Genomic DNA, 121,896 nt, shown 5'->3' with positions numbered 1-121,896 from the left:
TCCAAAAATCAAATAAATAATCTTATTTAAATGGTTAAGAGCTAATGGAACATTGTCTGGGGATATAACAGCCATTTTGTTCCTTCTTTTCAGAGGATTACATATGAGACATTCTTTTCATACACTATGCATACATGCAGCAAACTATCAGCAAGTGTAATACATATGAATTTTCACAAATGTCAGCAAAATCCATGAAAACAAAAGTTTTTATGAGGCTAATGAAGAGCTAGGTACTGCCTCAAACAAATATAGTAAATAAAACAAAAATACAATTAGCAGAACAACAACCAAAGAATCAGCCTTTACTTTAAATTACACTTTTCATACCTAGTCCTGTCAGAAAGCTCTAAATAATGACATTACTGGTTTGGTTGTTAGATATTCCTCTATACTGATTATAATTGACTAGACTGATTATCTTTTTTTTGTCAAACATGTTTTAATCAATTTAATATCAAAACTAGGCTACTTACAGTGATTTCTGTGGCCTGATCCTGCTTACAGAAGTGTGGAACAGTTCTGTTTTGTCTGCGTATTCAAGCAACACATTCTTAAATGAATGATCTTGTTTGTTGTTGAAATAATAATACTATCTATTAAAACTACAAACAATACAGACATGAGCTGATTCTTGATTAGCAATGTGCAGTAAAAAGTAGGTATATATACGTAGTTTCAATTCAGAGAAAAATACTGTAGATTGTTAGATCTGTCACTTTTAAAATTCTTTTGATGCAACAGAGCAGCTTTGCAATAGCATGAAAAAAGGAAAGCAAACTGTATTTTTAATGTTTCTTAAATGAAAACTGGGTTTTTGGTATTTGCAAGCTATACCATGACTCAATAACAAATGGCTGAGGAGAAAACACCTTCAGTGGACACCTGCGGCTATCATTTTTCTCAAAAAGAAACTGGTTATGGCAACAGTATCACTTGTTTAGACACGTTGGAGTGAGTGCCACATACTAATAATTCAAATACAATATAATGTTATTTAATTCATCTGCACAGGGTTGTAGCATACAAAGTATAAGCAAAGTAATACAAAAGCTTTAATCATTTAAAAAATCATGTATTAATTTCGGTAATATGCCTTTTATTTACTCTGAAGGTGTTTTTGTAGACAAGCAGGACAGAGAGATCCCGCAAATGTTTCTGTGGTTCTGTCAGTGTTACTACTATATGTACCGGTAGAAATGCATCAATACAAGTCAAGGGCTGTTTTGGGATTTGTACTTACATAATATATATGTTCATTCTTACAAAAACCAGAATGTATGTGAAATGTACTGCACATTGAAGCCATTTTTTGCATGGGCATTACATTTTGCATATAAAGTTTACAGAAACACTATTAAATGAAGGACAATCTTTCTAGTAAAATATATTTTTCTTGGCAACATATACAAAATAGATATCAGTTTGAAATGTTTTTTTATACCTTTGTATTTCCAGACTATGCATCATTTTGAACTGCATGGGACAAAAAGACTTGGCAATTAAATATACAATGCAATATAATTCTCATAAAAACAACATAAATTATTATTTTTTGTTTTTCTGTAAAATGAATAAAACCAGTCTTTAATTCTCTGACATACTAATACTTCAGTTTCCATTTTTGGTACAGCTAATATCTAGGTTATTCTCTACATTGTACATGGCTGAGGTGCAAATACGTTTGGTTAATCCTCTAACTTTATAGAAGTGCAACCTTTTGGGGGGTTTGCAGCTTATCTTGAGCAGACTTGAAATGTGTGGCTAGCAAGACTAGCACCCAGAGGTTGTCTTACTACTGATACTGATACAAAGGGACCATGATGTTGCTGTATTCCTCTGCCACGGGGCCACTGTGGACAACAACAGTCTGTTTTGAAGTCAACACTTGAGGAGCAGATGATGAAATGATTGATGGAGTTGTGATAGTGGATGATGATACAGAAACACTGGGGCTTCCTTCAGTTACAACTGTAACCTCAGTCCCTCCTTCCTGGATCAGTGCATTTAAGCCTTCAAGATCAGAGCATGTTGTGATAAAGGTTGGGTTGCTACCAGAGTCCTGAGAGGTAACAGAGGCTGTCTGAATCAAAGCTTGGTGTAAAGAATCACTTGCCCCTGGAGTGATGTGTGTAAGCAGGACTGTTTGGTGACCCACCGAGTTCACTTCACTGCGGGGAGCCATATGCGACACAGGTGATATCATACTAACCTGCTGTACAATCTGTGTACCATTCACTTGTTTACTGTGGTCCTGGTTATCTGTGCTTAAGGAGTCTGTGCTATGCTGGTGTTCACTGGTAGTGGACTGTAGAAAAGTATTTTCATGACCTAGTTGATGGCCAACAATGATTTTGAGATGTCCATCACTGTAAGAAGAAACCTGGTTGGACTGGAGGGGAACCTGAAGTTGATTTAGATGAGAAGGAGAACTGGGCTGATCCCCATGATGTAGCTGGAGCTGCAGAACTGCTAGAGTATTGCTTGGTATTACCCGTAAATCCCGGTGCTGTTTCCTGTGACTTCTCAATGAATCTTCTCGGACAAATGATGCTTCACAAAGGTCACATTGAAAAGCTTTTGCTGCATCAAGTTTGGCTCGATAACGAGTACTGCCCTGCTTGGGGCAGTCTTCTGCTTTCCGACCTTTGCCTTGACTTCGAACTTTAACTTTATCCGAGTGAAACTTTTTCTTGTGCATAATAAGATTGCTACGTTGCTTTGTATCAAAATTGCATGAATCACATTTGAAAGGTCGGTCCTCTGAATGTATCCTCTCATGTACTTTCAGGGCCCCTTTGTTGGAACATGAGTAACTACATTTGGAACATTTAAATGGTTGTCCTTGTTGATGCTCTCTTGCATGCTGTCGGAGGGCAGTCTTATTTCCACACTGAAAGTCACAGTTGTTACACTTAAATGTGTCCTCTGAGCTGTGTTTCAGTTGTACGTGTGATTTCAAATTTCCTTTCATTGCACATCTATATTCACAGTATTCACATTTATAAGGCTTCTCCCCAGAGTGGATGCGAATGTGTCTTTTTAGATCAGAGTTAATTTTGAATTTTGCTTCACAAAGATGACACTGAAAAGGAGCATCTCCTATATGATAAAAACAAACATAATTAAAATCCCAATTTTATATTCTTGTTACCACACAAACAAGCCATACCTGACTGCACATATAAAACCATAGCTATTATGACAATTGCAATATATACTATTGTTTCCTTCCAGGATGAAAATTCTTTCTTATAAAAAAACCTTAAATGTTATATTTTTTTCTAGTTCTGCTTATAATTAAAGGCAGATCAAGTCTTCTCATATGCTTTAACACTTGTCTAATCTTAGAATGAGTCTACATTCAATAAGACTATCTTTACATTGTGAATACATGGCACCTGATAGATGTGTTTTAATTCTTTACAAAGTGCATACCAGGTCTATTAAATAACAAGACTGTGTTTCTATCTCTTAAACAAAGCAGTGAGAACCAATTCTGAGCACTTGCCATTCAGGTTTAAACCTGTCCAAACCCGCATGACAAGCGACAGCACTCTCTGCTGTTTAGTTGATGGTCAGTCACCGTTTCATGCAGTTGTGTTTCCCCTCATGCGCTGGAATCCTGCTAAGTTTAAAAGTGGATCAATGTGTCCATTTGAAATTTTTAGTAAAATCGAGCAAAACACCAACGTAATGTTTTCAAATGCTTACTGAGGCTTACTGGGAAGACTGCATGTCTCGTGCACTTGTGTGTTTTTCCTAAATTGAAATCGGTGTGTAAAAAGCCACCTTCTGAGTCAATGGATGCAGTAAAGAAGTAAAGAAGAAAACATTTGAGGTCTTGAAACAGCTGACAGAAACTGGTCTGCTCCACGCCTTCGACCAGTGGAAGCTAAGACTGCACTGGTGTGTAACTGCGAATGGGGACAAGCATTAGAATTGTTATATAGATAAAAGGGAGTTATTGCATCAGTCTCGTTATTTAATAGACAGACCTCGTATTTCAATTAATAATGTGCCAAAATAGGGCTAAAACAATAAATTATCACAAATGCTTTAGTTCCTAAGCAGGTTAAAAAGTCAAAAAACACAAACTTCCCATTAGCTGTTGCCATCTAGTGGATAACCACATAAATTTTTGCTTTTGATGGCAATAACTTTGGAAAATGGTGTTATAAATCGATGGTCTGTAGTTATGGCGTCATAAAAAGGTATAAAGCCACCGATGCTTTAAAAGAAAGATTTGTTGCAAGGTTAATACTTTGGTGACAATGAAAGTGATCATGATAATGACAAACAATGTGGATGTGGAATCTTTAGGCTCTGGGGCATTTCTTCATCATAATACATCACAACTGTCAGGCCAGCACTATATGGTCATTCTGCCGCCCACTGAGTGCACCAAGTACCAAATGTATTGTGTGAAACAAGCAGAAACAGCGCAAAGAAAACACATTATGTTTGCAGCACATGTGCTTCTAAGCTTACACTCTGCATGGTGCCATGGTACAAGTCATATTGCTGGTAAAAATAAAATGCCATATATGCTCATGTATAAGTCAGGTCTTGAAACAAAAATGAAAAAAATGATCATAAAATCAGACCCCGACTTATACGTCCATTCAAAAATGCGACACTTAAATTTTTTTTTTTACATCTTCTTGTCTCCTCCAGTCTTGCATCAGTTTCTCAGATGCATTGAATTTTGTAGCAACAGTGCAGTTACCAATTTCTTTCGCTGCTTCAATAACTTTTAATTTAAAACCAGCTTCATATTTTCTTCTGACTGAACACTCCATCGTAGATAAGGGATGCTCTTGCAATAAAGGTGTACGAGGGTGTGAGATACAAAAAAACACAAAACAGTGCAAACTTGCTTTGGAATGGTTTGCATATTGCCGTGTGATCACGTAGGCGAGAGAGAGAGAGAGACAGGTCAGGAGCACACACTGATACAGTGCATTGCCGCACCCATATAGAAAAAAGAAGCAGTGTGCTCCGTGGTTACTCTCTCAGGTAGGCTTTAGCATATCATAATCCCTTGAACTAACAACATTTTCCGCATTCAACTTATATGACCGAAATTATAAAATACCAGAAATTATACTGTAAAATCAAGTCCCGACTTATCCACGAGTATATATGGTAATTAACATTTTCTTTATAATTTGAATTGAATTTGTTTACATTTTCAGAGTTTTGACATAGTTACTGTTGATGTTAAAACCGTTGCATTTGAATAAATTTGTTTACATTTTTTACAAGTTTTGATTAAGTTCATTACTTATCATAAATGCATAGAGGAATAGAATGCAGTGTCCTGGTAATAAATAGTCCAGCAGTCAATGTTCTTAAGAATATTTCAGAAAAAGAAATGGAGTAGAGAGTAGAGATTAACAGAGTTGAAAGTTATTTTTCAAAAGCAAGCATGGAAAACTTGAACAGAATGCTTGAAATTAACAGTTGTGGTACTTCTTACAATAAAAACAGGACATTCATATGCATCATTTTGCTATCATTTGGTTTAAGGATTTTATTTTTGATCTACTGTTCCTAAATTGTAAATTTCCTCAATGAAAACAGCATAGCATGTTGACACCGAGAACATACTGTCAAAGTTGAACAGACAAAGCTGCAATGCAAAATGAAACTTAGTTAAAGCTGGATATTTAAACTATTAAAGAAAATACAGTTTTTCAGCATTTAATTATTTTAAGCACTTTACCAAGATTGCACATGTATGCCCATGCATTCAACGGCTCTTATCCAAACAAATTTCATTTCAAATTATACACTACTAAAATACAAAAAAATGATTTTACACATTAGTTCAAAAAATTGTTGTAGAACTCAATTAGTCATGGAGGCAACATTGGCTTACCAGTGTGAGAGCGCAGATGAACAGTTAGCTGGCTGGAGTTTCGACTTGCATAGGGGCATATCTGACACTTAAAAGGCCGCTCATCATAATGAATCCTAAGATGCTTTTTTAAGCTGCTACTGTCAGCCGCAGCATAATTGCAATATTTGCACTTGTGAGGCTTTTCTCCTGTGTGTGAGCGACTGTGCATTGTCAATTTATCCTTTCGGCTGAAACGTTTGCTGCATACATCACATACAAAGGGCTTCTCTCCTAGATAAATTTAGAAGAAAAAGATTAGACTTGTACATCATTTCAATTTTCAATGACAGCTGACATTTTTAAAACAAACAAAATTTAACTTTAACATAATGTAACAGAGACAAAATCAACATTGGTACTAATAAAAACAGTATTTTTTTTCAAATGGTATATTTTGTCATTCCTACGGATTCAAATTAGAATAGTTAATAGTACAATTCATTATCAAATAGCTATTCAGCAACACTAATTAAAAATTTAACCAGATCTTAAAATATAGTATACTATCTTATATCTACAAATTAAGTCTGCCCAAGACAACTCACTGGCATAACATCTCACTACTATAACTGTGGAAGAGAATCCACCAAACTAGCTTCTTTCTTCATGTCTAAAAAAAGTCCTAACCTATACACCAGTATTAGTTACACTTTATGACTTACTCAATTTATTTATATAATACTTCTTAAAACATACCACAAAGAATATAAAATCTCTCTTGGTGACCTTTGCCATCTCATAATCTCTAAGCTATCACTAAAAATTGAACATAAAAAGGCACTATGGAAAAGTGAAAAGGCAGGCTTTAAGGGATCTTGGATAACAGTTTCATATATGCTAAGCAAAGATGACAGGCAATTGCAGGAGTTGAAAATTAATAGGTTAGTTAATTAGTAGCATAGTTTTGAAGAAAAGACAGTACTATGACGAATGCTGCAAGTACAGTCAGCCTAGGGGTGAACTGTTCAATGAGATTGGTCTGTGCTAAAGTAGAAGAACCACTTTGAACATTAAAAGACTTAATAATAATTTACACTAAAACACCATTGAAAAGTGAAATACTCCTGCATCAGAGTAGGACATATTTAGTAACTAGGCTGACCCGCCTTTTAAGTTGACCACTTCTTAAGGCAATTCAATATGTAGATCAATTTGATATTTTATACAAACTCATTAATTTGGTTATATTACATTTGAGCGGTATTACTTTAATACTCGTAGTTTCTGTTATTTTTGTGATGAAATTTAAACTTTTTTTCTATATTAAGGTCGCCCTTTTGAACCCCCCTGATATTTACTACGCAGTGAGGCATTTGTACTCCATCAACATTAACTATTTCCAGAGACATAATTTTGTCTACTTTTCCAGTGCATCGCGCACAAAAGCAAGGGAACGATGGGAGCACCAGAACTCTGCTCACATCATGTCGCTTCGTACCGCAAGCTGCAAGTAGTAAGTCTGTGATAAGCGGAATACCGCTACGCTTTCCACTCACGGGACGGAAGGACAATCCCGACCGCTTTTATATAGTAAGAAAGAAGAAGAAGATTTCACACAGTCTGGAGTAGAAAATCATCTTTTACTTGAAAAAACGAAACTACAAATCCCATCGTGCATTGCAAAATGGACGGAGCGTGTGTGAAACCTGCGTAGCACTCACGGGACGGAAGGACAATCCCGACCGCTTTTATATAGAAGGATATTTTGTAGGTGACAAAAAGATGATGTGACTGCTACATAAATAAAATTCTGAAAAATCCAGGTGCCATGGAATATGCTTCTAAGGTTGCTGCCAGTTAAGAATGAAAACTAGAGAAAAGGAGTCAAACTTTGAGAGTTGAAATAGTAAAGGGCAAAAAAAAAAAAAACAGGGTGCAAATTCAAACTCAAGCATTAAGACTCTTAAAGAGTACAGATTCACTGTACTGAAAATAATATTTACTTTATTAAGATACTGCACACAACTTGTGCAGTCAGAATACCTAAAACCTAGGCAGGCATTGGGGACATGAGTAAGACAATTAAACAATTTTTCTTTGTGTAATGCTTTGATCATAGCCTTTTTATTTTGATTGTGGCACAACATGGTTACATTACAGCAGTGATATTTATATCTTTTCTTTTGCATAATATAAAAGGAATCTGATTTGTTAAAAGTAAGTAATAGCTACTATTTTATACCCCAAATTTTGTTTAAGGATGGACCTGGGATGGATTGGTAAATAAACAACTGACAAAGAGCTCAGCCAAAGCATGGAACACCAAGTTCTGGGTCATCATGGCTTAACTGGACAGCAATGATGATAATGGCAGTGTGGCTGAGTGTGTTAATTCTAGCCCTGCTATTACTTTGTAATGCCTATTCACTTACAGTCTCGCTTTAGTATCTTCACCTTCGTCTCAACTGCTTTGCAGCCACTTTAAAAATTTCAAACTGCCTTTGACTGCATTCAGCAGCCCCTCTCTGTTCTCTGTCTTAGCCTGCCTTTTCTTTGCATTCTGCAATTAAAAAGTAACAAAATACAATATTTAAGACTTTATCTCAATGATATAATCATTACACAGAACCAATGTAATTCTTGCACAAATATTTAATATTAGAGATTCTATCACAGCCCTATAAGCATTGTTATGTTTACTGAAAGAATAATATTAATCATTAACACAGGTTGATAGCAAAATATATTATAGAAAATATGCTTTTATGGAGAAAATCTCGAACCATTTAAATTTATCGACAACATTACTTACAAAATAGTGGAAAAATAGGAAGTTTACTTGCTTTAAGGATTGAACATATACATACACAGAAATAAGATTTTTGTTTAGGAATATATTTAATGTTTACCTCATTACTTTTGTGAAAGCTACACTGTAATAAATAGTGGCAAAATTTAAAATGATCTTATAAATTGCTTATTGGAGTAAAACATTTCATATAAATATAAACTAAACTGGTAAATAATAAATACTGCACTGTTAAAGTTTATTTATGATTTTTCATTAACACAAGTTTATGCTTAATTATACATAATATCAAAAGTCATGTACTTCTGTTGCACGTGACTGCCAAGGAACACCAATAAACAGACCACAAAAATAAATAGTGAGTTTCGTTTTGGAAAATAAATATTAAGGAGATAAATAAACATGTTAACCATATAGGCTACATAGTGGTCAAAGTGAAAATCACGTGTCAGTATAGTTGTAGCAGCAGTACAATATCGAGATTAGGCTGATGACAATATTGTCCAATTTCAGGATTGGATGGAGTTTTACAACTTTTGTATAATCTGAATGAAAAACCCATGATTGTAAATATGTTCAATGGCAATTGTCTGCGGTGGGCTGGCACCCTGCCCGGGGTTTGTTTCCTGCCTTGCGCCCTGTGTTAGCTGGGATTGGCTGCAGCAGACCCCCATGATCCTGTAGTTAGGATATAGCTGGTTGGATAATGGATGGATGGATGGATGCAAATTGTACAAGGACCAAAAAATATTTCCTTTATATTAGATGGTATAATAGCACTATCTCATCATAGCCATTTCTGAAAAAATACCATTCTCTACCAGACAGCAGTAGAATTTCACATGAACTATGTTATTTTTCATCACAAACTCCAATAAAAAATATTTTCGCCAGGCTGCCAAACAAAACAAAAGTTACAAGAATTAATAAAATATACATTTGGTTTAAATTGGTTACTCACAGAAGAAAGCTGAGAAAGAGACACAGGGAGACCCTCTTAATCCCTTTCAATCACCTTCAACCATATTCCCTAAGTCAGGTTAGGGAAAACTGATGAGTGGCACAGGGCTATATAGCTCACTAACATTAAACTTTCTAGTCTAAGTACCTAGTGGAGATCTGTAAAAGTATGGTTGTAATGGCTGACCAACCAGCCTGGAACGGCAGCTACTCCACCAAGACCAGTGGCCTGGCAAAATGAGGAACTGTTAGATAATAAGCAAACAATATATAAAATAGTGATGTTTATCTATATGAATAGTAAAAAAACAAACAACAGAACAATTTATAATCTCATTCCCCCCAAAACAACACATAACCCCAATTGTGAATGGTGCTACACAATAATTAAAACTGAATCAATAAACAAACCGCACAAACCCTCCCTTGTCCCTACACTGAACATGAAACAAGTATGACACACAGAAAACAAGAAACACACATAAATCCAAAAGATTAAACAGAGGATGAATAATGAATATGAACCATGTCTGGTTGGGAATTGTCCTACAGCAATTATAATATAAATGAAATTGATGGATTGCTCCTTTCCCAAATGACCAAAAACAGTCTCACTGTATTGTCCTTGGCGTATCAATATGATCTAGAATCCTGGGGTCTATATAGGGATGGTGAAATCATTAAATGTCCGGTGTTGAAAGCAGCAAACAGTGGAAAGGTACAAGATGATCCATTCTGGAGTTTTAGTTTTGACCTTTCCTTTTTGTGAAGTGTTGGTGTTGTAAACGACTCTCTATTTTTTCTTCTCTTTTGTCTTCTTATTTAAGTAGAAATAACCCAGATGAAATTGATGTAATGACAAGAAAAATACCACAAGGAGTCACGGTTCCACAGCATTATCCTTCCCCCCCTTGTTTCCAGGGGAAATATTTAAACAGACACAGAATATATATAAACGGGACAACGCAATAAACAATGCAACTCACTACAAAACACAGTTAAGACACACCCATCCTATGTGGCCTGAAGACCTGGGGCCTCATGTATAAACGGTGCGTACGCACAGAAATGTTGCGTAAGAACTTTTCCAGGTTCAAATCGCGATGTATAAAACCTACACTTGGCGTAAAGCCACGCACTTTTCCACGGTACCTCATGCCTTGTCGTACGCAAGTTCTCCGCTCAGTTTTGCAAACTGGCGGCACCCAGCGTCAAAGCAATGGTACTGTTCTTGTGTGATTACTCATTATTTTCATGACGCGGCTTTATAAATACACTGAAACTAACCGCATATTGTTTATTAGTGTAATGCATCTGATTGTAATTAACTCGTAACAATATAATGGTCCAGGGAACAGCCATAGTATTCCAAATACCATAACTGCTTTAGCGTTGTTACTCTCACTTCTCCTTCTTCTTCTTCTTCTTTCAGCTCCTCCCGTTAGGAGTTGCCACAGCGGATCATCTTTTTCCATATTACTCTCACTGCACGACTTGGAGTATTGATATCACTGTATCTGAGTGTGAATCACAGCAGCAGCTGATCGGAAAGAGAATTATCGGTATACAGTTTTAAGGACACGCTGTCTCAGCCACTGCAAAACGTTTTAAAGCCTTTTCTGTACAGACCTCGCGGTTCAGAAACAGTTTAATCCCAAGAACTTTAAATGCACTCAATCAATTGCTCCTTGTAGAACGGTTTGTACTTATAAGTACAATCACCTCACTGTAAACTTGCACTAGTTATAATATCTCACAACCTGGGCCACTTTATAAAGTGCGTATTTACATATGATGACGATATCATTTTTAAGGTGAAATGCAGCAAAATATGTTTGTTAAATTATACACATAAAACTTTAACTTCATTTAAATAATCTATATTCTTCACTGGGATTGTCGTGAAGGATAGAATAATTAAACATGTACTACGAAGATATTTCAATGTTCTTTAAACGTTTTGAAGAATCGGCGCTAAGCTTACAGATGGCTTAACGTCTATTACAGAGCTGATTGTATGGTGATCGGTTACTTGGGGAAAGAAAAGCAAGGACTCTTGGGGCACGCTAATATATATTGAATATAAAACAGAAAGAGAAAATAACAACACAGCTAAAAACGCAGCGACAAATTTCGACAAAAGATAAATGCTTGTCATGAGCACGAGGCTCATGAAACACATGTTTAATAATGTGCTTTATCTCCTATCATCATGAAAATGACATCACGTATACATCTCAGTATTTTAGTTATTCAGAGAGCTGTAATATCACGAATGTAATGGAGTCTGTGTCCAGTTGGAGGAAGAGAGCCAGTTTAAGAAGCAAGTAGTGATTGACACACATAGATCACATACGAGTAGAAGATCAAATACAAAACAAAGCATTTAACGTGCTACTTTAATTACGATGTGATTTGAGAAACTGGTTGATTAAACGATTTTAAGATGAAGTTTATAATGTTCTACTAAATGACAAAATAAACTACGTGATTAAAGTGGAAATGTCGAGATTGAAGTTGACATTTCGTGCATTTTCCCCACCGTTTGCCTTTTTTCTCTGTACCCTAATAAACTTTCATATGACACTCAGACAGTGGGCTTACAACTCTTCTTTTCACGGCAACTTTGATATGTGACTTCTTTTTTATTTCCGCACTGTGCGATTTTGTGAATGTGAGCTTTCAAGTTTCTCCAACACGCTATGTCACTCGATCAACTTCCTTTTGTTGATTATACCACGGTTTATTTGAACAAATAGTATGTTTTTCCTTTTCCTCCACTTGGTATTCGCTGAAATTCTTATATTTTCCCCGTGCTTTTCCCATTGTCTTTTCACAGAAGGCTGCGCTTAAGGGCGATTTATATTGATTTGCATATTCAAATAGGCGTAATTCTGGGAGGATTTGGGGCGTTACATAATGCGCGTGCACAAGCATTAGTTTTCACGCTGATCGGGATTTAAGTAACGGAAGAACGTGGAAGTTGGAGTACGCACAGATTCCTGCATCTGGATTTTTCTGTGCGTAAACACATTTCGGCTTTTGTGCTTACGCCATGTTATAGTGCGAGTTCTACGCACGGCGTTATACATGAGGCCCCTGGTGAACCAAGGTTTTGTTCTTTAACTATACTCACCCATTAATGGGCCCCCACACCCAGCAATCCTTGGAATTTTAAAAATGAAACTTACGCATTTTAAAATCTTTCTCTTATTTACTAAAGTATTAAGCTGAATCATTATTAAAAGCAATTAAGTAATAAGTAAACAAAATAAAATAAACTAGTTTAGTTCTTATCAAATCAGTCAATAGGAAAATATACTTCTAGTCCCACAACATACAAAGAATAAGTTAAATGTTTCTCTCTCATAGTACTTATCTCTGTAAAGAATGTCTTCTTTAATTATACAGTATCTTCCTCTTTAGTCACACAACAATTCCATACCAATGATGTATTCCTTTGTTGTTAATAAAACACTTCCACAATCCTGCGCTTTTCCTCACATCATTTTTTTCGATAGAAGTATATTTTTTACAACTTTTGTTTATGTTTAGCTGATTCAAATCATACCCTTTTCTGTTCTTTATCTTCTTAAGTAAAAGGGAAGTGGAGGGGGACATCTAGGGGGAGCACAGTTAGTATTTTTTTTTTTAAATTATTACTCATCCCGAGAGAATTCAAGTATATTACACAGAAGCACAAACAAGCATGAGCAGCAAACAAAGGACTCAGAAAGAAATGGAAAAGGAATAAGATAAGGCAGCAAGCTCTATCAAAGTCTAAACCAGCCTCAAGTTCACGGTAAGGCCTCCCAGAGACTGACCTGGAACAGATGTGCAAAGGTACAGACCTGCCAGGAATTGACGCTGCAGCATCAGCTCTACCCGAGAGTGTTAGTAGTGGGAGGGGAAACTGCAAGCAAGGAGGGCAAAGAGTATTTGTCGATTCCAGGATGACTGTTGGAACCGAGCATGGCAACTGTCAACTACAGCTAATACCCCCTGTGAGTATGCCGCACTCTTAATTCTGCCTACGGAGTGTGGAGAAGATCAAAACGCACTGTCCAAGCTGAAGGTAATGATTGCTGCACTCTGTGGGGATATAAATGATATAAAGAAGGACAATAGAATATAAAGAAAGAAATAAAGGGCATAAATGAGAAAAATGAGAAAGAGTTTCAGGATATAAAAGACCTGGAGATATGTTTAAGTAATAAGTTTATTACAAACTTTACAGAAATGTTACAAAAAATTGATGAAAAAATACAGGAAAATACAAGTAAGTTTGAGAGAAAAATTAACAGTACTTGCTGCTCAGCTTGAAGATGTTAAGCAAACATTTACGACTTTTATTGAAACAATCGAAAAATCAACTTCTGCCATGGATAAAAAAGCAACGGCTGACAAACTGGCTGCGCTGGAAGATAGATATAGAATAAACAAAATCAGAATTGAAGGTCTTCCTGAAAAATAGGAAAGTCCAAACCCAGTGAAATTCATAGCTGAACTGTTCTCTAAAATAACTGGAAAGGACTTTAAATTGGACATTGAGATCTCAACAGCCTACTGCATATGTGGATCAAATGCCTCCAAGCCAAAAAGCCTGATTGTTCATTTTGACAAACTATAGGCCAAAGAAAACTTGATGTCTCTTCTCAAATTGAAAGAGAAGATTATATTTGAAAATAACTATATTAGAATTTTTCCAGATTTCTCCCCTGAAACAGCTGCTAAACACACCACATTCTACAGCATTATACTGTACAGCGCCTACATAGAGCCGAAATCAGATACAGCTTTTTATACCCTGCCAAACTGAAAGTGGTTATTAAAAATCAGTTTTACATTTCAGCTATCCAGATGAAGCAGATAAAGAGCTAAGAAGAATGATCCTGACATTCTTTTGAAACATGATCATGAGTCACACCATGTTCTGGCAGGGCGAAGAAGATTCTATTTGAAGCTTGCAAACTGGACAATTTCTAATGCGGTGTTTACTGTAACCATAGATTATATTTTATTTCCTTTTTGCCCCCCCCCTTTTTAAGCTTCAATTATTATATTGATATCTTTTTCATAATTATATGTACATTTTGGCTACCACAGTGTAACCACCTATTTACAGGTTTTTTTTTATTATTTTGTGTCAGCTATTATATTGATATTTCTTCCATTACAAAGTCTCCAGCTATTGACCTTTTGTTAAACTTTAATTATTATATTGAAATTTCTTTGATCAATTATATGTACACTTTAGGTTCCACAAAGTAACCAGCTATTTAAAGCTTTTTTTTTGTAAACATCATACCCTTGGTTTATTATATTGGCAATGTTTAAGATCATATCCTAGGTTTATTGTATTTGGACTGTATCATCGCAAGATATCGGTTTTAACCTTTTCTACATTTCAGCTGGGGGGTTGATTTTATTCTGGACATGCTTTGTCTCTTGGCATGATAGAAGACTGGGACTTTGCGAAGTGTGGTTTGCAGAGGCAAAAATGAGGGGGATGGGGGGTAGAGAGCAATGCTATTCCTTATTTATCACTTCTATCCCAACAAATGTAAATGTCTACATAACAATAGGCTCCATAGCCATAACAACTGGCAATAATATGAAATCTGTGTCAAAGCTATCATATGTAAAATGTACTATGTTAACCTAAGACTACAAAATGTCAACAAAAGTTCAGTTCACTGTCTCTATGTCCAAATAGTGAATGTTGTGAGCTGGAATGTCAAGGAAAGAACTCTCCCACTTAACAAGTCTAAATGCCAAGACAGTATTTTTACAGGAGACTCACTTATAAAGTAAGGACCAAAGCAAAGAGAATGGACTGTCCAAATTTTTCACTCCAGCTATTCAAAGAAAACTAGGGGTATGAAAATCTTAATACACAGAATGATTCTTTTGAAGTGTCAGATGTAATATCAGATTCTGAAGGCCGATATGTCATGGTGACAGGCAATTTATCTAATACTAAAATGGTTTTGATTAATATCTATGCACCTGACATGGATGACAGTGATTTCTTTCAAAATGTATTTGCATCTATCCCTAATGTGAACACTTATAAAATTATAATGGCCGGAGACTTTGTGTTTTAAATCCAGACCTAAATAGATCCTCAGCTACAGTGGTGATAACATCTAATACTGAAAAGATAATCGCACCGTTTGCAACAGATCATAACTTATCAGACCAATTGAGTTTTTTTTAAATCCTAACCTAAGAGCACACTCCTTCTCACCCGTACATCATTGTTACTGCAGAATCAATTATTTCCTCATAGACAACAATTTTTGCCCACTATTAAATCTTGTAAGTACGACGCTATTGTTATCTCTGACCATGCCCCTCTGATCATGGAACTTACATTACTGCGTCCTACACATTCATCTCAAAGCTGGTGTCTTAAACCCTGTCATTAGCTGATAAGAACTGTAAAAAATACATATCCAAGCAAACTGATTACTATCATGAGAGAAATGCATCCTCAGAGGTCTTAACAGGTATATTCTGAGAAACTGAAGGCATTTTTAAGAGGACAGATTATTTCATATCTTTCTCACAAAAGTAAATTAGAAACTAAGAAGGTGTCTTAATCAGCAAAATTACCAGAGCAGATTTAGAAAACGCTAGGTCTCCAAATAAGGCACTTGATTAGAAGAATTTAAAATCTTAACTACTAAAGAAAGTCTGCAAGGCAATAACAGAAATCACCAACAGAGATAAAATTATTGACCATAAAAATATAACATACATATTTAGAGAGTACTATAAGTCCTTATATTCTGCTCAGTTTAAAGAAGATAAAACAGAATCTAATGAGTTTTTTTTATTTATTACAGATACCACTGCTACATAATCTTAGTGCTGTGAAACTGGATAAGTCATAATCTTAGTGCTGTGAAACTGGATAAGTGTTTTTCACTTCAAAGTGGGAAAGCAGAAGGCCCTGATGGCTACCCAGTGTAATTTTATAAACAATTTTCAAATAAGTTAGCTCCACTATTTTCAGCAATATTTAGCTAAAGACAACAAAATTCTACCTCAAACTCTTCATCAAGCATTATTTGCCTTCTTTCCTAAGAAAAATAAGGACTTACTACAATGTGCATCATACAGATCAATCTCACTTCTGAACAATGATGTTAAAATACTCACCAAAGTTCAAGCCACAAGTATTAAGAAAGTGCTTCCTTCTGTAATATCACAAGACCAAACCAGATTTATTACAGGCCGAAACTCTCTCAAACATATACAGTATTTAATGTCCGGGATAAAAAACACTTAAGACTTGTACATAGATAATGTTTTTGCATCCTACGAACAATTACACTTCAAATTAGTTATTCTACAACTTTCAAGTTAGAAACTTTGCTAAACAGAACCTTCCCGATTTTTCTCACCTCCCACCTACTTCTGTTCCAGAAGAAATATTGAACAGTCTTGAAGACTCATCAGATAGTATCTCTGCAATTTACAAAAACATTGTAAAGTCCCTTTCTTTCAGAGATCCTAGAGCACACTGGGTAAAGGGTCATAAGACTGGGTACAGTAAGCTGACCTAGGAAAAATTAGCAGTTTCTATAGGAAGGCATCTATTTGACACAGGAAAGATGACCTTTCCTTCTTTAGGGTCTATCTGACAAGTGAAAAAAATAAGAACAGATGGCTCATTAGCGTAATAAAATAAAATGCTTAAGTAAACAACATTATGTTTTTTTCTTTGTAAATAAGGGGAAGGGGGAGGAAAAAGAAATGATAAAAAGCCAATAGAAAAAATTTAACTTTGCTCTTCTGCCTTGCAATGTAGAATCCAGGTACTCATCTGTGACTGAAAAATCTAATTGTTTCAACTATTCCTGTCTTCCTCAGGATTTTCTTTCGCAGTGTGCAACAAATTAACAACATTTTGGACAAAAATCTTTGCATGTCTATCAGACAGCCTTGGTGTCACAATCACTCCTAACCTGTTAACAGCTGTATGCCAGACATGCTTAAAGATTAGAAAGGCAAACTGTAATTACCTAAACCTCACTACTAGCACATAGACATATCTTGTTTAACTGGAAGAATCCCAGCCCACCACTTTCGAGTCAGTGTTTAAATGAGGTACTGTACTACTTTGAAATTGGAAAAAAAATTCTCAAATTCTCACTAAGACAACATGTTCAAAAGTTTTTAAAATATTGCAAGATCTAATCAATAACATCTGAGAATAAACTTCCATTGTCATTGCTACTTTTAAAGATTAGCTTTGGTTGTTGACTCTCCTCTTTCGAGTGGGGATTGAATTTGTTAATTTTGACTTGAACGCATGGAATATCATCTGATTCTAATTAAAATCAATTAAAAAAGAGTAGATTTATTGGAAAAAAACTACTATATGCAACTAAACATTTATTTAAAACTCAAGCAACAGATAATTAAAGCTTTAAAATACACTTGTACTATTAATTACAGTTTAATTAGTAATTTCTAATAATTTTTGCATAAATTATTTTTAATTTCCTAAGCATTTTTCAGATAAACTTTATATAGCATTTCTTTTCAATTTTAAAATAAAAACTTTGGGGGAAAAAAAACAACTTTTTTTTTGTCTGTTGCGGTTTCACTCTTAACATAATAGGCAATTCAAACATATTACCAAATGCTTCACTATGACCTTCTGATTTGGTTTTATTTTTGAATAGATTATTAATTTTACTGAATCTGGGTATTGAGAATTATATTTTCTCTATAACTTGGACTGCAATAATATCTTAAATCTGACCCAAAGTACAAATAACTTCAAAATTGGTAGCTAGCAGACACAGTGGAATATCTATGTTGACAAAGAAACCAAGTATCTACAGAAACCCCATGCAGGTATGAAATAAAAGTGCAGGCGCTACAAAGACAGTGAGTAGGATTAATCTAAACTTGGGACTTTCAATTCATAAGACAGCAGTGCAGTGCAAAAGTTTGAAATGTAAAATAAACTGAATTAAAATAAAAATTCTGCATTAATCAAGTATCAACTAAGGATCCAATCATGTAGACAATCAGAAAGCATTTGATAAGGTGCAACATGAGAAGTAGGACATCAAATTAAAAGAATTGGGAATTGGAATTTGGGGATTTGTTTGTAGATGGATGCAAAATTGGCTCAGACACACAAAGTAGAGCAGGGGTTCTCAAACTCGGTCCTGCAGCCACAGGGGTCCCCCAGGACTGAGTTTGAGAACCCCTGAAGTAGAGGGTTATGGTGCAAGGAACCTTAACAGATTTGGCTGATGTCATTGCTAGGGCTGCTGTTATTTTACTACATATAAATGATTTTGATAGGAATATAAGTAACAAGTTGGTTATGTTTGAAAATGATACCAAGCTAGGTTGAATTTACAGATAATCTTGAATCCGTTGAATCATTATAGAGGGACTTGGACAAAATACAGGCTTAGACAGATTTGTGGCAGATGAAATTTAAAATAAGTAAATGTAAAGTATTACATGCAGGAAGTAAATTGTTAGGTTTGAATATAAAATGGGATGTCTGAAAATAGAAATGTTCACCTTATAAGAAGGATTTAGGAGTCAAGTCATAGTGGACACAATGTCATCTTCTGACAGACAGTGTTCAAAAGCCATTAAGAATGCCAAAAGAAAGTTAGGTTATATAACACAATGTTTAGTCCAAGTAGGTTATGTTGGAGTTTTATAATGCATGGGTGAGGCCTAATCTGGAGTACTGCATACAGTTTTGGTCTCCAGGCTACAAAAAAGAGAAGAGAAGAGTGACTAGGCTGATTCCATGGCTATAGGGAATGAATTATGAGGATAGATTAAAACAGCTGATCCTTTTCAGTTTAAGCAAAAGAAGAATAATAGGAGACATGATTGAAGCGTTTAAAATTATGAAAGGAATTGAGACTATTATTTTAAAATGAGTTCAACAAGAGCATGGGGACACAGTTGGAAACTTGTTAAGGTTTAATTTCGTACAAACATTAGGAAGTTTTTCTTTACACAGAGAACCATAGACACATGGAATAAGTTACCAAGTAGTGTGGTAGACAGTAGGACTTTAGACGATGCTATAAGATACTAGTCAGCACTGTCATACTCAAGTAAGTAACTTAAAAATCACTGTGAAATCGGCATTCATAAAATTCTTAACTCCTAGATACTACTCAAGATTCAAATACTGCCTAAAAGAAATAGAATGAACAATTTATATAAATTCTTGTGACTTTGTTTTTGAAAAGTAGAATGGCAATTCAAATGAATGGTCTACATAATTAACAGTGTTGATTGGTGAATTTTGCCAAAACGTTCTTCGCAGAGAATATGCTGTGTTTGATGGTGGCCCACCTCAACAAATATTTTCCTAAAAATTTCCCAGTGCAACTGGCTTAGGCAAAAAGTTTTTTTCCCGAGTACCTCATGATGCTCTGTGAGGCCAACATGACAACATGGAGCTGTAGTAGCCATGTGCAGAACTTTCATGCATGCCGACTGTAAGATTGTTGCCAATTTTGCCATCACTTACACAATGAAACAAAAACAAAATGCTGTTTTATCTACTAAGATGCACTGAAAAGGCCACCAAATACTGTGAACAGTGTGGGTCATTTAAACTTAAAAAGGTAAAAAATGTATCCTGAAGTTACAAAGGTTGATAAACACTGCTACATTCCATGTGTGTTTAAAAAAACGTGCTGTATTACCAGTTCTGCCAGGGATATACAACACTGTTCACTCTGCCCTAGCAACAAAGCACCACATGGCTAATTATGTATGCAAATTAGTCATGCGCTCAACAAGATCTTAAAACAAGACTTAAATGAATTCTGTGAAAGACTCCACAAATATAATTTATTAGGTTTAGATTCCAATCTCTGCATTTGAAAAGCAATGCAAAACTCACAAGTACCTAATTTATAAAGTTCAATCTGATTAGTTCAGTATAGAAATTACAGTAATACATATGGCTTCCCCTTAAAGAAAGAGAATATACACAGATATTGTAGAGTAACCTAAAAACACATGTAACTTTTTCATATTTGATCCCTTTTGGTCTGTTCATGCTGATAATTTCTGAAGATACAAAGCTGGCAGATTTGTTTTTATTGCATCAGCAAAACATATTCGTATTTCATTTATTCAGAAAAACACTACTCAGTTTCTGCCAAACGAAATACATTTTCCTAAAAACGCTGCTACTGATTTATAACAAACTCTAAAACTTCACCATACTTCTCTAAACTACCTACACGATATACACCCGTATCAACAACATGAGATCTTCAGGTTACAGTATCATAATATTATGTGTTTATATTAATAATTATATTATTCTAGGTAAATGCTCATTCAGCTTTAAGGCAACTCCTCTAGAACTTTCTTTTTCTGTCTTTTTAAAGAAGATTAATCTAGCTAGACTTTCAAATGCATGCTCAGTAGCTATATTTCCACTCCAGCTTTTAAGATGTCCTTCCTTCATTTACAATTTTAAACAATCACTCAAATTCACTGCTGCAATACTAATGCTGCCCTACTGTATACCAGTGCTTTATTTAAGCACTTAACCCAAAATTTAATGCTCTACCGTGTAGATTGACTATCTTAATCAATTGTACTTTACAGCTTAATTCTGAAATTGTGTTTGATTTGAAAAGCCCATTTTGATGGCGTCTGTTGTTATCATATATTCAAAATACTTCTCATCACCTAGCACTATTTGTCTGTACAAATAGTGTACATATTCATATTTCTTATTATATCACTGTTAGGATTTGCAGTTTTGATTATCATGAGTGGCGCAGTGGTACGCTTCCCGGGTCCACCCTGCGTGGAGTTTGAATGTTCTTCCCATGTCTGCGTGGGTTTCCTCCCACAGTCCAAAGACATGCAGGTTAGGTGGATTGGTGATTCTAAATTGGCCTTGGTGTGTGGGTGTGTTTGTGTGTGTCCTGCGGTGGGTTGGCACCCTGCCCAGAATTGGTTCCTGCCTTGTGCCCTGTGTTGGCTGGGATTGGCTCCAACAGACCCCCCCCGTGACCCTGTGTTCGGATTCAGCGGGTTGGAAAATGGATGGATGGATTATCATGAGTACTGACTAGTAATACAGTATATTTTCATAAATCTTTCTGGTAAGAATATTGTGGGATGATGCACATTTTGTAAGTTTAAAATGTCACAACAATAAATGCTATTTGTTCTAAACTGAAAATAAAAAGAAGTGATGGTGTTAACCTGTAATAGAAGCTAAAGGGGAATATTTAGTGTATGAGAAATGCTGATTTCAGATCAGCCATTCATCATTTTTCTGTTTGGAACTTAATTATTGTTGAAGAGAATTTTTAAATCTAAAATAGCAATTTTCATGTCCTAATTAATTTAGGGGTGCATCCTGGAAAATCATCACTTCTAATTTTTCATCAATATTTTTCTGCTACCCTCAACTATAATGTCTGCTCTAAGCGCAAAATTGCAAGCATGTCTCTGGACTGGGGTGTGGATGCACAAGTCAAAAACACACCAAAATCTTAACCTTCAGATTAAGTAAACCCATTTCAGGAAACGTTACCATTAAAAATGAAGTCTGAGGACATGTGGTTGAGTACAATGTGACAAAGAATGAAATATTACTAAAATACAAACCTGTGTGTGTCTTTAAATGTCTTTCCATATCCTTCTGTCCATAGTGAGTTTTAAAGGAACAACCTAAAAATAATTATATTAAAACCTTTAGAATAAAAAATATACTAGATTTCTTATAAAACATTTTATGTTAAATATAATCTCAAAGAATGAAACATTAATGGTATACATAAACATAATTACTAATGTCAACATAAGCATAAAAATGGTATTTTTATAGCTCAATATTGTATCTTATCTTTTAAACAAAAGAGAAAACAAGTGAAAATATATAAACAAAATGTGTAGTAACAGAAATCAATGTTAAGGCCTAACGTCAAAAAAACAAAAGACCAAGTAAGATCTGATTCCTCTTGTAATGTTCTTTCCATTTTAACAAAAAACAGAAATACTTAATACAGGAAACGTATGATTATTTAAATAGCAGACAACTATACCTGGTATTTATTAATAAAATTGTATGTTGCTTCTTCTATTATGTCTGTTCTATTATTAATTAACTACTTCAATGAAGTGAAAAAAATGGGTAAAAATCACTTCAAAAAACCTCAAGTTATTATGCCAGCACTGTACTCTATACATCCTAAAAAAACCTATAATACATTTTTGAGGTATTTGAAACCTTTAATCAATGAGCTTAAACCTACAGAAATAATTAAGATAGTCTCTTTTGGTGGTAACAAAGAGATGTGAACAAGGGAACTGTACAGAGAATTACAAAGGACAAAAGCAGTGATAAGCAATATCCATGGGACACTAAACACTACTGGCAATGGTATGATATGTCATGATAGTGAGGAGAAAGGGAACATTGAGGTTATTGGTAGATGCATGGGAGGCAGGCACTGTGGCATAGTGGTTAAGGATTTGGACTTCAAACCCAGCTTTAAATCTCACTAATGGTACTGTGTGGCTATCAGCACCTCACTTCACATGCATGTGGTCCAACTGGAAAAACAAAAAGAAAATGTAACGAACTGTATCTCGATTGTTGTAAGTTACCTGTTATAAAGGCGTCGGCTTAATAATAGCAGTAGGAGGGAACCACTACATGGGAGGAAAAAGGTGGCGACTGGGAGAAACACTGTGCTCTCTCCTTGACACCAAAGAAAAGGAAACTTAAAATTTAAGCATGTCATCTTCCCCCAACTTTTAGAGACTGTATTGCAGATGAGGTAAAGCTGGTGGATGCTATACTGGTCCAGAAAAGGATGTGTGGGTCTAACAGACAGCCAGAAGATTGTTTTGGAAGTTTACTGGAACAAAGATAGCAGCAGCTACTGCAGGGTGCATTATGATAATTTCCCTAACACAGTTACAGAGTCAATCTTGAACACAAGGGTAGAAGTGACCTGGGAATGGGATTAAAGCCATCTTGGGGCCAGAGGACATCCTATCCTATCCAAAGGACATCCTATGTCACCCAGATGAGACAAAACATGCCTATGCCAGAATGGGTACACTGGCATCCTGGTCGGGCTGGACCCAGGAATAATACCTGGTTGGGAGGCCAGCATAATAGAAGGACTAGGAAAGATGAACACTTGTGAATATCCTTTTCCCATATACACTGGGTTGCTGTGCCCTTGGATTAAAATTCCCACACGAATGCCCATAGGGCATGCTAGAACCTGTAGTCCCAAAATTCAGCCTTGTTGGGTCTAGTGTGGGCCACCAGGAGGAGTTGAGGGGATTAATAATCCCTACTTTACGGGACTTCTGAATAACTCAGAAATGTTTATGTCAGGTTATACCTTAGAACCGGAAGTACTTCCAGGTCCAAGATAAAAGTAACCACCATGCCACATTCAGGCAGTCAGATTCGGGTGGAAGTGGACTAAGATAGCCTGGGAGATAAGGAGGAGGAGAAAAGAAAGAAAGTGTGGAAAAGTTTTGGAAGCTTTTATAGAAGGTAGTATGAAAATAAACAGTCTTTATTAACTGGGACTTGTGTCTGTGTGGTTGTGCCTATAGTTTGGGGCTCTCTGGGGCTCCCTGGTGGTTCACAACATAAAGTTCTTAAAGGCGCTACCCCCTCCCAGCTTAGGGCAGGTTTAACACTAGAATTACCAAAGCCTATGAAAAAACACGTAGATACATCCCACCTTTTTAACAGTAGAATTACCAGAGCCTAAGAAAAAACTCGTAAATCTGTCCCACCTTAAATACGTTTGAACCTCTCTGTCAGTGTCTTTTGTCCTGTAAACGTCCCGATTAAGACAAGCAGCCTGCTATACTATCCCCCACCGTGGCAGAATGTTCACTAAGTTCTCCCAGCTAATGCCTTGTTTGATTATTTGGGAGTGAACTGTTGGAGTTTTAGAGTGGAAATAATAGATCGTTATTTGGAACACATGCATTTCATGTGTGTTCCGTTTCTACAGTAATCTGTGAAAACTCATTGTCAAAACAGAAACTTTTTCATATTTTAGTAATAAATGTTACAAAATGTGGGCATAAAATATAGAATGTGTGAAGCCTGAAGTCCAAAGATCAAATAAACACTTTCACAAAAGGTTGAAGGACGATACAACAGCTTCCGTGGCGTAGCGGTAAGATTTGCTGACTTGTAATCAAGGGATTTGCTGTTTTCAGGAGTGAGCTGCTCTTATTGTTAATATTATGCAGTACACATACATATTGTTTGCGTCTGTAACAGACCATGTACATCTATAGTACGGTACTTGTAAAAGTTACCTTTTTTTCACTTTAATTCTCTCACTCACGATCACGATACATACTACTGCCCTAGGGATCTGACACTGTTAGTTTTTATTTGAAACTGGGAATAACTGTAGATGTGAGTAGTGTTTTGAGGAAATGGAACTTGACATTCTCTAATCTGGAGGGAATGAATGAACAGTGTCAGATCGGGTGTGAATTTACGCTGGTGCTGTTACTTAGAGTCAGACCAGGAGAGGCGGGAGGTGTTACAGTGTGATCGTGATTGAGAGTATAAAACTGAAAAAAGCTAACTTTTACAAGTACCATCAATTTATACCCAATGTCCCATATATTTGTCTCTTTCTTTATTTTCTTTGTGCTGCATCGACATCATGCACCAGAAGGCGTAAGCTTATTCACTGCAGCAGGATTAACGCACATGTATTGTGCAAGGCATGCAAGAGGCCGCTGTGAAAATAAGAGTGTTCATGGCTCATATTGCAGAGGAACTTCGTCGTTGCATCTTACTAGAAAAGGAGATGGATAATGAAAAGGAGGATGCAACATTGACAAGCTTCTGTTCCAAGACAGCCGCATCCCCAGGAAAGAAAAGTGAGTCAGTGTCAAGTGCCCTTTCAATGTAATAAAAACCAAAGCATAGACAAAAGTGTGTGCACTGCAACAGGTACACACATCGTAAATGTAGGAAAGACGGTTCTTGCAGCACCCTCAGCACTGAATCAGCTGTAGAATACAATACAGGGAGGAGGCAGGCTTGTCTGACACTGACTGTGCCTTTGTCTGGATTGTATGACTCCTTTTCTACAATCTGACAGTAATTTTACAAACACGTATCCTTACATGTGATAGTTCTGTATTTAGAACTGTACTTATGTGGCATAATCTACTCTTGCATTTCGCTTTCAGAGTTGGTATGTCATTCGTTTTTTTTCTTGTATTCTGAGAGAGTCAAGACTGGGGGATTGACTAAAAATAGGGCCTGTTAAGGCATTCCTTGTGTGATTTTGACCTATACAAGAAAAAAATTGTCATTGTTAGTGTAATATTTCAAAAAGATTTTCCTATTTAGTATGGTCTTATACCCTTTTTTACCCCCCTTTCTTTGCTTTACTCTTTCTTTTTCGTACTTTCCTTCTATGGAAAAAAGCTATAAAAACATGTTTAATTTATAACTTTAAACAAGAAATTAAGTTTATTTGTTTTCTTTACAGACATTTTGACTTTGTTTTTTTTGCAAATGAAAGACCAGATGGATGTCTGGATTAAGAAGAAAACATATGTGTTATAAAACTTAAGTACAACCTTAAAAAAGAGCAATGTTTAAATCATAGAAATAGCATTAAAAATTCCATAACTTTTCTTTAAATTCATAACAAAGCAAACAAACTTCTACTACCTGGAAAGGAGCAGGCCATTTTCTTTGCTGTGACTGTGGGCCGAACCTTTTTCAAAGATGCTATCTGTGATTTAGTTTGAGCCTTCTTATTGTCATTGGGCATACATGGCTGGCATGTCTCTTCAAAACTAAATTCTGGACTGGTTTCTATAAAAAGAAAAATAGTATTATGTGAGAACACATAATGGTTTTTTAACAGTTTTACTGTAATTATTGAGTTTTACAAATGTTTAAACTGTATGATAAAACTGAAGTCAACTATACATATCACTTCAGTCTGCTGTGACTACCAGTTTTTGATTAACAAAGACAACAAGCAAGTTGACTTCCTCTAGGATGGCTATGAATTGCCAATATTTCATATTCTAATAATGACTTTATAGCTCATATGTCTAAGTACATCATGAAATTAACCCCCTGGATATGCATCCTCTAATACATAACACAAGCCAACCCGCGGCGTACCATACACCGCATAATCAGGCCGGTTTTTTAATGATTTTTAAGCACAGGGAGAAAACTAACATTTGAAAAATCAGTAATGTAATAAATCAGCAAGAAAAGTAACATTGTAACAATGCACGGAACGAACCAACACACAATCGTCTGTGACTGAAAACCTCCAACTCGTCACTTGAGTCGCTGTCGTCTTTGCACAGTCCAGATGCACCTGTGAGTCACGTAGACTTTCCGTGTTCCAGCAGGAGCTTATAAGTTATAAGAGGACGCATGTTTGTCGCTGATGCAAATTGCTGTATGTAGCGTTTTAAAACAGTTTGCTATGGTGCACGCGGTCGTGCGTCATAACCGAAAACTGGGTTTTTAAAGACTGCTTACTTCATTGTGTTTTAACCTCAGTTGTAAAGGATTGTTTTAAGGATCCCATGGGATACCCTCGCAAACCGTTTTAAACGCTGTATATGGCGATTCACCTCCGGTGTGGCTCCTTCCGGCGTGCGCCATAGGTGTCTTACTTGTCGTCAGCGGCTTAGTGAATCCACGCCCCTTCCGGCGTGCTTTCCATGGTTGTCTTGCCTTTCCATGGGTGTCTTGCCTTAGTGAATTATATATATAGATTGTAAGTGATAAGAGATGTTTTAGAATGGATAGTTTAAAAATGTTTAAATGTCATAACCACTAGAAAATCCAAATACAGAAATTATAAAATGGGAAGAGAATTTAAATCATTTCAGCTCTTCTTAACATGGAACTATGAATGTGTCATAAAAATAAATAAAAAGAATCCAACAGCAGTCATCCTTCAAGAAGAAAATTCCATTAATAGTATTCCCATCAACAAGAAAAAGAATACATCATAAATTCAAAGTGAAGGCTTCTGTTTAAATAGCCTGAGAGTCATTTTAGATAGATATATAGATAGATACTTTATTAATCCCAAGGGTATCCCAAGTAATACCAAGTCTATTTAAGTGTCTTTCGGCAAACTTCAGGAGGCTTTCCTGTGTTATCTGGCCACTCTGCTCTGAATTTCAGATTAGTGGCGTGTTGCAGTGGCGGTTGTCTTTCTGGAAATTTCTACCATCCCCATACTGGTTCTCTGAAGCTCAGTCAGAATGATGATTGGCTTCTTGATCACCTCTCTTAACAAGGCCATTCTCTACAGATTGCTCAGTTTAGTCAGGCAGTCAGCTCAGAAAGAGAATTGAATATTCCATATTTCTTCCATTTAAAAATTATGGTGGCCACTATGGTCTTGGGAACTTTCAATGCTGCAGAACTTTTTTTGAAGCCTTCTCCAAATCTATATCTAAACAAAATCCTATCTCTAAGCTCCATAAGCAATATGAAATTTCAGTTTTATATTTTTAATAAATTTGCAAAACGACTAAAATTTTGTTTCAAATATTTTATTCTGCTGTATTAAGTGTTATTAGATGAGGGAAAAGATGAAATTAAACAATTTTAGCACAGGCTACAACATAACAAAACGTGAAAAAGTTAATGAGTGTAAATAATTTCTGAGGGCACAGTACATACGTATCAACGGAGTGAAATGTCATAAGCTCCAAAACAAATGTAACTGTTTATCATCTGAATAAAGTCTGTATTGCTTTCTCTAAGTATTTTATTTATTAGTAGATTATGTAAATTATGTGTTAGAGAGGCAGTGAGCAAGTACGAGGAAGAAATGAGGAAGGAGTTTACATCTGATGGCCCTATCAGGATTATTACCATAGTAACCATAAGAGGAGGCTGACACCAAATGGCATGTCAATAGATAGTTTTAGTATCTCCCTATGCAAGACTAGCTTTGTAAAACTATATTATATGTTTATGATTCCCTCTCTCTCTTTTCTGTTGCAGATTCTGGAAGCGGAAGGAGCTGAAGCATGCGCAGAGCAGCAGCAAGTGGAAGCTTAAGAGTGGCATCTCACACACACATATAGCAATGAGGAGAAGTAACCAGCAGTGCAAACTTGAAGCCAACAGTTTCCGCCTAGTGATTTAGCTGAATGCAGAAAGCACTGAATCTACTGCAGAAATGGAATAAGATGAACTTGGCGATGAACATAAGTTGCATCTGTTCTCTGTCAGTTGAGGGTATGTTTATATGTTGGGTGTACTGCAGCATGTACAGTTCAGATTTTCCGGCCAACAATATAGACGACTTCAGCTGCCAAAGTGTTTAGTTAATTTAGAGTTGGTTGGGAAAATATGCAAATTAGAGGACCACATTAGGAACTTGACAGCAAGATCACCAATTCAGACTCAGAACAGATTCTCAGCACTCTGTAGCATGTCTGTGGATCCTGAAAACAATAGAGTGCTCCTAATGGGCGATTCTATAGTGTGCAATGTTAGAATTCTAAACTATATTAAACTAGCAGTTAATGTTAAATGCTTCCCAGGGTGGAAATTTCTGACATTGAGGCTCAATTGGATCTTCTCACCAATTATGAATTATTGTTGCATAACAGCACTAACAATTTTTATTTACAGCAATCTGAGGTATTAAAGGAGAACAACTATAAAACAAAGCAAAGAATTTAATTGTGTCTGGCCCGTTACCAAAATTATATAGAAGGCATGCAATTTATAGCAGTTTGCATTCCCTTCACTGCTGGCTATAAACCTGATGTGCAAATAAAAGCATAGCCTTTGTGAGCAATTAGGTTGATTTTTGACAAAGACCTGGATTTTTCAAGAGAGACAGTCTTCATCGTAACTGGATGGCTTCTTTTGTTTAATCCCAAAATATAGCTTTGACACACATATACTTAATAATTAATGACCCATATCAAATTTACTCTTTCACTCTAAAACTATCATAGTACAGAAATTGTACTAACACATGTTGTAAACTACACTCTGTAATTGTGTTGTTACACTTAAACACAGCTTTTGACATAGTTACACAGGCTGAAAAATGTCACTGGCCTTATAGGCAATGTCCTTACCTGGTTTAGTTATTATTTATCAAATAAATTCCAGTACGTACAGAAATGTGCTAACAGTTTTCCATCATTATACACAGACATTATACAGAGATATGGTGTCCCGCATGGCCCAGTACTGGGACCTTTACTATTTTCACTGAGATTTATCATTACAAATCATAATGTTAATTTTCACTCGTACAAAGATGACACCCGGTTATACCATTCTTTTAGACCAAATAATGTTTTTCCGATATTGTCTTTAATTAGATGTTTAAGTGGATTAAAGAAGAAGATGGATGAGAACTACTTGTCTTTAAACACTATTAAAACAGACTCATATCATCATGTTAATTATTGGAGGGAATGATGCTGATCGCAACAATATTTTGTCATTATTGGAAGGAATGATGCTGATCGCAACAATATTTTGTCATTATTTAACGTGGTGGGAATCGCCACTAGTTTTAATGAATCAGCCAGCAATGTCATTTAAAACACACATTACAAAGCTGTACAAAACATGTTTCTTCCAGCTTAATAATGTTGGTAAATTAAGACTTTTTATAAATATGTGGGACACTGAGAAATTAATTCATGCATTTATTTCTAGTAGGATTGACAAATGAAATGTGGTGTTCACTGGATGTACTACTTGCTATTTATATAACTATCAGTTAATTCAAAATGGTACTGCAAGAATTATTGCAAGAATATAGGCTCCCAGTTAAGTTAAGGGCAGATTTCAAAATTCTCCTTTTAACAAATAAAGCCATAAATGGCCAAGGTCCAGCTTACTTATCTAAACTTAATCATTACTTACAAACCAGAGCGCACTTTAAGATCTCAAGATGCTGGGCTGCTAATTATTCAAAAAATTAACAAAATAATAGTGGGGGTTGAGCTTTTAATTACAGGACCCCAAAGCTGTGGAATAGACAGGACTGGTGTAAGAGGTGCCACTTCAATCTCAGCACTTAAATCCCATCTGAAGACTCACTACTTCAGTTTAGCATATCCAGACTACAGCTGATGATTAACTGCGAATGTGGCATCTCTGTTGTCAGTCATCATTACTAAAACGTAAGTAATATGATACAGTGCATCCAGAAAGTATTCACAGCACATCACTTTTTCCACATTTTGTTATGTTACAGCCTTATTCCCAAATGGATTAAATTCATTTTTTTCCTCAGAATTCTACACACAAAACCCCTTAATGACAACATGGAAAAGTTTACTGAGAAATCACATTTACATAAGTATTCACAGCCTTTGCCATGAAGCTCAAAATTGTGCTCAGGTGCATCCTGTTTCCCCGGATCATCCTTGATATGTTTCTGCAGCTTAATTGGTGTCCACCTGTAGTAAATTCAGTTGATTGGACATGATTTGAAAAGGCACACACCTGTCTATATAAGGTCCCACAGTTGACAGTTCATGTCAGAGCACAAACCAAGCATGACGTCAAAGGAATTGTCTGTAGACCTCCGAGACAGGATTGTCTCGAGGCACAAATCTGGGGAAGGTTACAGAAACATTTCTGCTGCTTTGAAGGTCCCAATGAGCACAGTGGCCTCCATCATCCGTAAGTGGAAGAAGTTCTAAACCACCAGGACTATTCCTAGACCTGGCCGGTCATCTAAACTGAGCAATCAGGGGAGAAGGGCCTTAGTCAGGGAGGTGACCAAGAACCCGATGGTCACTCTGTCAGAGCTCCAGAGGTCCTCTGTGGAGAGAGGAGAACCTTCCAGAAGGACAACCATCTTGGCAGAAATCCACCAATCAGGCCTGTATGGTAGAGTAGCCAGACGGAAGCCACTCCTTAGTAAAAGGCACATGGCAGCCCACCTAGAGTTTGCCAAAAGGCACCTGAAGGACTCTCAGACCATGAGAAACAAAATGGTCTGGTCTGATGAGACAAAGATTGAACTTTTTGGTGTGAATGCCAGGTGTCACGTTTGAAGGAAACCAGGCACCGCTCATCCCTAGGCCAATACCATTCCTACAGTGAAGCATGGTGGTGGCAGCATCATGCTCTGCGGATGTTTTTCAGCGGCAGGAACTGGGGGACTAGTCAGGATAAAGGTAAAGATGACTGCAGCAATGTACAGAGACAACCTGGATGAAAACCTGCTCCAGCACGCTCTTGACCTCAGACTGGGGTGACGGTTCATCTTTCAGCAGGACAACGACCCTAAGCACACAGCCAAGATATCAAAGGAGTGGCTTCAGGACAACTCTGTGAATGTCCTTGAGTGGCCCAGCCAGAGCCCAGACTTAAATCCGATTGAACATCTCTGGAGAGATCTTAAAATGGCTGTGCACCAACGCTTCCCATCCAACCTGATGGAGCATGAGAGGTGCTGCAAAGAGGAATGGGTGAAACTGGCCAAGGATAGGTGTGCCAAGCTTGTGGCATCATATTCAAAAAGACTTGAGGCTGTAATTGCTGCCAAAGGTGCATCGACAAAGTATTGAGCAAAGGCTGTGAATACTTACTGTATGTACATGTGATTTCACGTTTTTTTTATTTTTAATACATTTGCAAAAACCTCAAGTAAACTTTTTTCACGTTGTCATTATGGGGTGTTGTGTGTAAAATTCGGAGGAAAAAAATGAATTTAATCCATTTTGGAATAAGGCTGTAACATAATAAAATGTGGAAAAACTGATGCGCTGTCAATACTTTACGGATACAGTGTATTTAGAAATACTCGCCTACTCTGTTTCTCTTCTTGGCACTCGGTGCCACTGCTCTACTGCCAAGCTGTCTGCCTGCCCATGGAAAAGTTATCTCTGATAAAGGAGCATTGGAATCATGATGTGGAAGGGTTCTTTCATCAGATTGTTCGCCCAGCACCGACTCAGCTATGGCATTGCCAGTAGGGTGGAGGCAGCTTCTTGGCCAGGGTGTCCTGGACTCTGAACAAATCTGAATCCTCATATGTGGTATAATCCATTCTTACATTTTGCTTTGTAGCTTGTACTCTTACTATTGTATTGTATACCTGAGGTGGCAGTGATAGATTTGCCATCTAGATCTGCAAAGAGGATGTGGTCTGTTTAGTATATTGTATTGACCCCATTTTTTACACTTATTGCATGTCCAAACTACCCGGGAGGGGTCTCTCTCTCTCTGAATTGCCTTTTCCAATGTTTCTTCCATTTTTTCCTAAAAGGTTTTCTTTTTTTTTTTGAGTTTTAGACGGTCTTCTTTGGGAGTCAAGTCTTTGGTGGTGGGGGGTTGTTGATGGTTGGTTGTCAAAAAACAGGGCCTACAGGAACAGGAAGCCTACACCTATTCAGTACTGACTAGAATCCTGTCAAGGATGTTCATGCCCTGTAACTATTGGGTTAGGTTCCAATCCATTTTGATCGAATGTAAAGCTGGATAAATAATGGATGCCTAACTGACTGTTCAACTTTTCACATTTGTGAGAAAACAATACAAAATAATGTGATTGCTATGTCACTGGTTATAAAACAGTATTCTCCAAATGACAATCAATTGCCAGCTGTATGTTAGAGGAAAAATAACAGTAATCATATTTGTTTACCTGCAATCGTCTGAACAACGCTGGGAGCTGGAGGAGTATCTGAAGGCATCTGACACTCATTCTGCTTATGAGCAACAAACAGATCAAAGTTATTATATGCTTGTTTACAGGCACCACAGATATGAATGTCTGGACCAGGTTCAATGTCAATGTGAGCTCCTCCAGAAACTGCAAGAAAGAGGATGACTGTTACTCAAAGAAAGCTTGCTAAGAGCAGCAAAAATAATTACTAAATAAAACAGCAATTGTATTATTGTAAATGCTCAGTTCTTAACTTATTTACAATTACATTTCAGTCCTCAATCATTCTCTGCGTAGGTACTGTATATACTAGACAGACAAATAGCTTCAGATAATTTATATTTTTACTTTATCATGGTGTTTTGCCCTCCTTGTATAAATCAATTAAATTCCTTCTTCACAACCAGGAATACTAAGAAACCTAAGTAATATCCTAAGTCACTTTAGTTTTTGAAGGGATGTCCTGCAGAATAAATTTGTTGTAACATCTCCTTGCAAATGATTTTCTCTTATATCTTTTTCCAACAAGATTTAAGATAAAAAGCATGCTTGCATGTAATAGATGCATGCAGTTACACATTTAGTTTGTTTCTGGGCAGTGATGGGCAACAACATATTCCAGAAGCTTTGGGTGCAAGGAATAACACAACCCTGGACACAAGATTACAGGGAGTGCAGAATTATTAGGCAAGTTGTATTTTTGAGGATTAATTTTAATATGGAACAAACACAGTGCTATCAGTCAATCCAAAATGTTAATAAACCTGAAACCTGAATGTTTCACAACGGAAATGTGAGTGTGAACATCATCAGGGGAATACATATGTACGCACAATTATTAGGCAACTATTAGTGTGCAGATTTATTATGCAACTAAAGGAAAAATGAACATTTTCCCATCTCACTTGTTTATTTTCATCTGTTATAGTGAGAATAATAAACAAACACCTCAAAATTTACAAATAAACATCTCTGACATTTCAAAAAAAATAAATCAATCAATCAATGACCAATATAGCCACCCTTCTTTCCAATAACAGTCATAATCCTTTCCATTCATGGAGTCTGTCAGTTTCTTGATCTGTTGACGATCAGCTTTTTGTGGAGCAGTGACTACAGCCTCCCAGACACTCTTCAGAGAGGTGTATTGTTTTTCTCCCCCGTAAATCTAGCATTTAAGAAGTGCCCACAAGTTCTCGATAGGGTTTAGGTCAGATGAGGAAGGGGGCCATGTCATTATTCCTTCATCTTTAAGGCCTTTACTGGCTGGCCACGCAGTGGAGAACTTCGATGCAAGTGATGGAGCATTGGCCTGCATAAAAATCATGGTCTTTTTCCTGTATCACTGTTTGAAGAAAGTGTCTTCGAAAAACTGGCAGTAGGTTTGGGAGTTGATTTTGAGTTCATCTTCAACGCAAAAAGGTCCAACTAGCTCATCTTTATAAATACCAGCTCATACCAGTACCCCACCTCCACGTTGGAGTGGAGCTCTGTGCCCATTACTGATCCACAGGTCCATCCATCTGGTCCATCAAGAGTCACTCTCATCTCATCGGTCCATAAAACCTTTGAAAAAATCTGTCTTCAGATATTTCTTGGCCCAGTTTTGACGTTTCAACTTATGTTTCTTGTTCAGTGGTGGTTGGGTTTCAGCCCTCCTTACCTTGGCCATGTCTTTGAGCACTGAACACCTTGTACTTCTGGGCACTCCAGGTAGGTTGCAGCTCTGGAATATGAAAGTACTGGAGGATAATGGGTTCCTGGTAGCTTCACGTTTGATTCTTCTCAAATCTTTGGCAGCTAATTTGCGTCTTTTGTTCTCAACACGTTTCTTGCGACCCTGTTGACTATTTGCAACAAAATGTTTGATGGTTCTGTGATCACACACCAATATCTTAGCAATTCCAAAAGTGTTGCATCCCTCTGAAAGACTTTTTACAATTTTTGACTTTTCAGAGTCAGTTAAATCTCTTTTTTGGCCCATTTTGCCCGAGGAAAACTAGCTGCCTAATAATTCTGCACACCTTGATATAGGGTGTTGATCTCCTTAGGCCACACCCTCCCTCATTACACAAATACACATCACTTGACGTGCTTAAATCCAATAAGCATTCAAGTTAATACAGCTTGGAGTTGGAATATATGCATTAAAAATGATGATATGGTCAAAATACTCACTTGCCTAATAATTGTGCACACAATGTAATCTCCAAAATTAATTTAATTGCACATTAATGTGCTAATCTTTTGGGTTGAGGGAAGTAAACCCAAACAAGTATAGGTAAAACACTACAAACTCTACAAAGACACAGCCAGGTACATAACTAAAACACATAACACTGGATCCTGTCAACCACTGTCACAAACATCTTAAAAAAAACAAAAATTATATTCTTGGCTTAAGTATTTACAAAATATATATTAGTTAATAGTCAAATCATCTTTTGCTGCCATAATATATTCTTTTGAATAGTTCTCTATAGACTTGGCACATTGGTTAGGGCCAGGGCTGTATTCATATTATCTTCCAATTTAACAAGCATTATTCTGCTGTTGCCGTGTTGAACACTACTGTATATATTAAATGTCAAGAGGAATTGGCACTGTTACAAATTTCTTTGAATTTTTCAAAACACACAATACGTCAACATTATGCTTCAACATTTGACAGTTTTTAAAAATGACACAGTACCCTATAAAACAGGAAAAAATGTAATGATGGGATGAAAACCCACCACTACAGTGGGATGCAAAAGTTTGGGCAACCTTGTTAATAGTCATTATTTTCCTGTATAAATCTTTGGTTGTTACGATAAAAAATGTCAGTTAAATATATCATATAGGAGACACACACAGTGATATTTGAGAAGTGAAATGAAGTTTATTGGATTTACAGAAAGTGTGTAATAATTGTTCAAACAAAATCAGGCAGGTGCATAAATTTGGGCACCACAAAAAAGAAATGAAATCAATATTTAGTAGATCCACCTTTTGCAGAAATTACAGCCTCTAAACGCTTCCTGTAGGTTCCAATGAGAGTCTGGATTGTGGTTGAAGGTATTTTGGACCATTCCTCTTTACAAAACATCTCTAGTTCATTCAGGTTTGATGGCTTCCGAGTATGGACAGCTCTCTTTAACTCACACCACAGATTTTCAATTATATTCAGGTCAGGGGACTGAGATGGCCATTCCAGAATGTTTTACTTGTTCCTCTGCATGAATGCCTTAATGGATTTTGAGCAGTGTTTCGGGTCGTTGTCTTGTTGAAAGATCCAGCCCCGGTGCAGCTTCAGCTTTGTCACTGATTCCTGGACATTGGTCTCCAGAATCTGCTGATACTGAGTGGAATCCATGTGTCCCTCAACTTTGACAAGATTCCCAGTCCCTGCACTGGCCACACAGCCCCACAGCATGATGGAACAACCACCATATTTTACTGTAGGTAGCAGGTGTTTTTCTCTGTGTTCTTTTTCCTCCATGCATAACGCCCCTTGTTATGCCCAAATAACTCAATTTTAGTTTCATCAGTCCACAGCACCTTATTCCAAAATGAAGCTGGCTTGTCCAAATGTGCTTGAGCATACCTCAAGCTGCTCTGTTTGTGCTGTGGGCGGAGAAAAGGCTTCCTCTGCATCATTCTCGCATACAGCATCTCCTTGTGTAAAGTGTGCCGAATGGTTGAACGATGCACAGTGACTCCATCTGCTGCAAGATGATGTTGTAGGTCTTTGGTGCTGGTCTGTGGGTTGACTCTGACTGTTCTCACCATTCTTCGCTTCTGTCTATCCAAAATCTTTCTTGGTCTGCCACTTCGAGCCTTAACTTGAACTGAGCCTGTGGTCTTCCATTTCCTCAATATGTCCCTAACTGTGGAAACAGACAGCTTAAATCTCTGGGACAGCTTTCTGTATCCTTCCCCTAAACCATGACGGTGAACAATCTTTGTCTTCAGGTCATTTGAGAGTTGTTTTGTGACCCCCATGTTGCTACTCTTCAGAGAAAATTAAAGGAGGAGGGAAACTTACAATTGACCCCCTTAAATACTCTTTCTCATTATAGGATTCACCTGTGTATGTAGGTCAGGGGTCACTGAGCTTACCAAGCCAATCTGAGTTCCAATAATTAGTTCTAAAAGTTTTGGAATCAATAAAATGACAACGGTGCCCAAATTTATGCACCTGCCTGATTTTGTTTGAACAATTATTGCACACTTTCTGTAAATCCAATAAACTTCATTTCACTTCTCAAATATCACTGTGTGTGTCTCCTATATGATATATTTAACTGACATTTTTTATCATAACAACCAACGATTTATACAGGAAAATAATGACTATTAACAAGGTTGCCCAAACTTTTGCATCCCACTGTATTTAAGTTTTTTTTTTTGCCATGTATTTATTTGCTAATTAAAAAAATACTGTTACACATCCAAGCTGGATGGGAGGAAATTTTATGTATATGTCAGAATTTAAGACCAAATAAATGCACGATTTTATGTTACCAAACAATTGCATAGAATATGTGATGTGCCTGCACCTTGCTATTAATGCACATGTTTTCAGTGGAACTTGATAAACACTATATTTCCCAAAAGTATCGGGATACCCACCTAAATCAATGAGTTTGGGTGTTCCAATCACTTCCGTGGCCACAGATGTATAAAATCAAGCACCTAGGCATGCAGACTGCTTCTACAAACATTTGTGAAAGAATGGGCCACTCTCAAGAGCTCAGTAAATTCAAACGTGGTCTCATGATAGGATGCCATCTGTGTAATAAGTCCATTCTTGAAATTTCCTTGCTACTAAATATTCCACAGTCACCTGTTAGTGGTATTATAACAAAGTGGAATCAATTGGGAACAAAAGCAACTCAGCCATGAAGTGGTAGGCCATGTAAAATTACAGAGCAGGGAGAGCACATCCTGAAGCGCACAGTATCCAGAAGTCACCAGCTTTCTGCAGAGTCAATACCTACAGACCTCCAAAAGCTCAAGAACAGTGCGTAGAGAGCTTCTTGGAATGGGTTTCCATTGCAAGTGCAATGCAAAGCGTCGGATGCAGTGGTGTAAAGCACATCATCACTGGACTCTAGAGAAGTAGAGACGTGTCCTCTGGAGTGATGAATCACACTTCTCTGTCTGGCAATCTGATGAACAAGTCTGGGTTTGGTGGTTGCCTGGTAAACGGCACAAGTGTAAAGTTTGGTGAAGGGGGATTATGGTGCGGGGTTGTTTTTCAGTGGTTGGGCTTGGCCCCTTAGTTCAAGTGATTGGAACAAAGCCATTTTGGACAATTTCATGCTCCCAACTTTGTGGGAACAGTTTGGGGATGGCCCCCTTCCTGTTCCAACATGACTGCACACCAGTGCACAAAGCAAGGTCTATAAAGAAACGGATGAGCAAATTTGGTGAGGATGAACTTGACTGGCCTGCACAGAGCCCTGACCTCAACCCAACAGAACACATTTGGAATGAATTAGAGAGGAAACTGTGAGCCTGGCCTTTTCGTCCAACATCAGTGCCTGACCTTACAAATGCTCTCCTGGAAGAATGGTAAAAAATTCCCATAAACACATTCCTAAACCTTGTGATAAGTCTTCCCAGAAGAGCTGAAGCTGTTATAGCTGCAAAGGGTGGGCCAACTCCATATTAAAGCCTATATATTAAGAATGGAATGTCATTAAAGTTTGTGTGTGTGTGTGTGTGTAAAGGCAGGTTTCCAAATACTTTTGGCAATATACAGCAGTGTATGTATATTCAGTAAGTAAAATAACAAGTTTCATAATTGCTGTATCTGTCTCATTGGTTTACTGTTTGTGTAAGTATAAAAACCCAACAGCCTCCTTAACCTATTTTGTCCATTCTTGTACTGCCCTGGTGGCCACTGAACAATGGGTTTATATGCAGGTATGAGCTGTACCAAATTATGGTTAGATTTGCCCAAAGATGGCAAAACAACAAAGTTATATGCCTCTTAAATATTTGCATATAACAAGTCCGAAGTTCGATTTTTCCTTGTTGTACAGTCTGCAAATTTGTAAAAACTGATGTGGGTGGAGGAAACTGAATCACTGTTGCAGTCCCCAGAAATTGTGATGAAAGTGCTGGAATGCTCATTACCAAATAATAACACTTGTTTACATTTATATAGTGGTTTTCTCACTACTTAAATCACATTTCAAAGTAAGTGGTGAGTGACTTCAACCACCACTAATGTGTAGTATCCACCTGGCTGGCAGTCATTTTTGCACCAGTACGGTGACCACACACAAGCTCTTAGGGTTTATACTTCATGCTCAGAACACTTACATGCATGCATCATGGCTGCCATGTGTTCCTAGTGTTGTTTGCATGTGTCCTCTGAGCATGTCGTCAGAAATTAATGTGACTTGTGTGTGAGTTGCAGTACAAGCAAAAATATGGGTGATGTGTGTGTTCAAATGTAGATATGTGACATCAGCATCATTGTTTACTTTTAACATCTGACTGTAGGCTTGCAGCTCCAACAGGATCAAACTGCAATTTTTGACCACCACAAGCAGCTCTACATTCAGGTCATATACCTGCACTTTCATTGTAATATATCTTGTGTTGCACAATTTTTCATTCACAAAAACAGAAAGTCCAACTGTTTTTTTCCTATTGCTTTCCATTCTGCTTCTGTTTGTTCATAAGATTTTAAATCCATCTAGTGAAACCATGGAGGCCGGTCTTGCAGCTCTATGCCATGACTCTGTGACCAGGAGACGTATCAGATATTAAACTGATAAGAACATACTGTATACTACACATGCTCTAACCCTAAAGGCCGAGAAACTACTGTTAGCCTGTTTAATGGCTTCTGAAGACTGCCTGGAGGTTGATACTCATGAGTCCAATATGACTCCTAAATCCTTCTAATAAGCCATACTTTAAAGTTTTAAACCCTCTATTGTGTTATCAAATCTAACATTTCTACTTGCAGCATTTACATTTACTTATGTTAAATTTCATTTGCCACAAATCTGCCCAAACCTGTATGCTGTTGAAGTCCCTCTGTAACAATTCTAAAGATACTAGATTATCTGCCAATACACCTAGCTTGACATCAGCAGTAACCTTAACCGGGATGTTGCTCATATTCCTATCCAACTCATTTATATATACTAAAAATAGCAGTGGCCCCAGCAATGACCCTTGAAGTACGCCACGCTTAACATTTTCCAATTCTGATAAAGTTCCTTACACCTTGTACTTCCTGTGTTTTAGCCAGTTCTGCACCAATCTACACACTGCACCCTGAACTCTAACTTTGTTTAATTTGATGGCCAACCTCTCATGTAGGATCTTATCAAATGCTCATTAACTGAGTTTATGTGTGTGACATCATGGCAGTCATTTTTCCTCATTAACAGAACTTGGAAATATAATCCTTTTAATGTCATTAGAAACCCAGACCCATCTTTGTGATAATATTTTTTCTGTTTCACTGTTGGTGAATTTAAACTTTTGTCAGTGTGTTTTTTCTATGGATTTTTATCTTTCTGTGCACCAAACCCCTAGAACTCGCTCTCTTTTTTCACTACAATGTATTATATTATATATATACAATTATATAACTATAAGAACCTAGAAAAACTAGGAGGTACATTTTTTGTGCCTTCTGATGTTTCATTATAAAAATACAATACTGAATAATAATGTGCATAAATAATTCTTTAACATTTATGTTCTTCAAATGGACTTTTAATCTTAGTCAGAACAAATGAAAGCAACTAAGTGAAAGAGTAATGAAATTGAAAATGAATTCAAAACTACAGAAAATAAATAGTTGATGATATTATCAGACAGTAAATCACATGCCAATTCCTTGTCTAATTTTATGTTCCACATTAATGCAACTAAATAACCGGTCAGTGTGTTTTATGGCAGAAAATCAAGAAGTCACTTTTTTTAAGACAATGGTCACAAATAATATCCATTCTAGTAGGTTTAGAGGACACGACAAGAGTTTGCAGTAATTCCCCAGAATCTTCTTTTACACATGTCATGAAGATGTGTGCAAAAAACAAACTTTTGTAATTTAAGCAACATGACATAAAGACCAATTAATTAAATATATTGCCACACAGGGCAAAGAAAAAGAAACAACACAATAAAAACAGCAGGAGCCAATACTGCAGGAAGACCACAAACAATAGATTGAAGATTTTTCTAATGTTACAAGCAGAAAAAAAACTATCCTACTGTTGGTTAATAAAATATTTCCCCAGTCAGAATCACAGTACCATTATATAAAGTGGCTCTTGTTCAGAAAGTGGATGCCACTTGTTTTTAAGATTAGGCACCTACTCTAAATTTTTAAGATTAGGGATCCTGGTGTACCTGGCCTTACCACCACAAGCCTTAAGTTCAGGGTTTGTAGTAGGGGTAGGCCAGTCTAAAACAAACAACAAGAAAGAGATGGCGACCGCTTTCTGAGCAAGACCTTATAAAGTACTTGATTACCTTTATAACTCAGGATTTAGCTTTTTTTTTTTTTTTTTACATTTACTGGAACAGAAAATAGCAATGTAATGCATCAATTTACAACTCTGTGTTGCAATAATTTTTGCTCTTCTCCTGCTAAAAAAAAAATATGTAATATGTGTATGTGCACTTTATATTTGTATGTATAGTACATAATACATACTATTTAAAGTTATTTTCCTATACTTTATTACAAGGAATGTAGGGTTTATTTATTTATTTACTTACTTAAACTATACTGGTTTTCCCAGTTGCTCTTGTTTCTTCGAACAATCACAGACTAACAACTCTGTGCTGGTCTAGTGTGTGTAAGTGTGCCCTATGATGGCCTGAGCATGTTCTGTGCTGGTTTCTTCAATCCACTCAATACTGCTGGGACTTAAAAATACGCATTTAAGAAGTGTTTAATTCTGAAACTGGAGAGCCACAGTATCTGCCGATGTTCATTGTTTTCTCCTCATATATTTGGACTTCTATTCCAACTAAATATACAGTAATTTTCCAATTTAAACTTATAAACGGGGAAAACAACTGCAAATTGCAGAGTCATATTTTAAGTAATATGCTTCTTGCTAAAGCAAGAATTTAATCCTTTAGAAAAGGTTGCTCAAGCTTCTTTTTTCCCCAGTGAATTTCAAACAAGATCTAATTTGCCTTTAACTCCAAGGATTTATCCGCTTTTTAGAAGCAATGAGATGACCTTGAGCATCTATTTCGATGACTGTCATTCTACTGCAATGAAAGCCCAACGGTATCATAATTGCCAGGAACTGTGCAGGAAGCCGGACGTTTTTAAATGGGATGAGTGGTATGGAACCTATGCGTCACCAGATTATGTTTACTGAGGATCTGGATGGGACACACTGGACATGCAAAGAACTTAACCATCTAAACTTTTCTTGGTCACAAAGAGACGCGGTTACTGCAGTTTTAAATCTGAACTGTAGCGTCTGACAAGGGCACGCAATTTAAAAGGACCTTGTGATATCATCTGCACTAAGTGTTTTTTTAAACAGACTCTCAAAATAAAGTGCCAGAGTGTGAAAAGACATGGTGGTTCGCAGAATAGTTGTTTCCAAGTGATAATTTGATCCGCCCTCTGTGTAACTTACCAATAACATGAGGTGATCCAAGAAAGAGCACCGGCATTTGTTCGGTACCGTCGGAGTGCTTTTAAGCAGACTTCAGCCCACTGCCCTACGCTTCAGAGGCTGCCGAGATAGTCACTGAATACGTGAGGAGTGGATGTCTTTGGACTTAAATTTCTCTTACCTGTAGCGCTAAATGATGCCATAAGAGGTGCGCCACTGAATGCGAATAAAATCAATTTCTGTCTCCCCGGATTGCTTTCTCACGCCGTATCAACAACCCGTTCTTTTTGAATACATAACCTCCTCTTGTGCACTCGCATTAGCGATCACAAACCTCAAGCGCGACATTTCACGGCAGGGGCGCGCTTCGCTTTGCGGTTCTCATTTACGGAAGCACATGTGTACTGAACAGGGGGACGGCTGTGTTTGGAGCGAACAGCGCCGACTGGTTGAACAAGTAAGAAACGTTTGTGCGCATAAGCGAAAGTATATTTTTAGATTTAAAAAGAAAATCCGATGCGTCCGAATGTTCAACCTTCTGTCAATAAACAAACTGTGAGCTGGAAATCTCCCCACGAGTACCTGCGAAGTCGGACGATTTAAATTGGATGCTATCCAGGCTCGGTTCTAGAATGCACTGCCAAGATGGACTTTCGAAATTTTGGGTTGGACTTATTTTTCTCAAGTTATGTTGACTTTATGTACCTTAAAATTAAGTCAAAGTCAAGGAGTTGACGCCGGGTTATCAAGGATATGTAGTAAAGTACCAGAGGTGAATATTAAAATTAAATTGCATTCATTTTTACTTAATTAATATTAAACATACTGTATGTCAAGTAACAAAAAAAGCTTTTATAGAAGGTGAGAGAAAAGTTTTTAAAATAGGTTACTTGAATTGAACAAAATCATTATCAGAATAACTTTAAAAATAAAACATTGTAAGTTTGTCTTTTAAAAATTGCATATCTCAGGTAGGGGTGGCACAGTGGTGCACTGTTGCCTCGCACTAAGGGTTTACATTCCGGGTCCTCTCTGCATCTTCACCCCCATGTTGGTGTGGGTTTCCTTCCACTGTCCAAAGATTAGGTTAGGTGAATTAGCAATACTAAATTATACTATGTGTGTGCGTTTGACCTACAATGGACTGGTTCCCTTGGCGGGATTTGTTCCTGCGTTGTGCCCAGTGCTAGATGGGATAGGCTACAGCGACCCTTGGTCTGGATTATGCAGGTTGGAAAATCACATGACATATCTCTGGTAACAAACCACTTTTTTGACTTTCATCATGACCTTAAAATGGAAGTTCATTTACAGACAAAAATGGTATAACTTTGCCAATACTTTTTACCTAATATCAATTTCTTTCTACTTGATTTTGCTAAAGTCCTGTTTTACTGAATATTCCAGCCAAAGCCAGGACTTGTACCAGGTTGAGCCGAAAAATCTAGCATGTCACTGTTAAGTTCATCAGTGATGTTTATCAACATCGATTTTACTCCATTCAGACTTGCCCTCAGCTTTGGTGCTTTTGACAGGACTTTTTTGTAACAGTTTTATTTGAGTGTTGGTGTATTATTACAATAGATAGGACTGCATTTACACTAATGTAATTGGGCTGTTTTTTAAGTCTAAGTCTTACAAAATTATGGAAAAGATTAAATTTGGCAAACAGTGCAGAATTAGGGAATAATTGTATCTTTTGTCATACATACACAAATATTGAAGATTGATGGCCCAACCTGTAGTAGTCACCAATGTTCTGACAAACTAAATGACATCACACTGAATTTTCAGGCTGTGTCATTTTCAAATCAATCAAAAAGAGTCAGTGCATCTTCTCTCAATTTGATTGTGTGGTCAAGGAGCATGATAGGGTGGACAATACCAGTAGTGAAGGAGTGTCACCATTATACATCAAAATTTTGACAGGTGTATGTACTACCACCTGGCATTTCTGGTACCCACCATATGTCGTCCATCCATCCATCCTCTTCCGCTTATGTGGGGTCGGGTCGCTGGGGCAGCAGCTTAAGCAGAGAGGCCCAGACTTCCCTCTCCCCAGCCACTTCTTCCAGCTCTTCCGGAGAATCCCAAAGGCGTTCCCAGGCCAGCCGGGAGACATAGTCCCTCCAGCGTGTCCTGGGTCTTCCCCGGGCCTCCTCCCGGTTGGGCGTGCCGAACACCTCACCAGGGAGGCGTCCAGGAGGCATCCTGATCAGATGCCGAGCCACCTCATCTGACTCCTCTCGATGCGGAGGAGCAGCGGCTCTACTCTGAGCCCCTCCCGGATGACTGAGCTTCTCACCCTATCTTTAAGGGAAAGCCCAGACACCCTGCGGAGGAAACTCATTTCAGCCCCTTGTATTTGCGATCTCGTTCTTTCGGTCACTACCCATAGCTCATGACCATAGGTGAGGGTAGGAACGTAGATCGACTGGTAAATTGAGAGCTTTGCCTTATGGCTCAGCTCTTTTTTCACCACGACAGACCATGCAGAGCCCGCATCACTGCGGATGCGCACCGATCCGCCTGTCGATCTCACGCTCCATTCTTCCCTCACTCGTGAACAAGACCCCGAGATACTTGGAACTCCTCCACTTGGGGCAGGATCTCTCCCCAACCCTGAGAAGGCACTCCACCCTTTCCGGCTGAGGACCATGTCTCGGATTTGGAGGTGCTGATTCTCATCCCAGCCGCTTCACACTCAGCTGCGAACCGATCCAGAGAGCTGAAGATCACGGCCTGATGAAGCAAACAGGACAACATCATCTGCAAAAGCAGTGACCCAATCCTGAGTCCACCAAACCGACCCCTTCAACACCCTGGCTGCGCCTAGAAATTCTGTCCATAAAAGTTATGAACAGAATCGGTGACAAAGGGCAGCCCTGGCGGAGTCCAACTCTCACTGGAAACGGACTCGACTCACTGCGGCAATGCGGACCAAGCTCTGACACCGGTTGTACAAGGACCGAACAGCCCTTATCAGGCGGTCCGGTACCCCATACTCCCGGAGCACCCCCCACAGGATTCCCAAGGGACACGGTCGAATGCCTTTTCCAAGTCCACAAAACACATGTAGACTGGTGGGCAAACTCCCATGCACCCTCCAGGACTCTGCTAAGGGTGAAGAGCTGGTCCACTGTTCACACCAGGACGAAAACCACACTGTTCCTCCTGAATCCGAGGTTCACTATCCGACGGACCCTCCTCTCCAGAACCCCCGAATAGACTTTTCCAGGGAGGCTGAGGAGTGTGATCCCTCTATAGTTGGAACACACCCTCCGGTCCCCCTTTTTAAAGAGGGGACCACCACCCGGTCTGCCAATCCAGAGGCACTGTCCCGATGTCCATGCGATGTTGCAGAGGCGTGTCAACCAAGACAGTCCTACAACATCCAGAGCCTTAAGGAACTCGGCGTATCTCATCCACCCCGGGGCCCTGCCACCAAGGAGTTTTTGACCACCTCAGTGACCTCAGTCCCAGAGATGGGAGAGCCCACCTCAGAGTTCCCAGTCTGCTTCCTCACTGGAAGGCATGTTAGTGGGATTGAGGAGGTCTTCGAAGTACTCCCCACAACGTCCAGAGTCGAGGTCAGCAGCGCACCATCCCCACCATATACGGTGTTGACACTGCACTGCTTCCCCCTCCTGAGACGCCGGACGGTGGACCAGAATCTCCTCGAAGCCGTCAGAAAAAGTCGTTCTCCATGGCCTCCAAACTCCTCCCATGCCCGAGTTTTGCCTCAGCAACAACCAAGCCGCATTCCGCTTGGCCTGCCGGTACCTATCAGCTGCCTCCAGAGACCCACAGGACAAAAAGTCCTATAGGACTCCTTCTTCAGCTTGACGGCATCCTCACGCGGTGTCCACCAACGGGTTCGGGGATTGCCGCCATGACAGGCACCGACCACCTTATGGCCACAGCTCCGGTCAGCCGCCTCAACAATAGAGGCACGGAACATGGCCCATTCGGACTCAATGTCCCCACCTCCCTCGGGCGTGGTTGAAGTTCTGCGGAGGTGGGAGTTGAAGCTACTTCTGGCAGGGGACTCTGCCAGCCGTTCCCAGCAGACCTTCACAACACGTTTGGGCCTACCAGGTCTGACGGCATCTTCCCCACCATCAAAGCCAACTCACCACCAGGTGGTGATCAGTTGACAGCTCCGCCCCTCTCTTCACCCGAGTGTCCAAGACATATGGCCGCAAGTCCGGCGACACACGACCACAAAGTCGATCATCAAACTGAGGCCTAGGGTGTCCTGGTGCCAAGTGCACATATGAACACCCTTATGCTTGAACATGGATTGTTCATAACGAACACTGTGACGAGCACAGAAGTCCAATAACAAGACACCGTTCGTGTTCAGATCGGGGGGGCCATTCCTCCTAATCACGACCTTCCAGGTCTCACTGTTATTGCCCAAGTGAGCATTGAAGTCTCCAAGCAAAACGAGGGAAGTCTCCAGAAGGTATGCCCTCTAGCACCCCCTCCAGAGACTCCAAAAAGGGTGGATACTCCAAACTGCTGTTGGCGATACGCACAAAAACAGTCAGGACCCTTCCCCACCCGGCGGAGGAGGCCACCCTCTCGTCCACGGGGTAAACCCCAATGCACAGGCTCCAAGTCGGGGGGGCAATAAGTATGCTCAAACCTGCTCGGCGTCTCTCACCGGGGGCAACGCTAGAGTGGTAGAGAGTCCAGCACCTCTCAAGCAGATTGGTGTCGAGGTTAGTCCGACTATATCTAGCCAGAACCTCTTGACCTCGCGCACTAGCTCAGGCTCCTTCCCCTTCAGAGAGGTGACATTCCACGTCCTAAAAGCCAGTTTCTGTAGCCAAGGATCAGACCACCAAGGTCCCGCCTTCGGCCATCACCCAACTCACACTGCACCCAACCTCCTTGGCCTCATCCCATAGGTGGTGAGCCCATGGGAAGGAGGACCCATGTTACCTTTTCTGGCTGAGCCCGGCCGAGCCCCATGGGTGCAGGCCCAGCCACCAGGTGCTCGCCATCGAGCCCCACCTCCAGGCCTGGCTCCAGAGGGGGGCCCCGGTGACCTGCGTCCGGGCAAGGGAAAACGTTGTCCAGAGTTTTTGCTCTTCATTGGAGATTTGTTGAACCGCTCTTTGTCTCATCCTTCACCTAGGACCATTTTGCCTTGGGTGGCCCTAACAGGGGCATAAAGCCCCAGACAACATAGCTCCTAGGATCACGGAACACGCAAACCCCTCCACCAGGATAAGGTGACGGTTCAAGGAGGGGTTCTGTCAGTTGTGCATAAGGAAAATGATCGGCCGATCTAAGCCTTCATCCTAAAAACTGGGGCTGATCATCTTTATGATCCGAGACGGACCTTCGGGACCCTGTAAGGTGTCAAAAGGTAAGTCATCAATGGTGCGGAACAGGCATCCCGCTCCTTTCTCGTACGGGGGTACGGCGGGTTAAATGTGTACAGAGAGCGTGAGTGACAGACCCAACAAGAGGATGTACAAAGAAATTTTAGAGAGAATCTATTACACACCCAAGGAACTTGGCAGTAAAGCCCAAAACACCCCATGGGCATCCCGTTACCTTTCCCACCTTGTAAAACCATGCCCTTTATAAAGCAAATCATAAAGTAGGAGACAACAAGGTGTCTTAAAGACAATAACTTTATTGATGCTATGTCTATATGCAATAATTGGTTTAGTGAACCAAATATTACAAATGTGTCCATCTGGTATGTATTTTTTTCTCTTGACATTCAGTACATTTTTCCCCTAAATGTTGAATAGAGCTAAACACATAAGCCCAGACGATTGAGCGACCAATTATGGTCATAATGAATCGTTTTCTAGCAGATATAAGGAGAAAACCTTCTATAGGTTGTATTACATGTCACAATAGGCAGGGACCTGGTTTTCCTTGTTCTGGCTGCTGAGTCTTGGTTCCTCTGACAACAGAAACACAAACAGTTAGCCAACAGAAAATATAACAAACAGATCTTGTTTAGCATGGATAATGCAATTTGCTTAGGTTTCTGTAAATCAATGTTGGTTTAAAAAAAAAAAAACAGTAATGGTAATTAGACAAGTTCAAAAGCTGCTGTCCGAATCTTGAACTTTGTTGCATGGTGCATCTTTTATATAAGCCGAAAGTGTTTACTTCAGCAACAAACTGCTTCAGACAGTTAAGAGTATGAATTTTACTGTTTCACAATTCTTAATCCACACAAGGGTTTAACCATATAAAACACCATGTGTATTAATCTTTTAATACTGATCTGTTGACAGATGCTGGAAACACAAGGGTGCATTTCCTCAGGATTAGATTCTAGTAAAAGACAAGTGTGCCCATCCTGAGCTTCGGAACCCAAACGGCATGCTAAACAAGACCCAGTTAATATATCTTACACAGGTGCAGACCACGTAAGGTACAACAGACTTTACATAATGCTTGATTAAAATCAATCCAGCTCTGTGACTGCAATGGCTGACAAGTGTTTGACAAATTATACACCGGTCTTGAGACTTCAGCCTTGAAGTTGAACAATCTTTAACACTGTGCTTAAATAAGTCACTAGCCATCTTAGAGTCACTCTATGGGGGGAAAAAAGAAAAGAAATGTCAAGCGAAAAAACGTGTTGGAATGGATGATTGGAAAATACACTTACAGTGTGCACAAACCAGCACAGCTGAGGTTCAAGTGATTGTTTCAACGATTGATGACCAGTGGCACGTAGATTTAGTAGAGATGTCTTATTACTCAAAATCCAATGATGGATATAAATTTATACTCACGTGTATCGATGTGCTCTCAAAATATGCTTGGGCTGTGTAAGTAAAAGGCCAAGACAGGGAAAGAAGTTTCTCGGGGTTTTAGTTTGATCTTTAGACAGGGTAAAGTTCCTAAGAAGCTACAGACAGACCAAGGCAAAGAATTTTATAACACATTGGTACTAAAACAGAACAATATTGTACATTTTGTCACGAAAAGTGATGTAAAGGCCAGCATAGTAAAATGATTCAATAGCACCTTAAAGTCCAAAATGTGGAAATATTTTACATATGCCAATACTTTTTGGTATATACAGTGATGTGAAAAACTATTTTCCCCCTTCCTGATTTCTTATTCTTTTGCATGTTTGTCACACAAAATGTTTCTGATCATCAAACACATTTAACCATTAGTCAAATATAACACAAGTAAACAGAAAATGCAGTTTTTAAATGATGGCTTTTATTATTTAGGGAGAAAAAAAATCCAAACCTACATGGCCCTGTGTGAAAAAGTAATTGCCCCTTGTTAAAAAATAACCTAACTGTGGTGTATCACACCTGAGTTCAATTTCCGTAGCCACTCCCAGGCCTGATTACTGCCACACCTGTTTCAATCAAGAAATCACTTAAATAGGAGCTGCCTGACACAGAGAAGTAGACCAAAAGCACCTCAAAAGCTAGACATCATGCCAAGATCCAAAGAAATTCAGGAACAAATGAGAACGGAAGTAATTGAGATCTGTCAGTCTGGTAAAGGTTATAAAGCCATTTCTAAAGCTTTGGGACTCCAGCGAACCACAGTGAGAGCCATTATCCACAAATGGCAAAAACATGGAACAGTGGTGAACCTTCCCAGGAGTGGCCGGCCGACCAAAATTACCCCAAGAGCACAGTGACGACTCATCCGAGAGGTCACAAAAGACCCCAGGACAACGTCTAAAGAACTGCAGGCCTCACTTGCCTCAATTAAGGTCAGTGTTCACGACTCCACCATAAGAAAGAGACTGGGCAAAACGGCCTGCATGGCAGATTTCCAAGACGCAAAACCACTGTTAAGCAAAAGAACATTAGGGCTCATCTCAATTTTGCTAAGAAACATCTCAATGATTGCCAAGACTTTTGGGAAAATACCTTGTGGACTGATGAGACAAAAGTTGAACTTTTGGAAGGCAAATGTCCGTTACATCTGGCGTAAAAGGAACACAGCATTTCAGAAAAGAATATCATACCAACAGTAAAATATGGTGGTGGTAGTGTGATGGTCTGGGGTTGTTTTGCTGCTTCAGGACCTGGAAGGCTTGCTGTGATAGATGGAACCATGAATTCTACTGTCTACCAAAAAATCCTGAAGGAGAATGTCCGGCCATCTGTTCGTCAACTCAAGCTGAAGCGATCTTGGGTGTTGCAACAGGACAATGACCCAAAACACACCAGCAAATCCAGCTCTGAATGGCTGAAGAAAAACAAAATGAAGACTTTGGAGTCGCCTAGTCAAAGTCCTGACCTGAATCCAATTGAGATGCTATGGCATGACCTTAAAAAGGCAGTTCATGCTAGAAAACCCTCAAATAAAGCTGAATTACAACAATTCTGCAAAGATGAGTGGGCCAAAATTCCTCCAGAGCGCTGTAAAAGACCCATTGCAAGTTATCGCAAACGCTTGATTGCAGTTATTGTTGCTAAGGGTGGCCCAACCAGTTATTAGGTTCAGGGGCAATTACTTTTCACACAGGGCCATGTAGGTTTGGATTTTTTCTCCCTAAATAATAAAAACCATCATTTAAAAACTGCATTTTGTGTTTACTTGTGTTATATTTGACTAATGGTTAAATGTGTTTGATGATCAGAAACATTTTGTATGACAAACATGCAAAAGAATAAGAAATCAGGAAGGGGGCAAATAGTTTTTCACCCCACTGTAGATGTCCTGTCAGACTTTCTGCAAAGTTATGACCAGTTTTCACACTACGATTAAAACAAAACCTGTAGATGTGACTAGAAAATGCTCTGAGTGTTTGGAAAATGGTCTATGGCAGGTCAGTGCAAAGAAAGTCTACTCCGTGCACTTTGAAAATAGGTGATCATGTCTGAGTTTCAAAATCAATAGGTGTATTTGAAAAAGGCTATGAGCAGTCGTTTACAGATGAAATATTTATTATTGTGGACTGCTTTAAACGAACCAAACCTGTATATAAACTAAAAGATTACACAGGTGATGAAATTCAAGGGATATTTTATGCAGAAGAGTTATAAAAATAAACCCCGATGCTAACCAGGTGTACCGCATTCAGAAAATTCTAGCCACTCATGGACGTGGTAGAAACAAGCATGTGTTGGTAAAATGGCCTGGTTGGGACAAGAAATTTAACAGTTGGGTCAAGGCTTCAGAAGTGAAAGACAAGGAGTTGAGAAAACAAGAAAATGTCTAAAGTCAGAAATGGATTTTATCCAACACTGCCAGAACTTTTTCCAACACGACAGCATCATTAACCGTTCATGTAGCCAAGACAACAGAACTGCCCAGAGACTGGGAGGTGGCATTGGTGGAACTGACTTACCCAACAAATGTTCATTTCCATCACCCAAGAAGCACAATTTACACTAATGAATGAGGAAACAAGAGAGCATGAAGTGACAGACCCAGAGACAGGATGTACAAGAAGGTTTTAGAGAGAGAATCTATTACACACCCAAGGAAACTGGCAGTGCAGCCCAAACACACCATGGGCATCCCATTACCTCAGCCACCTCCCAAACCATACCCTTTATAAAGCAAATCATAAAGGAGACACCAAGGTGTCTTAGAAACAATAACTTTATTGAATGATTCAGGGACACACACAGTTTGCATCCTTTTACCTCATGATCTTACCCAATCCATCTGTTATAACAGGATACATAAAGGAAGAGAAAAAAAGATAAAGATGCCTTAAAACAACAAGTTTATTGAAGCAAAATTCCAAACATAGCAATTAACATGTAGTCTTTGCTTTCAGAGTTGCACGCTGGAAAATATTCACACAAGCTTGTTTGTATATAGATCAGTAACCCATTTGAAAAGAAACAAAACATAAGAATTGTATACAAGTATGAGAACACAATCGAATTGCAAACCAGGTCCAAAACCATCACTGAACCAGTAATACCCCTAAATAAAAGTTTTAAGTCAGCACATATTTTATATATTTGTATTTCACTAAATTATGCAAGCCTATTTTCTCTGTTTGGAACAGAGCAGACCACAAAAAGCTGGTCCTCACAGGCTGAATCAGTTGTGCATACGAGTAAGCATTAACGGGTATCTCTCCCTGCTCAAACACCGATAACATAATCCACATTTCTCTTGACAGCTTTAAGAAAACAGGGGAAATTATACATTTTTAGCATAGCACACACACAGGACACAAGCCTAGCTTTTCTAGCCCTTAGGAGCATAAATAAGCTAGGTCTATAAGCCCAAGAACGTTTTTAGACAGGCATAGATCCAAATTACCTGTTTAGATTTCTCTGGTTCATGTTCTACCAACTGGTTATCTTCTATAATGATGACACCAGTCTCTGCTTTAGCAGTATGTTTTGTTGTTACAGAATCCATGTTTTGCTTCTTTCTAGTAAAATAAAACCGGTAATGGTGTGTCTCCATGTTGGACCAGCAAGCTCCAATGCTGCTACAGACCAGCAAGGACACTCGACTGTCCAAGCGACACAGGGACTATGGTTAGCATAAATAGTAGCCGATTAAAACCTTGCAAAGTGGCAGACTTAGCCAGCCTACTTCAGCTCGGTCAAAAGAATTGTTAGCTGTAAAACAAGCATTGGTGTCTCCTTTCTGACTTTGATATTGGTGGACACTGCCAGCCTGCTTGGTCTCTGTTATAAGGAGATAGATACCGGTGCTTGGTTTTACCCAAAGGGGAGACAGAAAAAAAGGAGAGGAAAAGAAAAGAAAAAACCAGCACAACTTACCCAATTCTTGTTAATGAGGAGCCCGGGCCTTTGGACCTAAATATCCGTCCTTAAATATGCTTTTGGGCGAGGCTTTTACAACGCTGGGGCCAATCAAAACGTTTTAAGAAAAGATTTTTTAAGATAACCCGCCAACATATTTTTAACCAATCAACAAACACATGCCTCATGTTAAGCCAGCCAATGGAATATCAACATGCTGCTTCGGGGGTGTGCTGAGCGCATCCAGCGCTTCCCAAATTCAGAACCGCCAATCAGGATACACACCAGGCGGCGATGATGTGAAGAATCTATGGCTAAAAGGCAATATGGCGCGACTGAAAAAATGTGTGAACCGGTCTGTCTTTTTAAGTGTGCATATTATCATAATTAAAATATTAATGTCTATTTAATTAATTAATATTATTCTGTCATAGCCACATAAACTAAATGGTAAAAAAATGGAATGCTCTTCTTGTCATTCTTAATACACACAATTTAATTTATGATACGCCTAGAAGTTGGTAAGACACACTAGGGCTAACGGTTTTGTAAATAAATCAAAATCCGGTAACGCGTTAATATTTATATATAAGTCATGAATGTGTGTACACGTTTAATTAGTCTTTTTATTCCTGGCATGATTAACTTGTACCTTTTATAAAGAAGAAAAAAGCATTATTTTGGTGCATAGCAACCATTTATTAATTAACTAGGATATGTTAAGACGTCATCGTGACGCTAACTTACACACTGTAGCTAAATACAGGTTAGTAACTATGCGTGGCAGAAACTTTCAGTGTGATGGCCCCTAAAATTTGGAATGCTCTTCCTATCTGCCTTCGCGAGTAAAAATCTATTATTCATTTCAAACTCCTACTAGAATTCCATTTTACCACTTAGTTTACTTGGCTATAATAGAATAACATACAGTAATGCATAATCATAATAATATACACATTTGAAAAGTCAATGTTTTACTTTTAGTAAACTTTTAGTTACAGGGCCCCTAAACTGTGGAATGGTCTTCCTGCTTCCATAAGAGATGCCCCCTCGGTCTCAGCCTTTAAATCCCAGCTGAAGACTCACTACTTCAGTTTAGCATATCCTGACTAGAGCTGCTGATTAACTGTACATACTGCATCTCTGTTGTTAGTCATTAGCACTATAACATAAGTAACATGAATAATTATATTTGAATACTAACCCTCACCTATTCTGTTTCTTTTCTCGGTACCCAAATGTGGCCATTGGTGCCACGGCCCACCTGCCAAGTTGTTTGCCTGCCTATGGTAAAGTCATCCCTGATGGAGGATCACAGGAATCATGGGAAAGAGGGGTCCTTTCATCGGAGCAATGTTTCAGCCGTGGCATGGCCAAATGGAGATGCAGCTAGATGGATGAGGTCTCCAGGACTCTAAAAATATCGAAACCTAATTATGTCATATCATCTACTGTTAAACCATAATTCTAAAATTTTTATTAGCCGGTCTTAAGGAATTGTTCTGTTGTATATATTGTATTGTATTGACCCCCTACTTTTGACACCTACTGCATGCCCAACCTACCTGGAAAGGGGTCTCTCTTTGAACTGCCTTTCCCGAGGTTTCTTCCATTTTCCCTACAAGGTTTTTTTGGGAGTTTTTCCTTGTCTTCTCAGAGAGTCAAGGCTGGGGGGCTGTCAAAAGGCAGGGCCTGTTAAAGCCCATTGCGGCACTTCCTGTGTGATTTTGGGCTATACAAAAAATAAACTGTATTGTACTTTTGTTGTCTGCCCGGACGCGAACCCAGATCTCCTGGCTTAGAAAGTGACAGCTCTACGTGTGCGTCACCGGCCAACACATGCTTCTAATGCTGTGGTTCATTTTTTTTTTTTTTTCTTATTCTTATTTTAAGGCACAAGTTTATCATGCCAGGCGTAAAAAGTCTAATTAAACGTGCACACCATCATGACCTATCTATATAAATAAAAATGTAAATGTTCGTTTGTTCAAAATCTTAAATCTCCGAAAGTTCTTCACCGATTGCTCTGAAATTTTGACACAACATTGCATTCGAATACGCGCGTTTATATGTACCTTCTATTATATAGATTTCACACCTGTGACAGGTAAAAATATGCTTTTTTTTGAAAAACAGTGCCATTTGTTGGACGTTACAGCAACACTGTAACTCCTTTAAATCGATCAAATACATTTGTAAGTACGTGAATAAAGGCAGCGACATGGCAGTTTTTGGCATGCAACCAGAAAGAAGTGATAGGAATGCGGTCATACATATCGATGAAATCGCACAGTATCAGGCTGGAAGATACATTAGCAGCAATGAAGCTGGATGGGGAATTCTTTCATTTCCCACACGTGAACGAAGTCCAGCTGTTGTTCACTTAGCCGTACATCTAGAAAATGGACAACGCGTTTATTTCACTGCTGCAAATGTGGAACAAATAGCCCAGAGTCCGCCGGCTACAACGTTAACTCTTTCTTCACGTTATGTCAAAATGACGCGTTTGCGAAAACACTGCTGTATTCGGAATTGCCTACGTGTTACACATGGAATGCGAGTAGAAAATCATTTGAACAGCGCAAACAAGGAGAGCGAGTCGACGGACAACCTGGCATATTCAAAGAAACTACGATAGGCAGACTGTACACCGTGCATCCCAAACAAGATGAATGCTTCTTTCTTCGCATGCTGTTGGTAAAAGTGCCCGGTCCAACGTCTTTCCAGCAATTGAGAATTGTCAATGGCGTTACACATGCCACTTTCCGCAGTGCATGTCAAGCTCTGAATTTATTGGAGAACGACCGACGCTGGGATGTATGCGTTAATGATGCGTGCAACACGTCACATCCAAATCAAATTCTTGCATTGTTTGCAATCATATTGACCGCCTGCTCTCCTTCACCTCCAACGGAGGTATGGGAGAAATATAAATCGCACATGGCTGAAGATATTTTCCGTCGAATACACAAGGGAAATTCAAATATGAACATGGATTTCACAACAGAAATCTACAACAAAGCGTTGATTGTGATTGAAGATTTGTGCTTAGAAATCGCGAACAAAGTTCTCAATCAATTGGGAATGCCATCAAAGAATCGATCTGATGCTGCTTCGTTCAATGTAGAATTGCGTCGTGAACAAAATTACAAAACTGGTGATCTTTTGTCGTATGTGCATATACCATTTCAATTTAAGAGGTTGCAATTCCCATTTTGATTGGCGTTTGCAATCACCATCAACAAAGCTCGGGGCCAATCTTTAGAATTGTGCGGTTTAGATCTAGACACGGATTGCTTCTCACATGGACAATTATATGTTGCGTGTTCTAGAGTCGGCAAACCACACAATCTCTATATCTGCACAGGCAATGGAACAACAAAAAATATTGTATACCCACAAGCATTGTGAAATTAAACATATTAGAAACGTGCGCTTTCTCTTTTTTTCTTTTCCGTTTAACCAGGCAGCCACAGCAACGCGTGGCCGGGAACAGCTAGTATATACATAAATATTAACGCGTTACCGGGTTTTTATTTGTTTATTTATTTATTTACAAGACCGTCTGCCCTAGCGTGACTTACCAACTTCTAGGCCTATCATAAATTAAATTGCGCGTATTAAGAATAACAAGAGAATTCCATTTTACCTTTTCATTTATGGGTCTATAATAGAATGGTACACCGTAATGCATAATATACACGTCATATTTTTCTTCCAGGTGCGAACTCCGATCTGCTGATTTAGAAAGCGACAGCTCTATTCGTGCGACACGGGCCAATACACAGATCAGCAACGCTGCTTCTTTTTTCTTAACATATATTAGTTAATTAATAAATGGTTGCTATGCACCAAAATAATGCTTTTTTCTTCTTTTTAAAGGTACAATTTAATCATGCCAGGAATAAAAAGACTAATTAAACGTGTACACACATTCATGACTTATATATAAATATTAACGCGTTGCCGGATTTTGATTTATTTACAAAACCGCCAGCCCTAGCGTGTCTTACCAACTTCTAGGAGTATAATAAATTTTGTGTATTAAGAATGACAAGAAGAGCATTCCATTTTTTTAACCATTTAGTTTATGTGGCTATGATAGAATAACACACATTAATATTTTAAGCATGATAATATACACACTTAAAAAGACCTGTCTTATTTTCGCTCTCGTCCCCAGACGCAAAACTCGGTCTCCTGGCTTAGAAAGCGGCTGCCGTATGAGTGCGCCACCATTGCATGTACAGTAGTATAAAGATTTTGTCTGTTACAGTTAAAATCATACGCTAACACCGTTTCCATTGACAGACCAGTTCACACATTTTTTTCAGTCGCGCCATATTGCCTTTTAGCCATCGACTCATCACATCATCACCGCCTGGTGTGTATCCTGATTGGCGGTTCTGAATTTGGGAAGCGCTGGATGCGCTTATCACACGCCCGGACCAGCATGGTGTAATTCCATTGGCTAGCTTAACATGAGGCATGTTTTTGTTGATTGGTTAAAAATATGTTGGCGGGTTATCTTAAAAAAATCTTTTCTTAAAACGTTTTGATTGGCTCCAGCGTTGTAAAAGCCTCTCCCAAAAGCATATTTAAGGACGGATATTTAGACACAAAGGCCCGGGCTCCTCATTAACAAGAATTGGGTATGTTGTGCTATTTTTTTTTTTCTTTCTTTTTTTTTTTTTTTTTTTTCCTCTCGCCTTTTATTTTCTGTCTCTCCTTTGGGTAAAACCAATCACTGGTAGCCATCTCCTTATGACAGAGACCAAGCAGTCTGGCAGTGTCCGCCGCTATCAAAGTCAAAAAGGAGACACCAATGCTTGCTCTACAGCTAACAATTCTTTTGACCGAGCTGAAGTAAGCTGGCTAAGTCCGCCACTTTGCAAGGTTTTAATCGGCTACTGCAGGGGTCCTCAATCACAGTCCTGGAGGGCCGCAGTGGCTGCAGGTTTTTGTTTTAACCCAGTTGCTTAATTAGAAAGCAATTTTTGCCAATAATTTAATTTCATGGCTTGTTAGAGCTTTAACGCTGCTATGTCAGGTAATTCTCATATCCTAGATTTTCTTTACCTTTCTAAGTCAAAGTGAACTTTATTGTTATCTCAACCATATAGAAGTATACAGATAGACAAAATTGCGAAGCGCAGGGTCCACAGTGTAACAACATGAAGTGCAAATGATAAATTAAAAATAAATTACATAAACAATTTAAAATTAAAACACAAAGAAGACAAGACATTGTGCAAAGACAAGACAAGGAAGTAGCAGGATTATATATGTGTAGTAAGCAATATCATCTAAATGATTTGAAGGCTAAAATGGATGAGTAATTCTCAGTTCTTCACTTTTTTCTCTTCACTTTCTTTCCAAGTATTTAATTAAACCCAATAGTGCATGATAAATACACACACAGGTGTAAATGGTAACAAGCTAAATGGAGAAATGCTGGTCTCTTTTGTCATTTGCCTGTCACTGCTAATTACGAGCAATTAAAAACCAAGAATGCAGCTGTTTACGACAAAAATATGCACTAAGGGTTCAAAATCTTAACGAGCGAGACAAGTAAAGTGAAGCAGAAGTGTTACTTGAGCAATAAGTGCTTCTTATTAAGCAATTGGGTTGGAGCAAAAATCTGCAGCCACTGCGGCCCTCCCAGACCGTGATTGAGGACCCCTGGGCTACTGTATATGCTAAGCATAGTCCTGTGTTGCTTGGCCAGTCGAGCGTTCTCTCTGGTCCATCACGGCATCGGAGCTTGCTGACCCCAGCTTACCCATGTCCCTGTGTCGCTTGGACAGTCGAGCGTCCTTGCTGGTCCGTCGCTGCATCGAAGCTAGCTGACCTCAGCTTACCCGTGTCCCTGTGTTGCTTGGCCAGTCGAGCGTTCTCGCTGGTCCGTCGCGGCATTTGAGCTTGCTGGTCCAACATGGAGACACACCATTATTTCTTTTCTTTTACTAGAAAGAAGCAAAACATGGATTCTGCAACAACAAAACATACCGATAAAGCAGAGACTGGTGTCATCATTATAGAAAATAACTAGTCGGTAGAACATGAACCAGAGAAATCTAAACAGGTAATTTGGATCTATGCCTGTCTAAAAACGTTCTTGGGCTTATAGACCTAGTTTATTTATGCTCCAAAGGGCTGGAAAGGCTAGACTTGTATCCTGTGTGTGTGCTATGCTAAAAATGTATAATCTCCTCTTTTCTTAAAGCTGTCAAGAGAAATGTGGATGATGTTATATCGGTGTTTAAGCAGGGAGAGATACCCGTTGATGCTTATGCACAATTGATTCAGCCTGCGAGGACCAGCTTTTTGTGGTCGGCTCTGTTCCAAACAGAAAATAGGCTTTCATAATTTAGTGAAATACAAATATGTAAAATATGTGCTGACAAACACTTTTATTTAGGGGTATTACTGGTTTGCAATTCAATTGTGTTCTCATACTTGTATACAGTTTTTGTGTTTTGTTTCTTTTCAAATGGGTTACTGATCTCTATACAAACAAGCTTGTGTGAATATTTTCCTAAGCAGTTTCATACTGTAATTTACCCAAAGTCTCTTTTGACAGATTTATGATTAGAATGCTAAAGAAATCTTTTCAATTAAGTTTGCAACATACAGTATAAAACATTATTGCCTGTGAGTGCATTACACCAACATAAACATTTATGATGCCCACATCATATATGTATCAGTGAATATTTTCCTGCTGTTTCTCCTGCTTTATTCATACACTGAAAAAACTATAATGTATAGCACACAGTGCTCTGAAAGCAAAGACTACATTGTAATTGCTATGTTTGGAATTTTGCTTCAATAAACTTGTTGTTTTAAGGCACCTTGATATCTTTTTTTTTTTCTCACCGTTTATGTATCCTGTTATAACAGATGGATTGGGTAAGATCATTAGGTAAAGGATGCAAACTGTGTGTGTCCTTGAATCATTCAATAATGTTATTGTTTTTAAGACACCTTGGTGTCTATTTTATGATTTGCTTTATAAAGGGTATGGTTTGGAAGGTGGTTGAGGTAATGGGATGCCCATGGTGTGTTTGGGCTGCACTGCCAGTTTTCTTGGGTGTGTAATAGATTCTCTCTCTAAAACCTTCTTGTAATCCTGTCTCTTGGTCTGTCACTTCATGCTCTCTTGTTTCCTCATTCATTAGTGTAAATTGTGCTTCCTGGGTGATGGAACGGAATGTTTTTTGGTTAAGTCAGTTCCACCAATGCCACTTCCCAATCTCTGGGCAGTTCTGTTGTCTTGGCTACCTGAATGGTTAATGATGCTGTCGTGTTGTTGGGAAAAGTTCTGGTCGATTTATGTCTGAATTTAGACATTTTTTCTTGCTTTCTCAACTCCTTGTCTTTCACTTCTGAAGCCTTGACCCAACTGTTAAATTTCTTGTCCCAACCAGGCCATTTTACCAACACATGCTTGTTTCTACCACACCTGTGAGTGGCTAGAATTTTCTGGATGCGGTACACCTGGTTAGCGTCGGGGTTTATTTTTTTTGTAACTCTTCTGCATAAAGTGTCCCTTGAATTTCATCACCTGTGTAATCTTTTAGTTTATATACAGGTTTGATCCATTTAAAACAGTCCACAATAATAAATATTTCATCTGTAAATGACTGCTCATAGCCTTTTTTGAAGACACCTTTTAATTTTGAAACTCAGAAATGATCACCTATTTTCAAAGTGCACGGAGTAGATTTTCTTTGCACTGACCTGCCATAGACTGTTTTCCAAACACTCAGAGCATTTTCTTAAGTCACATCTACAGGTCTTGTTTTAATCGTGGTGTGAAAACTGTGGTCATAACTGCAGAAAGTCTGACAGGTGTGGACTTGACCTGGACACAGACAGGCGGACATGTTGTTTGTCACCACCAAACGTGTTTATTTACAAATATATTTACAGTTAAATGGTCACTCAGACCCAGTCCAAAATCAGTGCACAAACCCCAACACAGTCCGGGCCGCCTCCACTCTCCTCTCTTCCTTGTTCTCCTTCCACCCGACTCTAGCCTCGAATGAAGGGAGACGGCCCCATTTATCCATTCCCCGGATGAGCTCCAGGTGTTTCCGACACTCCCCCGTTGGCCATGCCCCAGCGTGGCAGAAGTGCCGGCTGTTCTCCCGGCAGCTCTCCGGATGTCCTTTTAAGTCTTTCCCCCAGCACTTCCTGGTGTGGCAGAAGTGCTTAGGTAACAGGTCCCCAAGGCATTGGGGCGCCTCCTGGCGGTGACCACGGGCCCGTACAGGGTGGGGCTTCCATGCCCACAACCCGTGGCCCCCAAAGCAACCAGGAAGGCAGCCCCCACGTGATCCAGGGTGGGCGCAGACCCACATCCGGTCCTTCATGGCGTCCCAGCCGGGTTGTGGCCCCTGGCATCCCTGACACAGGACATCTATATACCGAAAAGTATTGGGATATGTAAAATATTTCCACATTTTGGACTTTAAGGTGCTATTGAATCGTTCTACTATACTAGACTTTACATCACTGTTCGTGACAAAATGTACAATATTGTTCTCTTTTAGTAGTTTTTTTACCAATGTGTTATAAAATTCTTTGCCTTGGTCTGTCTGTATCTTCTTAGGAACTCTACCCTGTCTAAAGATCAAACTAAAACCCCAATAAACTTCTTTCCCTGTCTTGGCCTTTCACAGCCCAAGCATATTTTGAGAGCACATCGATACATGTGAGTATAAATTTATATCCATCATTGGATTTTGAGTAATAAGACATCTCTAAATCTACTTGCCACTGGTCATCGATCGTTGAAACAATGGTTCTGTTTCTCTTGAACCTCAGCTGTGCTGGTTTGTGCACACTAAGTGTATTGTGCACTCATCCATTCCAACACGTTTTTTCGCTTGACATTTCTTTTTTTCCCCCATAGAGTGACTGTTAGATCGCCGGTGACGTATTTAAGTACAGTGTTAAAGATTGTTCAACTTCAAGGCTGAAGTCTCAAGACCTGTGTAATTCCTCAAACACTTGTCAGCCATTGCAGTCACAGAGCCGGATTGATTTTAATCAAGCATTATGTAAAGTCTGTTGTACCTTACGTGGTCTGCACCTGTGTAAGATATATTAACTGGGTCTTGTTTAGCATGCCGTTTGGGTTTCCGAATATCAGGGTGGGTACACTTGTCTTTTACTAGAATCTAATCCTGAGGAAATGCACCCTTGTGTTTCCAGCATCTGTCAACAGATCAGTATTAAAAGATTAATACACATGGTGTTTTATATGGTTAAACCCTTGTGTGGATTAAGAATTGTGAAACAGTAAAATTCATACTCTTAACTGTCTGAAGCAGTTTGTTGCTGAAGTAAATACTTTCGGCTTATACAAAAGATGCACCATGCAACAAAGTCCATGATTCGGACAGCAGGTTTTGAACTTGTCTCTAGTTACCATTACTGTTTTTTTTAAACCAACATTGATTTACAGAAACCTAAGCAAATTGCATTATCCATGCTAAACAAGATCTGTTTGTTATATTTTCTGTCGGCTAACTGTTTGTATTTTGTTTTGTTTCTGTTGTCAGAGGAATCAAGACTCGGCAGCTAGAACAAGGAAAACCAGGTCCCTGCCCAGTGTGACACGTAATGCAACCTATAGAAGGGTTTCTCCTTATCTGCTAGAAAAAGATTCATTCTGACCAAAATTGGTCACTCAATCATCTGGGCTTATGTGTTTAGCTCTGTTCAACATTTAGGGGAAAAATGTACTGAATGTCAAGGAAAAAAATACATACCAGATGGACACGTTTGTTATATTTGGTTCACTAAACCAATTATTGCATATAGACACAGCATCAATAAAGTTCTTGTTTTTAAGACACCTTGGGGGTATTCCAGAAAGCTTGGTTAACTTACCATTTGGTAAATCATAACCTCTGGGTTGATTTACCCCAAACCCGCATACCATGAGTATGTCGGTTCCAAAACACCTGAGAAGAGTAAGTTCAATCAACCTCCTACTGGTTACCCAGAGTTAATGCGCGTGCACCGTGCATACATAAAGACGTTTTCAATGGATCGCCGATTTCACGAGTCAAAACGGAAGATCAAGGAGAAAAAAAGCGAGCGGCATATTTCACAGAGGTGGAGTTGGAGGTGTTAATGCAGGCGTTTGAAGAATTCAAGCCTATCATAATGAAAAAAAGTAATACGGCTGCATCGGCTAAAGAAAGAGAGTTGGCTTGGCAAAAAATAACGGACAGAGTAAATGCGTGAGTGTATTAAATTGCAAAATTGACATCGCCTCCCTTTTATTATACTGTAAAATAATGAAACACCCCTTCCGCACCCTTTTCACTGTTAAATCACTTTTCCTGCCATTCATTTCTTTAGGTTAAAATAACAATGTGTATTGACTAGGAATATATGGTTTCTTATTTAATAAGGTGTAATCCGTCTGGATGCAGAAGAACTTTGAGCCAAGTCAAAATGAAACATAAAAACATACTGCAAAAAGGTAATAGTTGATTAATGTTATTAATGTTTTTATGCAGGCTGACTTTATTGAACTTTATTGAACACAAAATCCAGTTCTTACCTGCACATTGATACTATGAATAGATTTCCTATTAACATAGTCTCCCTCATTCATTGAAGGAGCTTTAATAGGAATGTGGGTGCCGTCAATGCACCCAATTACATTTGGAAACCCTGAAATAGAAAGTCATATAGGGAAGTATCAAGTGTGTGTGCAGGATGAATACATCTATAGATATAAATAGTATGACTACATATTAAATATGCGTCATGAATTTTACTACAAAGGACAAACCTGCCACTCTGTGGAATTCCTCTTTAATTACACGCAGAGGTTTATGGCCAGGGAACTGTACAAACGTGTGTGAGAAGTGTTTCAGTGCCAGACATACTGTGCGAACGGCTCTACACACAGTTACCTTTCCCACATGCTCTGTATCGCCCACATTATACAAAAAATGCCCTGAGGCAAAAAACCGAAGTGCTATGCACAGAATGTTTTCTGTGCTAAGCGCAGACCCGCGGTTTGTGACATGTGCAATATGCGGTGCCAAGAGATGGGTCAAGTAAATTAACGATTCTTTTAAAAACCGATAACGCTCTTTTAAAAAATCATTTGGAAATGAAAAGACATCAATACGCGGTCTTATTACTCTCTCCCGGCGGAAAAAACCTCGGATAATTTGTGCTTCCACGTCCACAGGATCGTCATCAAAAGTGCACGCCATGCTCAGTAACCTTCTGAAACAAACTTACCCTGGAACATAACCTGCTCGGTGGCAGGTTATCTTCAGAGAGTAAGCTGCTATGGTTACATACATACCCAGAAAGTTACCTCCGTTTTTGGAACCGAAAGTTGAGGTTATCCACTAACTTACCATTAAACTTACCCGGGTATGTCACATAACCTGCTTTCTGGAATACCCCCCTTGTCTTCTACTTTATGATTTGCTTTATAAAGGGCATGGTTTTCCAAGGTGGGCAAGGTAACGGGATGCCCATGGGGTGTTTTAGACTGTACTGCCAGGTTCCTTGGGTGTGTAATAGATTCTCTCTAAAATTTTCTTGTACATCCTCTCGCTGGGTCTGTCACTCACACTCTCTGTACACACACCCTGGTGCTGTACGCAGATAAGAGCAAGATGCCTGCTCCGCCCCATTGACTTACCGTTTGCCAGTTTACAGGGTCCCGAAGGTCCGTCTCGGATCACAAAGATGATCAGCCCCAGTTTTTAGGATCAAGGCTAAGATCGGCCAACCATTTTCCTTACGCATGACTGACAAAAGGGTCGATGCCGGTCAAACAGTGCACCCCACAACCGGTAGAGATCAGAGCGTGGGGAGAAATGCCCATTAACCAGGTGGCATACGGTGGGTACCAGAAATGCCAGGGGGTGGGACATACACCTGTCAAAATTTTATGATGTATAATGGTGGTGCTCCTTTACTACTGGCATGGTCCACCCTATCATGCTCCTTGACCACACAATCAAAAATTGAGAGAAAATGCAATGACTCTTTTTGATTGATTTGAAAATGACACAGCCTGGAAAATTCAGTGTAACGTCATTTAGTTTACTGCTAATACCCAACCATATCACCTCCTCTGCTATAAACCAATTGTTTTTTCATTAATACGCCAGCACATTCACATTAATTTTCACATTCTCATTATTTATTGTAGTCAATCACTTTTGCCATTGCAGTGCAGGTACAGGCTCTTTTTCTAGCATCTTCTCTCCTCAGACCATTTGCCTATCAAATTGTTTGTTTATTTTTATATTATAGGAGCTGCACTTGAAAATAGAAAAGCATAAGTGATATGATTTAGGGATTTTTTTTTCATAGGTTTAGAGCTGCATGTCTATGAATGAGAATGTAATTTTAATAATGACAATTCAGAAGCTAATACTTATGTTATTTATGTTAATCAGGCAATATAGCTTTAGAATATACGAAATTACATTAATAGCGCTCAGTTTTCACAGTTACACTTTTTAATACTTGAATGTATATCACTGAAGACTAACCATTACAGATTTTTAATGTAAAACCTGGAGTAATCTTTTCTAATGGTCATCCTTCTGAAACTGTTAAAGAGAAATCTGTCAAATCCAGCAATTTTGTCGCCCCAGAAGTAGCCATCTATCCATTCATTTGCAGAATCCCTCTTTTCCACAACAGTATCAAAGGGATACTGGAGCAAATCCAGAAGCCTCATGCAAAACATTGCATCTGGGGATGAATTTAAAAGAAGTTAGCAACAAGCTAAATTTAGAGGACAGATTCACGCCTCTCCTCTTTATGGCCTGTGGAGGTCATGTCCATCTTGTAATATTTAGGGCTATGAACAAGTATTCTGAATACATACAGTATTATCCTGTGTAAGAAGGTTAGAACTGCAAATTACCCATGCATAAATCTGATTGGATCTCCACGCTAAAAACCATGTATGGCAAATACTGCATAATCTGAGAAAATAAACATGTTTATCATTCTATTTTTATGAAGTTAAATTCACTATGTAGTAGAAAAAAATAAAATAACCAATGTGAAAGCAGTATTGACCTGCACCTTCTTTGCATGTTCTACAAAACACAAAATATCAAGCCATGAAGGCAGGTTTAAGTCTACCTTTAATATACCAGCTAATAATCCAGTGCACTCCTGAACATTTTTCAAAGAAATGAGGAATGGCAAAGGATTGAGACTACCCTTGATAAAGGAGTCTGGGTTAAGAACAAATGATGCTCATAAAAGTGAGTCTGAGTCTATTCAGACAGTTTTTGTTAAACTGCCACATGAACTGTGGCTCATTTCCCAGCAGAGACATAACATCCCAAGGCTCATTTTCTATTGCAAAGGTACAGTGGGTACGGAAAGTATTCAGACCCCCTTCAATTTTTCACTCTTTGTTATATTGCAGCCATTTGCTAAAATCATTTAAATTAATTTTTTCCCTCATTAATGTACACACAGCACCCCATAATGACAGACAAAAAAAATAATTTTTGAAATTGTTGCAGATTTATTAAAAAAGAAAAACTGAAATATCACATGGTCCTAAGTATTCAGACCCTTTGCTCAGTATTTAGTAGAAGCACACTTTTGAGCTAATAAAACCATGAGTCTTCTTGGGAAAGATGCAACAAGTTTTTCACACCTGGATTTGAGGATCCTCTGCCATTCCTCCTTGCAGATCCTCTCCAGTTCTGTCAGGTTGGATGGTAAACGTTGGTGGACAGCCATTTTAGGGTCTCCAGAGATGCTCAATTGGGTTTAAGTCAGGGCTCTGGCTGGGCCATTCAAGAACAGTCACAGAGTTGTTGTGAAGTCACTCCTTCGTTATTTTAGCTGTGTGCTTAGGGTCATTGTCTTGTTGGAAGGTAAACCTTCGGCCCAGTCCGAGGTCCTTAGCACTCTGGAGAAGGTTTTTCTCCAGGATATCCCTGTACTTGGCCTGGTTGTCTCCACACACTGAGGAGAGGCAAGACACATGACAGCCCGCATGGAGTTTGCTAAAAGACACCTAAAGGACTCTAAGATGGTAGGAAATAAGATTTTCTGGTCTGATGAGACCAAGATAGAACTTTTTGGCCCTAATTCTAAGCGGTATGTGTGGAGACAAACAGGTACTGCTCATCACTTGTCCAATACAGTCCCCACAGTGAAGCATGGTGGTGGCAGCATCATGCTGTGGGGGTGTTTTTCAGCTGCAGGGACAGGACGACTGGTTGCAATCAAGGGAAAGATGAATGCGGCCAAGTACAGGGATATCCTGGACAAAAACCTTCTCCAGAGTGCCAAGGACCTCAGACTGGGCCGAAGGTTTACCTTCCAACAAGACAATGACCCTAAGCACACAGCTAAAATAACGAAGGAGTGACTTCACAACAACTCTGTGACTGTTCTTGAATGGCCCAGCCAGAGCCCTGACTTAAACCCAATTGAGCATCTCTGGAGAGACCTAAAAATGGCTGTCCACCAACGTTTACCATCCAACCTGACAGAACTGGAGAGGATCTGCAAGGAGGAATGGCAGAGGATCCCCAAATCCAGGTATGAAAAACTTGTTGCATCTTTCCCAAGTAGACTCATGGCTGTATTAGCTCAAAAGTGTGCTTCTACTAAATACTGAGCAAAGGGTCTGAATACTTAGGACCATGTGATATTTCAGTTTTTCTTTTTTAATAAATCTGCAACAATTTCAAAAATTCTTTTTTTTGTCTGTCAATATGGAGTGCTGTGTGTACATTAATGAGGACAAAATTAATTGAAATGATTTTAGCAAATGGCTGCAATATAACAGTGAAAAATTGAAGGGGGTCTGAATACTTTCCGTACCCCCTGTATGACATGTCTAAATCAGTCCTATCTATGCCTGTTGCCCAGCTGATATTGCAATCTTAATCTTTCAGGTGTTCAGGAAAACCCAATGACTTCATGTGGCTTCCTCGGAATTGGGCCTAATCAGACTACTTGAGTCAAGCTTTTTCCATTAATCACCATTACCATGTCTGCAATGGCATCCCTTTTTGCTCTTTGTCTGCCCCTTGCTTAGGACAATTTGCTATTGATAACTTTACTAGGAGCACAAATACCTAAGCAATATAGTTCAAAGGATCATTAAGACATGCAATCCCCTACACCATGCCAAGAGCACAATCTTGTTTTGGTGCTAATTTCAAATATAAGTCACTATGTAGACACCCTTCAAATAAAGTGTTATTGAAATTTGCCATATTATATTAATGTTCTCCATGCTTATATTAATTTTCTCTATACATGGTTAAGTAATTTCTAAAAAAGCCACCACTTCAAATATATCAGTGCATGCTAATTCAGTTAAGATAAAATCAAAATTGAATTGGGGCACTGTGAATCAGAATAAAATGGATTCGGGTCATCATTGTTAACACCCAGCCCTAGAGAGAGTTAAAAGAAAACTTGTGCCATTATTAACAATGTTGCACATACTCTTCATGACACACTGACACATAATTTTAGTCAACAAATTCTTCAGCAGACGTGTCAAGAAACACAACTGGGGCTCCTTTATACCAACAGCAATATGCCCGCATAACACCTTGCTTGACAGCCAAGTCAGGTGTTTTTCTTTTGTTTTAATTTTCTTCATTTTATTTTATTTTTCTTCCTTTTTGGTTATTCTGGTGTTTGTTCAAACTATAGTGTGTGTGTATATACATATATTTCTCTATATTTTTATTTGTTTATTTAAAGAGCTTCTGTAAAAAGGCAAAAATTTTCCCAGTGGATCTATCTATCAGCTAGCTAGCTAGCTACTGTATCTACACATGAAGATTTAGTTTACACTTCCATACACATATAAATGGATTTTAACTTGTACTAGTAAAGGATACTACTAAATTCAGAAACAATATGAGAGTAATTTTAAGGTTTAAGCCAATATTCTTTCGAATGTTAGTATACAGTGGCAAACTTCAAAACAAGATATGGCTGAAAGTTAAACATAAAGTCTTCAATGAACTTTCTAGAATTGTTATTGTTTATTAGACTGCTTCTAACAATTCTAATTCTTTCAATTATTCTAACAATATTTAAGTAAAATGGTAAAAGAAACAGCTATCACAACCTGCTTCATTTGAGTGCTATCTTACTGAAATTCATAAAGCTATCTGGCCTTTGGTCATTTGTACCAAATCACTTAGATGCAATTAGCAATTCAAAGCTCTGTAACAAAAAATAAGGTTGTTGATGCTCCTTTCACACCATTGAACTAGAGACTCATTATTATGATGATGTGCTGCCTTCCTGTACTATAACATCTCTTTGTTTCAGAAGTTAAACCTATAGTGCATCTAGAAAGTATTCACAGCGCTTCACTTTTTCCACATTTTGTTATGTTACAGCCTTATTCCAAAATGGATTACATTCTACACACAACACCCCATAATAACAACATGAAAAAAGTTTACTTGAGGTTTTTGTAAATTTATTAAAAATAAAAAAACTGAGAAATCCCATGTACATAAGTATTCACAGCTTTTGCTCAATACTTTATCGATGCACCTTAGGCAGCAATTCCAGCCAGTCTTTTTGAAAATGATGCCACAAGCTTGGCACACCTATCCTTGGCCAGTTTCGCTCATTCCTCTTTGCAGCACCTCTCAAGCTCCATCAGGTTGGATGGGAAGCATTGGTGCACAATGTTCAATGTTCAAGATATTCAATTGGATTCAAGTCTTGGCCACTCCAGGACATTCACAGAGTTGTCCTGAAGCTACTCCTTTGATATCTTGGCTGTGTGCTTAGGGTTGTTGTCCTGCTGAAAGATGAACTGTCGCCTCAATCTGAGGGCAAGAGCGCTCTGGAGCAGGTTTTCATCCAGGATGTCTCTGTACATTGCTGCAGTCATCCTTCCCTTCATCCTGACTAGCCCCCCAGTTCCTGCCGCTGAAAAATATCCCCAGAGCATGATGCTGCCACCACCATGCTTCACTATAAGGATGGTATTGGCCTGGTGATGAGCGGTGCCTGGTTTCCTCCAAACGTGACACCTGGCATTCACACCAAAGAGTTCAATCTTTGTCTCATCAGACCAGAGAATTTTGTTTTTAATGGTCTGAGAGTCCTTCAGGTGCCTTTAGGCAAACTCCAGGTGGGCTGTCATGTGCCTTTTACTAAGGAGTGGCTTCCGTCTGGCCAATCTACCATACAGGCCTCATTGGTGGATTGCTGCAGAGATGGTTGTCCTTCTGGAAGGTTCTCCTCTCTCCACAGAGGACCTCTGGAGCTCTGACAGATTGACCATCAAGTTCTTGGTCACCTCCCTGACTAAGGCCCTTCTCCCCTGATCACTCAGTTTAGATGGCCGGCTAGCTCTAGGAAAAGTCCTGGTTGTCTCGAACTTCTTCCACTTATGGATGATGGAGGCCATTGTGCTCATTGGGACCTTCAAAGCAGCAGATTTGTAACCTTCCCCAGATTTGTGCCTCAAGACAATCCTGTCTCGGAGGCCTACAGACAATTCCTTTGACTTCATGCTTGGTTTGTGCTCTGACATGAACTGTCAACTGTGGGACCTTATATAGACAGGTGCGTGTCTTTCCAAATCATGCCCAGTCCACAGGTGGAGTCCAATTAATATGCAGAAACATCTCAAGGATGATCAGGGGAAACAGGATGCACCTGAGCTCAATTTTGAGGCTGTGAATACTTATGTACATGTGCTTTCTCAATTTTTTCATTTTTAATAAATTTGCAAAAAAACTCAAGTAGACTTTTTTTCACGTTGTCATTATGGGGTGTTGTGTGTAGAATTCTGAGGAAAAAAATGAATTTATTCCATTTTGGAATAAGGCTGTAACATAACAAAATGTGGAAAAAGTGATGCGCCGTGAATACTTTCCGGATGCACTGTACTATGAAAGTCTTCCTGCATGTTATTCTTCTTTAATATTCAAGTCATTTTCATCATTTTGTTGTGTATTTAGAAGTGTGTGTAAGGATTAGATAATTAGCCAATGGTATGAAATAAAATAAATAATTTTTCACAGAGTGTAGCATACAATTTCAGTTTGAGAAAAGTATACCTTTTTAGTATTGGCTGAAAATCACAGAGAGACAGGCAAACATTGTAATAAGAGCACTGCCTTCCCTTAAGAGGTTTTCTTACCCCACCACTTCACTTCATACATGTGATTAAAATTGTACTTTTCGAAGTGTCCTGGACCTGGTAGAACAGTGAATCCCTTCTCCTTGGTGGCATATTTCTGTCCTTTACATAATGATCTTAGCAGGTTAAGGAATGATGGGGAGAACTGAGATGGACTTAAATTATGCATGAGATGGTGTTGTGAATAGACTGTGACTGTCTGACTCTATGGTATTGACACCTGTCTTTGGCTTTATTTGGTCTGCTCCTTTGTTTGTCTGCTCAGCACCAGGTACTGCACTTGACAATGAGTGACACAGTGTAAAATTTTCAGTGACACATATTCAGCCCCTTGATTGCATTTGTCACATAGGAGTTCATTGCACTAGTTTTAGCCTGGCACACTTGCCAGGCCTGATCTTTTTCCTGCTGAGACAGCAAATGGCTGTCATCAGACAGAGTTGTTAGACAGTATGTGGACTGTTTCATTAATGCAAGCATCTGATCCATAAAATATATGGTGACCCAGAGGCTCATTGCTACCTTGATAACCTCAATGCTTTAGTTAAAAGTAGTGCAGATACTTCAGACAGCATTTTAGTTTTATTGTGCACCTGGCTCAAGCTTCTGACTGATAATGTATGATGTTGTCAAAACATATAGCAAAATTAAATCTTTTCCCCACAGTTGAAGGAAATCTTTTACATTCTATCTTGGTTTGTGCTTGAAGCAAAAGTATGTTAACTGCCCTATGACCTGTGCTAATTCTCTTGTGACTTGCACCAGATACTACATGGATATGCCCTGGGTTTCTACTACTTTGATTTGGAATCAACTTTCTTCTTGAAGCATAAAAAGTACAATAAAAGACCAAGCTTGAAAAACACCTTAAAATTCTAAATGAATGTATATAACATGAATGCATACAGTTTTGGACCAAGCATAAAAATGCCTAATTTTTCTAAATGAATGTATATAACTTGAGTGCATACTGCCATCAATATATCACAGTTACACAATGAAACAATATTTAGTACACAGACCAGAATTTCACCCTGTTAGCTGCCCTATTGTCACACATACAAGATGAGATTTTCCTAATATAGTTAGTGGGTGAAGGGTTTTAGCCCTGGAACCAGCAAGAGTCATGATTTAAGCCACAGTTGCAAGACACCTCCTTGTGTCAAACCCTAAAACCACATAACCTCATACACTGAATTTTGAGCTTTGAATAATCCACCAGTCGGGTAGCAATATTAGCAAGGGCTAGAGCTAGATGAAAAAGGTGGCAGTGTAAGAAAATAATGGAAAAAATAATGGAAAAAAAAACTAATTTAAACATATGTAGGCTGCACTTCTTTTGTGAACCACAAGAGTGTGCTATAAAACTGTTTTAACACATAGGAGGCAAAGTTCTGTTTAAGGCTATGAATCACTCTTCTGCTTTCACACTATCTATGGAGCAGTGTTTCAGACAAAACTAAATAAATAAATGTACTTTTACACATTATATACAGTATACTGTGTGTGTATGTACTGTATATATATATTATTCATATCTATATATATATATATATATATATATATATATATATATATATATATATATACTTACAAAATACCAGCACTTGTAGTAGTGTGTTAAAGATACATTTTAAAAAAAACGTAACATGATTGTCAATGTAGTTGTTTTGTCACTGTTATGAGTGTTGCTGTCATATATATATATATATATATATATATATATATACACACACAGACACACACACATATATACATATACATATAAACATATCTACATATACACATATGTACACATACACATATCTATATATATATACATATACACATCTACATATATATACATATATACACACATACACACACACACACACATATATATATACACAGACACATATATACATATAGATACAGATCTACATATATATATATACACATACATACATACATACATACACACACATACACACACATATATATATACATATATATATACATATACTGTATATATACAGTATATATATATATATATATTTATATATATATATATATACATAATATATATATACATATTTATATATATATGCTGTATATAGCAAAATCCCCGTGCTTCACAGCGACGAAGAACTGCTTTTAAATTTTTATTAAGAAGAAAAGAAAACCTTTTTAAACTGTGGGAAAATATACCAATAACTATCTGTTAAGGATCTCTTTGTATAACACGTTGTCAGTTCAGCACTCCGGTTGTAATATGACAAAGCTGTGCACTAAGATTACTTTTGAGAATGCAACGTATAGTTGTTCAGGAGAAAAGCAATGTTGCCTCAAATCAATGGCAACCTTTTGTAGGGTCTGTCCCTGAGACTTATTAATTGTCATCGCGAAGCAGAGCTTTACTGGAAATTTGAGGCATTTGAATTGAAATGGGAGATCAGATGGTATAATGGTGATGCGAGGAATACATTCAGAGTGTGTCGCTCTGCTGTTTTTTTGTGTAGCTGCCTTCACACAGCTTCTCCACTGCCTTATAAACGAACGCCATATAAGGCCGTTGTTTCTCCTTGCTTCGCGGTTCTGTACTGTTTTATTGTTCGTTTATTAAGATTGTTATAGTTATTGTGTAGCTATGCGAGACTTACTTTACTGTTCAGGTACCTATTTCCTTTATTTAATCCGTGGCTTGTACGCTATTTATTATTCGTTTATTACGATTGTAGATATTTATTGATTCCCTTCTTTAGCTGACTGCCTGCTCATATAAGGCGTTCCGCTGGTTTTTTGTGAAGCAGCCTCTCCGCTGTTTTATAAACGAACGACATATAAAGCCATCCTTTGTCCTTGCTTTGCCAAGGAAGCTGCCTTTTTATTTAATCCACGGGTTCTCCGCTGTTTTATTGTTCATTTATTACGATTATTATAGTTCTCTTTATATATCATGTTGTCAGTTCAGCACTCCGGTTGTAATATGATGAAGCTGCGCAAGCTCACTCTTGAGAATGCAACGTATAGTGGTCCAAGAGAAAAGCAATCTTGCCTGAAATCAATGGCAACCTTTTGTAGGGTCTGTCCCTGAGACTTATTACTTGTCACCGCGTAGCAGAGCCTTACTTGAAATTGGAGGCATCTGAATTGAAATGGGAGATCAGAGGGTATAACAGGGATGCGAGGAATACACTGAGTGTGGAGAAACTCTAGAGACAGCGTGTGTATTAACTTGTGGATTTTTCTGTGAGTATTTGGTGGCAGCGTGACGAAGTTGCTTCCAAGACCGCGTTAGCTGTGGAGCTCAGCTCGGAGCATATTCTTTTCCTACCTTGTCAATTGTGTAATACGTTTTTTGAACAGGTTTGATGCATGGAAGTGATCACTCGTACTGCGTTCAGTCAGTTTACGTGAGCTGCTCTCTTGTGTGATGTTGCGATGTCCACGGCTTTATTTAATGTTAGCTAAGACCTGGCACTTAAATGTTTCTTGCTACAGCAATTTTAACTCTGTTACGAAGTGATCCAAAGTCTTGTTTATACCTTGTGTCTTCTCATTAAACTTGTATCTCGCGAATAAAGTATTTGGCGTTTTTCTTCAGCACTGTTTGGGAGCTCTTCCTTCTTTTCTATGTACTGCATTCACAGTCAGTTCACATGATTACGTGGGAGGCGTGATGATGTGACACGCAGCTCCGCCCCTCCACGGCCATCGAGCTAAAGTCCATTACAGTATATGGAGAAAAATAGGTTCCAGTTATGACCATTACGTGTAGAATTTCGAAATGAAACTTGCCCAGCTTTTGTAAGTAAGCTGTAAGGAATGAGCCTGCCAAATTTCAGCCTTCTACCTACACAGGAAGTTGGAGAATTAGTGATGAGTCAGTGAGTGAGTGAGGGCTTTGCCTTTTATTAGTACAGATATATACACACACACACACACACACATATATAACTGTTCAGTGACTAATCTATATAATATACTTGTATTTAACTTACCCTGTGGTATGAATGTGGATCCCAATACCCCAGTGCAGGGATGGGGACATTGTGCTGATAAAATTGCACTGTCCTTCAGATGAGACGTAAAATCGAGGTCCTAACTCATTTTAGTCTTAAAAGTTTCCTGGGCATCCTTCACAAAGAGTACGGTGTATCCTGATGTCCAGGCTAAATTGCCCACCACGCCCTAGTCATTCTGGCTCCCTAATCATCCCTTGTCTCTAATTAGCTATCTCTATCACAAGTTCACCATCTAAAAACTAATGTGTGGTAAGCGCACAGGTGCATAAATGGCTGCTGTCGCATCATCCAGATGGATGCTACACATTATTGGTGGTTGAAGTGGCTCCACACTCGATTAAGTGCTTTGAGTAGTGAGAAAAGCACTATATAAATGTAAAGAATTATTGATAAACAAATACATATATATGTATATATATATATATATATATATATATATATATATATATATATATATATATACTATACAATTTAAGTTCAAGTTTGTAGTATATATTGTCACACACATGCAATTAGGAGGCAGCTTAAGGGCTTGAGTAAGTTTAATACTACATCAGACCAGGGTGTGGTGGAGTGTGCTGACTGTCTCTCTCAGTTCCTTGCAGACCATTCCTGGGAAATCCCGCCAGATTCCGGCACCTCTGATGATGTCACTTCTGGTTCCAGCACCTCTGATGACGCCACATCCAGTCCCCGAAGCCATCACTTCTGGCTCCGGCATAGATGACATTATTTCCTCCACCAGCCCTTAAAACCGCCATCTTACCTCCACGTATTCAGTTCTGTTTTGGACTCAGTCTTGTAAACTACTCAATCATTTTTCAGCCTTTTGCAGCCAGGATCATAATATATGGGTGGCTGCCCCAAACCTTTTTGACTGTCTGGAGTCTTTTTGTGACAATATATAATGAATTTAATTCATAAAAAACATAATAATATCTTTCACTTGCATTCTCATCTCGTAATTCAACAGGCTTTAGTAAACGTTCTATCCAAGCATTTTGTGTTAACAAGCATTTTTTAAGTTAAAAACAATGTTATGCAGTAATGAAAAGTATACAGTAAATAGCTTAGAATGGAAAACTACAATTATATGAATGAGAGCAAGATCAGAGGCATCAAAGAAAAATTTACTATATAAAACATCCTTTTGAATAATACAAGGTCATTTTTAAGATGTATCTGTGTTTCTTGTTAAATTGTATGTTTTATCCATTAATAATTATTGAGCTGTGTCTAATGCAGTAAGATAAACTATTATTTAAAAGAAATTAAAATCTCTGAATGCTTACTGGATACTGGTTGCAAATTTCACTTTCCAAACTGTCAAGAATTGCATAGAATTTTAGGAAACGAGACATACAAACAAGCACTAACTAAGTCATTCTTTTTCTGCTCACTTTGTACATATGAGTGTCAGTGGTAGAAAAGGCACAAGGAACAAGGCAGGTACTGTATAAGTCTTGTATGGGATGCCAGTTCATGCAGAACACTTCCACATACATAGATACTGGGCTAATTTAGATTCAACAATCAATCTCACATGTACATCTTTGAGCTCTGCAAGGAAACTCAAGCATTAACTGCTGTTCCACCCAGATAATGTATCTGCTATACTACAAATTAGAGCAAAAGTTGGAGACTTTTTGCCACTGTTGTTTCACTTAAATGCATTTAATGAAAGCAGAAGGAAAGTGTCCTCTTTAGAAGTTAAATAAGGGCACCAATCAATCATTTGACATTAAATAAAATATGAGTAGCTATGTATTTTAAAGTAAGACTTGACCTCTGAAATAGTAAATTCAGCACCATCACACATACAGTACCTCAAATATTTTAAGTCCTTTTTGCTAAAAGTCAGTGTTTGAAATAGTTTGGCCTTTTCCTTAAAAATTAACTACCAAATAATTGAAATAATAGTTATAAATATCAAATCACAGAATAAATCACTGCTAAAAATAAAATTATGTACTAAGAAATTGATTAAACTGTATTATTTAACTTTATGCCATACTGTCACATCATTCTTTTCCTTATTTGGCTGCCATACATTTTTGAGGGAATTCTTTGTAACACCTTTCTTCTGCTATGCATTTATCTATCCCTGTTACATATACTAATATTTTAGGGTCACTTTCAGGTTAGGTGTGAACTTACTAGCCATCTCACAATACCATATCTTGCAGACCCTGATAAGTATCTGATGCCTAAATTTCAAATACCTTTAAAGGGCAAGAACTAATGTAATTTTATGCTCTAGGCCTCAGATACAGTACATTCTCCACACTTACCTATTCTCTGGACTTTTTATTTGAAGAGAAGTCCACTTTCTGGAAAGGGCAAATACATGAAAAACATATATGCACATATATTGTATTACTGTCATAAATGGTCATGGTAACCTTATGTTGGATAAATGTTAGTGTCTAATGAGAAAGGTCATCATGGATACACAATAAAACAAATAGTTGACAAGTAGTCATACTTCTTATATTTGGCTGATATGAAAAGATCCTGTATGGAAAGATATTTATTGTTCTGTATATTTATTAATTCACTTGCTTTCTAACTGTTTCTCCAGGCAACTGTGTTGGTGGTAACATGCTGAGCAGTTAAGACCAGATTTTCTAAATTCAACAGCGGTTTGCATTCTCATTTGGAACTCCTGGATTACATTATCATAAAGAATAAACACATAATCTGATTTTAGCAATCACAGTGTTTAGGTAAAGTGCTCAAAAGGCTGTGGTCATAGATGAAGATGGGGACATATTTTAATTGTATGGTGGTGACAGTGACATACTGAGCAAATCACACCGGAACGATTGATCCAAAAACAGACTGTGATGATGATTTAAATAAAAATTGTGAGTAAATTTCCCGGAACAAAGATTTTGGGACTAATATCTGGACTCAAGCCAGGGGGTCATGCTCAGCATTGAGCATATTACCTTGATAAGGATTAAATATGGAAGAATCACTGTATGAGCTCGTCTATACAAAGAGATGGTGGAGACCAGGTAAATACTTCTATACACAGCACATATTCTGGAGCCATACATCTCAATTGTGTAGACTCAGTTGGATTTTCAACAGGGTTACAAGGGTCTTTTCTCTGCAGTCTCAAAAAGTTTGACTTTTTTTGTGCATATACATACAACAACTTTCCAGAGTAAAGGAAAAAAATATATACAGGGAGGTAGTTAAAAAAGGTTGAGTACTAACATTGATCTATGTTGAAAAAAATATGTATCAGAATGGATTCAATTTATTAGTACAGCAGTTTTGACTATAGTATGAGACAATAGTTAACCTGACATAAGTTTTTTTGTGAGTGCTTAGTGTACTTCTCTGCCATTCATACTTAGTCAGTTCCATTGCTTTTTGTTAAAATCCTCCATGGCTTTTGATTCAGATGTGACTATGCTACTCTACAATATGGTGATGCCACATAGGTTTTATTTCCAACTCAATTGCTTAATTAGAAGTAATATGGAAGGAAAACCAGAGTACCACATACATGCACAAAAGGAGAACATGTAAAAAAATCCACACAGAAAACAATCTGGTACAGTTTTTAATTGCAGAACAGTGGATCAGTAGCCAAGTTTCCATCCAGTTTTTTGCGACGTTTTGTTATCGACAAACAGAATATACATAAAAAAAATGTGCGAAATTTGCTGTCTCCAGCCTGTTTCCATCCAGCTGGCTTTTTATCGATTAAATGGTGTGCGTGATGACGTCATCCCCAAAACGAACTGTCGCATAAGTTTTGTTGTATCGCGAAAAAATCTGCCAGTGAGCCGTTTCCATACATAATTTTGTGTATGTCGCAAATTATCTACCTTTTGTTTTCCACGTTACACCCCTCCACCAAACAAAGAAACAAAGAAATGGAGAGATTATTTAGACAGTTTTTTGAAATTTGACAGCTTACTGTTATTTCAGTTTCACGAATAATTGGAATTGTACATAATATCCGAAGACGACAACAGAATGAAGCAGTTGCTTGTCCGATAGCCCTAGAGCTCGAAGAAAGTACCCCAGTGCGATTAAACCCACGGGTATGGGAGAGATGACGAAATAAGACCTTCTGGGAGGAGGTGGTGGAGAGACACTTTACAGAAAATCTCTGGCTGCAACATTTTAGAATGACACGGCCAACGTTTGAGATGTTGTGTGGATTCATCAGTCCTGATGTTGCGCCAATCACAGGTTGCCATCGACCACGGTTCCAACCCAAAGCGGATTGCCATCGCCCTTTACAAGCTGGCAACCTGCGCCGAGTATAGAGTAGTTGGAGAAACTTTCGGGGTTGGTAAAACTACCGTCCATCGATGTGTATATGCTGTGTACACCGCTATTAAAGAAAAATTAATGCGGCGTTATATCAGACTTCCGACTGTAGCGGAGGCCAATGAAATTGCATACCGCAATTCCTTGGTGCATCTTATGCCACAGATTTACGGTGCGCTGGATGGCACGCATGTGCCTATTCTTCCCCCGACGGAAGGCTACGCGATTACATTAATCGCAAAGGGTGGCCATCTATTGTTCTCCAGGCCCTTGTTGATGACAGGTGCATGATACGAGACATTTGCGTTGGCACTCCTGGAAGTGCCCATGATGCAGCTGTGTTTGCAGCATCGGATCTGTACAGGTGAGCCTACCTTTCAACATCCCTTCTCAGTGCGATAACAACTGAATTAGTACTGTAACCTGCTTCCCTTAAGGTTTTTAATTAAAACTGAAATTTGAATTAATACAAAATAACGACGTTTAATCAAAAAAACTAAATTAATATTAATGAGAAAATTTCTCGTATATGCTAAAACATCTGCCATTTAATAATAAGAAAAAAAATGTTTAGATAATGAAACACATGGTTTATTAAATATTTTAACTGGCACAGTAAACTACCTTTGCAGTTTTTGTATTATTTAGACATCCTGAGAGACACCCCCAGGCTACAGTTGACGTGGAGGGAGTTCAGGTACCCTGTTAGTAGCAGGAGACCCAGCCTATCCGCTACTGCATTGGCTCATCACGAGAAATAACGAGGCTCTTCATCAGACCATGCGAACCGCTCCGCTATTCTCGTTTTGATTGCACGTGATGAAAATGTATCATGTGACACATTTGTTTGCGTTAAAGCCCTTTTTTTCCGACAAAAAATGTTTCCAATGTAGTTTTTGCGACATCTGAAGTATCGATATGGAATTTATGTGCTAAAGTTAAACGGAAAAATATTATGTCGACATGTACAACATTTTATCGATAATTAGCATTTCCATCAGCTAAAATTTGAAACGCTAAATATTTTTTCGCAAAAACTCCTTGGATGGAAACCTGGCTAGTGAAGCAGTAGTACTGCTTCCCTTATTTTTGTTTATTTATTTTTTACTTTGTATGTGTGTAATGATTACATCATCATTGGACTACTGCTGTTTTCACTGGTGATCTTTGAGATGCCATGTGTTGCTAAGGGAATTCCCTGTGTGTATGCATATGGCATCATGGTAACCATTTTAGGTAAGTGTAAGCCACATGTTATATTACTGTTTGAAGTTTATTTCAAAGAAAATACTTTTTGTTTATCTTTAAAAACTAGTTTCTCTAGGTGTTTGTTTTCAATGCTGTCTTTGACATTTGGTTTTCACTTTGTTTTATTTAGTATTTCTGGCTCTTCTACTCCTTTTGTTTGGGTTTTTCATCTCTCAGTCCTTTCTGACCCAGCTTCTGCTCAATCCCAATTAGTCTTCATTTAACCAAAAAGATTTCCACCTCACTCTAGTCAACCTGAGGGAAGATCAAAACAGTTATGGCGGGGAGCAACTGTGAAGTAAAAAAAAAGCTGTAGTCAATAAATACTATATCCTACCATATTTGTATCAAGTTCTATAAAGGCAAGAATGATGACATCAGCCTCTAACTTATTACTTTTGACACACAGCTGAAATGAGTTTTTTGCAGTGTTTTGTTGTGCTTGGTTTTCATCAAAAGTTGGGCTTGTGCACAACAATGTAAAATCTCCAATATGCTGGAAAGCCATATGGAAACAGAATGTGCAGCAAATAATTCCCACAAAAAAGCTCTCTCATTCTCCAAAAGTCTTATTTTAAGGTTTATTTTTTATCTCTCAGCCCATTCATAATGAACTAAGAAGCCTTGAGCAGATGTTAAAAGGTAGTCTAGCCACAACCCTAAAAGTCTCATTACTATTATTTCTGAAAAAGATGTTTTCATCACATACAGTTATGGTATCAGTGATTTCTTGTTTTTTTATTTATAATTGATTTCAACTGATCTGTACCTTTTTATTTACAGTACATGTTAATATAATAGGTCCTTTGTGTTGAGTAAATGCAGAATACAGAGGGATTCCATAATCAAGAGAACAACATGCAAAAATGCCCAAAGTTTGATTTTATTTGTAGCCCTCTGTTGTAAGCACATGCCAGTATTCCTAAGTTGTATTTTGTGACTTATGAGAAAGTCAACTAATAGGGTAATGTACACTCCCTAATTGAAATGTATAAAAAGAGATTGTTGTATGTTAGCATACTTGCCTTTAGATCATTCTCTGCTACTGCTTCTTTCTCCCTTCAGCTGTCTCATAAAAAGAGATTGATTGCTGAAGTTTCTCAGGTGGACATTGACATTATTGATGCACTTGCTGATTCCTAGCAAGCAAGTGATTATTGTTACAATATGCCACAGGCATTGTATCAACATGCTGAGGATGGCAAGTCTGAACTGGCGGTTTGTTGGCTCACAGCAGGCACTTATAAGTAATAACACTCTTTGGGTTGTTCGTCTGCGGCCAGCATGCTATTTCTTATGTACTTGCAAGACTTAACTGGTCCATTGCTGACATGAAAAAGTGGACAAGCCTTTGATGTCCTTTACTGGCTCCTTGTAGGCATCCAAATATAATTCATTCACATTCACTGTACTGATAATCTGCATGAGCAAATGAGCACCCGCCTTGTGTTTCTCCACACCCAAAAAAGTTACAGAGACCCACAGTGCATCAAATAGAAATGTACTTATCTTAATGCATCCACACAGAAGGGTGATAAATAGGAAGAATACAAAGTATACAGAAAAAGAAACAATGAAAACAAAATCTTGTTGCCCATTTGTGCCTTCCAAATTCATGTTTTGTTGAATAGGTGGGGTTGTTCATCCTCTTGTCCGCCTTTCACCTTCCAGATTTAAGCAGCTCCTCCAGTCTCTCACACTGTAACCTTCACAACCCTGGCATCTTCTTTCCTGACTCGCCTAAACCAACCTCCTTAGTTAGCTTTAAACTTACCTTACAGGACCATTTCCGGCCAAATTCCCAGAAACACTTCTGGGATGGACCTTCACTGGCTCCAGAGGCACCAGTCTAGAGTTCTCTGTTGAAGTACCTTGTTGCAGCATATTTTAAGAAAGTTCCATGTTTCCTTCTAGCAGCTGCATGAGAAAGAACTGACATTCTTCCTGCCTCTTCCCCAATGGCCTTTATTTTTCGCTCTTGAAGATTGTCAAACACCATTGGCGTTTACTGGATTTCCGTACTTACCAGTGTAAGGACAAATACTCAATGTTTCCATGAAGGGTGCTAGTTTGTCTTCCTTGCATTTGTGTTCCCGAAGGTTTAAATTCTGGGGCCATGATGCATGACAGCATCTGTCAGTGTGATAAATCTCTCACTTATAGGTTTGCTGCTTGATTTTAGCCTGTCATTTAGGTATCCTGGCTGTTCTGCTGCACCTGGCAATCTCTGGCCAGTCAAGTTCCCTATCACATTACATGGCCAGTTCTGCAGATGGCACATGCTCCACAACTCGCTCAATTCAGAGCCTAACCTACACGAATGTTTGGTGTGTAGGAGGAAACTATGAGATCTGGAAGAACCTACACAAATGCAGCAAAAACCTGAACAATTTATACCCATGGGGTGTGTCATAAGAACAATCCAAGGACATCAAAAAGGTTTGGGGCAGCCACCCGTATATTATGCCCTGGCTGCTGCAAATCAGTAATTGTTTTTGAGAGTTGTTCACAGGTCCAAGTCCAAAGCAGAACTGAATTTTTGGTTGTTAAATGCCAAGACAGGAAGTGACATAATCGGGACTGAAGCTGGAAGTGATGTCATCATAGGCATCTGAACCAGAAGTGACATATCATCATGTGCCCCAGAAATGGAAGTGACAGGACCAGAAGTGATGTCATCAATGGTGCCAGAAAAGGTGGAAGGAATTTCCTGTGGATGGTCTGCAGGGGACTGAGAAAAAAAGTCAGTGCACCTCGCCACTCATCATTGGCTCTTGTATGTCAAGCCTCACCCCTAACAATGTAGTACTGCCACATGTGTGGTTTTCCTTTTTGTACAGCATGTCCTGTTTGGTGATTGTTAAAATTTAGTAACAACATTGGTAGCTCAGATACCTGGTTTGTAAATATGCAAACTGTGTCTTTAAGACATTTTCTGGGAATTTTAGTGTATAGTAGTAGGCACTGTACATATAAAACTGAAGAGTGGGGTGTTACAGGACCTTTTCATTTTCATCTCACAGGGTTCCGTCAACTATGACACTGTACTGAAACTGATGGTAAAACATCTCCATAAGTATGATCATCTTTGGATGATCATAAGATCTTCATAGGGTATCACGGTACAGGCTTTCTGGAAATCAATGAAGTTAATGTACAGTATAAGGCGGTGTTCCACTCTGTGCACTGTTCAATGATGATCCTCAGAACAAATATCTGATTGATGCACCCCCTTCCTTTTCTAAACCCTGCCTGTTCCTGTCTCAGCTTCTGGTTAACTGCTATATCAATTCTTTTTCCAGTCCACAGGTATTGTGTTATTTTCCCAGATCATCCTGAAGAGATTAGTGAAAGTCTTTGTTGAGGTGGTGAAGTCTACTTTCAGCATGGATTGCGTCAATACCGACAACTTTTCCACTCTTCATGGCTTTAATGGAGAGGGTGACTTCTGTTTCAGCTGGGGGACTAGTGTCAATGTTCAGGACAATTTCGGCTAGTGGAGAGTCAGCAGTGTCAGGTGGTAAGCGATTGAACACTTCACAAAAGTGTTGTACACATCTGGCGGTTTTATTGCTGCTTTGTTAAAAGGTAGTTGCCATCCTTGTCTTTGACGGGCAAACTGCATGGTGTTCTTCCCACTGAGTTATTTTGGGATCTTATACAAAGCAATCATCTCACCTTTTGCAGCAGCATATTCATCCTCACCCGCCATCTTCTCAGCAAAGGCTCTCTTGTCTCTCCTGGCACTCTTCTTAACCCCCTTACCTTTGATCTTGTAGGTGTCATTAAATTGCTCTCTGAGCCTTGGTGATTAGCATCTTGGCTTTCAATAGTTTATTTCAGTTATCTGCCAGGTATAACACAGTCCTTGCCTTTTTTCTTTCTAAAGCAGACTTTGGTAACTATATTGATATGAACAATAACATTACCCTGCTAATTATGCTTAATTGGCCATTTCTGCTTAAAGCACAAATGGTACTCATCTTTTACATGTTTTTCTCATTCCGCATTTAAATGCTCCTTTGTTCCACCTTTCCATTTAAACTTTGTAGCTATGGAATCCATTTGAGGTGGTAACTTTATACTAAACAAAGTAGTGGGAGACCAGGGGACTCATGCATAACGCTGTGCATAGAATTCACACTATAATATGGCGTAAGCACAAAAGAGTAAATGTACTTATGTACAAATAAATCCAGATGCATAAATCTGTGCGAACACCAACTTTCCACGTTCTTCTGCTACATAAATCCCAGTCAGCATGAAAAGTAATGCACGTGCCTGCTGTCCTGCCCCGTTTCCTCCCAGAATTATGCCTCTTTGAATATGCAAATCAATATAAATAGCCCTTAAGCTCAGCGTTCTGTGAAAAGGCAATGGCAAAAGTACATCGGGAAATAGAAGAAGTTCAGCAAATACCAAGTGGAGGCAAGGAAAAACGTACTATTTGTTGGTTTAAACAGTGGTATAAACCAAAAAAGGAAGTTGATCGAGTGACAGAGTGTCGGAGAAACTTGAAAGCTCAAGTTCACAAAGTCGCACAGTGCCCAAAATAAAAAAGAAGTTGTCAAATATCAAAGTCGCCGTGAAAAGGCAAGTCATAGCCCCCCGTCTGAGTTCCATATTAAAAGCTTATTAGGGTACAGAGAGAAAAATAATAGGCACACAGTGGATAAAAAGTGAAAAAACGCCCCTGCACACTATATTCAGGGGGAGCAGCCCTGGACAGTGCCATACCTCCCCCTGGACACAAGATGGCCGCCCCCATGGGCTGGAGTAGTGCCTCGGTTTTCCACAGGGCTCCCTGGGAATTGGATTTCGGTGCAGCCCTGTTGGGTCCCGCAGGTAACGCCAGGGGGTGCTTTGTTTGGGACTCCTGAGCCCGTGTGGGAAACAGATTCATCACACCTGGAAGTGCCAGGTGACCGATAAAAGGGAGCCAGCAACCACCACTCATCGGCAAGAGTCGGGTAGAGGAGGACAAGGTTGCTGGGCAGGAGTGGTGGTGCCAAGGAGAAGAAACTGCTTGTGCTTTACTTGGGAGTAATAGTGCTTGGGACTGTCTATTGCCTGTGGGGTTCATGGGGAAGACGTGCCCCACAGGTGAAGAAAAATAAAAGTCTTTGTACATTATAAGTGCCTCCCGTGTCCAATCTATGTCAGGCGCTACATAGTGCCTTATCTTACAGCACGAAATGTCAACTTTAATTTTGAAATTTCCACTTCAATCACGTAGTTTATTTTGTCATTAAAGTAGAACATCATAAACTTCATCTTAAAATCGTTTCATTTACTAGTTTCTCAAATCCCATCGTAACTAAAGTAGCACGTTAAATACTTTGTTTTGTATTTGATCTTCTAAGTGCTCTATGTGTGTGAATCACTACATGCTTCCTGGCTTTCTCTTCCTCCGACAGGACAAAGAATCCATTACATTCATAATATTACAGCTCTGAATAATTAAAATACTGAGACGTATACTTGATATAATTTTCATGATGCTAGGAGTTAAAACATGTTATTAAACATGGGAACATGGAGGCACAGTGATTGTGCGCGACCTTTGATGAAATAATTTATTGCAGCAGTACTGTCTCTTTCAAATGTACTAACCCCCAGTTCCTGTCCTTACTTTTCTTTCTCCAAGTAACCAATCGCCACACAATCAGCTTTGTAATAGATGTTAAGCCATCTGTAAGCTTAGAACGCTGATTCTTCAAAACTTTTAAGGAACATTGAAATATCTTCATAGTACATGTTTCTATCCTTCCAGTGTCACACCAGTCTCAGCAAGCATACAGTGCGAGGCAGGAACAATCTGTGAACGGAGTGCCAGATCCTTGCTAGCGCAGCGACACCGTGTCCTCACATGTTTAATTATTAACAATATAGATTATTTAAATGAAGTTAAAATTTTATCTGTATAATATAATAAACATATTTTGCTGCATTTCAACTTAAAAATGATATTGTCATCATATGTAAATACACGCTTTATAAAGTGGCTCAGGTTGTGCAATATTATAACTGTAGTGCAAGTTTACAGTGATGTGATTGTACTAATAAGTACAAACAGTTCTACAAGGAGCAATTGATGGACTGATTGAGTGCGTTTATAGTTCTTGAGATGAAACTGTTTCTGAACCACGAGGTCCGTACAGGAAAGGTTTTGAAGCGTTTGCCATGTGAGAGCAGTTCAAATAGGCAACATGGCTGAGGCAGCGTGTGATTGATGCTGTATACCGATAATTCTCTTTCCGATCAGCTGCTGCAGAGCTGTGATTCGCACTAAAATACAGTGATATTAATACTCTGAGTGGTGCAGTGAGAGTAATATGGAAAAAGATGATCCACTGTGGCAACCCCCAACGGGAGCAGCTGAAAGAAGAAAAAGAAGGTACAGTGAGAGTAAAAACGCTAAAGCAGCTATAGTCTAGGAATAGTCTGGCCTTCCCGTGGACCATTATATTGTTACAGGTTAATTACAATCAGGTGCATTAAACTAATAAACAATATGCGGTTAATTTCAGTGTATTTATAAAGCTGCATCAGAGATGTGGATCTAAAATAGAAAGAGAAACCACACTGGAACAGTAGAACTGCTTTGACGCTGGGTGCCGCCAGCCTGCAACACTGAGCGCAGAACTTACATACGCCAGGGTATGAGCTACGGTGGAAATGTGCGTGGCTTTACGCCAAGTTTAGGTTTTATACATCGTGATTTGAACATGGAAACAGGCTTACACAACGTTTTTGTGCATACGCACCGTTTATACATCAAGGTTCAGGGTTCAAGGTTTCTTTATTTGCCATTTGTGCAAAAAAAACAAACAGTCCAAGCACATTGGAATTCTTGTGCAGAGCTCTTTTAGAGTCATCAAGGTAAACACTTTAAAAAATAAATAAATAAAATAATATAAATTATACCAACACTATACAAAAAAGCTGGTAATATCTACACAAAAAATATACTTATATTGCAGATATTGCACAGTTAAAATATTTCACATTTATCACTCGTCATTTTACATAACAAGTGAAGTGAGGTAGTGTGGGGTTATTTCACATATTCAATAATTTTGTTTTGCCATCAGTCTAACTGTGGCGGGGAAGAAGCTATTGAAAAACCTTGTTCTGTGAGTGATGATGCTGTCTGTTCTACTGTGTCTCAAATTGTACGTATAGTTTTTGTGTCTGAGCAGAGAGTGAGCTGGATGGAATGAGTCCCTAAGAATTCCCTCTGCTCTTTTCTGACAATGATGTGCGTACATAGAGTCCATAGAAGGAATTTTGTCCCTATGAACCTCTCCACAATCTTTATGACTCTTTGCAAAGCTTTCCTCTCTGCCTGTGTGGTATTCCCATACCAGACATTGATGCCTGTGGTGAGAATGCTCTCTATCAGTCCACTGTAGGCTTTCCTGAGCAGCCTAATGAAATAAAGCCTTTGCTGTGTTAAGAGTCCAGCTCAGGTCTGATGTAACCTGCAGTCCCAGGAATCTGTGGCTGTCAACCCTCTCCACCTCAGTCCCTTTGATGATAAGAGGCTGTAGAGGGGGAGGATTCTTCCTAAAGTTCAATATTAGTTCTTTGGTCTTGTCTGTGTTGAGGATGAGATCATTCTCCTCTCCATAGATAAGAATGTTGTTCACCAGGGTCCTGTACCCTGACACTTCCCCACCCTTAATGAGCCCCAGGATGGTGGTGTCATCAGCATATTTAATGATGATGGTGCTGTCCTGGGTGGAGACACAGTCATAAGTATACAGGGTGAAGAGTTTGAGGCTGAGGCAACAGCCCTGTGGGGATCCTATGCTGACTGTGAGCTCAGCAGAGACACATCCTCCTATTCTCACCACGTGTGGTCTATCTGTCAGGAAATCCAGGATCCAGTTACAGGGTGGGAGTTGGGATGCCGAGGTCTGTCAGCTTCTTGATAAGTTTGCCTGGGCGAATGGTATTAAAAGCATAACTGTAGTCCAAGAAAAGCATCCTGGCATACGTTCTGCTACTTTCCAGGTGCTGCAGAGTATGGTGTAGGGCAGGGGTAGGCAAAGTCATTCCTGGAGGGCCGCAGTGGCTGCAGGTTTTTGTTCCAACCCAGTTGCTTAATTAAAAAAAAATCCTTGTCAATTATTTAATTTCAGTCTCGTTAGTGCTTTAACTCTGCTATGTCAGGTCATTCTCACATCCTAGATATTTTTTCCTATCTAAGGATATCATCCAAATAATTTGAAGTCTAAAACAGATGAGTAATTCTCAGTCATTCACTTTTTTTCTCTTTATTTTCTTTCCAAGTATTTAAGTAAACTAAATAGTGTACGATAAACACACACAGGTATAAATGGACACAAGCTTAATGGAGAAATGCTGAATTTCTTTTGTCATTTGCATCTGATTGCTAATAAGGGGTGATTTAAAACCAAGACAACAGCTGTTTAAGACTAAAATAAGCAATAAGTGTTCAAAATCTAAACAAGTGAGACAACTAAAATGAAGCAGAAGTGTTACTTCAGCAATAAGGGCTTCTTATGAAGCAACTGGGTTGGAACAAAAACCTGCAGCCACTGTGGCCCTCCAGGAATGACTTTGCCCACCCCTGGTGTAAGGCTATTGCTATCGCGTCATCCACTGATTGATTGGGGTGATAGGCAAACTGGAGGGGTCAACAGTGTCCGGGACCGTGTGGTTGATGTGCATGAGAACCAGTTTTTCTAGGCACTTCATGGCGACTGATGTGAGTGCCACTGGCTTGAAATCGTTTAGGATGGATGTGTTCAGTCTTTTGGGGACTGGTATGATGGTGGAGGATTTGAAAATACGTGGGACTACTGCCTGGGATAATGACAGGTTGAAGATGTCAGCATACACACCAGCTAGTTGTTCCCCATAGGCCTTCAGAACTCTGGGAGGAACTCCATTGAATCCCACAGCCTTATGGGGGTTCACCTTCTTCAGAGCTTTCAGGACCTGTGTGTGTCTGTCACCTGGAAGGCAGTGTCTGTAGGGTCACAGGGAGCCTTTGAGGGTGTGTCTGTGTTCGGCCTGTTAAACCTGACATAGAAAGTGTTAAGGCTGTCTGGAAGGGTGGCATCTCAGGGGTCTGTGGTTGCTTTTTGTGGTTCTCCTTTAGTTTGTGACAGATTGAATTCCCTGCCACATGCTGTGCGTGTTGTGGATGAGGTAGTAGTCTTCAGGTTTTTGTGAGTGAGCCCTTTTTGCTGCTCTGATGGACTTTTACAATTCGTACTGGGCTCTCTTATACTCCACTTGATCTTCTGACTTGAAGGCCTCCTGCCGCTTCCTGATTTTCTGTTTTATGTCTCCTTTAAACCAGGGCTTTTGGTTGGGGAACATACGCACAGTCCTGGGAGGGGCACATATGGAAGTGCACCAACTAATGTAGTCGCTCACAATCTCTGTGTATTCATGGATATCATTAGTGGCCTCTTTGAAAGTGCTCCAGTCTGTGGCCTCTAAGCAGCCCTGCAGACTAGCTTTTGCATCATCAGTCCAGGTGTTAACGGTCCTGGCTATGACTAGCTTTGTCTTGAGCCTCAGCGCATTGGTTCTCCTTGAAGACCATGTGGCCATCTGGTGTTATTGCCTAATCGGGTGTCCTCTCTCCCAGCCAGTTTTCGCAGAAACACAATATGGAGCAATCCTGAATGTCTCTCTGCATGGAAATCAGAGCGTAGAACTCATCCATTTTATTTTCGAGACTGAACGTTTGCAAACAATATGACTGGGAGGGTTAGCCTTCCCTTCCTAACCAAGTGCCTGAGCCTTCGGTTAGCTCCTCCCCATCTGCCGCGCCTCCGCTTCGGCCTGTTCTCAGAAGAGCTCCCTGTCGGGGGCTGGCCTAGACTGTAGAAAGTCCTGATACTAAAGAAACATGCACTGGGAAGGGCAATGCAGAAAGGCAGCACCATGGGAATGAACATAAAAAGCTAAGATAAGAACTTATCTGACTGCCAAAAAGAAAAACATCGAGAGAGGCTGCATGATGTGAATACTTTTTATTCTCATTTTATTCATTCTCTCCTGTTATTGTTAAATTTTAGTAAAACTCTTATTTTGGTATTTTGAGCTCCTTGTATATAATATTAGCAAAATACCCGCGCTTCGCAGCGGAGAAGTAGTGTTTTAAAGAAGTTATGAAAAAGAAAAGGAAACATTTTAAAAAATAACGTAACATGATTGTCAATGTAATTGTTTTGTCACTGTTATGAGTGTTGCTGTCATATATATATTTATACAGTATATATATACACACACACACACACAAACATATATATACACATATACACATATACATACATATCTACATATATACATATACATACATATATATATTGTGGCGTCCGCCCTGGTTATGTTGAGGGCCTCAGGTAAAGGGCTTGGAAGCCCAACCCTGTAGGGACCCGTGGCCACCGCCAGGCGGTGCCCCGGTGCCTGGATATCCCTGGAGCCCAGCACTTCTTGGTGTGGCGGAAGTGCTGGGGAGAAGACGACAGGGGACACCTGGATGGCTTCCGGGTGCGCAGCCGGCACTTCCGCCACACTGGGGCGTGGCTACAGGGGAATGCCGGGAAGCAGCTGGAGCCCATCTGGGTTCCTATTTAAGGGGCTGCCTCCCTTCAGTCGATGGCGGAAGTTGGGTGGAAGAGAGACGGAGGCGGCCAGGAGAGAGGCATTGAGACTGTGAGGCCTGGACATTGGGGGATCAGTGCTGGAGGCACTGGGGTTTGTGGTGCACGTTATTTGTAAATAATATTTGTAAATAAACAGTGTGTGGTGAACTTAAGATGTCTGTCTGCCTGTGTCCGGGTTCAAGTTCACAATATATATATATATACACACACACACACATCTACATATACACACACACATATATATGTGTGTGTGCATGTATGTATGTGTATATATATATATATATATATATATATATATATATATGTATATATATATATTGTTACACACGTGTGCATGGGAGGCAGCTAAAGGGCTTGAGTGAAGGCAGTTGGAGGCATGCGGGGTGTGGCAGAGTGCACTGACTCTTTTTCTCCCTTGCCTGTAGACCATTCCCGGGGAATTCCACTTGGCTCTCCTGTCATCACTTCCGGGACCGAGCCAATGGAAGTCGACCACACCAGCTCCAGTCCCTCTGATGTCATGTCCGGCTATGATCCAATGGTGGAAGACCACGTGCTTGATCCATATGACCTCACTTCCTGTCTTCCCCTTTAAAACCTGCCCCTTTCCTCTTATTCCTCAGTCTTGTTGTGGACTCAGTTGTATGCACTTCAGTGTTGATTATTTTGCTGAAACGACTTTTGCAGCCAGTATACCACATTACACGGGTGGCTGCCCCAAACCTTTATCTGTCCATGTCTCATTCTTGTGTCAATATATATATATATATATATATATATATATATATATATATATATATGTATACAGGTGCCGGTCATAAAATTAGAATATTATGACAAAGTTGATTTATTTCAGTAATTCCATTCAAAAAGTGAAACTTGTATATTAGATTCATTCATTACACACAGACTGATGTATTTCAGTTATATAACTGACAACTAATGAAAGTCCCAAATTCAGTATCTCGGAAAATTAGAATATTGTGAAAAGGTTCAATATTGAAGACACCTGGTGCCACATTCTAATCAGCTAATTAACTGAAAACACCTGCAAAAGCCTTTAAATGGTCTCTCAGTCTAGTTCTGTAGGCTACACAATCATGGGGAAGACTGCTGACTTGACAGTTGTCCAAAAGACGACCATTGACACCTTGCACAAGGATGGCAAGACACAAAAGGTCATTGCTAAAGAGGCTGGCTGTTCACAGAGCTCTGTGTCCAAGCACATTAATAGAGAGGCGAAAGGGAAGGACAAGATGTGGTAGAAAAAAGTGTACAAGCAATAGGGATAACCGCACCATGGAGAGGATTGTGAAACAAAACCCATTCAAAACTGTGGGGGAGATTCACAAAGAGTGGACGGCAGCTGGAGTCAGTGCTTCAAGAACCACCACGCACAGATGTATGCAAGACATGGGTTTCGGCTGTTGCATTCCTTGTGTCAAGCCACTCTTGAACAAGAAAAATCGTCAGAAGCGTCTCTACTGGCCTGCTGCTGAGTGGTCCAAAGTTATGTTCTCTGATGAAAATAAATTTTGCATTTCCTTTGGAAATCAAGGTCCCAGAGTCTGGAAGAAGAGAGGAGAAGCACAGAATCCACATTGCTTGAGGTCCAGTGTAAAGTTTCCACAGTCAGTGATGGTGTGGGGTGCCATGTCATCTGCTGGTGTTGGTCCATTGTGTTTTCTTAGGTCCAAGGTCAACACAGCCGTCTACCAGGAAGTTTTAGAGCACTTCATGTTTCCTGCTGCTGACAAACTTTATGGAGATGCAGATTTCATTTTCCAATAGGACCTGGCACCTGCACACAATGCCAAAGCTACTAGTATATGGTTTAAGGACCATGGTATCCCTGTTCTTGATTGGCCAGCAAACTCGCCTGACCTTAACCGCATAGAAAATCTATGGGGTATTGTGAAGAGGAAGATGCAATAAGCCAGACCCAACAATTCAGAAGAGCTGAAGGCTACTATCAGAGCAACACGGGCTCTCATAACACCTGAGCAGTGCCACAGACTGATCGACTCCATGCCACGCCGCATTGCTGCAGTAATCCAGGCCAAAGGAGCCCCAACTAAATATTGAGTGCTGTACATGCTCATACTTTTCATGTTCATACCTTTCAGTTGGCCAACATTTCTAAAAATCCTTTTTTTGCATTGGTCTTAATTGATATTCTAATTTTTCGAGATACTGAATTTGGGACTTTCATTAGTTGTCAGTTATAATCATCAAAATTAAAAGAAATAAACATTTGAAATACATCAGTCTGTGTGTAATGAATGAATCTAATATACAAGGTTCACTTTTTGAATGGAATTACTGAAATAAATCAACTTTGTCATGCTATTCTAATTTCATGACCGGCACCTGTATGTATGTGTGTATATATGTAGATTTGTATATATATATATATATATATATATATATATATATATATATATACTGTACATACATACATACATACATATACATATATATATATACACACACACAAATACATATATATATATATACATACACACACACATATATAAACATATATATACAGTGGGTACGGAAAGTATTCAGACCCCCTTCTCCACACACTGAGGAGAGGCAAGACACATGACAGCCCGCATGGAGTTTGCTAAAAGACACCTGAAGGACTCTGAGATGGTGAGAAATAAGATTCCCTGGTCTGATGAGACCAAGATAGAACTTTTTGGCCTTAATTCTAAGCGGTATGTGTGGAGACAACCAGGCACTGCTCATCACTTGTCCAATACAGTCCCCACAGTGAAGCATGGCGGTGGCAGCATCATGCTGTGGGGGGTTTTTCAGCTGCAGGGACAGGACGACAGGTTGCAATCGAGGGAAAAATGAATGCGGCCAAGTACAGGGATATCCAGGACAAAAACCTTCTCCAGAGTGCTAAGGGTCTCAGATTGGGCTGAAGGTTTACCTTCCAACAAGACAATGACCCTAAGCACACAGCTAAAATAATGAAGAAGTGGCTTCACAACAACTCTGTGACTGTTCTTGAATGGCCCAGCCAGAGCCCTGACTTAAACCCAATTAAGCATCTCTGGAGAGACCTACAAATGGCTGTCCACAAACGTTTACCATCCAACCTGACAGAACTGGAGAGGATCTGCAAGGAGGAATGGCAAAGGATCCCCAAATCCAGGTGTGAAAAACTTGTTGCATCTTTCCCAAGAAGACTCATGGTTGTATTAGCTCAAAAGGGTGCTTCTACTAAATACTGAGCAAAGGGTCTGAATACTTAGGACCATGTGATATTTCAGTTTTTCTTTTTTAATAAATCTGCAACAATTTCAAAAATTATTTTTGTCTGTCAATATGGGGTGCTGTGTGTACATTAATGAGGAAAAAAATTAATTTAAATGATTTTAGCAAATGGCTGCAATATAACAAAGAGGGAAAAATTGAAGGGGGTCTGAATACTTACCGTACCCACTGTACATATACACATATACATACATATCTACATAAATATATATATATATCTACATACATATACAGTATATATATTTAGAGAGACACACTGGGAGAAGTATAATCTGAACCTCTCTACAGTTTTGTTTATTTTCGGGTTGTAATGTTCATCAAATTTACATATCATCTGGTCCAGTGGCGGACCGTGCATCTCACACCTAGCTAGGCCTTCAGTAGTGCTCCGTCTGAATCAACCTGCCCCTCAAAAACTAATTTATTGTTATAAAAACCATCTTAATATGCAGAAATACAGTATAAAGAGCCGCTGCATTGCAGATAGATAACTCCTGTAGCCACAATAAATGCCTTTATTGAATAGACAAACCATGGGTGAACAAGTTCCTTTCTACTGCAGCTACAGCCGCGACTCACATAAAAAAACATCAATAATAACTAATAAACTTGCAATATTATTTATGAAAATCACAATATTTTACTCACCAAAAATTCGGATTATTTGTAAACAAAATCCATTCTCCTCTCTTTCCTCAAAAACAGTTCAATTACTCTGTCGTACAGATTATCCGTGCGTTTCAGTTCCATCAAAAAGTCCTTTTCTATCGCCATCGAAGCTAATGCTGAAAGTCGAACCTGCCCTGTCGTATTTCTGGCATAAGTTTTAATTCACTTTAGGGCTGAAAATGTCCACTCGACAGAAGCAGTGTACACAGGAATGGTCACCGCCAAATATACCAATATGAACAGCTGCTCCCTGCTCTCATTCACATTTTTCTGATGAAGGACGTCAAGGAGATCAGTGGGAGATTTTCCTGCAAAATCATCTATGGGATACATTACAGTCAGTTCTGTTTTTAGCCAAAACAGATCAAAAACCGCTCCGTGGCTCTTGTGTTAAACTGGAAAAGGCTGCATGTGGGAAATTTTTCTTGTATTCCCAAAACTTCTGGGGGTCGAGGAGTGTGACAAACATCAGGTTTTCGTGGTCTTGAAATCTGGTCTGTGTCTGGAAAATAATATTGTCTAGAATCCTGCCATGGAGTTGGCCGTAGTGTGCGCAAGGATCTTGCGCTCGGAGTGCCTGCGGTGCATTCAGTGGCTTCATAGAGTTCCTCAATCAATGGGTCTGAATACGGTGACGTTGCCATACGCCTGCTAGAGGGCCCTACTGACACCAACTCAAAATCTGATTGGTTGAAGCAACAAGTTAATCGACATTTATTCTGTATTAGAGTGCCTGCACAACGGATTGTGAAGGCCTCTCTGCCTGGCAACAAATGATGGCTGAAATGTGATTGATTAAATGCTTTAATACAAAAATACATGTCTGGAAGCTATGAAAGGAAGCGGAAGGACTGTTGGGAATTATTTAATAAGTATTCATGGACAAAATATAATTAACATCAGTTTGTGATTCAGATTTTTTTTAGGCCAGCAGAGAAGGCATGACTTCGCCAGGTCTTTAGCATCGAGACTTTATACCCTGCGTCTTCTCATTAAATTTGTATCTCGTGAATATCTTGTGCGATCTTGCTATATCCACGGCTTTATTTAATGTTAGCTCAGACCCGACACTTAAAAGTTTCTCTCACACTTTCGCTGAGGGAGGGTTTCCGCAGTAGCTGCACTTATGAATATACTAAGCACAGTCCTTCACCCGCGAATATTTACCTTATATGGGCAGGCACTCAACTACGTGGGAGGCGTGATGATGCGAGACACAACTCCGCCTCACACAGTGACCGAGCTACAGGCTATTACAGTATATGGACGAAAGTAGGTTCCAGTTATGACTGTTACGCTTAGAATTTCAAAATGAAACCTGCCCAACTTTTGTAAGTACGCTGTAAGGAATGAGCCTGCCAAATTTCACTTCCTTCTACCTACACGGGAAGTTGTATAATTAGTGATGAGTGAGTCAGTCAGTCAGTCAGTGATTCAGTGAGGGCTTTGCCTTTTATTAGTATAGAATATATATATAATATTGATCCTACATTTCAAATTCAGTTCTGGAGTCCTGAAGCATGGTAAGCAAGAATTTTGCAGGACATCTGCCTTGTTTCACCAAGTGATCCCCTATAAATTGTAAAGTGTGCATCTTTTACTTCCAACCTTTTGGAGGGTTGCTGACACATTGACCTCTTCAGCCTACACAGAGATTTCATGTGGATTGTGTAATACTTGACCATTGACCCACATGGACTTTGCAGACATCTGTATTCCTACACCCATTTTTAAGTCTAATACTTCATGCTTGAACCTTGTCGTATAACAAGAGCTAGGACCACAGGTAATACTGGTCAAATGGGTTATGTCAGCAGAACCAAGCCTGACTTGAGTTTAAATTATATACTAGAGATGTGAACAATTGGGAATTCTGTCAGTCAGTTTGTGGATGGTTGTTAAGCATCAATGGAGACATCACTAAATATATTGGCGGTAAAGAATGTGTCTTTGTTACGGTACTTAGATATACTGTAGTTTCTTTATTGCATTAGACAGAAATTTCACATGTCTTCCATCTTTTAAATAGTAACACTAAACATAATAATAGATAGATAGATAGATAGATACTTTGTTAATCCCAAGGGGAATTCACATAATCCAGCAGCAGTATACTGATACAAAGAAACAATATTAAATTAAATAGTAATAAAAATGAAAAAAAAAAAAAAAAAAAAAAAAAGCAGACAATAACTTTAAGTAATGTTAGCATTTACTCCCCCGGGTGGAATTGAACAGTCGCATAGTGTGGGGGAGGAACGATCTCATCAGTCTGTCAGTGGAGCAGAACAGTGACAAAAGTCTGTCACTGAAGCTACTCCTCTGCCTGGAAATGACACTGTTCAGTAGATGAAGTGGATTATTCATGATTGACAGGAGTTTGCTTAATGCCCGTCGCTCTGCCACAGATGTTAAACTGTCCAACTTTACTCCTACAATAGAGCCTGCCTTCTTAACAAGTTTGTCCAGGCATGAGGCATCTTTCATCTTTATGCTGCCATCCCAGCACACCACCGCGTAGAAGAGGGCACTCGCCACAACCGTCTGGTAGAACATCTGCAGCATCTTACTGCAGATGTTAAGGATGCCAACCTTCTCAGAAAGTATAGTCTGCTCTGACCTTTCTTAGGGCTCATTTATACTTCACGCTCAGAACGCGTACGCGTCCGCATCATGGCTGCCACACGTTCCCAGCGTTCATTTCACGCGCCCCTCTGAGCAGGTCCTCAGAAATTAACGCGATGTGTGCGCGAGTTGCAGTACCAGCAAAAAGTCGGGGGGCGCAGTGTGCTAAAAGTCGGAACGTGACGTCAGAGTCTCTGTTTACTGTCTACATGTGACAGCAAGCCTCTATGGAGATCCTTGTGCGCACTTTGCTGTTTGATGAATGGCTCAAATACAGCGCTATACATTATGTAGCCGATGTGAAGTTGCAAAACAAAAAAAAAAAATAGACGGCACAAAAGATGGTATGTGAGACTTTTAAAATGTATCGTGTCATTTATATATGTCTTTTTTATTTTTTTATTTTTGCAACTTAACAACAGCAACATAATGTATTGCGTTATATTTGAGCCACTGAGAAAAAAATAAAGGACACGGTGAAAACGTGTATTTTGTGATTAAAGTGGAAATTTCGGCTTTAATCTCAAAATGTCTACTTTAACCTCATAGTTTACTTTATCATTAAAGCAGACGGTCGTAAGCATCACCCCAGTTTTTAATCGCTACCTTCTTGGACCTGACAGCAGGTAAAGTAAAACAATAAAAACAGATGGCACAAAAGATGGTATGTGAGACTTTTAAAATGTATTGTGTCATTACGATCGGGAATATGTGACGCTTGAATATAAAAGCACCACGAATGCATCTGTATGTCGGCATTTTGCTTCAGCAGCGGAAAGCAGCAATAGATCGCCAAACAGAACAAATTAAATGTATGATATTCCAACTCTCTGCACATTTAGAATCTTTAGATTTATACTTGATATCACTTTCACGATGAAATTCATTAAAATGTGTAGGCCTATGTTACATTTTACATATAATTTCGTTTAAATAATGAATACTGTTAATAAATACACACATGGGGGAATAATTACACACATGGGGGTGTCACGGTGGCGGAGCGATAGCACTGCTGTCTCGCAGGGAGTTATGTTGCTGGTATTTCCTGCTTGTATTCCACACTGTGCTCCGGTTTCCTTCCAAAGATATGCAGATTTGGGGATTTGGTGACGCTAAAATGACGCTAGTGTATGTGTGTGCTTGTATTCACCTTGCGATGAGCTGAGGCCTCGTCAAGGGACTGTTTCTCACTCGTGCCCAATGCTTCCTGGAATGGACACATACATCCCTGGATTTATGGATTTAATCAATAAACATCCTTTTCAGAGATATTACGGTAAGGTGTTATCGGAATTTAATAGGTGTTTTAGGCAATTCACAACACAGAGAAGCCGAACATGTTCTCACCGCGATATCTCACACTGCCACCTGGTGGATTCCTCCAGATTTACGTAAAGTACGCGCGCAAGTATAAACACTACAACGCTTGTGTAGCAGGAGTGTCCACTGCAGCATGCGTCGCGTCGCGTGAAGTATAAATGAGCCCTTACATAGAGCATCAGTATTGGCAGTCCAGTCCAATTTGTCATCCAGCTGCACTCCCAGATATTTATAGGTCTGCACCCTCTGCACACAATCACCTCTGATGATCACAGGGTCCATGAGGGGCCTGAGCCTCCTAAAATCCACCACCAGCTCCTTGGTTTTGCTGGTGTTAAGGTGTAAGTGGTTTGAGTCGCACCATTTAACAAAGTCTTTGATTAACTTTCTGTACTCCTCCTCCTGCCCACTCCTGATGCAGCCCACAATAGCAGTGTCATCAGCGAACTTTTGCATGTGGCAGGACTCTGAGTCATATTGAAAGTCTGATGTATATAGATTGAACAGGACTGGAGAAAGTACAGTCCCCTGCAGCGCCCCTGTATTGCTGAACACAATGTCAGACCTGCAGTTCCCAAGACGCACATATTGAGGTCTGTCTGTAAGATAGTCCACAATCCATGCCACCAGGTGTGAGTCTACTCCCATCTCAGTCAGCTTGTCTCTAAGGAGTAGAGGTTGGAGGGTGTTGATCTTATCTCCCTTTCAGTTAAAGGAACACTCCTAGGAATAAACTTTAAATTAATGAAATAAAAAGCTCAGCACGGACTATTCTGTTAAATTATAGGGATAACCGAAAAACAATCTGGTGTTTATCCAGGAAAACCAATCTAGAAATCAATTTATCACACGTTGCCAATCTTGTATTGCTGACCTTTTAGCTTCACTTAGAGGTCTAGGTCTCAAAGGTAACCTCCAGCCGTCCGCTTTGTTAGAAGGACAGCAAGGTGCTATACTTTCCTTTAATGACGTGTGCCCTGTGAGACGTTGTCACCTTTGGAGTTTCCATTCATAAACATATCATTAGTCTGAGGGTCTAGAATCTTTGCCAGTTGCTCAGTGCCCAAAGCATTTTGGAAGTTGTTTTCTCTTTTAATTTACTGAAATTTATTATTATTATTTTTTTCACTTTTTTGTGACATCTTTAATGGAGTTATCATTATTCTGCATCTTTACAGACATTTTTAATTGCAGCATTGCCAATCTATATTCATCAACTGAATTAATGTTTGACCAAGTTTGTCTGCGAATGAAGAATTACAGTGCCTTCTTCTTTAAAGATTATTGTAAAAATAAATGAAAGCACTTTTTCAAAAAAAAAAAAAGGTTTTGTGAAGAATTTCAGGTTCCTGAATTAAGCTCAGATGGCATTGCTTCTTGTTTTGTCCAATTAGAAAAAAATTTGCCTAACTGATCAATTCCACACTTGACCACAGATTTTGGTTTCAGTTTAGTGTATTTCAACCTCCGCCTTCAGAAAAAGAAAACGCTCCCAACAATACCTTTTTTTTGGATAGATGTATTTGTTGGTCACAATCGGTCGTCTGCTCTTTAGTATCCTGTGGGAGGATCACATGCTTCAGCCCAGGCTTTCTTTCTTACTTGTGCCTTCCAGTACATACAGCACACATGCAGGTCTTACCCACCTCTAGAGGCCTATATGCCTTTCTGACTGTGTAGCTGCCTCTATCTGTCTCTGTCCTCTCTGCTTTAGAATATAGCCTTGTCCTAAGCTATCCTGGTGATGCCATCACCCAGGCAACCTCAAGAGAAAATAAGAGAAAAATAAAAAAACAAGAGAAGCTAAATTCAGCAGAAAATTGCAAGTTGTAGCGTACTGTTCTCTAAATGAGCTGAGAAAAATAAAGAACTTATTTAACTGTGGGCGGGAATCAGAATGCATTAATCGCTGTCATTAGAGAAACAAGGCAAAATAGATTTAATGAATGCTTTTGTAAAGGAAGTAACAGGAAACAGGAAGAAAAAAAAACTGCAAGCGTCCTGGTAAGTAAATGTCCAGCCTTCCAGACTCACATGTTGTTCCCTGAATGACATGGACATTTGCTTGCAAAAATTAAATGAATATATATTAAAACATAATGTTTTTTAAATCCATGGATACTAACTGTAATATAGTTATAATGAGTCATGCAGTATTTTTGACAAAACAAAATAATTTTAGAACACATTTTAGTGTTGTCAGTTGTCTCTGTTTCACACCCCGTATTGTATCTTTTGGCAGCTTTACCTCAGTAGCCTCAGTACTTTCAGCCAAATCTTGTGTTTTCTGACACGCAATACCATGATGAGACCTTGCTCCCGGAAACTTTCCCCAGGCTATACCAAGTTTTAGTTTTTATAATGGGGTTTTCCCCCAAACTATAAGTGGGATTCAGCCTGCAAAGGCATTGAAAGGGTAAAGTCCAGAATCGAATTTTCATTAATAATCTTCACTGCCAATAATTGATAAAGAGAGAGAAAACTCATGAAGAACTCTGGCTAGATTTATTATAAAAGAAAAATGTATACAGTGGTGTGAAAAACTATTTGCCCCCTTAGTGATTTCTTATTCTTTTGCATGTTTGTCACACAAAATGTTTCTGATCATCAAACACATTTAACCATTAGTCAAATATAACACAAGTAAACACAAAATGCAGTTTTTAAATGATGGTTTTTATTATTTAGGGAGAAAAAAATCCAAACCTACATGGCCCTGTGTGAAAAAGTAATTGCCCCCTTGTTCAAAAAATCACCTACCTGTGGTGTATCACACCTGAGTTCAATTTCCTGATTACTGCCACACCTGTTTCAATCAAGAAATCACTTCAATAGGAGCTGCCTGACACAGAGAAGTAGACCAAAAGCACCTCAAAAGCTAGACATCATGCCAAGATCCAAAGAAATTCAGGAACAAATGAGAACAGAAGTAATTGAGATCTATCAGTCTGGTAAAGGTTATAAAGCCATTTCTAAAGCTTTGGGACTCCAGCGAACCACAGTGAGAGCCATTATCCACAAATGGCAAAAACATGGAACAGTGGTGAACCTTCCCAGGAGTGGCCGGCCGACCAAAATTACCCCAAGAGCGCAGAGACGACTCATCCGAGAGGTCACAAAAGACCCCAGGACAACGTCTAAAGAACTGCAGGCCTCACTTGCCTCAATTAAGGTCAGTGTTCACGACTCCACCATAAGAAAGAGACTGGGCAAAAACGGCCTGCATGGCAGATTTCCAAGACACAAACCACTGTTAAGTAAAAAGAACATTAGGGCTCGTCTCAATTTTGCTAAGAAACATCTCAATGATTGCCAAGACTTTTGGGAAAATACCTTGTGGACTGATGAGACAAAAGTTGAACTTTTTGGAAGGCAAATGTCAAATGTTACATCTGGCGTAAAAGGAACACAGCATTTCAGAAAAAGAACATCATACCAACAGTAAAATATGGTGGTGGTAGTGTGATGGTCTGGGGTTGTTTTGCTGCTTCAGGACCTGGAAGGCTTGCTGTGATAGATGGAACCATGAATTCTACTGTCTACCAAAAAATCCTGAAGGAGAATGTCCGGCCATCTGTTTGTTAACTCAAGCTGAAACGATCTTGGGTGCTGCAACAGGACAATGACCCAAAACACACCAGCAAATCCACCTCTGAATGGCTGAAGAAAAACAAAATGAAGACTTTGGAGTGGCCTAGTCAAAGTCCTGACCTGAATCCAATTGAGATGCTATGGCATGACCTTAAAAAGGCGCTTCATGCTAGAAAACCCTCAAATAAAGCTGAATTACAACAATTCTGCAAAGATGAGTGGGCCAAAATTCCTCCAGAGCGACGTAAAAGACTCACTGCAAGTTATCGCAAACGCTTGATTGCAGTTATTGCTGCTAAGGGTGGCCCAACCAGTTATTAGGTTCAGGGGGCAATTACTTTTTCACACAGGGCCATGTAGGTTTGGATTTTTTTTTCGCCCTAAATAATAAAAACCATCATTTAAAAACTGCATGTTGTGTTTACTTGTGTTATATTTGACTAATGGTTAAATGTGTTTGATGATCAGAAATATTTTGTGTGACAAACATGCAAAAGAATAAGAAATCAGGAAGGGGGCAAATAGTTTTTCACACCACTGTAATTTCAAAATAATAAAAGCATTAAACAGAATAAAAATCAAAACCCAGAACAAAAAACAATCCAAATGCTGATAATAAAATATCCATAAGAACAAAGCAAGAAAAGTTCAATAACCAGAAGATCCAAAAAGAATTTACTAAATAAAGAAGGTTCTGAAAAGAAAATGACCAGGATAACCATAAAGTTATAGATTTGGCAAAAGTTCAAAACCGAGAGTCAAGGATACCTTTCATCAAAGCTAAAATGTGGAAAAAATCTGCATTAAAAATAAATATCAATTCTTCAAAAAACCTGAAAGGACTAAATAAAGTGTTGCAAGTGGCTGGGGGTGGTACCCAGCCGGGATGCCCTGAAGGACGAGGGGGTGACCGCCGGAAGTGCTGGGGGGAAGAAGACTAGGGACACCCGGAGAGCTTCCAGGTGCACAGCCAGCACTTCCGCCACACCTGGGAGGGCCTACGGAAGGTTATCGGGAGGCACCTGGAGCTCATCCGGGTGAACATAAAAGGGTCCGCCTCCCTCCATTCGATGGCTGGAGTCGGGAGCGGAGAAGGATAGAGCTCGGAGGAGAGAAGTGGAGGTGGACCTGAGGAAAAGGCATTGTGGAAGAAGGCCTGGACTTTGGGGTGAATTGAGTTGTGTGCTGTGTTCACTTGTATATAGTAGCTGTAAATAAATATGTTGTGGTGCTTAAATGATGTCTACCTGTCTGTGTCCAAGCTGTTTCTCCACAAAAGATATTTTAATACAGTTAAACAAGGTTTATTTGCAATGCTCAGATACCCCAAAACACCAGGTGCCTCATGTATAACGCCGTGCGTAGAACTCGCACTATAACATGGCGTAAGCACAAAAGCCAAAATTTGTTTACACACAGAAAAATCCAGATGCAGGAATCTGTGCGTACTCCAACTTCCACGTTCTTCCGCTACATAAATCCCGATCAGCGTGAAAACTAACGCTCATGCACGCGCATTATGTAACGCCCCAAATCCTCCCAGAATTACGCCTATTTGAATATGCAAATCAATATAAATCGCCCTTAAGCGCAGCCTTCTGTGAAAAGACAATGGGAAAAGCACGGGGGAAAATATAAGAATTTCAGCGAATACCAAGTGGAGGCAAATGAAAAACATACTATTTGTTCAAATAAACCGTGGTATAATCAACAAAAGGAAGTTGATCGAGTGACATAGCGTGTTGGAGAAACTTGAAAGCTCACATTCACAAATCGCACAGTGCCGGAAATAAAAAAGAAGTCACATATCAAAGTCGCCGTGAAAAGCCGAGTTGTAAGCCCACTGTCTGAGTGTCATATGAAAGCTTATTAGGGTACAGAGAAAAAAGGCACACAGTGGGGAAAAAGCACGAAATGTCAACTTCAATCTCGACATTTCCACTTTAATCACGTAGTTTATTTTGATATTAAAGTAGAACATCATAAACTTCATCTAAAAATCGTTTAATTAACCAGTTTCTCAAATCACATCGTAATTAAAGTAGCACGTTAAATGCTTTGTTTTGTATTTGATCTTCTATGTGCTCTATGTGTGTGAATCACTACTTGCTTTTAAACCGCTCTCCTCCTCCAACTGGACACAGAATCAATTACATTCGTAATATTACAGTTCTCTAAATAACTAAAATACTGAGATGTATATGTGATATCATTTTCATGATGATAGGAGTTAAAGCACGTTATTAAACATGTGTTTCACTTCGATGAAATAATTTATTGCAGCAGTACAATCAGGGGCGGCTCTAGGCTTGTGGTGGCACTGGGCAGAGGAGGAATCGGTGGCTCCTTCGCCCGCCCGTCAGTAAGGTAGCTTATGCACAGTGGATGGCTACGTCCGTTGCGGACACTGTATAGCCGCCTCGTGCTCATGACACAAGCATTTAACTTTTGCCGAAATTTGTCGCTGTGTTTTTAGCTGTGTTGTTATTTTCTCTTTCTGTTTTATATTCAATACTAGTAGAATACCAAGCGCCAGCGGAGAAGTAGTGTGTTAAAGAAGTTATGAAAAAGAAAAGCAAACATTTTAAAAATAACGTAAGATGATTGTTAATGTAATTGTTTTGTCATTGATATGAGTGCTGCTGGCATATATATATATATATATATATATATATATATATATATATATATATACACATCTATACACATATATATATACAGTTATATATATATACACATATACACACATACATATATATACACATACTGTATATATACACACACATATATATACATACTGTATATACAACATATACATATCTACATATATACTGTATATACACATATATATACAAATCTACATATATATATCTACATATATATATATATTAGGTGGGACTCGATTAAAAAATTAATCCAATTAATTAGAGGCTGTGTAAGAATTAATCTTGATTAATCGTATGTAATCGCACGTAAATTTGCCCCAAATCGCAAATGTTTTTTTTTATTTAAAACGGTTTTAGTGGGCTTACAGAATCAAATAATAGACATGGACATGAATATTGTAAACTGAAGCTGTTTTAATTTCTGAAAAAAAGCTTTTAAACTGCATTTGAATTCAAAACAGAAACAAAAATATCATCCCTGGTTAAAATTGGGCAGACTTAAAAATAAAGTGGTAGTTTAAGTACTTTAAGTACATTTTCAGAATAGTATTGTCTTTAAATAATAATAACCAAAATTTCACCATAAAGTGCAGTTTTTCTTCTTAAAAAATAAGTCAGAAACATAAAAGGTAATTTGACCAGCTTACTCTTTAAACTCTGAGTAACATTAGCCAAAATTATTTTGTACATTAGGCTAAAACAGTGTGATCATTGAACATTTTGTAATTAGATGTATTTAGAATTACTAACGGTCACGGAAGTCCAATGATCCCCAGTAAGAGCCACAAAGTCCGCTTTCTGTAATGCATCTAATTTTGCTTGCTTTTCAGTGTGCACAAAACCATGCTTTTATCAAGGCTTCGCGGGAAGTCGAAATGATCAGTCGAGGAACGCTTTATTCCGACTCTAACATTTTTGTAGCTGTGATGTGTGCATCAGTGTAATGGATGTACCAGGAAATCATGCATTGACAAAAGTTCCCGTTTGCTTGGAATTGAAAGTGTGATTAAATGCGTTATTTTTAACGCGCTATGGAGTACATGCATCAAGCTTCTCAGCTGTGCTTGTGCTAAGAAAGGGAAAATTTTAAAAATAACGTAACATGATTCTGCTAACCTAATATTTTTCATACGCCCCAAACCAAGGAGATGCGAAGGTAAAATGAATCGGTAGCGCTACATAGTCAGTACATCCCTCTCGAATCAACCTCGGCGTTAGAGGCTTAAGACTCTACAATTGCCACAGCTGTGGCTTGTCTATGCTAAAGTATGTATTGTAGATCGGGTATATATATACATTTATATATATACCCGTATCGCAGTGGAGAAGTAGAAGTTATGAAAAGAAAAGGGAACATTTTAAAAATAACGTAACATGATTGTCAATATACAGTAATTGTTTTGTGAGTGTTATTGAATGTTGCTGTCATCAAGGATTTGATTATCATTATTTCTTTCAATCAGGCTCGTATTTGTAGGATGTGTTCAAGTTACATTCCGTGTTTGTCAATCGCTGTAAAGATAAGAGGTTTCATTCATCGATTAGTTCCTTACTGCATCAATAAACAGCTCGCCTTCCTTTTATCTGTGATGTGACAAACTGCATGCACGGGTTTTTTTTACACTGTCTTCCTTTAGCAGGACATTCACTTTTTCCACCGTGTGCTTTGTTTCCGCAGTAGCTGCACTTATGAATATGATTCTATGTATAAGACGCTTCATATTTTTTTGCTGCCTTCTCAATTGTGTAATTCGGTTTTTGTTCAGCACTCTTTGGAACTGTTGCTTTTGTCTGTGCACTGCGCCAGTTCACGTGAGCCGCTTGGTGTTCTTGCATCGAAGGTTCCCAGCTGTACTGGTGCCATCTCGTAATGTCAGCTAAGACCCGGCACTTAAAACTTTCTCTCGCAGTTTCAATGAGTTTGTGCCAAACACCACCGTGACCATCTCATCTTCCTCTGCATAAGCACAGTCCTTCACACGTGAATATTTACCGGCAGTGTTTGTATTGGATTGCCGCTGATGGACGGCCTTATATGGGCAGGCACTAAATTACAAACGCTAGTGGTAGCCTATGAACTTAATTTAATATAAACTTACGGTTCACGCCGTGCTTTGTTTCCGCAGTAGCTGTACTTATGAATATGCTTGTATGCATCATTTGCTTCATAATGTTTTTCTGCCTTCTCAATTGTGAAATGGCGTTTTGTGCTGATCGCTGTTTGGAGTTCTTCCTTGTGCTCTACGTACTTACGTAGGAGGCGTGATGATGTCACACGAAACTCCGCCCCCCGCGGCCATCTCCAACTCAAGACTCCATTACATTATATGGGGAAAAATAGCTTCCAGTTATGACCCTTATGCGTAGAATTTCGTTGAATTACTTCTGTGATAATATGTGAAAGAAGCTCTTTACTGCACATCAGTGACATTTCACAAATGTAACTCAGTCTTGTGAAATTCTAGAGAGGAGGTAAACATTACATTACCTGATATCATTGCAAAGCTGTCGCATCATATTGATCATGGAAGAGTTAGCTGGCTCAACATTACAAGGTCAAATGTCTGGGATGGAGCAGTCCGAGGCTTCAAGCGTGCAACATATTCAGAAACCTGTGATATGCTGGTCAGATTTACTGATGATGCTGGTGTTTTTGAGGATGGAATTGATACAGGTGGTCCAAGACGAGAGTTTCTAACTCTACTAATAAACCATCTTAAAGACCGACCAATTTTTGATGGACCAACAGGACAACGTTACTTAGTCTACAATGCAAATGGTATGTCTACATAGTGTTAAGATGTGTGACTTGTAATTATATATCACATCACTGATACACTTTGTTACTTGAACTGCTCTAGAGATATTTAGCAACAACATGCTTAGGGTTGTCTTGATTTTAATGTATTATGAAACATATTTGTATGTTTCCAAAAGTAGTTGCTAAATATGTGTGGAACAGTAGAAATAACATTAAAAGCAATTTGGAATTGTGGTTCAAATTGTAAATCACCCAAAATTCTAAAATATGAATGATTTTCATTCATAGCTCTCAGGGAGGATGAGTACTTCTTGGCAGGAAAGATGATCGCGGTATCAGTTGTGCATGGAGGCCCAGGTCCGCATTTCCTCTCAGAAGATCTTGTACTGTATCTTGCAGGCCAGCCTTCATTCAAAGCAACAGTGAATGATGTAACTGAAGAAGAAATAAAGAAAGCTTTGCGAGAGGTAGGAAAGCATAATGCTATATTAGGGCAGGGTTTATTTATTAGGTTCTGCAGTGCTTTGAGAAAATCATTACTTCCTTGATAACATGCACAGAGTAATGCATTTATTGTTCTGTGATTGTACAAGATATAGAGTTAAACTAGATAAGTAATGGAACAGAAATTTATGAGAACTGTATATGTCCCTTTTTTTTGTGTTTTAGATTGACCGTGCTGCTTCTGTCGAAGCTTTGTGAGAATGTACTTTAAAATATAGCACAATGTTACAGACAGCTGGTTGTCCAAGGTATGTGGCTACTCTTGAAGAAAAGAGAACAATTGTATCAGACTACCTCCGCTGGTATATTATCGACCGTAACTCATGTGTAATTGACAGGTACCATCATATCCTAGTCATACAATTTTTGTAAGTTACATTGCCATGTTCAAAGCAAACATGTCAGTCTGCAATTCAGTTGCTAACAAGCAGCTTACAACTATTACATTATTAGTGAAGGACAGTTCCAATATTTTTCAACATATATGATTTCAAAAAGGGATTCTGGTGATGAGTCAGGGTCAAAAATGTTTTAGTCAATTCCCGTCTCATTTCAACAGTAGTACATGGGGGCAGGCATGCTGTTCGAGCCTTCAAACCATCTAAAATAAGTGATCTAAAACCAGAAACTCCGAAAGGCTTTAAGAACAAACCCCATTGACTCATGTTTAAAGGGAAAATGTTTCTCTAATATGACTCAATACAATAAAACACATTTTACCTTAGATGCTGAAAATTACTGGAGTAATCATGTTTTTAACATACTGTCCATACACTTACACTATGTGATTAGCACTTTATAGCAGTGTAACAATGTATTTTGTACTTTCTAGATTTAAAAATGGTTTTTCAGCTCTTCAGTTTTTGACTGCACTGCAGCAGCATCCTTCTTTGATGATCCCTGTCCTGTGCCACTCAGAAAAGAAGGTCACTGCCCTTGAACTTGAGGGACTTTTCAAACCTGACCTCAGTCCATCAGGGAGCAACAGGAGACTCAGAGAAGGACAAACATTAGGCTACTGGGCTGACTATCCCCTTGATTGTGAAGGTTTGCAAAATAGATTGCATAATTATTTATTTTACAAGTAGTTAAAATAATACTTAACAATATGCCAAGATGTGCATGAACAATTCTGTTTCTTTACAGAAGGTCAGGCTGCTGTTTGCAACTGGGCTAACTTCACTTCCCCTGTCTGGATTGGAACCGCTGCCAAGGATTGAGTTCCTGGATGATTCACTATTCCCAATGGCCAACAAATGTGCAAACACAATGAAATTACCACTGCTGGATTCATACAATGTGTTTAAATCACATATGGATTTTGGACTTCAGAATTCACTAGGATTTGGCTGCTTTTAAATCAGGTGTGATTGGGTCCACTAGATGTGGATAAATCACTACAGCTAAAGAACTTGCATCCATCTGAACTGGAGGACACACTTTAGCACTGTTATTATTTAATTTTGTAATATAACTCTGCTGCATTTTTTATATTTGAGATTTTGAAGAAACCACGTTTGGTTATTGTTTATTTAAGTTACAACTGAAGATGTTTTAATGTGTTCTTGTTTATATTATGTTACATTTGGACTGTTTCATCAAATCCTGAGCTCTGAAAGAGAGATGTCCTGGTAATAAAGCCTAATCAAGAGTACTTAAAATTAAACATTTATTTTTGATACTTAAATAGTGCAATAAATATTTTATACGTTGTCTTACTTTTACTCCACTTTATTTAATTTCATACTTTATTTACAATTATTTAGGGCAGATGTGGAAGTTTTTCCAATAAAAATTAAAATTCATGGACAGCACAAGTTACTCTTCACATGCTTGAGACACTGTTTCATTAATGTGTACATTATTACATCTGTAGTACAAAGAATTATAATTGAGCAATTTCTTTAAGATGCATGTACAGTTCTGATGCAGACTCCCAGTTCTCTGGCTTCTGTAGGTGACTGTGCTCCATAACAAAGTCCAAGTACTCCTGCATGTTCAGGTCACCACATGAATGCATTGGCTGATTTGATTCTGGGAAAGTATCCAGTTCTGTACATTCAATCCTAAATCCACAGTCTCTGGAGCCAAATCTAGATTGAGAAATTGATCGGAGTAATAACATTTATTTACATTTAAGCTACAAAGAAAACAAAAAGTTACTGGGAAATGATAATTCATTACCTGTGTGGTAAGTAGTACAGTTCATTGGGCACTCCTCCAGGACATGACGCGGTTGTAGAAGGGCGAATCCGGTGACTGTTCCACAGAGTCTTGCATTCAACCAGGTCCTTCTGTATGACATCCTTGAAGCAAAATCTTAGCAAGCACTGATGTTCATGACTTCCATTAAAGTGTCCTGCATCTCTGAGGTCTGCAAATAACTCCATCCAGAACTGAGACCTATATGAATAACTGGGTTAAACTTTATATTAATTCTGCCAATTGCTTAGGCATACCAGTTTATTTACACTTGTAAATCAAGATAAAGAAAAAAATGGGAAAAAAATTGGTGTGCGTTAGTTTTAAAATTAACTTAGTCACATTCCTCATTACTTACAAAAAAAGTAACCAAATATGTTATAGTTACTTATAAAATTTAATGCATTACAAACCGTGCTTTTCTTTGCACTTTTTCTTAAAGTAAGAGATACAAAAACCATACTTATAATAAAGATAAATCTATTTTCATGAACTCCATTATTCCTGTGCAAGATATTAACAAACAGAATTCCATTTCTTTATAATGCAGCTCACCATACGACCTGAAGAACTGCAGGCACTATGTGACAGCTTCAGAAGGCAACGACTTTGAGAAAAGGGCAGTACTTATAGGAAATAAAACCGTACTAAACCTAATAATAAAAATAGTAATTCTTATCATTTTTGAGCGGCTTAAGTAACATTAATATTTTCCTTCAACAAAATAAGTATCGCATTAAGTTACTCGCTACTTTAAAAATTAATTTGACTATGTAACGCAGGGGTGCCCACACTTTTTCGGCTTGCAAGCTCCTTTTAAAATGACCAGGTCGAAATGATCTCCTACATTAAAAATTATATATATATTGAGTAAACGTTATACATAAAATATATGTTGTCGTACCTTGCATAACTGAATAACCTTTATGGCACAGTAACAATTCAATACATTTATGGTCACTACAGTATTTGGATTTAATAATCTTTATGTGGGAAAAGGCTGACTCGCATAAATAAGTAGAGCCGAATAATGCAGTCAAGGAGGTAGCGCTTGGAAGGGCTTCTTAGGCCGGAGTTATACTTCACGAGATGTGACGCATGCTGCAGCGGACGGTCCTGCTACGCAAGCGTTGTAGTGTTTATACTTGCGCGTACTTTACGTAAATCTGGAGGAATCCACCAGGTGGCAGTGCGAGATATTATCATGGTGAGAACATGTTCGGCTTCTCTGTGTTGTGAATTGCCTAAAACACCTATTAAATTCCGATAACACCTTACCGCAATATCTCTGAAAAGGATGTTTATTGATTAAATCCATAAATCCAGGGATGTATGTGTCCATTCCAGGAAGCATTGGGCACGAGTGAGAAACAGTCCCTTGACGAGGCCTCAGCTCATCGCAAGGTGAATACAAGCACACACATACACTAGCGTCATTTTAGCGGCACCAAATCCCCAAATCTGCATATCTTTGGAAGGAAATCGGAGCACAGTGTGGAATACAAGCAGGAAATACCAGCAACATAACTCCCTGCGAGACAGCAGTGCTATCGCTCTGCCACCATGACACCCCCAAGTGTGTAATTATTCCCCCATGTGTGTATTTATTAACAGTATTCATTATTTAAACGAAATTATATGTAAAATGTAACATACACATTTTAATGCATTTCATCATGAAAGTGATATCAAGTATAAATCTAAAGATTCTAAATGTGCAGAGAGTTGGAATATCATAAATTTAATTTGTTCTGTTTGGCGATCTATTGCTGCTTTCCGCTGCTGAAGCAAAATGGCGACATACAGATGCATTCGTGGTGCTTTTATATTCAAGCGTCACATATTCCCGATCGTAATGACACGATACATTTTAAAAGTCTCACATACCATCTTTTGTGCCATCTATTTTTTATTGTTTTACTTTACCTGCTGTCAGGTCCAAGAAACTCGTAGCGATTAAAAACTGGGATGACGTTTACGACCGTCTGCTTTAATGATAAAGTAAACTACGAGGTTAAAGTGAACAATTCGAGATTAAAGCCGAAATTTCCACTTTAATCACAAAATACACGTTTTCACCGTGTCATTTATTTTTTTCTCAGTGGCTCAAATATAACGCTATACATTATGTTGCTGTTGTTAAGTTGCAAAAATTAAAAAATTAAAAAAGACATATATAAATGACACGATACATTTTAAAAGTCTCACATACCATGTTTTGTGCCGTCTATTTTTTTTTTTTTTTTGCAACTTCACATCGGCTACATAATGTATAGCGCTGTATTTGAGCCACTCATCAAACAGCAAAGTGCGCACATCGATCCCCGAAGGATCTCCATAGAGGCTTGCTGTCACATGTAGATAGTAAACAGAGACTCTGACGTCACGTTCCGACTTTTAGCACACTGCGCCCCCCGACTTTTTGCTGGTACTGCAACTCGCGCACACATCGCGTTAATTTCTGAGGACCTGCTCAGAGGACGCGTGAAATGAACGCTGGGAACGCGTGGCAGCCATGATGCGGACGCGTACGCGTTCTGAGCGTGAAGTATAAATGAGCCCTAATGCTTAATGATCGAGTGACTCACCCGGAACGATGCTTTGGTGATGCTGCCTTTGCTTTTGAATTCGGCCGAGTGAAAAATGACAGCTGTCCGATTAACTGCGATTTTAGTTCCCTCTCCTTTTTCATTCTTAGATAGCTTTTCGGAAGGAAGTCAGTTTCATAGTTTTTATGAACAGTTCGAATGTGCCTTTCCACATTTTCCTTCTTTGGAATAGCAATTATAGATTGGCAGATGAGACAAACGCACTTCGATTGGGACATTGTGAGAAAAAAAAAATCCTTTTCCAATTCCACATCCAGCCCATACCCTCCCCAAAAATTTTTTTTTAAATGCCTTCTTTAGTCGATATAAATTGGAAGGCTAACTAGATCACAGCCGGAGCTTAGCAGTAGCTTGCGCGTTTGATCGTGCGTGCAGGATGACCAGTGTGTTAGAAGAAAAGAGATCTCAGACTGGCCGCCCTGTATGTCAATCAAGTGGCAAATGCCATAGGGAGAATATATGATAGACTAACGTTTACAAAAAAATTTTTTTGAATGCAACGCTTTCTACCTGCACTACCTTTGCGATCTACCGGTCGATTGCGATCGACGTCTTGGGCACCCCTAATGTAACGTAACTTTTAACGTTGCCCCAACACTACAGAGGACAGTAAGTGGCCAGGGATCCTAAATAACGCATTCAGGAGATGCATTTAAAAAGTTAAATCACCATACATTTTTAACGCGTTTATGGTGATTAATCAGCAGCCTTAACATGCATCACAGTTGTAAAATGTGTAGGCTAACAGTAATGATAAAGAGCGATACTTCATTTAGGTCACGTACCTTCCCTTTCTGAATATGGACCACCACGACTCAATACGTTGATTGTTTGTAGATGAGCCATACATGTGGCTAGACATTCCCGAGTAGTAGTCGGCGTGCTGGTGACGTAGGGTACATTGAATTGCAGCCATATTGCCATTCTCCGTGCTGCAATCTGTCCTCAGTCTCATGGGCACAACAGCAAGGCGTCGCACACAAGTTAGGAAACTGTGAGCGATCACTGATGGATTGTTATTTGTTGGTCCACTTACAAGCCACAATACTGTACGTGAAAATCCATCAATGCATCCAGAAATAGCAAATCCGAAAGGCTTTAATTTGTCGTAACCATCAGCATGCCACATATAATTCGGCCCCATCGAGTGGTAGGTTCTTCTTATAAACCTTCTGCGTGCTCTCCTCTCGCATCCTCGAGGATTTAGCTCCCAGAGTAAAACCATAACATCATCTCTCTTTACTCGCAAATTGTACTTTTGCCTGAGTACTTGACACATCGTTCAGTAGCCAAAAAGTTGTCCAGGTCCACGAAGCTCCAACCTGATGGCATTCCTGGCAGTGTTTTTGGAGGAATACTCCTTTCTACGATATAGCCTGGCTTCTCTAAGTTTAGTTTTAAGGCACCGCAAGCTAATGTTTACACCATGTAAAAAGGAACTTCATGTCAGCGATTACATTGAAGGAGTGACCTTCATTGGCATAGCCTATACAACAACGTTTCACATCTTCCATCTGGAGAGCCTCTTTTAGAAAGTCTAAACATTTCCCACAAGAATAATAAAAGCGAGCCACCTGGCTAAAATGGTTACCACAAAATGGACAAAACATCGTCGCCTGGCTGTGCTTAATCGCTACAAGCTCTATTCATTTCCCCTCGCAAGACAGTTTGAATGACACAAAAGGTCAGCAACAAGCACTTCCTGTATATTGTACCTACCCTTTCCGTTTGATTTGCTGCTTGTAAATTTGTTTTGGGCCACTTGTAAAGTTGTTTTCTGCTTGTAAATTTGTTTTGGGACACTTTTACAGTTGTTTTCTGCTTGTAAATTTGTCTCGGGAGTTGTAAATTGTTCTCACTATTGTAAAATTGTTTTCTGAAATGTTAATTTGAATTTCCTTTGTAAATTTGTCTTAATGGTTATAAATTTGTTTTGTGAAATGTAAATTTGTTTTGCCCTTCTCGGCCACCGTACAAAACACAACACTTTTTCACTCTGTACAATGCCCAGGAATGAACAAACTATGCAGCAGTATATGCCAATGATCATTGATATGTAATGGAAAAAAAATCAAATATAAAAAAACAACACAAAAATGTAGCAGTCCAGTAAATACTGTAGAAACAGAATATACTATGCAGATATTAGACATATATAAACAAAAGTCCTGTGTGTGCATGGAGCAGTACGCTTTGCTCATGCTCAAAACAGCTACAAGATGGCACATGCATATGCACCTCACTTCTCACTATGAAAGACCTTTGTGCAGCAAATGCCATCATGCAACAGTGACATCATGCTAATGACACAGATGAAGAGACACAACATCGAAAGGTAGCAAACGCCACGGCACAACAATTAGCAAGTGAAACACCTCAGCAAAGGCTTGAAAGAGAGGGAAAGGCTTGAAGTTGTCACTAAAAGCATTGTCTATCTGGAGGTATTTTCTCAAGACAAAGATTAACAGAACTCATATGCCAGTGATACGGCAAAGTTATGGTATTGCCAGTGTCTTCTTCTGCCTTTGGGGCAGCAAGCACGAGTGGGTCCACATCCTCTGCACTGGGTAATTTTTAAGAGTTAGCTTACACTTCTCCAAGTGCACAAATATAGTAAGACTGCTAGGGAGTGTTTGGGTTTTTTTTGTCCTAAAGACCACACACATTTACAATCGTATGAAAAACTTTGGAAACCCCTCTCAGCCTGCATAATAATTTACTCTACTTTCAACAAAATAGATAACAATGGTATGTCTTTCATTTCCTAGGATCATCTAAGTACTGGGGTGTTTTCTGAACAAAGATTTTTAGTGAGGCAGTATTTAGTTGTGTGAAATTAAATTAAATGTGAAAAACTGGCTGTGCAAAAATCTTGCTACCCTTGTAATTTTGCTGATTTGAATGTATGTAACTGCTCAATGCTGATTACTTGCAACACCAAATTGGTTGGATTAGCTCATTAAGCCTTGAACTTCACAGACAGGTGTGTCCGATCATGAGAAAAGGTATTTAAGGTGGCCAATTGTAAGTTGTGCTTCCCTTTGACTCTCCTCTGAAGAGTGACATACAGCATGGGATCCTCAAAACAACTCTCAAAAGATCTGAAAACAAAGATTGTTCAGTGTCATGGTTTAGGGGAAAGCTACAAAAAGCTACCTCGGAGGTTTAAACTATCAGTTTCAACTGTAAGGAATGTAATCAGGAAATGGAAGGCCACAGACAGTTGCTTTTAAACCCAGCAGGTCTGGCAGGCCAAGAAAAATACAGGAGCGGCATAAGCGCAGGATTGTGAGAATGGTTACAGACAACCCACAGATCATCTCCACAGACCTGCAAGAACATCTTGGGGCAGATGGTGTATCTGTACATCATTCTGCAGTTCAGCACAATTTGCACAAAGAACATCTGTATGGCAGGGTGATGAGAAAGAAGCCCTTTCTGCACTCACGCCACAAACAGAGTCACTTGTTGTATGCAAATGCTCATTTAGACAAGCCAGATTCATTTTGGAACAAAGTGCTTTGGACTGATGAGACAAAAATTGAATTGTTTGGTCATAACAAAAAGTGCTTTGCATGGTGGAAGAAGAACACCACATTCCAAGAAAAATACCTGCTACCTACTGTCAAATTTGGTGGAGGTTCCATCATGCTGTGGGGCTGTGTGGCTAGTTCAGGGCCCGGGGCCCTTGTTAAAGTCCAGGGTCAGATTAATTCAACTCAGTATCAACAAATTCTTCAGGATAATGTTCAAGCATCAGTCACAAAGTTGAAGTTACGCAGGGGTTGGATATTCCAACAAGGCAATGACCCAAAACACAGTTCGAAATCTACAAAGGCATTCATGCAGAGGGAGAAGTACAATGTCCTGGAATGGCCGTCAAAGTCCCCTGACTTGAATATCATTGATAATCTATGGGATGATTTGAAGCAGGCTGTCCATGCTTGGCAGCCATCAAATTTAACTGAACTGGAGAGATTTTGTATGGAAGAATGGTCAAAAATACCTCCATCCAGAATCTAGACACTCATCAAGGCTATAGGAGGCATCTAGAGGCTGTTATATTTGCAAAAGGAGGCGCAACTAAGTATTGATGTAATATCTCTGTTGGGGTGCCCAAATTTATGCACCTGTCTAATTTTGTTATGATGCATATTGCATATTTTCTGTTAATCCAATAAACTTAATGTCACTGTTGAAATACTATTGTTTCCTTAAGGCATGTCAGATATTAAAAGGAAGTTGCCACTTTGAAAGCTCAGTCAATGATAAACAAAAATCCAAAGAATTAAGAGGGGTTCCCAAACTTTTTAATATGACTGTAGTATATGCTGTATTTATATTGTGAAAAGATCAGACTCAACACACTTAAAAAGGTCTGGGGCAGACACCCGTATATTATCCCTGGGTGCAATGGCACCTTTAAATGCCTAAACCAGAAAAGATATAATGTAACTGGAAGTGACCTTCTTCTGACGTTGCAACCGGAAGTGACATTCTTCTAGGCGCCGGAACTAGAAGTGACATCTTTAGGAATGTGTCAGACAGGTGTTCCCATTTTTAGTCTGTACAGGTAACAGAAGGTTTAGTGCACCCCAGCACCCCCTGGTCTGACCTGGAATTACCCTCACTTGTTCCATACAGCTTCCTCCTACTCATGTATATATATATTGTGATGAACAGCCGGGTCCCATGCCTGGCCGGGACGCCCCTGCTGCTTATGTTCCGGGGGAGCCACCATGGACAGCTCAATACCTCCCCCGGGATGTAAGGTGGCAGCCTCCCTGGCCAATGTTCATTTCCCACTCTCCTGCGTGGCTCCATGGGACATGGAGTCCTCCACAGCCTGGTTGGGAGATGGGCTGGCCGCTAGGGGGCGCTGCCAAGACTCAAAAACCCGGCTGGATGAGTCATCAGCCCCACACTTCCGGGTGGTGTATAAAACGGGCCAGCCTCCACCACTAAAGGGCCAGAATCGGGAGGAAGAGGACTTTGTGGGGGTTTGTGTGCACGGACTTTGTTCTGTAAATAGTTGTAAATAAATGTGTGGTGGTGACTTAACAACATGTCTGCCTGTCTGTGCCTGGGCTGCGTCCACAATATATATATATATATATACACACACACACACACAATTGCAGTTGGTCCACAAATGTAACAATATCATAGTATGTCATACATTAATTCAATAATCCATCCTCTCCTCTGGATTCAGCCACAAGTTCTCATCAACATCACATCTAAAGTCCTTTCTAGCAAACATCTACGTTAGTATCTTTAAGCATGCCTGATCCATCATTGACATTGCTCTTGTGTAATATCTTGGCATCCAGCAGCCAAAGCATCCAGTAAGAACATGTGTAACCGATGTGTTATACTATTTGAAATTGGAAAAAATCAAATACTCAGTTAGAGGATTCGTACAGACTTTTTTCAAAACATGGCAGGATCTAATCAGTAATATTTTAAAATAGAAGTTTATAAGAATTTATTAATTTAGGTATGTTTACAAGCCTTAAATTTCACGCCGTTTGGCTTGCTCTCTCTCTCAGGGGTGGGGATCGATCTGTTCATAACTCAATTTTTCTTTTTGTAAAAACTTGATTGATTTGTATGGATTGCAATAAAAATAATAAAGAAAAAAAAAGAAAAAAAGAATGTGATATTTTGTGTGGTGTTTACAATATATTTTAGAAGGGTCTTGTTAGTGATTTAGCAAATTGTCATCATTCGGTATGAAAGTCTTTTTAACAATTTTGGCAACAGTATGTAAGCATGTGCAAAATGGCCTCTGAAAAATGATTTTTTTTTTATGGTACTTGATTTTGAGAGAGAAATGAATCTATGAATTTTGAAGCATTTAGTCATTGACTGCATTTTGTATGAAAGCAATGAAAACTGATTTATAATTTAGCCCATATAAACTGATGTTGTGGCCACTCGGTAAGGAGTTTTGAGTAAGCAACCTCAGTACTGCAGACTGTCTCTTAGTAATTGAAAAGAACAGTAACATCCAAATTTGATATTGAGAAGCACTGGCAAAAGCAAACTCCTGAACTTTTAGAATATTCAATGGCTAATAGTAGTGTGTTTCCCCTTCAAGGAAATCTGCCTAGAAGTTACCTGAAAGACCATGCCCTTTGTAAACTACACAGAGCTCAGGGGTGCACAACTGTGGTGGTGTTGATGGTGGTTGTGTGGTGTGGGTTTAGTAAGGCTGTATATACCAGCTGCATATTGACCCTGGAGTTGAAATAATAATGATAAATAATCTTTACATTTATATAGCGCTTTTCTCACTACTCAAACACAGGAAACTTCAGTTTCTGTATTACATCTTGCCTGAAGAAGGGGCCTGAGTTGCCTCGAAAGCTTGCATATTGTAATCTTTTTAGTTAGCCAATAAAAGGTGTCATTTTGCTTGGCTTTTCTCTACATTCATAATGGCTAACACGGTACAACACCCTAGTACTCACTACTGAAATAATTTTACATAGTGAATGGGGAGCCACTTCAACTACCACTAATGTGTAGCATCCACCTGGATGATGTAACAGCAGCCATTTTGTGCCAGTACGCTCACCATATATTAACTGTTAGGTGATGAAGGGGTGAGAAGCAGTTAGCCAAATTAGGGACAGGGGATTATTAGTGGGCCAGAATGACAAGGCATTGATAGGCATTTAGCCAGGACATTGGGATAAACCCTACATTTTATAAAAGATTCCCAGGGATCTTTTATGACCATAGAGAGTCGGGACCTTGATTTTACATCTCATCCAAAGGACAGCACCATTTTTACAGCACAGTGCTCCCATCACTGCACTGGGGTGTTGGGATCTATTTACAGTCCACAGTGTAAGCACCCCCTGCTGGCCTTGCTACACCTGTTCCAGCAGCAACCCAAGCTTTTCCTGGTTGGTCTCTCATTAATGTGCTGACTGTGCCTGAACATGCTTAGCTTCAAATGGATTACCTGTTCTGAAGCGCATAGGAATTTAGGGCAAAGATTAACAAGCAGTGGGTAGAAGCCAAGACTGGGAGAGTCAGAATGATAGAGAGATGGTGAAGGTTGTGTTCTTTGTTAGATGTGATGTTAGGATCCTGTTCTTAATCTTAGCCACACCTTTTTCTTACCCTTTAATTTTTCCCTTCCTCCCTAATGTCTTAACTTGTTGCTTAAGTTAAATGTATTTGTTAATAATACACCTCAACCTCCTTCACCCAGGTACTAAATTAATTAGAAACGCAGTCATCTAAGGATGATATAGGGTCTAGATTTTCTCATACTCTTTGCTGTCATGTTTCCTTTTGCTGTTTTACATAGTTCATCTAAGGTTTTGGTTACTGTATTTAGGTTTTGAACTAATAACTTAATTTTAATTTTGGGTTGTCACTTATGTTTGAGTCCTCTATCTAACAAAATATAATAACTTTGAGAATTACATTTTAAGAATAAAGAAATAAACTAATAGTTTTATTAAACAAAGTCAGATTATGTGAATAAAATTAATAACAAGAATTTAAATAAAATAGATAAGAACTGTTTCAAAGGAATATTAGTGATTTTTCTGACTTTTTGACCCTTTCACCTCTGTTCTATTAAGACCTTGGGTTATATTTTTGATTTCTTTA

The 121,896-nt window shown here is 38.9% G+C and overlaps 1 protein-coding gene, 1 long non-coding RNA gene and 1 pseudogene across 2 annotated transcripts; all 3 read right to left on the bottom strand.

Annotated features, from left to right (window-relative positions):
* Nucleotides 1-975: 975 nt before the first annotated feature.
* On the bottom strand, nt 976-43,401 carry zfp64 (zinc finger protein 64 homolog (mouse)). Its single transcript, XM_039734822.1, has 6 exons — nt 43,112-43,401; nt 33,305-33,472; nt 26,347-26,493; nt 22,266-22,328; nt 5,885-6,136; nt 976-3,102 (listed from the first exon to the last, which is right to left on the bottom strand). The coding sequence occupies exons 1-6, from the start codon at nt 43,131-43,133 to the stop codon at nt 1,796-1,798; spliced, it is 1,959 nt and encodes a 652-aa protein (XP_039590756.1). The 5' UTR covers nt 43,134-43,401; the 3' UTR covers nt 976-1,795.
* LOC120515300 lies at nt 39,929-40,151 on the bottom strand (annotated as a pseudogene).
* A 68,127-nt stretch (nt 43,402-111,528) lies between the features above and the next one.
* Nucleotides 111,529-115,077, bottom strand: LOC120514506. Its single transcript, XR_005630475.1, has 3 exons — nt 115,047-115,077; nt 111,635-111,853; nt 111,529-111,543 (listed from the first exon to the last, which is right to left on the bottom strand). It is a non-coding gene; the product is annotated as an uncharacterized LOC120514506 (long non-coding RNA).
* Between the last annotated feature and the right edge of the window lie 6,819 nt (nt 115,078-121,896).

The sequence above is a fragment of the Polypterus senegalus genome, chromosome 14 (assembly GCF_016835505.1).
Source record: "Polypterus senegalus isolate Bchr_013 chromosome 14, ASM1683550v1, whole genome shotgun sequence".
In the NCBI taxonomy this organism is placed as follows: domain Eukaryota; kingdom Metazoa; phylum Chordata; class Cladistia; order Polypteriformes; family Polypteridae; genus Polypterus; species Polypterus senegalus.
The sequence above is the reverse complement of the archived record's forward strand: the minus strand, read 5'-3'. Positions and strand labels throughout refer to the sequence as shown.

Coding starts and splice junctions, on each gene's coding strand:
- zfp64 (XM_039734822.1), bottom strand. CDS start 43,133: ATGGCATCATTTAGCGCTACAG. Junction 33,473..43,111: donor GGCATCATTTAGCGCTACAG/GTAAGAGAAATT, acceptor TCTTTCTTGCAG/TTTCTGGAGGAGCTCACATT. Junction 26,494..33,304: donor CGTTGTTCAGACGATTGCAG/GTAAACAAATAT, acceptor TTCTTTTTATAG/AAACCAGTCCAGAATTTAGT.